The following is a 144179-nucleotide window of genomic DNA, read 5'->3' as shown; positions in this document are numbered from 1 at the left end:
AGTTCATCGTTAGAGCTGCCCAAGAAGGAACGGCTTGCTTGGGGAGGTGGGGAGTTCCTCCTTTTGGAGATTTTCTGCAGAATAGGCTAGAAATCACCTACTACAGGCTTGGCACATAGTATGTGCCTAACAAATATATACTTACTAACTGGGAGGGAGTATTGATTTGATGATTCAACCAGATAACCTATAAGATCTCTTCCAACCTTATTTCACTATTCTGAATTTGTGATAGCATAGTGGATTTGGTTATGCTGAAGCTTCCCTTTGCCCAGTCAAAACCCTGGGAATCCAATTTGCATATAGTTAATGTCCTAATCTAAAGGAAGGATACTCTATATCTTTTGTTAAAAATTTTGGCATGATTCTTATGGTAGTTACATATATGTTACTGTATGAAATCAATAAAATTGTATTTAAAGTAAATATACAGCCTTGACATTGATTTTGACCTGATGTTCCCCATCTTTTCTTTTCTTTTCTTTTTTATAAATTTATTTATTGATTTATGGCTGCATTGGGTCTTTGTTGTTGCGTGTGGGCTTTCTCTAGTTGTGGTGAGAGGGGGCTACTCTTCGTTGTGGTGTGTGGGCTTCTCATTGTGGTGGCTTCTCTTCTTGTGGAACACTAGGCGCATGGGCTCAGTAGTTGTGGTTTGTGGGCTCTAGGGCACTGGCTCAGTAGTTGTGGCACACGGGCTTAGTTGCTCCACAGTATATGAGATCTTCCTGCAACAGGGATTGAACCCGTATCCCCTGCATTGGCAGGCAGATTCTTAACCACTGCGCAACCAGGGAAGTCCCAATCTTTTCTTTTTTTAAAAAACAAATTTATTATTGGCCGTGTTAGGTCTTAGTTGTGGCACGCGGGATCTTCGTTGCGGCATGTTGGATCTTTTAGTTGTGGCATGCGGGCTCTTAGTTGCGGCATGCATGCGGGACCTAGTTCCCTGACCAGGGATCGAACCTGGGCCCCCTGCATTGGGAGCGTGGAGTCTTAACCACTGGACCACCAGGGAAGTCCCATCCCCATCTTTTCCTAATGAGTTGCATTAGCAAAAAAGGGTAAATAGATTCTAGAAAACACACACAATGGTTGGCTGCAAATCCCATTCAAAGATTTACAATATTTGTTGCTCAATTCTGTTCCAAAATATATATTTTGCTCACATTTTGAAATGTTTGACTTCAGGCTATCATACACGCTATAACCCTTGTTCCTGAACCTCTGCTTGGGGAAAGTGGCTATGAAGGAATTTCACTCTTATTCTCCTGTTTCCACAATTTCTGTATTTCATGGAAATTCTGGAAGGATACCAGTGGTGGCTCTGGTGTTTTAAAAACTGGTTTGGATACCCAGCTGCCATTGTCACTGCAAGAAAATCTGGAAGGCAAACAGGGAATGTGAATTCCTTGACACTTTGGGGAAAGAAAACCATATATTAAGAGTTCCAGTAGAAAAAATATTTAAAGGTGGATTAGTTTAAACAAAACAAATAATGACACAGCTTAGCTGGTCCTCCATTTAGTGGTTCCTGCTGTGCTAGTATAAGAAAAGCTAATTTTATGATCTCTCAGTGATACCATCTGAGGTAGCAATGGAAAGGTTCCAGAATGCAAATTCACAGAGTGTGCTTCAAACTAAGACATATACTTCAGGATAAGTCATATATCTGCTGGAATGAAACTCCAGCAGGGTGGGTACCACTTCTGTGTCCCCAGCACCTACCATAGTCCCTCATTGATGGGTATGTAAGTGCTTTCTAATTTTTCTCAATTACAAACAATGCTCTACTAATATCCTTGTACATGTTTTTTGTGCACTTATTTGAGTAGGTCTGAAGAATAAATTTCTAGAAATTAAACTGCTGCTGATTAAAGAGTAAGTATACTTTACACTCCTATAGTTATTTCCAAAACTCCCTTCAAAGAAGTCGCAGGAAACTACACTTTCTGAAATTTGTGTTTCAGAAATGTTGACTCAAGAATACAGTCACTAGGAAAAAGAGCAACGCTGGAGGTATCATGCTCCCTGACCTCAGACTATACTGCAAAGCTACAGTCATCAAAATAGCATGGTACTGGCACAAAAACAGACACATAGATCAATGGAACAGAATAGAAAGCCCAGAAATAAACTCATGCACATATGGTCAATTAATCTACAACAAAGGAGGCAGAATATGAAATGGAGAAAAGACAGTTTCTTCAATAAATGGCACTGGGAAAACTGGACAACTACATGTGAAGGAATGAAATTAGAACATTTGCTCACACCATATAGAAAAATAAACTCAAAATGGATTAAAGACCTAAACATAAGACCAGAAACTATAAAACTCCTAGAAGAAAACGTAGGCAGACACGCTTTGACATAAATTGTAGCAGTAATTTTTTTGGCTCTGTCTCCTCAGGCAAATGAAACAAAAGCAAAAATAAACAAATGGGACACAGTTAGACTTAAAAGTTTTTGCACAGCAAAGGAAACCATCAACAAAACAAAAAAAACAGCCTACTTAATGGGAGATAATATTTGCAAATGATATGACCAACAAGGGGGTAATATCCAAAATATAAAAACAGCTCATACAACTCAATATCACAAAAAGAAACCCTATTAAAAAATGGTCAGAAGAACTGAATAGACATTTTTCCAAGGAAGACATAGAGGTGCCCAACAGGCACATGAAAAGACGCTCAACATTGTATTCGGGAAATGTAAATAAAAACCACAATGAGATATCACCTCACACTTGTCAGAATGACTGTTATCAAAAAGACCACAAATAACAAATGTTGGTGAGGATGGGGAGGAAAGGGACCCCTTGGACACAGTTGGTGGGAATGTGAATTGGTGCAGCCACTGTGGAAAACAGTATAGAAGTTCCTCAAAAATCTAAAACTAGAGCTACCATATGACCCGCAATTCCACTCCTGGGTATATATGTGACAAAACCAAAAACACTAATTTGAAAGGATAAATGCATCCCAATGTTCATAGCAGCATTATTTAAAATAGCCAAGCTATGGAAGCAACTGTCTACCCACAGATGAATGGATAAAGAAACTAGTATATATATACAATGGAATAATACTCAGCTATAAAAAAGAATAAAATTTTGCCCTTTGCAACAACATGGATGGATCTGGAGGGTAATATGCTTAGTGAGATAAGTCAGACGGAGAAAGACAAATAGTGTATGTTTTCACTTATATGTAAAACCTAAAAACCAAAACAAAGATGAATATAACAAAGTAGAAAGACTCACTGATATAGGGAACAAACTAGTGGTTACCAGTGGGGAGAGGGATGGGAGGAGGGACAAGATAGGAGTAAGGGATTACGAGGTACAATCTACTATGTATAAAATAAATAAGATAGAAGGATATATTAGATAGCATAGAGAATATAGCCAATATTTTATAATAACTTTAAGTAGAGTGTAATCTATAAGAATAGTGAATCACTATGTTGTATACTCAAAACTAATATAACGTTGTAAATGAACTATAGTTTAAAAAAAAGCATACAGTCACTAGGGAGACAGTTATAAGGGGTGTGTGTGTGTGTGTGTGTGTGTGTGTGTGTGTGTGTGTGTGTGTGTGTGTATTAGAGATTAAAGCATACTTCATTAGATTCCTTTTGAAACTTTTTCCTTAGAAACTTTTTTAAAAATTAATTTTTATTGGAGTATAGTTGCTTTACAATGTTGTGTTAGTTTCTACTGTACAGCAAAGTGAATCAGCTGTATGTATTCATATATCCTATCTTTTTTGGATTTCCTTCCCACTTAGGTCACCATAGAGCAGTGAGTAGAGTTCCCTGAACTATACTGTAGGTTCTCATTAGTTATCTATTTTATATATAGTATCGATAGTGCATATATGTCAATCCCAATCCCCCAATTCATCACCCCCCCTTCCCCATTGGTGTCCATACATTTGTTCTCTACATCTGTGTCTCTATTTCTGCTTTGCAAATAAGATCATGTATACCATTTTTCTAGATTCCACATATATGTGTTAATATACAATATTTGTTTTTCTCTTTCTGACTTACTTCACTCTGTATGACAGTGTTTAGGTCCATCCACATCTCTACAAATGACCCAATTTTGTTCCTTTTTATGGCTGAGTAATATTCCATTGTATGTATGTACCACAGCTTCTTTATACATTCCCCTGTTGATGGACATTTAAAGAGTCCATCTTGCATGCTGTTCATTCCCCAGAGACCCAGGTTGATGACATCTATCTCTACACTCTGAGACCTACGACATCATTTCCAGTGATTCATTATATTACTTTGGTGTGTTCTGAAGATATTCTTTGTTTGTCTGGTCATCTGGGTTTTGCTTTTTTCTTTTGCCAGTTTTTTGATAAGGGATAGACAGGGCAGAGGGAATGACACCCATGTGAGAGGTAGGAAGGAAAAAGGAAGTGTAACTCCTTGTGTGTTTGTGTGTATTTCTCATCTTTTCTTTTTTTGGCTGCACTGCGCGACTTGTGGGATCTTAGGTCCCCAACCAGGGATCGAACCCTGGCCCCTGCAGTGGAAGCACAGAGTCCTAATCACTGGACCACCAAGGAATTCTCTTTGTGTGTACTTCTAACCAGAGTGTAGGTATGGGGGACAGAAGATGACCAAGGAATCTCTAAAAGGGCAGATTTTGAATACACACAGAAGGAAGCATAGAGGGGTTAGCTGAGCTTGGTACTAAAGATAACAGGCACTTGTTTACAAGGTACAGAAAAAGATGGAAAGGAAATACAATGAAAATTCTGCAACAGTTATCTTTCAGGGCTAAACCCTTCTATTCTTTTCAATTTTTCTATATTTTAGAATTTTTGTGCAGAGAACATATATTATTAGAATGTATTAGATTTCCAAACTGGAAAAAAAAAAACTAAAGAACTTTGGTTTAATTACTGCCACTTCCTAATTCTGTGACCTTGGGCAAATTTTCAAACCTTGTTTAGCTGCAGTCCTCTCATTCTTAAAATAGGAATAAATGAATTAATTGTGTGGATTAAATGAGATAATATATACGAATGCTTAGTATACATTAAGGACCTGGTATATAATAGGGCCCAATGAATTGTCTCATCGTCATAATCATTTTTATTATGAAGCGGGATGATGGTAGTAACAACTTATATATAGAAATAGTGGACTATTCCATAGACATTAAATGATAAGAACTTTTTCAGATAGCACATAATTGAAAAAACGTTGCAGTTCTCAGGAAACCAAGTACAAGGAGACTAAAAACAAATGCTACACACTTCTCAAAAAGAGTGCTTTTTCATAGGTGGCCTTTGAATAGAGATCCATTTTAAATCTAAGGAAAACTTTAAATATTTTAATAGGTGATAGGTACTCTCTAGGTTTTCCTCATGAAACATAATTATTAGCTCTAATTTTGGAATCAGACCAATATATGTTACTACTGGTCATAATGCCAGCACCAATAGTTATTATTTGGGTGTTCAAATAGTGTCCAAGGTATTTTTTATGTTCTTTTAAGGTCAAGCTCTCAGTTTTTGTGAAAGTGCCTCTTTATGGATCAAATCCCCAGAGCAATCCAATTGAGAACTCTAATTCTTAAGGTTTTTAGTTTGTTTATTAATAACCTATAGGTAATTTCACTTAACTTTGGAGTACATTTTTGTTTTCACAGTTGAATATGGACTGTTATGATTCCTTAGAATTTACATATCAAGAGAAATAACGCCATATTAAATTTCTGGTTGAGGACGCTGTGGGTGTTTCAACTTCCTTAACTGCAGTCATTCAAATCATCTTACCACCTCAGCTTCTCTGCTGGCTGTAAGCCTCCTCTCTCTGACTATCACAAAGTACTAGCCTGAAATGTTTTTTTTTTTCCTTGCAGTTCAGAGTTCGTGATTTCTATCTCCTTCATGTTGTGAAAAGTCTCTTGGCTTATTCATGGTTAAGTGATGGATATTGTTTCTCTCAGAATTTTCATTAAAACCGACTGTGTATAAATATGAAAAAGAGTCTTTTGCCCATCTACTTTGAAAGCCTGATTCTAGTGTTGACCAGAATCCTAGAGCCATGAATCCTCATTTCTTTTTAGTAAATATTTTGTTTTTGCCATTTATGTTCTTATTTTTCAAATTATAGTTCATTTTTTTATTTTTCTTTTTTAATTTTTTTTGTTTTTTGGTTTTTTTTACATCTTTATTGGAATATAATTGCTTTACAGTGGTGTGTTAGTTTCTGCTTCATAACAAAGTGAATCAGTTATACATATAACCCCATATCTCTTCCCTCTTGCATCTCCATCCCTCCCTCATTTTCAAATCAAGCTTAAAGAGTGGACTTCATCAGAAATATGTGTTGGTGTATATTCTTTTTACAGGAAAAAATGATGGAAGATTTTTTTAAATAATACTTTTTAAAGAATCTGAACTGCAGATATGTCATGAAGTCTTTAATTTTCAAATACTCTTGTATCCTCAGAGCCTAACACGGTGCCTGGCCCTTGCAGGCCCTTGGTGAGGATTTATTCATGCTAAAGCAACAAGTTCTTTTGGTTAAAAATCTACCCCACTGGGACTTCCCTGGTGGTCCAATGGTTAAGACTTCATGCTTCCACTGCAGGGGGCACAGGTTTGGCCCTGGTGGGGGAACTAAGACCAAAAAAAAAAAAAAAAACTGCCATTTTATTTGGTAATATGTGGATCTGTGTTATCAGTCCTCCTGCATATTAAACCGTCTTGGTGATTTAAAATATGCCAATGCTCAGGCTTCACAGCAGGACAATTCAGTACCTCGTTTTGTATTATTTGAAAGCTTTCCAGGTGATTTTAATGTGTGCTGGGGTTGAGAACCACTTATGCAGGTCAAAGTTTTGGGAAATTTACTTTAACATTTACCTGATTACAGGTTTTCATTTCTCAATCATTTATCTTTAATAACTTAGGCTTCCTATGAGATTTAATGTAGGCATTTGCCCAATCTGTTTTAAGCCAAGAGAAAATAGTTTCTCTACCTTCTCCTCCTTCCCACTTTTATTCAGTACATTTAAAAATTCAGTGTGAGAAAGATTTTGTAGGTTACAGAGTTTTGCTCTCTTAGCTGTTGTCTTACCCCCTGGGTTTATCTGGTCACTGGTATGGAAATTAGCTCTAGAAATGATAGCTGACAAGTACACATGCATAGTTAGTGAGGGCCTCTCTCACAAATGTTATTTGTCATCCAACAAATAGTGGCTTTGGGACTTGAAACATTCAATGAGAGAGCAGAGTTAAAATTTAAAAGCTATTTAAAGTTCAAGGAGTTTTTCCTTTCAAAGGCAAGGCAAAGTTAAATTAAGGGGTTTAAAATCATAGTTCTGAGTGTGATGTTTTTAAAAAGACTTATTTTTGTAGCTAGTTTAGGGTATAGTTTTGCCTACACTGCCTTCTAATCTCTTTTCTTCCATAATCCTAGCCTGTTTTTATGACTGAAGGATAAGAAGTACCAGAATTAAAGGGCTTTTTGATGTACTTTTGTAGTAAAACATTGTATTCTTTCCATAGTAAGTGAAACAGCCACAAAAATTATGTTCCCACTTGTAAGATAAGTAGATGGATAATTACAGTGGTTTTAAAAAGAACTATCCCACATAAGAAAATGCTTATTTAGTGGATAAAAATATGCTATCAGTAGAGCACAAAATTTTGAGAAAATATTTGTTCTATAGGTATTAGCACTACTGGAGAATCATGAAAAACAGGTCACTTCAAATTATAAACGAGTACCCTTGTACTAAGTTTCTCAGGTACAAAGTGAAGAGAAAAATCGACTGTTTTATTAAGGAAAAATCTAGTCAGCCAAACTAGATCACTTAGACTACCCAAATTCATTCCCTATTTGCCCACAGCCTACTAAAAAAATTGGAAGGAACTGTAAATGACTAATGATAGAGAAACAAATAATTTTGGTACTACAACAGACGAATTATTATATAGATATTTATAGATGGATTATTGTATAACTATTAAAATAAGTATGAAGGAAGTCTTACAACATGAAAATGTTTATAAAACAATGCTAAGGCAAAAAGTAGAATACTTTATATGTAAAATTATGTGTTTATGGGGATGAGAAATGAAAGAGTTACATGAAAAAAGTAAAAACAGTTTCTTTGGGTGGTAGAAGAAGAGATAGTTTTTTTCCTTTTTTTTCTGTTATTATTATTATATTGTTCCTACAATAAATACAATAAAAATGATAACCTTTAAATAATAGGATCAATATAAAAATAAATTCTTATCAGATTTATTGGTATCTCAATCTAGCCTTGATTTGCTATTTGTCCCTTCAAATAGACATTGAAAAATTATATGTGTGTTCATGTTGTTGGGACTAGGTGCTTTAAAGAGATGGTCCTTTAATAGGGAACGCTACAATGCTGAAAAAAATTACTGGCATATCACACTGTGGAAATTACTGGTATGGTGCCAACCCAATAGATTCAGCACATTTGTCTTGACTTTAGACAAATGTTCATTTGTTTAAATTTCCCTTTTATCTAAGAAGGTCATAAAGAAAATTTTCAAATTTTTTCCTTCAATAAGTAGTATTTTCAAGTTGTAATGATAAAAACCAAAGTTCCAAGGATGATAAAATAGCAGAATTATGATAAGACGTATCTTGGCTAATCCTGAAGCAGGCTTTGAAGCACAAGAAGACCTTGGCCAGGTACAGAGGAAATGGGCCCAGGTATTCAAGTAATAGCTTGACCCAAAAGATGAAAACAGGCATGGCCTAGAGTATGCAGGGTTCTGAGAGATCCATATAACTTGAACAGAAGGTGTCTGTTGTGATGTAATGGAAAATAAGTTTAGATACGTAGAAGACTGGGGGAGGGAAGGACAGGCTTTGAAAGCCAGGCAGAAAAGAGTTTAGATTGAATGCATTAAGTTGGATTGACTGAAATAAGGAGACACTTGAAGATCCTCAGCCAGGAAATGAGAAAAAGTGAACAGTTGTTTTTCTTACTAGGGTGGGGAGGCATGTTCTTATCCAATTCTGTGGCAGGGGCAAGAAGGAGCATGTTCAGTTTGAAAACAAAACAGCATTTTGTCTCATTGCTTTACATTGTTTTTAGTTACAAAGTTTGCTTCATTTCAATCTCCAAATAGAATTAGAACAAAACATGGCTTTGTTTATCAAATGCAATCATGTTTTAAAAATGATTGAAAAACACAGAATATAAGCTCATGTATAAGCTACTTTTCACTAGTATAAGTAAAAAATGAGATATAATAGACACTTATAATTTTTAAAAATGACCCACCTCTCCCTGTGGCCAGTCTCACCCCCTATTTCTAGTCCTTTCCCTGTGTCTTGTGATATTTATCTTTATACATGAGAATTATATATTTATGCTGCTATATCTTATTCTATCTATTTTATACATGATCTATTGACTTTTCACATTGATAAATGAGGACTTATCTCTCATACAATCACGCTGCTTCCTTTCCCTCCGACCTCCCAATATAATTAAATCACAGATTTGGCTAAACGTCATTATGTATTTACATTATTTTGACTGTCTACACATATTTCACTGCTAAATCTAGTAGTGTACCATGATTATGCTTCTTTTCTTTTCCCCTGGAGTCAACAGTTGTATCAATTATTCATTTGGAAGTCTTCTAAATAAATTTTCTAAATATGGACCAATACTTGTCAGATAATCTGAGTTCCATTTTTAATTTATTTCTAGAAACCTTTGCTCTCCTGCTCCAATCTTGAATGGTTGCTTTCTAGCCGTATTTTATAATTTGTATGTTTGTTTGAGACTTGCATGCCTGACAATGGCTTTGAATTTGTGGAGTATTCTCAGGCGTCACTCAGTTTCTGCACAGAAAGACCCTCAAGTCTTGTGCCTGGCTACAGGTATTTGAGGACCTGGATGGGGAAAGAGGGCTGGTGAAGGGTGCAGGTGTGTTTCTCCCATAAATATATATACTTCCACTTAATCCACCTATTTTCGGCCCCTCAGCTCCCCGTGAGCTTTTCTGAAACTTTTCTCTCCTTAAGCTCAGAACCTTTTTGATTCATGCTCTACAAGGAATCAATCTCATGTCTGAGGATTTGTAAGAGGAAGTCACCAGGCTTTTTGAGGTCCAACTGCCTCTTGTGCAGACTTTCAAACGATTCTCTGAATTCCAGATCTGTGCCTCATACTTCCTTTCTGTAAAACTAAGTTCCTGAGCCTTTGCAGCTTGGTTCTTTCTCCTTGTTCTGAAGAAATAATGTTCTGTTTCCTCTATTCTCCCAATTCATCAGCTTTCCATCCTCCAATACCTGTTGCTATCTCCTATCCCCTGGTGTCTTCTCCCCTGTTTTTTTAGTCTTTCAGGCCTATATATTTTAAATATTATGATTGTCATTTTAATAGGCATTCAGGAGAGAATGGGAGTCATACATCCATTCAATTTACCATATGGAATCAGAAATCCCTATTTCTATTTAAAATCCTGTGGTGGTAGTATAGTATTTTATTTCACTCATTGTGAAATTTATTTTTCAAACATAGTCTTGGCAGAAATATGTCATGAACTGAGTCATCCTACTCTTTTTTTTAAACACGGGAATTAAAATAAGTGTAGCATTATCATTCTTTGGGCTGCCTTTGAAAGTCTGATTTTTAGTTGGTCACAAGTAACTTTTTACCTTTCTCTTCAAAATCTTTTCATTTCATTGGTGCCTCCTGGTTAGTTTGTTATATTGACTCAAATACAACATTCCTAAGTCTCTGCAAGTATTGCTCCACATATTCTTCAATTCCTCTAGAATTGCATTTCTCAGGAAATTTACATTAGTTATTATAACTTCTCTATATAATTGTATTTCTGGAGAATACAGTGGCTGATGCAAAACTGTCAAAGTCAGAACAAGACACTGATTGGGTTACCAATTCTTACACACGTTAACTCCAAGATTTTATAATGAATTTCTTTTAAAATCCCTAATTTAATACCACATATACCCGCCTTCATCTCTGGAATTGTCTGTGCATTTAGTTCAGGAAGCAAGGAAAGAATAAATAATGGATAATAATGTGTGAATGAATATATACCATATTGATATAAAATAAGGTGATAATAGTTGATATATAGTATAGATAATTAATATTTAAGAAATAAACACTGAAGTAAGAAACCAAAAGCATTTCCCATACACCAACAGCTAATGTAGTGGTTCTTCGGCAGTATTTCTAGTACTTTAGGGTGACAGACTGTCTCTGTATCCTATCTGTATTGAAAAACATTTGGGGTTTGAGATGCCAGAAAACTGATATTATTTATTTTCTTCACTGAATTAAGTGTTAGTAATGTATAAGCATCATCAAATTTGCTCTACTGTTCATACTTTCTGAGTTTAATTTCATGCACGATAGGCTGAAATTAGCTGTGTGTATATACTCAGAAAGCAATTAATACTGAAAAATTAAAATTTCAATCAATCACGGACTGGCTGATACTAGATCCTCAATTATAACCCTTACAGCAGAGCTATTTTGAATGAAGTGGCAGCTCAATACATATTTGCTTGCTTTTTTGTGTTTTTTTGGTTGCAATTTGTTAAGGACTTTCATATATAAAATGTTGGTAAACTATGAGGGAATTTGTGCAACCTAGGTGTACATATATCATGATAGAATTATTTTTTATTTGATACATAAAAGGTAGGAATGGATGTCCTTATTCTGGGCTGGAAAATCATTATTCTGCTAGGTGTGCTTCATACAGTCTCCAGTTAATCTAGTAAATTATCAGCTCGCTCTTTATCTTCCACTTCTTCTAAATTGTGTCTCCTTTTCCAAAATTTTAGATGAGAGAAAGCTCATTGCCTAGGTATGATGCTCTGACCTGTCATATCTGCCTCACTCTCCGCAGCCTTTCTGCTTTGTTGACCTTCCTTTAGACCTTCCAGCATAAAGATCTGGTTTTTTCCAAGTCTTACTTCCTGACCATGGAGTGCAGCTTGGGAAAAATACACAAAGCTCATTGGCTCTACAACTACTTGATGATTTCCAACATTGGCTCAGTTTTGTTCCCTAGATAACCTGCTTACCAACTGACCCCAAAGACTATTCCAAACGTCTATCACTTTTCTCAAGCCCACCGCTGCAGGTATGTATACTCCCTTTATCTCTGCTCTGTCAGAGACAATAACAACAGCAGCTGGCACTTAGCACTTATTGCCAAGTGCCTTACAACAAAACTACACAGTAGATCTTTTATTCTTCTTTTGTAGGTGAGGACAACCTCAGAGAGGAAAAGAAACATACTTAAGGGCACAGAGCTCATAAGCACACACAGCTCATCAGATAGCCTCTGACTCTTGCCTTATTATCTTTTCCTTTGTTTTTCCCTTTATTATCTTTTAAAGTAGAATATTTTACACGTACAAAAATACATCATGTATATATAATTGTGAAAGTTAAATAATAAATGTCCACAATCTCATCATCTGATTTAGGAACTAGAACACAATCAGTACTGTTGCATCTACCTATGTGTCCCTCTCCCACCCTCAGGCCTCTCCCATCACTCCCAGAGGCTACCACTGTTTTCAGTTTTATATTCATTATTCCCTGGCTATTTTTAAACTTTCTATTTCAAAACAATTTAAAACACAGAAAAGTTTAAAGACTATTACAGGGTGGTCACGGGCGCGCAGAGGCCCGGTCGCGGGCTGCTAGGCCATGCCGAGCGGAGTGTGCAGCCGGCTCGCCTCAGCGCTGCGGGGGAAATGGGCACAGCCGCCCGCGGTCGCCCAGAGGTGTGTGCACGCGTCGGTGTCGCGGCTGTCCTCAGACCAGAGCGAGAGGGCAAGGGAACCGCCCCGCGCCTTCGACCCAGCGCTGCTGGAGTTCCTGGTGTGCCCATTCTCCAAGAAGCCGCTCCAATATGAGGCATCGCCAAATGAATTAATTAACGAAGAGTTAGAAATAGCCTATCCAATTATTGATGGGATTCCTAATATGATACCACAGGCGGTTAGGATGACACATCAAAATAAGAAGCAAGAAGAAATGGAGCAGGCGTTAGCTCATACTTGAAAACGACAACACACACAACTAAATTTTCTAAATACCACCCACCTTTTAAAAACTCAGAGTGGGGCTTCCCTGGTGGCGCAGTGGTTGAGAGTCCGCCTGCTCGATGCAGGGATCACGGGTTCGTGCCTCGGTCCGGGAAGATCCCACATGCCGCGGAGCGGCTGGGCCCGTGAGCCATGGCCGCTGAGCCTGCGCGTCCGGAGCCTGTGCTCCGCAACGGGAGAGGCCACAACAGTGAAAGGCTCACGTACCGCAAAAAAAAAAAAAAAAGCGAGGGCTTCCCTGGTGGCGCAGCGGTTGAGAGTTCGCGTGCCCTGGTCCGGGAAAATCCCACGTGCCGCGGAGCGGCTGGGCCCGTGAGCCATGGCCGCTGAGTCTGCGCATCCGGAACCTGTGCTCCGCAACGGGAGAGGCCGCAGCGGTGATAGGCCCGTGTACCGCAAAAAAAGAAAAGAAAAAAAAAGTCAGAGTGGCGCGTAATAAGTGGAGAAGAATGTTTCTGTCTCTTCCTACGTTGACTGTCCTTATTCCATTGGTCTCGTTAGCAGGGCTGTTATACTCGGCCTCTGTGGAAGACAACTTCCCACAGGGCTGCACTAGCACAGCCAGCCTGTATTTTACAGTCGGCTCTTGCCGATCACCATACCCGTTTATGTGTTCTTCCACCTTTGGACTTGGATGGGTATTAAACTCTTCAGGCATAATTAATCCAACCAGAGCCAAGATGGTGTATCCTAATGATATGCTTGAGTGTCTGTCTCTGAAAGCTCAACTACATGGAAATACTGGACACCCACTTAGTTTGCAAGAAAGATGCTTTGCCTAGCTTCTGTCAGAGGTTTAGGACTATGGGACGCTTAAGCTGCAGAGGCTTCTTTATTGTACTTTGGTTCTGCCCTTGTTCTTTGAAGGTTCTCATTTATACCTGGGGTATCAGGAGAAACATTTCAACAAAGTGTCTCGTTGGAAATTAATAGCCCCAGCCATCATCTGATGACTTTATTTCTTATCCCATTCATAATTAAAAGTTACTAATTTTAAATCTTATATGTTTATTTTACATTCAGAGTCTGGTAAAGTCACATGTTAAGGATAACTGAAATAATTCCAGAGGAGCTCTGTTGGAGTAGTTGTAGAGAAATGCATTTGAACTAATGTGGTATAAAACTGTAAAAAAATGGAAACTTCATGTATTTGCCAAAAAAAAAAGACTATTACAAAATATTTCTGTATACTGTTCACTAAATTCAACAATTGTTATTATTTGTTTTCTTGTTTTCTTCATTTGTTCTCTTGTTCATTCTTTCATTTGTTTTCTTGTTTTGTGTCTCTATGCATATGGTTGTTGTTGTTATTTCTGAACCATTTGAGAATAAGTTGTAGATATTACACCTCTTTGCCTTGGGTGTATGTTTTCTAAAAACAAGGACATTCAATTATCAAAATCAGAAAATTAACACTGATGCATTACTATATTTAAGCTATAGCCCATTTTCAAATTTCACCAGTTATCCTAATAAATATCTTTTGTAGCCATTCTATTCCACCCCGCAAGCCCATCTCCCCATTATAGGATCTAGTCCAGGATCACGTATTACATTTAGTTGAATTGTCTCTTCAGTCTCACTTAGTCTGGAACAGTTCTTCAGTCAATCTTTGTATTTCTTGACCTTGACATATTTGAACAGTTCAGGTCAATTATTTTGTAGAATGTCTGTCAATGTGGGTTTTCTTCATGATTTTCTTCATGGAATGTTTTTTCAGTTAGATGTAGGTGATGACCTTTTGGCAGTAATACTGTATGAGGTTGTGTCCTTTTCAATGCAACACTCAGAAAGCATATGGTGTCAGTGTTCTCCATTTTTGGTAATGTCGACTTTGTCTACTTGGTTATGGTGATCTCTTCCAGGTTTATCCTCTCTAAAAGCACTATCTTCCCCTTTGTAATTAATAATAAGTAATTTGTGGAGAGATACTTTGAGACTATGTAGCTATCTTCGTCAAATTTCAACCCAATAGTTTTGGCATTCATTAACAATTTTGTCTGAATCAATTACTGCTATACTTGTGCTAAATGGTGATTTTCTACCTTATTCCTTCTACATGAGATTCTCCTATAAGGGAGAAGTTTTCCTTCTTCCTTATTTATTTATTTATTATCAGAAGAAACTCGTCTATTTATTTAATCTCAGTATAAACATTCCTCACTAATCAGCATTTTCCCCTCTGTCATATGTCAAGTTTTCATATGTTCTCGGGTCTTTCTTGACTTTCTCTTTTGTTCAATGATCATTTGGCCTTCTCTGTGCCAAAACAACACTATCTCAATTATTATGGCTTCATCATTAGTTTCAGTGTCTGGTTGACCAAGTTTTCTCCTTCAGTAAAAATTGAAAAGTGCCTTGGTTATTCTTCCTTTTCCATGTAAACATCAGAATCAACTGTCATGTTTCACAAAACCTCTGTTGATATTTTAATTAGGATTACATTAACTCTGCACGTCAATTTGGGGAGAACAACTTTCTTTTAAAAGAAATTGAGCCTTCCTTTCCATGAACATAGCATATTTCTCCACTTACTTAGGTCTTCTGAGTGTCTTTTGATAACATTTTATATTTTTTTCTGTATAGGCTTTATATATCTTTTATTAGATTTCATTTTAGATATCTATTTTAAGCTATTTAAATGTAATCTCTTTCTAAATTATGTTTTCTATGTGCATGTTGTTACAGAATTGTTTTCTGAATACTTGTTGAATTTTATATAAATGCAACTGAATGTTGCATATTGATCTTATGGTAAATTCTTATTACTTCTAATAAGCAGTCTTTTAGATATTTTTACATAGGCTATCACATCCTTTTTGAAAAAATGCAGTCCTTTGTCTTCCTTTCCAATCTTTTTGTCTTTGATTTCTTTTTGTCTTTCAGCATGAGATTAATAAAATGGGCAGGGGACCGTGCACAATGCTGGGTTGTTGCTTCATTACCCAGAATCCGTCGGGGTCCCCACTACAGTTTGGAACCATCTAGTGGTGATCGTCCACTCCAGTTTCCATATTGATGGGAAGGATTCAGGGTCTGCAGCTGACTGGACTTCAAGAAAGCACCAGTGATTCCAGGAAATGCTGGCCAGTTGGCAATAGTTTTGTTGGCCCAGTTTGGGAATACTGAGTTGGTAGATCACTGAGCTAGCAGGATTCAAACTTCACCTCCCCTCTGGCTTTTGTGTTATTTTCCTGCCAGGCTCCTTCCTTCACCCCCTGTCATATTCCATTCCCCAACCTCAGAATAAGAACTTTACTCTCCTTCCTTCCTACCACCTGTGGCGTTTGGTGGTGGGTAGGAGCAAATCCTTCATTCTATAATCTCAGAATTCATGATATCCTGGGTGTATTTTCATAGGATTTTACTGTATTTATTTTTGTGTTTCCCCCTCTCCTTCCACTATGGTAAACTTCAAAAGGTTGAGTATTTTTATATTTCATTCTAGCCGTATGTATGCTAGAAGAGTTCCTAGCATGCAGGAACCCAAGAACATTTATTAAATAAAATGAGCAAATGGACACTGAAATTTTCCATTACATGGTTAATTTCTTCCTATAATTATATCAACTATTGCTTTAAATTTTTAAGGTTTTTTTTAATCAGATGCATACAAAATTAAAATTGTTGCAGCATCTTGATGAACTCAGTCTCTCTTAATAATGTTTTTAGTGTTTTGTTTTTTATATTTTGGTCATGAAACCTATTTCAAGGCAGTGCGCTCAGAGGTCCCGCAGATCTGTCTCTTGTTTCAACAGTGTTTGGACGGAACAGACCCAGGGAGGCCTCTTCCTCCAAGCCTCCGACTACCCTCCATCTTTTTTCCAGTGGCAACTTTCAGAACCAGCCCCTCAGTTATCCTCGGCCTCTGGGACCAGTCAGCACTGTTTTTCGAACTTAACTCCTTATTACCCATCAACCAGATTCCTCAGAATTATTCCATCGAGGTGGAAGCCGCCTTCACCCACCCGGTCACCTTGCATGGGCCGGCCTCCTACACCTACCTGTCTCTGGGCTTCTATTTCCACCACAGCTCTGGAGGGCTTGGGCCACGTTTTCCACAAATTGGCCGAGAAGAAGCAGGAGGGCGCCAAGCCTCTCTTGAAAATGAAAAACCAGTGCAGCGGCTGTGCCCTCTTCCAGGATGGGCAGAAGCCATCTCAAGATGAGTGGAATAAGACCCAGGACACTATGGAAGCTGCCATTCTCATGGAGAAGAAGCTGAACCAGGCCCTTTTAGATCTGCTTGCTCTGGGTTCTGCCGCGCAGACCCTCAGCTCTGTGACTTCCTGGAGAGCCACCTCCTAGATGAGGAGGTGAAACTCATCAAGAAGATGGGCAACCACCTGACTAACTTCCGATGGCTCTCTGGTCCCCAGGCTGGGCTGTGCGAGTATCTCTTCCAAAGGCTCACCGTCAAGCATGACTAAGAAGGAGCCTCTGGAGCCCAGCGGCCTTTGAGGAGCCCTCTGGTGCCAGGGCTTCTGCCTGAAGCCTCTCTCTGCAGCCACTAGGCAGTCTTTTAACCACCCTGGAGCCCTCCCCCAAGCCTTGGACCAAATGGAAACAGTAAATCTTTTTGCAGCAACAAAACAAAACAAAAAACTCACCCCCAAAACAAAACCCACCTCCCACCCCCATTTTGATACTAACATGACAACAAGCTTTCTTTTGGTTACTATCTGCCACATATGTCTTTTCACTTACTTTTACTTTCAACCTTTTTATGTCCTTATGTTTTTTAAAAAATTTTTATTTATTTTTTATTTTTGGCTGCATTGGGTCCTCATTGCTGTGTGCGGCCGTTCTCTAGTCCCGGCGAGCGGAGGCTACTCTTCGTTGCAGTGCGCGGGCTTCTCATTGCGGTGGCCTCTCTTGTTGTGGAGCACGGGCGCTAGGCACGCACGCTTCAGTAGTTGTGGCACGAGGCCTCAGTAGTTGTGGCACACGGGCTTAGTTGCTCCGCGGCATGTGAGATCTTCCCCGACCAGGGCTCGAACCCGTGTCCCCTGCCTTGGCAGGTGGATTCTTAACCACTGTGTCACCAGGGAAGCCCCTGTCCTTATGTTTTATGTCCCTCTCTATTAAACAGTATTTAGCTGGATTTTTAAAAATATAATTGTACAATCAGTCATTTATCTGGTGAGTTATTTTCTTTAACCTAGTATACCCAAAGTATTAGTTCAACCAGGTACTCTTTTAAGAACTTTACTTTCATTAACTCATTTAACTCTCATTTTACTGATTTACCTTGTTTTACAGATTAGGAAACTGCAGCAGAGAGAGGTCAAAAAATTTGGCCAAGGTCACATAGCTAGGTAGATTTCTGAGCTGGGATTTGAGCTTGAGTTGTTAACTATACTATAAAGGAGGGATAAAACCAAAACGTTGTTTTTGGCAAAAGAAAATTTTATTTTTGCTTTTTTTTAAAATAAATTTATTTATTTTGTTTATTTTTATTTTTGGCTGCATGGGTCTTCATTGCTGCGGGGGGGCTTTCTCCAGTTGTGGTGAGTGGGGGCTACTCTTCACTGCAGTCCACAGGCTTCTCATTGCTGTGGCTTCTCTTGTTGCGGAGCACAGGCTCTAGGCATGTGGGCCTCAGTTGTTGTGGCACGTAGGCTCAGTAGTTGTGGCGCATGGGCTTAGTTGCTCTGCGGCATGTGGGATCTTCCCAGACCAGGGCTCAAACCCATGTCCCCTGCACTGGCAGGCAGATTCCTAACCACTGTGCCACCAGGGAAGCCCTTGCTTTTTTTTTGCTTTTTTTTTTTTTTTTTTTTTTGCGGTACGCGGGCCTCTCACTGTTGTGGCCTCTCCAGCTGCGGAACACAGGCTCCGGACGCGCAGGCTCAGCGGCCATGGCTCACAGGCCCAGCTGCTCCACAGCATGTGGGATCTTCCTGGACCGGGGCACGAACCCGTGTCCCCTGCATCGGCAGGCAGACTCTCAACCACTGCGCCACCAGGGAAGCCCTCCCTTGCTTTTTTTAATGCTAGTGATTTTCGCGTTTTTTCATGTAGTACTTGGCTTTTTGCATTTCTTCTCTAGTCTATTTTTCATATTCTTTGTCTATTTTTATCTTGGAGTCATAAAGCTCCTTGCCTTAACCACAATAACATGTATTTTTATTTAATAAAATTTTCATTTTACCAGAGATAATTTCCCAGTTAACATTTTAATTTCCTAAGGAAATTTAGGAGAGTTATACAATTCCCTTTTCAAAGAAAACATACCTCTGCTCTCCTTCATCCTCACTATCAGGAAATCCTCAGCTATTATTATACAGTTCCTGAGCTCAAATTTCCATAAGGATAACATGGAGAAAGAAAAAAACGCATATGTTCTTCTGTTATGTATATTATATAAAATATCATTTCTGGATGGCTATAAAATTAAATAAAAAATATATTAGATATAACAAAGAACTAAATCTATTTAATATGCCATAAGCATCATATGGTATAATGAATAAATGGACACAACTACTATTTGCGTTATTTTAAGGAATAAAACAAAATTTAAAAAAAGTTTTAAAGGTAGAGATTAATGATCATGCAAGATATAAAAAGGAATACTTTATTTTCAAGAATGAGCCACTATAGAGATCCTTTATGGAGAGATCCAAAGTCTTATTTGATTTTTACAACAAACAAAAGTTTAAGAAATTAAAGAATCATGCAGTCCCATTTTGAGGCTCTCAACATTTGTCGTGGTCAGAAACTCTCCTGGGAAAACAGCACAGTTTAGGAAGGTTGCCATCTAGTGTTCACTTTTAGAATTGGTCCCACAAAATTAGTGTAACCTGAACAGATTATTTCAAAATGTAGTTAGAGGAAAACATAGGAAAAACACTCTTTGACATAAACCACAGCAAGATCTTCTTTGATCCACCTTCTAGAGTAACAGAAATAAAAACAAAAATAAGCAAATGGGACCTAATTAAACTTACGAGCTTTTGCACAGCAAAGGAAACCATAAACAAGACAAAAAGACAACCCTCAGAATGGGAGAAAATATTTGCAAATGAAACAACAGAAAAAGGATTAATCTCAAAAATATACAAACAGCTCATGGAGCTCAATATCCAAAAAAAAATCTAGTTAAAAAATGGGCAGAAGACCTAAATAGACATTTCACCAAGTAAGACCTACAGATGGCCAAGAGACACATGAAAAGATGCTCAACATCACTAATTATTAGAGAAATGCAAATCAAAACTGCAATGAGGTATCACCTCACGCCAGTCAGAATGGCCATTATCAAAAAAGCTAGAAACAATAAACGCTGGAAAGGGTGTGGTGAAAAGGGAACCCTCCTACACTGTTGGTGGGAATGTAAATTGATACAACCACCAAGGAAAACAGTATGGAGGTTCCTTAAAAAAACTAAAAGTAGAACTACCATATGACCCAGCAATCCCACTACTGGGCATATACCCTGAGAAAACCATAATTCAAAAAGAGTCATGTACCACAATGTTCACTGCAGCACTATTTACAATAGCCAGGACATGGAAGCAGCCTAAGTGTTCACCAACAGATGAATGGATAAAGAAGATGTGGCTCATATATACAATGGAATATTACTCAGCCATAAAAAGACACAAAATTGAGTTATTTGTAGTGAGGTGGATGGACCTAGAGTCTGTCATACAGAGTGAAGTTAAGTCAAAAAGAGAAAAACAAATACTGTATGCTAACGCATATATAAGGAATCTAAAAAAAGAAAAATGGTACTGATGAAACTAGTTGCAGGACAGGAATAAAGAGGTAGACACGAGAATGGGCTTGATGACATGGGGTGGGAGGGCGAAGCTGGGACAAAGTGAGAGTGGCATCGACATAGATGCACTACTGAATGTAAAATATTTGGCTGGTGGGAAGCAGCAGCATAGCAGACAGGGAGGCTGGGAGGGAGGCTCAAGAGGGAGGGGATATGGGGACATGTGTATGCATATGGCTGATTCACTTTGTTGTGCAACAGAAACTAACACGGTATTGTGAAGCAGTTATACTCCAATAAAGAACTATTTTTAAAAAAATGTAGTTAAGATCTTGACTCTTTGAAATTGGAGCCAGAGATCAAGAGAGAGTTTCCTGAGGTAACTGAGAATTTTTTAAATTAAGGAAAGAAAGGAGGAGGTTACTAAAGATGTGTGTACATACGTGTGAGGACCGCAATGAATGAGGATAGACAATGGAAAGAGAAAATGGCAAATGCCCAGGACTCTTTAGGGAGAATAAAGAATGTGAGAAGGCTGAGGGTCAAATCTTTGAAGCAGTAGAAAAATAGTGAAATTAGTCTTTGAAATGTATTAGTTGGGAAATTTTTAAAATAAAGTGTATTAGATGTTTACAACTTTTGAAGGATTTCTGTTTTAGATAATAAAAAGTTACCATTTATTGAGTATTTAGTGAGTACCAGATATTCTAAATGCTTTGCATGTAATACATACTTGACTTCTGTAATTACTCTGTTACCCCCATTTTAAAGATGAGAAAATTGAGGTACAGAAAGGTTACAAAGCTGGTAAGTGACAAAACATTGTCATTTGATTTTTCTAAACCAAGAGGCTGGTTCCAATATCCATGCTCTTAACACACATGCTATACACTTCCATCTAAAATAAGTACAGAACTTGGTCTGGGGTCACCATATAACATTAGATAGAAAGTTTAGTCAACTGTCCAAATAATGCTGACAAAATCTTATTATTTTTATTATCTGGATCTGGTGTTTGAACCGATAAACTCATCTGACAATTGTTCAGTTTTCCCTTTTACACCTGTGCTACGTTTTTGATAAACTTTAGTACATACATGTTTTAGTACATACAAGTTTAAGGAGAAAAAAAAAAGACATTTCCTAAGGAATATTAGATAGCTCAGAGAATCTTTGGAGAACTAGAGAGCCAGGTTTGGAGGCCACGCAGTGAGAAACAATGCCCAAACCACGTTGAGAGATTGTGCCAGGAAAGGCTCCAATGAAACCAGATGCTGCATTACACACCACTCACTGTGGACATGAGGTGCCAGGACTTTCACCTTCTGCCCATGGAAGATAACATCTCAGAGGCTACCTGTGCCCCCAAAATGGATTTCCTGCAGCCCTGTATTGCCATGTAGCTCGTCTGTGGTCTGACGTCTCTAGTGGGTGTGTGAGATTTGGGGAGCCTAGGTTCTGTGCCTGCAGCCTAGCTGTGAGTGAGTTGGGAGAGTGAGCTTTCTGATTCCTGCCGCGTGGAGGTGGATCAAAAGGCAGGAAATGGTCTAGACAGGGAAAGGGTGGTGGTAAACCAGAAAAAGCACATAAAGGGAATCCATTTTAAAACCTCAGTAGTACGAGTCTTTGACCCGCTGCTCTGTTGGTACATTTCTCTGAGACCTAGTTGTCATTTCCTTAGTTCTTATACTCTTCTTGAATTTATTTTTATTTTCATTGGATAAAACCTCTCCCTTGTCTAGAAATCAAATGACTATCGAGCACAAATAGCTGGACCCCTCACCCCACCTTGCTGTCTACCTTTGAAAGAAAGAAAGAAATTAAGCAGGTTGATATGAAGTTGTTGCTTGCCAAGTAGTTATTCCTCCTTAGGCTGGTCAAAGAATCCCCAGTTTTCCTCAGTGAATCATCCCTTCCCCGTCTTTCCCTATAGTTTCTGTGGGGATAACATTCCCTACTCTGCTGCTCCAGCCCAAGTTCCGGAAGACTTAGGCTCAGTTTGGCCAGTCAGAACATACACATACCAGCCCTCCTCCCCAGCTGTGTGATTAGTTCTAGAATAGGCAGGAAAATTGTCCGGGACAGACTAATGAGACTCAGTCCAAGGATATTTCCTAGAACGACAGACTTGCCTCTCCTGGCTCCTCTCTTTCTGCTGTGGTTGCTAGGCTAGGGCACAAGCGTGGAGCTGTTGTTGACTAAACTGATACTCCTTGATGAGCACTTTCCTGAGAGTAAAATCGACACAGTGGAAAGTAGAGACAAGAGATAAATAGACACAGTCCTTATATCCCTTGAGTACCTAGAACCAGCTGTGCTTGAAGCTTGCACTGCCTCTGGACTTCTCAGTTCCTTACGCCAGTAAGGTCACTTTCCGCTTAAATGCATTTGAATGTCTTCAGTCACTTGCAACCAAAAGACTCTTGACTCATTTTATTGGTTAAATAAAATAGTTAATTACTACAGATTTTCCTCTAATCATTCTGATTAACAAACATTTATAGTACCTCTAATTTGATGTCCAAATAAAAAAAAAACTTGGCCTTGTTTTTATATAAGTGTGTATATACCACACATGCACATGCACACACAAACACACAGAGTAAGGCAAAAATGGAGTAAATATATCAAAGATTTTATTCATCTTGGTTTCTTTCTCTTTAGATAAAATGACCTTTTTATGATTTGATGAAACAGAAAACATACTTGCATATATTTTTCTATATATTTTTTGCTCTATCCAGGTTTTCTCTTGAATGCAACAGAGAATTATTTTGCTGTTTCTTGCATCCCAGTGTTTGGAGGTCAGCATAAGTTTTGCTGCATTAATTTTGTTTCTTTTTAACATGCTGGCTTCACTCTCCTCAGGTTTGATCTTTCAATTTCTTTCCTACATCTGACTATTCCAGGTTAAATGCTGGGATGTACACACACATTTAATAGAGGAGTACTGTAAGTTCAGGCAGACTTTCATCTCTCTGTCTCCTGTAAGAATTATGAGCGCTATCAAGTAACAATTGTACCCTGCTTTACTTTGTTTCATCTTTTAGCTTTCAATGCCTAGTTTTAACTGTCCTTCCTCTTCTAATCATAAATCAGATCCCACTGTACTTATCTTAAGAGCAGCTGTTGTACTGAAGGAAACAGATCAGTATCACTAATTTAAATCTAAATTTACTTTGGAGGAAATAGTTCATTAAAGTTACTGTACCTAGATATATCAAGAATCTAGTTCTCAAGTTGTGTTTCTGCATAAATTACGAAATGAGACATAAATGAGTGACCTGGAGAAACTATAGACATAAGCACTGTCTTAGTCTGTTCAGTTGGTTGTAACAAAATTCCCCAGACTGGGTGGCTTATAAAAAAACAGACATTTATTTCTTACAGTTATGTATGGAGGTTGGGAAGTCTAAGATTAAGGCGCCAGCAGGGTTGAGTTCTCATGAGAGCCTTCTTCCTGGTTCATAGCTGGTGTCTTCCCACTGTGTCCTCACATATTTGAAAGGGCTAGGGATCTCTCTGGGGTCTCTTTTATATCCCATTCATGAGGGTTCCACCTGTGGAATTAATTGAGGAAGCTCAGCTAAAACTGGAATCAAGACAGGCCTGTAGGGGGAGCTCTCACATCCTGCCATACATCATCAAACATCACTTCAACTAGGAAGAGACTTCTGCCTATATTTCCAACAGGAAGGTGCCTCTACCATCCAGTAGGAAGAAGAAAACTCTCTGCCCCATGACAGCCCAGCCAATCTGAGACAGTGACAGCCCAATGAATAAAAAGCCTCCATACTTTGGACTCCAATGGACTCTTTGGTTACCACAGCCCCTCCCAACTCCCACCTTTCCCCTATAAAGGCAAGTTCCCCTTCCCCGTTCTCTGGATTTGCCTGTGCTCTGCCATGGTTCACCTATCCTGGATTGCAATTCCTCTGCTATTTCTGAATAAACTCAGTTTTGCTGGTAATATAACTGGCTATTATGTTTTTAAAGTTGATTACCCTTATGACCTAATTACCTCCCAAAGAAAGGCCCTCCCTCCTAATACCATCACTTTGGAGTTTGGATTCAAAATATGAATTTGGGCGTGGGGGACACACAAATATCAAGTCCATAGCAAACACTATGAGACACTGGTTTGAAGAGCAGAAGCTTTGTCTTTGAGGCTCCATGATGCCTTCCTTTCTTCTACCTTTTCTTTTAACAACATTAACTTTGTGTTTTATTGGACTTAATGTTATTAGTGTGTCTTTTCATATTATCTTGAAATGTGTTCTTATAATTCCAAAATAAACATTTACTCTTAAATATTGGAATTCTTGTTCTACAACTCTTGCTTTCATGAATTTCATGTACTAAAATATCCAAGTGGAATAATTTTTGTGTGAAGTGACTTATCTGGACGTCATGCTCAATAAAGTTAACCAAGAATACAGCTTTTATGGAAGGAGTGAGGAGCTTGATTTGGGATCCTGTGAATCTTATGTTGCTAGATTGCTCAACCTAGAAAGGGGCAAATCCTAAAATAGGGACGATTTTTCAGTATTACAACATAATAACACAGCATGGGCTTCGGACTGGCTTGTGTGAAATGACCCTGTGGGTTTCTCAGAACACCACCTCACAAAAACTCAGACCAGTGTGACCTACCTAGTGTCCTGGACATCCGGGGAGAAAAGAATTAGGGGTGAGGAGAGGGCTGGGCGGAAGGGAAGGGGAAAGGAGGAGGAGGAAGAAAGAAAGAGAACTGTGTTTAACATTTCATCATCTTAGGGCAAACCCTGAGTATCCGCAAACTTGTAAATAGCAGGATAATGTTCCCTCACTGAAATTAGGACCTTGTTTTTATGTTATGAATTTATAATTTCCTAATTGCTATTGATATTTGTTGCAACTTAAAACAAGCAGATATTCTTGTAAATTAGATTTGCCTATTATAAACTAATGGATGTCTCAGGTTCAATACAATTTTTGCTTAGTTCCTTACTGTATGAAAGTATTTTAGTTTTGATTACTGTAAAAATATGCATAATTAAATTGGCTTCTCTGTGATTAAATATTTCATAACTTCCTTTATTTGATTTGTAATTTTTACTGATAAAGTGGTTATTTTCAAAAGTAAATGAAGGCAAATGATTGTAGTAAACAGTGAAATTATTTAAGTATTTGTAAGTAAATATCTAAGGTATTTCCTCTAAAATGGGTCATTTCTAAAGCAGACACGTGTTTATAAATATAGTTTAGGCACAATATATTAAGTTTATGCAATATTTTTTCCAAAACAGTTAATATACTTTTTGTTAACCTACTGCTGTTTAAAAAAATTACTTCAAAACTTATTGGCTTAAAACTTTGTTATGCCACAACTTTGTTATGCCTCACAGTTCGTGGATTGGGATTGGCTGTGGCTTGTTGATTTCACTACTTGGACTGGACTGGAATGTCCAGGAGGGCTGCTTCACTCACATTTGTCACTTGGGCTAAGATGGATTGAATGGGTCTTACTGGAATGGCTCTCCTACGGTCAGATATTTGGGGCTTTGGTTCCCCCTGCTGGCTGCATTCCTTGGTCTTCTCCAGATAGCATTAGAAGCTCTATTTCTCCATGTGGCCTCTCTCTAGTTCTTCTGGCAAAGTAGCTTAGACTCAAGTTGTCAGGTGTAAGCCTGGAACAGATACACGGTCGCTTCTGCCGCATTCTGTTGGCTAAAGTAAATCACAGGGTCAGCATGAATTCAGGGTGGAAGAGAACTACACAGGGTGTGAATACCAGGATGAGCAGTTCATCATGGGAGAGGAGGTACCTTGTGGAGTTCAGCTACTTCGGTCCATGTGTCCCTCGATGGCATCATTTCATGCATCCTCAAGGGTAAAACTGAGTATTTCTCCGGATGTATCCTTTGTGTTATCTGAGGCTTAAGAAATGCCGTTCAGAAAAAGAGCACTTAGTTTAATAATTTGGGAGACAGTAGAAATGATAACCCTTCTCTTGGGTTTATAATGGCTTACTAAAAACAATAAGGATTTTGCAGTATAAAAATATATGTACTTTGTTTAACCTGGCATTTCCCAAACATTTAAGTGCATAGAACTGTGCCTGGCACTTAGTAATCACTTATAAATATTTGTTGAATGAGATATATCCATTTTTCACAAAACATACATGTATATTACAAAGAATTGGTGTTTCCAGGAAAGAACTTTGTGAAAGGAGTATGTGATTCTGGGTTTCCTCCTGATCTACAGCCCCCATCTAGGTGCTTCCTAATGAATTAATTGTTGTACTTTAGTATGACCCCATCTCCTGGCTGCAGGTGACTAGACTCGCATGGGTACCTGACTCAAAGGCAGTTGTCTACAGGCTGGCTAGCAACTTGAAAGATAGCCTGGCAAAAGAGCTTTCACCAAAAGTAGTCTGAATTGGATTGTGATCAGCAGAGCAAATTAGATCCCGTCACTTGGGTAGTTTGAATGTGGGAAAATCAGTCAGTTAGTTGGCCGGGGTAGGAGCCGTAGAAGCAGAAGCAGAGAACACATGAGTTTCCATTGTACGCAACCCTAGGTTGCTGTTTCCTCATGATCCTGGTTTTGTGGCTGCTGAAAACACTTCCTATTTCCCTTTCTTCCTCCATCTTTAGAATAAAACCCATTAACTGTGGTAGCCCAACTATGTCCCTATTTCTTAGTATCTGAAAGAGTCTAATATGTGATGTCAGGGAGGCCTGATGCTCTCTTATTCAGAATGAGAAAACAGTCTATTCAATTATCTACTCAGGGAAGAAGTACCACTATGACGCGCTCTCTTCAGAAGCCTGTAAACACAGTGGGAACTGCTACTAGTGGTGCCAATAATAGGTAGAATGGTAGGGTAGGCCGGCACACAAATTGCTCAGGAAGTTCTTTCAACTGTTGTAGGAAACTCTTTGGTTAATAGCTTCAGGAGAAACACTTAATGAACAAATACTGATGTATTATTATTAACTAAAATCCACAATTTATTCAGATTTTCTTAGCTTCTACTTAATTCCTTTCTATGCTCCAGGTTCCCATCCAGGATATCGCATTGCATTTAGTTGTCGTGTCTCCTTAGGCTCCTCCTGGCTGTGACAGTTTCTCAGACTTACCTTGTTTCTGATGATCTTGACAGTTTTGAGTACCGATCAGGTATTTTGTAGGTTATTCCTCTGTTGGTATTTGTCTGATGTATTCCTCATGATTTGACGGTAGCTATGGGTTTTTGAAGGAGGATCACAGAGGTAAAGTGTTATTTTCATCACATCACATTAAGACTGCATACCATCAACATGACTTATCACTGTTGATGTCGATCTTGATTACCTGGTTGAGGTAGTGTTTGTCAAGTTTATTCACTGTAAAGTTGCTCTTTTCCTCTCCGTTTCCATAATGTACATTTGGAAGGAAGTGTGCAGGAAAAGACCAATGCCTCAGCTCCAGGAAGTAAGGTAGGAGGAGCTCCCTCTTACTTGTGGAAGAGTCATCTTTTTTGCTCTACTCAGACCTTCAGCTGATTGGATGAAGACCACCACATTAGAGGGGCAAGCTACTCAGTCTACTGATTCAAATGTTAATCTCATCCAGAAACACAGACACACCCAGAATAATGTTTAACCAATATCTGGGCACCCCATGACCCAGTCAAGTTGACACAAAATTAGCCATCACACTACCTTTCACCTAATACTTTTATCAGTCGCTAATGGTTATTGCCTATATCAATTACCCCCTCAGGTGTATTTTTGGCCGTGCCACACAGCGCGGGATCTCATTTCCCAAACCAGGGATCGAACCCGTGACCGCTGCAGTGGAAGCTCCAAGTCCTAACCACTGGACCGCCAGGGAATTCCCTCGTCAGTTGTTTAAAATGGAGATTTTTAAATGCCAACATTCCTTCTGCATTTATTAGCTAAAATTCTATCAGTCTGAGCTTTCCCTTATCAACTATTTGATTACCCTGAAATACAGTTTGTACAGAAAGGGTGCGATAAATATATCCTTTTTTTAAAGAAAAATATTTGTTTATTTATTTGGTTGCATGGGGTCTTGGTTGCATGGGGTCTTAGTTACGGCAGGCGGGCTTCTTTGTTGCAGTACGTGGGCTCCTTAGTTGCGGTAGTCGGGCTCCTTAGTTGCGGTAGTCGGGCTCCTTAGTTGCAGTTTGCAGGCTCCTTAGTTGTGGCATGTGAACTCTTAGTTGCGGCATGCATGTGGGATCTAGTTCCCTGACCAGGGATCGAATCCAGGCGCCCTGCATTGGGAGTGTGGAGTTTATCCGCTGTGCCACTAGGGAAGTCCCAATGTATCCTTTTTGATGACTTAGTTTTCTAAGTAGTTATCACTAATTTAATCCCAAACTCTGTCACCTATCTAAATTATTTTCAGTATGGTCATTCCCGTCAAATGCTCTATCAATTTCATCTTCATAAACAGGGCTCTCCAAGGGCTTCCTGACTTCTTGGAGAGGCTTCTGAATGATTATCTTCTAGACCTGGTACACTGCCGTCATCCTGGGATCTCCCTTCACTAGAATTCCCTCCAGTTGTTTCCTGTGTGGGAACTCCTATTCTCTGGATGCAATGTTTTTCTCTTCCTATTTAGGTGAAGCATATCCTCTAATATTTCTTTAAGAGAGGGTGTATGATAATTCTAGATTCTAAATTGGAAATATTTTTCTTTTTCCCTTTTTTTTTCTTTTGCGGAAATACCTTTTTTTTTAGAGCTCTGAAGCTATTGTTCCATTTGTCTTCTAGCTCTTGGTGTGTTTCTTGATAGCTTCAATTCTTTCATACTCCTGATTCTTTCTTTGTGAACTCTCCATCTTCTCCTTGGAAGCTTGTAGGATTTCCAAACAATTTCAGAACACTGGGGAACACGGTTTGGAAATTTCATAGTGCTGTGCTTTGATTTTTATCTGTTAAGCTGGACATTCAACGAATGTCTAAAATCCTTCAGTTATAGGAAATTTTGTTGAATAATTTCCTTGGTTATTTCTTCTGGTGGGTTTTCTCTTTTTGGAACTCTTAATATTTGAATCTTAAATTTCCTAGACTGTTCTTTCTTTTTAAAAATTCTCTATTTCTCATCTTTTGGGGTTTTTGCTCTGCATTCTGAAAGATATCTTCACCTTTTCTTCCACTCCTGCTATCTTGTTTTTAATTTCCAGGAGACGAATTTTGTTTCCTGAATACCAATGGCATTGCCATTTCATTGGTAAATCTTTCAATACCTATCTCTAAAATTACTCCTTTAAAGATATAATAACAATGCTATTATAATGCCAAAAGAATGTCTTTAATATCAAGAGTCTAGGGACTCTCTAAATTTCCTGTATTTAAAAATATTTTTTTGTTTGAAGCAGTGTTCAGATAAGTTCATGTATTTCAACTGCTTGATAGTTCTCATAAGTTACCTTTTAATCTTTAGTTTTTCCTATAATTGAATTATTGAAGAGTCAGGTCATTTATGATGTAGTTTTTCACAGTTTGGACTTGACTGATTGCATTTATGGTGATATTACATCTTCCTCTTTCCTCTGCATTAGCTATAAATTGATAATGAAACCTGAAGACTTAAGATCAGTTTTAACTTTTTTGGGGGCATTAATACTTCATCAGGAAGCAGGAAAGTTCTAATGTTCTTTATTTTCATGATTTAGCAGCCATTGAGGACCATGGTCTTGATCCATTTATTTCATTTAAAGTTGTAAAATGGTGACATTATAAAATCTACCTTTCCTTCCTAATTTATTAGCTGTATGTCTACAAAGAAAAACTTCTTCTCATCAGTGTAAGGCCCACTGGCCCGAGGCAGGGGAACGCAATCAGACTCACAGGTTGAAACTGACCTGGAGACTTTCCGGACCACCCAGTTCCAGGAACTGACCTGGGGACTTTCCACCCGGCCCAGCCTTCCCGCCTTTCGAAGTTGACAACAACTTCTCTTGTTGTCAAGGGCTTTGAAGTTAATAGATATTGTTTAATAATCATTAGGACCCAGTGGCTTCTATGCTATCTTAGTCCCCAGACAATGATGAAGACCTTTGCGGACATATTCCCAGTGCCTAGGAGACTACTTACGCATCCATAAACCTTGACTTAGGAATGCACTTCCTGTTTCTAAGCACTACTCCAATACCCTAGGTTAGCTATACAACTGTCCCAATGTCCCCTCAGCGGTGTGGATGCAGCTGTAAATGCTTCTGGATCACAGTCCTCCATGATCTCACCCTGTAAGTTACTGTATAATAAACGGATCCATTGATTACATGGAGCCACCTGCTTCATTTTCTCAGTCTCGAGATACCTTCTTAGTTTGGTGGGCATTTTTCATTCCCTCTTGTCCTCCAGCAAAGAGGCAGTAATGTCAGGTCTTTGGGATTGGTGTGTATTTGTAGGGTAGGGCATTGGGTTATGGAGGAGAAGCACTTCAAACAACTATCTTGGTGCCAGGGACAAGCTATGGAAAGTCCCTTAGGGTACTGGGGGTGGAAGGGGAGATAACTCCTAGAGCAGGCTCCCCTCCATCCCCAGCCCATCCTCCCGTGAAGTAGCTGTGGTATATACTTCGGTGAATTTGAAAATGTCCTTCACACATGGACATTCTACTCTGTGGTAACCAAGGGCCCTCCTGCAGCCTGGATTTCATTCCTCTAAGGATTTCCTGAGAAGCTAATAAAATAGAGGTCTCTTTCTGGCTTACCGGGTGAGAAGTATCCGACAGAAATCTCCTGAAGAGACATCTGCAAGTGGGGAAGGAGGCACCTTGCAGATAACCACTAAAACCTGAGAGATATTAATTACTGATGTCCAGGGATGGGGTATTGACTTTTTTTTTTTTGAAACTGTGCGTTGAGCAGAATTTTAAAGCTAAGTGGAACGTGTGGAGAATGAGCTGTTTAGCAAATCTTCCCTCCGCGAAGCTGGAAAATTCCTTTTTAAATGTGGCCAGGGAGAGGAGGGCACAGATATGGAGGATAGGAAACTGGTGGCCGGGTTTACGGAGTAAAAACCAGAGGGCCGGGAGACCACGTCAATGTCTTCTGCCATCTAGTAAACAGCAGCACGCACCCAAACCCGCAAAGAGGTGGGGAGCTAGTATCTTCCTTGTCCTTCCAGGTCGAGGCCTGGGACGCGTTTCCAGCCTCTGCGCATGCGCAGCGCAAGGCAGCGAGCGGGGGAGGGACCCTGGAAGTTCCACGACTACCTTCTCAGGCCCCGCCCCTACTTCAGAAGCAAGAGGGAGGAGCGTCGTGCGCGCTCGCGTCGGTGCGCGCCCTGAAGGCCCGCTCCCACCCTCTGCGTCCGGTTCTCGTCCGGTGCTTCGCCCCACCCCACACACCTCTGTCCGGGACCCATTTAGGAGGCGGGGCCGAGGCGCCGCTCTGTCGGAGCCGCGAGCACGAGCGCGTGCCTACGACAGCGCGTGCCAGCCCGGTCGCGAGGAGACCCCGCCTTCCCGTCCCGCCCACGCCGGCCTCCAGTTCTCTGACTACTCACTGGGCGCTGAGAACGCGGGTACCGCGCGCTGAGCAGCCATGGAGGTTCCCGGTAGCCTGTGCAAGAAAGTCAAGCTGAGCAATAACGCGCAGAACTGGGTGAGTCGGAGTAGAGGTGCGGAGGAGGCTCTGGGAGGCTCTGGCTGCAGCTTGTTTCGTAGCCGCTACCTCCCTTCCGCCTCCTCTGTATCCTCCCTGGAGAATTGGGGGTGGTACCCGAGGCCGCGGCGCCTTCCACCTGGGGCGGTGGGTTGTGCCGGGTGGAGTGGCGCGGCGGGGGCGGGGGTCCGATCCAGGGTCCGTGGGAAGAACTCCCCCTTCTCCAGCTCCTCGCCTCAGAGGAGACCTTGAGGACGCTCTTTCGGCAGTGAGCTGGCGGCTGCTGAAACCTGCATCCCTCGAGGGGGAGCTGCCCGCATCCCCCTCCAGTGGCCTGAAGGTCTGCGGAGGAGGCAGAGGCAGGCGTCTTTGGTACGTTTCCTGGTTTTTCTTGGCTTTGCCAGTGCAGTGAGCCCAGGTTTGGGTCCATCTCCACGTCTTTCCATTTCTGACTTTCAGCGTGAAGGGAGAGTACCCAACAATGCGGCCATTCATGAGCTGAGACTGCCCTGAACTGAGGTTCTTTGTGATTCGGTGCTAAATCGGAATATCCAGCAAATAACATGGAAACAGTGAAGTGTGGGGAAACTAATGGTTTATAACGTTTAGCAAGGACTGCCAGTTTGCTTTGATGGTTAAGCAACCTCGGAAGGTTGCTTGCTTCCTTAATTATTCTTGGTAAGAAACAGCCTTAAGCTAAGATTTTAAGTGTAGAGGGGGTGGGGTGGAGCAGGTGATGTCCAGCTCTGGAGGCCGGAAAGATACTGGTTTTAAGTTTGGGTGGAAATTTTTATTTCACAGTACAGCAAGATCATGAGGTTTAAATGCAGCCTTGTAAATCGTCATTACCCTTGGTGAGTCAAAGAAAAAAAAAGCCATTTCAGACAAATGTTCAAGTCATTAATTTACCACATCTGTTGTTACCAAGTATTCTCACCCGATTCCTTTCCCCTCTTAGTTATTTAACTCTTCCTTAGGTGATAAGGACGGAGAAGAGATAAAAGGGGAATTAGACCATTGGAAAGAGCGCTGGACTAGCGGCCTGGTCTCTGGTTCCAGCTTTGCCGTATAGTATTTGTGTGATCCTGAGTAAAAACCCTCGACTTCTTTAAACCTCAGCTGACTTAAAGGTATAGTAGTGGTACTTCACTGGAGAGTTTTGAGGAGTAAAGAAGATAATGACTTGGAGAGTGCAGTGATAACACTGCTATGAAACTATTGATACTGCTCCTGTTACCTTGAGGTGTTTCCTGGTTAGGGAAATACGGTTGGCTGAATTAGGGTATTTACATGTCATTTCAGCTACACTGTAACTCATTTACTGTTCCATTTGCCAAATAAGTGCCTGTTCTTTGTAGAGGCGTGTGCTACTCACGGGGAAGGTGAGAAATGAGGGACTCAGTGCTTGCCTTCCAGTTGCTCAGGGCCTGGTTGGGGTTGTGATTGGCATTTGCCGGATGATGAATATATCATTATAGACCCCAGTGAGTGGGGTAAGACAGCTGTTTTATCACAGTTTAGAGGGGAGATTAGTTTAGTCTGGGCGTGATGGAGGTGAAGTGTGCTCAGATTTTTGAGGCAGAGGGGAACTGTATGAATAAGGTCTAATATTAATAATAATTTATATTATTTATAATAATATATATTATTATAAATAATATAAATAATAATAATAATAATTACCATTATTTACTCCAGGAACAATGAAGAGACCTGTTTAACCACTCTGGAGGGCTTTTGTTGACTGGAGATAAGATTGAATGAGCGGGATGGGGCTAGGTTGTATAGTTGTTAATGTTTGGTTGCTGAGTTGAGACTAGATTCTGTGAGAGATTTTGGATGAGGCTAGAATTTTTAATTTTCAGGGCCTTGTAAATCTTTCTTTGCCCCAGTAGGGAACACCCATCATCTTTTCCTCTCACATACATCAACTGATAGGGACACATGTAGCGAATCCAGACACCTTTAAAGTTCCCATCATATGATGAAATTGGTATTCCAGGAAGACAGGTCTGCTAAAGAAATTAGACACTGTTAGAGCCCAGGTATAGAAGTCCTGGAGAACAAACAGGGTTATAGTAAGGTTTAAATGAATTAATAGACTTGAGGAATGCCTGGTACGTGAGCACCAGTTAAGGTCTTTGTCTTGTTACTGCTATGAATTCATACAGTTGTGAGGGTGCAGAGTACTGGGCTAAGGTGGTAGTGGAAAAGCAGCATAGATCCGTTAAGAGCGTTCAAGGTTGAGTAAGAAGGACCTGACAAGAGTTAGGGAATGAAAGAGGGAGACGTATTAAAAGAGGATCCTGAGGTTTTAATCCTGGGAAATGAGGAGAAAAGTCGCGGCATGCAGGGAATTTGGGAAGTAGGTTGAGGGCTGGAGTGATGGTGATAATAGTTAAACACTGAAGGAAAGTTTACTGTGTGCTGGAGACAGTTTGAAATTTTTTACCTAAATTAACTTATTGAATTTCTGTACATTTTTGAGGTGGGTATCATGAGAGACAGTGGTTTAAAGCAAGGACCCTGGAACTGACTGCCTGGACTCGAACCTGGGCTTCACTATTTACTGACTGTGTAACCTTTAGGTAGTCACTTAATTTCTCTGTGCCAGTTTGCTCATCTGTAAAATGGGGGTGATGGCCTCACAGGGATATTGTGAAGATTAAAGGAGTTAATATATGAAAAATGCTTAGAACAGTGTCTGGCATATTGTAAGTGTTGTGTGTGTGTTAGCTGTTACAGTCTGAGTATTATGTGTGTTAGCTGTTATTGTTAGTTATCCTCTTTATTCCAATTAGTATCTCCATTTTATTGATGAAGAAGCTGAGGCACAGAGATGTCATAGAGCTTGTAAAAGGTGGACCCAATATTAAGTATGCTGCACGTAAGGGACAGATGGCCTTAGTAGAGATAGTCTGTAGAACAAGGCTATCCAGTAGAAATATAACGTGAGCCACATAATGCAATTTAAATTTTTCTAGAGGTCATAGTAAAAAAAAAAGTAAAAGGAACAGGTTGAAATAAATTTTAGTATTTATTTAACCCAGTATAGCTAAAGTACTGTCATCTCAATATAAAAATGAGTTTAATACTATCATAATCAATATCAAATTATTAAAAGATATACATAAGTATATATTTTAACTTAGCACACGTCTCACTTCAGACTAACCACATTTTATTTTTAATTAACAACTTTATTGTAGTATAATTGCTTTAAATGTTGTGTTTCTTCTGTATAACAGTGAATCAGCTGTATGTATACATATATCCCCATGTCCCCTCCCTCTTGCGTCTCCCTCCCACCCTCCCTATCCCACCCCTCTAGGTGGTCACAAAGCACCGAGCTGATCTCCTTGTGCTATGCAGCTGCTTCCCACTAGCTAGCTATTTTACATTCACTAACCACATTTTAAAAACTCAGTCGGGACCTGTGGACAGCACAACTATAGGGATTGAGTTAGGTTACGGTCGAAAATAAAGATTTGATGGTTAAATTCGAGTTAGAGAATATACTAGAGAGAAGGGAGGTGTCTCCATGTACCTACAAGAATAGTAAAGAAAATCAAGAATGAGCATGCCCCTTTAGCCTCCTCTTATCTCAGTCTGACGAAGCATCAGGTGTAATGAGTATCATTTAACATCTGATTGAACCTTTCTCTATTGGGACCGGTTTTCATCTGCCTTCCATAAAACATTTCAAACTGTGTGTTAGCTGGCCCTCAGTTCAGACCCAGGTGTCACTCCCTATTTTGTAGACTCAGGTTGGGCCAAATCCCTTGCTTGGACCCGCTTTACAGTGGAGCTGGACCCTACTACCCACAGAGTAGTCTGAGATCTAGCATTGCCGTTCAGAAGCACATACGACAATCTCGTTCTGGTTTGCCGTTCCATTCCCCTCTCTCCTCCATGCCCCCAATTCCCATAGCTCCATATCTCCAGCACCAACTCTCTTTCTTTCTTTCTTTTTTTTTTTTTTTTTTCTGTGGTACGCGGGCCTCTCACTGTTGTGGCCTCTCCCGTTGCGGAGCACAGGCTCCGGACGCGCAGGCTCAGCGGCCATGGCTCACGGGCCCAGCCGCTCCGCGGCATGTGGTATCTTCCCGGACGGGGGCACAAACCCGTGTCCCCTGCATCGGCAGGCGGACTCTCAACCACTGCGCCACCAGGGAAGCCCCAACTCTCTTTCTATACCTTGCATCCTCAGGGGTTTACACAAGCCTTTCCTTCTGCCCTGATGCCTGTTGACCTTTATCACTTGTGGAAATCTTAAGAGCCTCGGGCTCCTGTGCTGAAACTGTGGCCTCCTGTGTCCACACACTGTTGCACATAGGCTGAATTCTTTGTGCACCTCTGTGTTATGTTGCAGTCTGCAATTATCGTGTATCATGTAATCATATTTCGTTATAGAGGTTTTGCGTCTACACGGAGCTTTTCCTTATATAACAGGATGGGGATAAGGGTTAGGGTGCTGAGTAGGCCTCGGTACTTCTGTTATTAAAAGTCTTAGATAACTTACTAGTAACTTAGCACAGCTTAAGTAAGAGAATAAGCTCCATACGTGGTAGAATTAATTATAGTTTTGTCACTTACTACCTGTGTGATCTTGGGCATGTTGCCTAACTCCTCTGTGCCTCACTGTCTTCAAATGTAATAATGTGGATAATGAAACACAGCTTGTAGTGGAGCTAATAGGGCGTATCTCATAGGGTTATAATGAGGTTTCAGTTATTTAATACATTTAGAGCACTCTAGTGCTGGCACATGGGCACTGTTTAAGGTGTTCTTATTTATTAAGTCATCGAATACTTGACACCTGCTTTGTGCATGCCTGTGTTCCAGGTGCTGGGGCTGCAGTGGTAAAAAGACAGCCAATGGTCCTGCTCTCATGGATATTACATTCTACCTGGGAGAGGGTTAATCGAAAAGCAAATAAATGAATGAGATATTTTTCCTTTTTATCAGTTCTACCTTTTCTGAACAATGTGTCCCTCATACTGTTCGATGCCTTTCATAGAAGGCCAGCAGCCCGTTCTGGATTTGGGGGAAGACTGAGGTGGTCCAAAAATGAAGCAAGCATGGAAATGGAACACACAGCATACGGAAAGCCATATATTCCTCCTTCAGAGCATTGGCCTGGCTGTGTGCAGGGGCAGCTACTGAGTTTCCTTCCCCGGAAGCTAGGGAGATACTGCTGGAAAAGTGGCCTAAAGGAGAAGGAGAACTGGACTTTACCAAGAATGCCCTCCGTGTTGACTGAAAACAAGAACGGGAAGAATGACAGCAGGGTCTGGATCCGCATGGTCCCATCTGGTAGCCACTAGCCACCTGTGGCAACTTAAATTTAGTTAAACTAAGATGAAATGTTCCATGTTTCAAGTGCTACATTTCCATAGGAAGCTCGTGGCCACTGTATAGGACTGTGCCGTGTAGAACATTTTCATCATCTCAGAAAGTTATACTGGACAGGTCTAGATAGTAACTTTGGGATGACTGCTGACATTTTTTCCTACTTATGTGTGTATTTCTGTACTCGTGTATTTGTTCTTACTTTCTTCCCCGGGGAAGGAAATTTCGAGAGATGGTAGCAACTTTGGAATCACGGTTTTGGGCAATTCTGTAGTCCTGGCTCCAGCAGGGTACCCAGCTGTCAGTTAGCCTCCCCTTTAGCATAGTGGCTTCTATAAAGTTGAAATATGAAATAAGCTTCCCCAGCTTGGCTCTATTACATTGACCTTTGAGGAGCAGTTTTCTTCTCCAGTGATTTTCAACCAGGTAAAAATTTACTTCCCCCAGGGGGGTGTTTGGAAAATATCTGGAGACATTTTTGGTTGTTATATTTGTGTGTGTGTGTGGGGGGGGGGTTGCTTCTGACATCTGTTGGGTAGAGTCCAGGGATGCTGCTACAAACCCTGCAGTGCACAGGACAGTCCCCACAGCAAAGCATTATCGTTAATGCTGAGGCCCCAAAGTCATTAATGCTGAGGTTGAGAAACCCTGTTCTATTCTTCGCTTTGAGTAAGAAAAAGGGGAAATAAATTAGGTAACTCTGAAATGCAAACCTAGTAATTTAAAATAAAATCCGATACTAGCATTTTCTCCTCCACCAGCTAGAATGTGACCATCTTTTGCTCTGAGATGGATCAATTACTGATAGCATACCAACAACAAAACAGTAAAATCCAACCCTGAATTGTTTTGAAAGCGAATTACTAAGTAATTAGTTCAAATGAAGAGACTGGGTTTTTTTTTTGGTTTTTTTTTTTGCTTGTTGTTTTTATTTTGGTATTTACCTAAGTGGTAATTATTTCCGTGAAATATCCTTTCCTAAGGACACAGTTCTCTACCAAGTAAGTTTTAGCTGAGTAAACAGTGGAAAAATTGGACAGTACATATAGAAATCCCGTTAGATGACTGCAGCCATTGTACTTATTCTTCTCTGTAGTTTCTTTGATGGTTGCATCCCTTCCCTCTGTCTTTATCTCTCATATGTTTAAGTGTTCAGTTCATTGTTTTTTTAGTATATTTACAGTTTTATAACCATCACCAATATCTACTTTTAACATTTTCATCACCCCAAAAAGAAACCCTGTACCCATTAGCAATCATTCCCTATCCTTCCCCTTTCCCTCTCTGTAGCACCTGCCAACCAATAATCTACTTTCTGTCTCTGGATTTCTTTATGCTATAGACTCTCCTATGAATGTAATGATATAATAGATGGTCTTTAGTGTCTAACTTCTTTAACTTAGAATAATGTTTTCAAGGTTCATCCATGTTGTAGCATGTATCAATACTTCACTCCTTTACATGCTTGAATAATATTATGTTTAATGGATGTATCACATTTTGCTTTTCCTTTCATTAGTTGATGAACATTTGAGTTGTTTCTCCTCTTCAGTTGCTATGAATAAGGCTGCTGTGAACATTCATGTACAGTAAGTCTCCTACATACGAATGAGTTCCGTTCCGAGAGCGCATTTATGAGTCCAATTTGTTCGTAAGTCCAACAAAGTTAGCCTAGGTACTCAACTAACACAGCCGGCTATATGGTACTGTACCGTAATAGGTTTATATACTTTTCACAAAAATAATAAATAAAAAACAAACAAACACAAAAAAACATTTTTAATCTTACAGTACATACCTTGAAAAGTACAGTGCAGTACTGGCTACATCACTGCTGCTTTTATACTTGCTTCTGGACATCCTGGGCTTGAAATAAAGATACTGTACTACTGTACTTTATACAGTATTGTGCAGTAAAGTACACGAAAGCACAACCACCTGTAGAGGACACATCCCCATCATGTATGTAGGGAAAGCCCCGCTGTCACCGTAGTGGGAGGCAGGGGCCTGTCATAGTGTAAAGGTGTCTTTCTCTCTTTATTGTTTGTCTCCTCCCCTGAAATGTTTTTGATCCGTTTTACTCCCCGTATCTAGGAGGGATCCATCAACAAATGATGAATGAACAGGTAGTCTCAGGCTCATTTCTGACTTCTAAGAATCTCTTCTGGCTGGACTTCCCAACTGGAGGCCATTCAGGGCTCCTTCCATTAAAAGTATTGACAGTTTAAAATATCCATTCAGTAAATATTTAAGTGTTCTTTAATCTTTAAAACAGAGTAGTGGGAGAGCCATAATGTATATGCGGAGTGTATGCGTGACAATCGGTGATCGAATAGGCATGCCAGTATCTTAGCTCTGATTCGGGAGATCTGGGGTAGGGCCTGAGATTCACTTTCTGAGAAGCAACTGGGTCATTGCCAGTGTTGCTGTGCCCCATGCTTTGTAGCAGCAAGGTTTTAAGTGTAGCCTTTTCAAGTTGTTTTCTTAACCTCCAGGAATGCATGAGCCTCGGTTTTGCTGTTTGTCTTTGGCTTGTTAACGTTAATGTTCAAAAGATTAACTTCAGTTATCAATAACGCAGTGAACGAAAGCTTTCTTCTCACTGTATTCTTTTCAGTTTTATCCACATGGTACTCTACCATCTCTCCAGTTTACTCACAGTATGTCTTGGGATATAAAAGACACATCCGGGTTACCATTTCAGGTATTCTCTTTGGAAGAATATACTGTTTGGCAGTCAGTTTAAGATGGGTGGTGGGGTGAGTGATCGATGTTGAAGTCCAGAATTATGCTTCATATGTGGTATATTTTCTGTGCCTTTACAAATTTCACTGAAAAATGCAGAGTTCTTCATAAAATCATCATAAACTCACAGACCATGAAATTCTCTAAGTAGCATCATAGGAGAAGTTAATTTGTCCCATACGGAAGTGGATAAGATAACAAAACAGCCCATGTGGAAGTTAAGGTGGGTCAAAAAGGGACACAGGGCCACTTGTGTGGGTGCTGAGGACAGCAGTTTGTAGAATGTGTAGGAAATGTACACCACACATAATGAGAGGCCACCTGACGTTAGCTTAGTAACAGGACTGGTAGTCATTTAGTCCCAATCGTAGAAAGAGAAGGAATTCTTTTGAAATGAATTGTCCCAGTTCCGCTATTCTTAAGACTTCTGAATGTCAATCATCATTTCATTTGCAGGTTATACAGAGAACACAAATCACGCTTTAAAATAAATGCCTTATATCTAACTTTTACTGAGCACTGACAAGGCACAAGAAAAGAGGTTGGGTGTTGTGAAAAACACAAAGAACTATAACTCATAGTGCTTGACCTATTCTCCCAAGGAAGTAAAAATTATATACAAAAAGACACCGTATAAAACGGTCCATAGATAACAGACAAATCCTATGGGCAGTAAATGTTACAGGGACTGCCTTGGGTATATGTACAACAAGCCAAATATTACTATCAACCACCCAGACTCTTAGAAAAGAATAAGCCTGATTTCATTGTTCTGTGAATAGAAACTAGGGCATTGAAGACTCTGAGAACAGGAATGGAGAGTTGGAAGGAAATAACTCACTGATGCACCCACTAATGTCATGTTTTCCTGGCGGGATTATAGGAAGGCTTTGGCTAGAGTGGGTGGAAAAGGAAAAGAGGGGAAGGGGAACTAGAAGATTACATATGGAAGTGAGCTTTAGATTTTTAGTAAAGTTCAGGCATACACCCACCACCTTGCAATTCTAAGAGTTTTAAAAAGTGCTCTTTGATTTATTCTGAAAAACCAGGAGGTAGGAGATTGTGGCAGATCTTTTTTTAAGTTTGTGTTTTAATATGGAAAATATCAAGCATACATAAACAGTAAGCCTCCTTGTACCCAGACTGCCATATTTACTGCCAGAATTCTTTTAAATGTAGGAGGCAGGAAGCCCGGAGGGAGCATACTTTTCTAGTGATTAAAACAATCTCTTATCCTATATTTGCTCTCAACCACAGCCTCAGCATTTTGTAGCTTCTCAGTTTTTATACATTCTACTCAGTTTAAAAAGAAAAGCGGAAGATATTTTATGGTGCCAAAATGAATTAAAACTCATTAAATACATGTTTCTTCTTGCCCCAAAGCAAAGTAACTTGGAAAAAAATCGCGAAACAAAATGACGAAGTCAAACAGGTTCTGCAAGTGTAGGCAGCTAATGTGTATAGCTCCCTCCTTGTCCCCCTATCCCTGTCCTGTCCCCTTCCAGCAGACCCAGCTCCTGTCTCCTCTCCTCCCAGGCTGCCTGCCTGGGAGCTAAAACTGGATACCTCAGGAAAGAGGGGCCGCTGCTTCCCGGGAGACACAGATGTCTGGGTCAGACACCCCGGGTTTTGTTTAAAATCCTGAAAATGCAGAGCTGGAAAGTTATGTTTGCTTCATCAGTTTAATTGAAAGGAAATGGTTTGGGAGACCCATAGTAGAATTCTTTGTGATTATTGGAACTATGGATACATCTGCTAATGAGATGGTTAGTGGGGGAGGGGTGCAGCTTTTGTGGTGGGCCTATTAAAAGAATTGTCCAATTGTCCCTTTGGCTCCCGAGTACACCCCCAGGGCAGTGAGTGAGAGTAAGATGCGGATGGGCAGAGATGCTTTCTCCTGTACACTAGGGGAATTGTGCAGGGAGGAGGGGGAAAGAGATCCTGAACCTCAGGCACCTTCTCAGGCCAACCAGTTTTAGAAAAGAACACATCTGGAAGTTGAAGATCTGGATAGAAATGGTCCCTTGACAAAGTCCATGTTCATGTACCTATCAGGGTGTTTGTTCCCCATTTTGAAGGCCTCTGGGTCAGGGGTGAATCAGTCTATTTCGTGCCTCAACCTGAGCCACTCACGTGGCTGCAGAAGACATGGTCATGGCCACTGCTCTTGTTTTAGATGTATGACCGTTGCCTCCAGACGGCTTGTTTGGACTGCCCAGGAATCATTCTGGACTTCCCCAGTTACTTTTTCACTTTTCTTTGCACTTGCTGTTCCCTGTCTGGAAGGTGCTTCCCTCAGAGGTCATCAGAGATCTTAAATATCCTCTTTTTGCTGAAGCCTTCTCTGGCCACCCTGTCTAAATATCATACTTCGTATGATATTTCTTCACTTTTTTTGCTTTATTTACTTTTTCCCCCTCTTTGATACTTGTTTCTAACTTACATAATTTCCTTCTTTATCTTGGTGTTTTCTTTTCTCGCCTCTATTTTTCCTCTTAGTCCAGTGGTTCTCAAACTTGAACTGGCATCCGAGTCACTTGGAGGCTTTAAAATGCAGATTGTCAGGCCCCACGCCAGAGTTTCTGACTTAGTCTGTTTGGAGCAGGTCCTGATAATTTGCATTTCTGGCAGTTCCCAGGAGATGCCAAAGCTGCTGGTTAGGGACCACGCTTTGAGAACCGCTTCCCTGGGAGGGAAGACTAGAGAAGCCCCAGGAGGATGGTGATTTTATTGGTATTGTGCACTTCTGTTTCATCAGCAGCTAGAAGAATGTCAAGCATGTAGTGTGCATTCAGTAGATATCTTTGAGTGAATGATGAATAAAACTGTCTTAAAAAAAATAAGAGCTATACGCAGTATGAAATACAAACACCCTATTAAAAGAATGCTGACACTTACCTATTTTATAAAGGCATAACTTGTTGAAAAGAATCTAAATTATGTTTTTGCTCCATAGGAGGAGAAAATAGAGGCTGTGTGATTCATTTTTTTAATTTTAGAAAACAGGTTTATTGAGATAATTTGCCTACCGTTCAATTTACCCACTTAAAAATGTACAATTTGATAGTTTTGATTATATTTACACAGTTTTGCAACCATCAGCACAGTCAATTTTAGAGCATTTTAATTACCCCAGAAAAGAACCCCATATCCATCGGAAGTCACTCCACATTCCTCTCCCAACATCCCAACCTGAGGTAACTGCTAATCTGCTTTCTGTCTCTTTAGATTTTCCTATTCTGGATGGTTCATATAAATGGAATTATGCAATATGTGGTCTTTGTGACTGGCATCTTTCAGTTAGCATAATGTTTTTTTGTTTGTTTTGTTTTGTTTGTTTTTTTTGCGGTACGCGGGCCTCTCACTGTTGTGGCCTCTCCCGTTGCGGAGCACAGGCTCCGGACGCGCAGGCTCAGCGGCCATGGCTCACGGGCCCAGCCGCTCTGCGGCATGTGGGATCTTCCCGGACCGGGGCACGAACCCGTGTCCCCTGAATCGGCAGGCGGACTCTCAACCACTGCGCCACCAGGGAAGCCCAGCATAATGTTTTTGAGGTTTGTCTGTATTGTAGGTTGTATTAGTACTTCATTCCTTTTTATTACCAAATAATATTCCACTGTATGTATATACTATACAATTAAACAGTTTTGTTTATCTGATTATTAATTGATGGACAGATGGGTTGTTTTCACCTTTTGGCTTTTATGAATCATGCTGCTAGAACATATGTGTACAGGTTTTGTGTGGACATGTTTTCATTTCTTGTGAGCATCAATCTAGGAGGGGGTATCATTTGGACATATGATAATTATAATTAATGTTTTGTAGAACTTCTCTTTTCCAGAGTGACTGTACACTCCCATCAGCAAACGTATGAGGATTCTAATTTCTCCATATCCTCACTAGCACTTGTTATTTCCTGTCTTTTTGATTATAGCCATCGAGTGAGTGTGCAGTGGTATCTCGTGGTTTTGATTTGCATTTCTTGGATGGTTAATGATGTCGAGCATCTTTTAATGTGCTTATTCACCATTTGTATTGTTTTCTTTGGAGAAACGTCTATTAAGATCCTTTGAGAACTATGTAATTTTATGCCCTTTTTGTTTAAGGAGAAGAAAATTTGAGAGAACAACAATTACCTTCCATTTTTTTCATCATGCATTTCATGATACCTGCAGACATCCCTTCCACACTTCATTCAGGAATCTGCTCAGATGCCACCTTCTCAGAGGTTTTTCCTGATCATCCTGCCTAAAGAGGCACTCATCCCCTATCTCTCTTTCCATTCTTACCCTGTTTTATTTTCAGAGTGCACTTGTCACTCTCTGACTTAATAATTAAGTGTTATTGGTCTGTCTCCTGCCAGTGGAATGAGCTCAGTGAGAGTAGGGACCCTGTTTTGTTCACTTGGTGTACTAGTAGGGCCTCAGGAAACAATGGTTGAACGAAGGAATGAGTGAGAAGACTGGGCTCTGGAGTCTGCCACTTACCAGTTAGGGGAACTGGGGCAAGTTATTTAACTTTTCTCAGGTTTACCACCTTCATCTGGAAAACCACAGTAGTAGGAGTTTGTGCATCCTTGAGGGGCTTTGCAGACTAATTAATTGGTGTTTGTAAAGAACTGAACACCGTGCCAGGTACTCTAAAGAAAGAAAAAGCTGTTAGTTTTCATCTTTTTCCTTTCTTTTGGCATGTTACATAGGGCAGTTACTGTATGTTTGCAAGGAATATATGTTTACCTTTTAAGGGACTCAGGTAAACCAGAATTCTTTCTTTTTTTTCTTTTTTCCAGGGGATGCAGAGGGCCACTAACGTCACCTATCAAGCTCACCACGTCAGCAGGAACAAGAGAGGTCAGGTGGTGGGGACCAGAGGTGGCTTTCGTGGTTGCACGGTTTGGCTAACAGGTATGGTCTGGAGAGACAAGCCAGTCTGTTTCGAAAGCAGTGGTATAGACAGCCTTGAGCCAGGAGTAAGGATACTTACATTTTGAGCTCTGTTCTTGTATCTGGAGCACCATAATATGTAACTGACAAAGTTGCTTAATAATAACATATTTTCTTTTGGTGATTCCTTTTGTTCTTTACATAATTGCTGTTAAAGAGGAAAAATCAGAATGCAGCTTAAAACTACTTTCTAGTTGATAACTACCGTACATTCTGTAAAATTCTGCATGCAAATAGGACCTGGATTCTGCCTTCAAAATGCTAATAATGTAGACCATATGAAGAGAAAGAATGAGTGGTAAAGAATTTCACACAATCAGTTTCTAATGATTCTTCTTTTGCTTTGGCTTCTGATTGATTCTTGTGTTGATTTTCCCAGAATCTCTCTTTGAGAGGGTAAATTGATCCAGGTTTTGGAGGTGGTTTTAAAAATGATGGATCTTTTTTCACTTCTAGGAGTTTTAAATAAAATTTTGTTGCATCTCGCCAATTTACCCATGCTGGAGGACAGAGGGAATGAAAAGTGCCCACTGAATTGAGAAGGAATCTTGAGACTGAAAAGCAAGGCAGGCAGCTCCGTATAATCAGTGGATCAGTTTATGTTATAGGGTAACTTATTCACAGGGTGGGATCTGGCAAGCAGTGATCTGGAAACATTCACAGCTGCACTCTGCGCTGCTGAGGGGCCACTGGGACAATTTCATAGTTAACCTAGGGTATGGGGGTACGTGCTTGGAAACAGGAAGTGTATTCCTAAGTCAGGATTTACGAATGGGTAACTAGTCTTCTGGGCACCAGGAATATATTAGCAAAGGTTTTCATCATTGTTTGGGGACTAACAGAGCATAGAGGCCACCTGGACCTAACGAACATTAATCTGTTAACTACAAAGCCTTGATGACAGAGAAGCGCCAAGTTGGCATCAGTTATGCCGACAGCCATACAACCCACTAAAATTTATACCTATTTATTTTCCAAAGGTGGATGAGGGTCCATTTTCCAATGTCTTTGTTAACATGGATATTACCCATCCTTAAAACTTTTGCTGATTGCCAAAAAACAGCATTCCCATTTTCTGTTTTTATAAATTGAGAATTTCAACTGTAGATAGGTCTGTGTGTTTCTGTATGAAAGAAGAGAGCATTTTTGAGTTCTTCCCATCTCCTCATTCTTAAGTCTAGATAGATGTTAAATTGTTATATTTATATTGTCTAGGCTTGTGACACATTCTGTTCCAAATCTTAAATTTCCATAGGTGTTTGTATTTGAGTTCTGTAAGTAAATTGATTCAACCTTATCACCTTCCCATCAGTTCTTTTATTATGGCATGCCCACTCATGAGCTCTTTCTTTGAGTCAAGTTTTTATGGTCTGTATTTTTTTGTTCAGTGGTTTTTATAAGATGGCTTTCCGTTGGATTCTGAATTCCCTGGGTTTTTATGTTGGAGTAATGTTTTAAGAATTCCAGGACAAAGAAAGTATGAACCAAATATATATTTTACCCAGCCAAGTTGTCATAAGAGGCAGACATTTCTTCTATTAAATGTGGTGACTAATCCAATTTTTTTTTCTTCTTCTAAGGAGCTTTCCTTTTTTCATCTGCATGCCTGAAGAATTACTTCTTTTCGTATATTTTCTTTCGGAAGTTTTGCTTTTCTAGTTTAGGCCCTTTTCCTTCTGCAATTGATTTTTGTGTGTAGTGTGAGGGGCGGATCCATTTTCTTTTCTTTCCATACGGATAATCAGTTGTCCCAAGATGAGGGTATCCTTTTTCTCTGATCTGCTGTGCCAGCTGTCATAGATCAGGTTTCCACTTACGTGTGGATTTGTTTCTGGGAGCTCTGATCTATTCCACTGGTATACTTGTCTATTGCTCTATTCCTGCCACACTGTCTTAATTACTATATAATTGTAGAGTCTTGAAATCTAGTGGAGTAAATCCTCTTACCTTCTTCATTAGGAATGTCTTGACTTTTTTTTTTTTTTGGCTCTTTGTATTGTATAAATTTTGTAATAGGTTTAACTAATTCCACCAAAATCCAATTGGGATTTGATTTGGGATTACATTGTATCTAAAGGTCAATTTGGGAGGAAATTGATCTTTAGAATATTGGGTACTTCTTTTCTTAAACATGATATATTCCATTTATTTTACCACTAATGATGCTTATAAATACTTTTATCAGATTGTTTTGGTACTTGCTTTACAGTGTAGGATGTAATCAGCTTCATAAATGTGTATTTGTAAAGAAAATGTGTTCCCCTGATGTGGGCAATATTCTATATACGTCCATCAGATCAAGGTTGTTAATTATGTTGTCAAATTTATAGCCTTCACTTTTTTTTTTTGATATTGTTGTAAACGGAAGTCATGATTTCTTTCTTTTTCTTGCAATTCAGTAGCTTAACCAGATCTGTCCAGGTATGGAGTGGTTTGTATGTCATTTTCTTGGAACACTGTTTTTTCTTACATCTTATTTCGGATAAACTTTCTGGTTTTGTATTTTTAAATTGATTGGTATATGAGTTTCCCAGGGCCACTGTAACAAATCACTACAAACCGAGTGGCTTCAAACAACAGAAGTTTATTCTCTCACAGTTTGGGAACCTGAAATCAAGGATGGTTCCTTCTGTCAGCCTCTCTCCTAGCGTCTGGTTCTGCTGGCAATCCTTAGCGTTCCCTGGCTTGTAGAGGTACCACTCCAGTCTCTGCTTTCGCCTTCAGGTGGCCTTGTTATAAAGATTTCAGTCACTGGATTTAGTGCCCACCGTAGTCCTGTGTGGCCTCATTTTAATTTAACTAATTACATGCACAGAGACCCTGTTTCCAAATAAGGTCACATTCTGAGGTTCCAGCTGTATGTGAATTTTGGGGAGGACGCTCTTCAATCTAGTACATTTGGTTTCTCTTTGGTGTACCAGTTTTCTTTATCTTAGTTTTGGATTATCTGTCTTGCATTGTCTATTAATTTTCTCTAACCACTTTGATATCCTAGCCTTTTTGTCTACGTTCACTATAATCATCTCAGTGAAATTTTCTGTGTCATTAGTTCAGTTTTCAGCAGTGTCTGTTCTTTGTTTCAAATTAAATATATACATAAAATACGTATACGTACATGTACACATGTATGTATAAACAGACACTTTAATTGTAGTTTAGGTTATCTTTGTGTTTTTTTACATTTTTATTTTATATTGGAGTGTAGTTGATTAGGTTGTCTTTGTTGTATAAGAAGTTGATGTTTTCAGGTTTTTTTCCCCCTGATTCCTAGTGTTCAACTGGTAGTTAAAAACAACAATAACAAAGAACAGAAAAACCTAGTCCCCCCAACATCCATCTCTTTGTTCAGTCATTGTTGCTATGTAACAAATTACCCAAACCCTAGTGGTGTGAAGCAACCATTTTAACTTGCTCACTCTTTTGTGGGTAAGGAATTCAGGAGTGCTCTGCTGGGCGGTTCCCCCCGGGTCTTGCTTGGTTGCAGTCATGCTGGCTTGGGCTCCAGTCATCTAAAGCCACAACTGGCTGGGTGTCCGCAATGACTCCCCAGTGGACGCTGCTGGTCAGCTGGGAGCTGAGCTGGCTAAGGCTATCGACAGGAACACCTACTTGTGATTTCTCTAGCACGGTGGTCTCAGAGTATTTGACAGCTGGCTTCTCCCCAATTAAATATCCAAAGAGAAGCTGAATAGCCTTTTCTGACAGTCTTGGAAGTCATGCTCATCATTTTCACTATATTGTTTTGGCTACAGGCGACTCCTAAGTCCAGCCCAGATTCAAGGGCTGAGAAATACTCTGCCTCTGGGTGTGACAGTGGCAGTGTCACATTGTAAACAAGCTTTCAGTCAATCTTTGGAAAATACTACCTGCTGTACTCATGTTAATATACATTTTTAATGTAGAAACCATATAACACTATATTGATCCTCTTAACATATCATCCTTTTTAAAATTGATTTTTCAGTTAGCCTTCTATACTAGCATGTCAAAGTATCAGTACATTAGGTTTCAGTGTTCTATCTCTTGTCTCATAACTATCTTAATTTTTTTTTTGAAATATCTATCTGTGTATTTATATATTTGGCTGCGTTGGGTCTTAGTTGCGGCACGCGGGATCTTCGTTGTGGCATGTGGGATCTTTAGTTGCGGCATGCGAACTCTTAGTTGTGGCATGTGGGATCTAGTTCCCTGACCAGGGATTGAACCTGGGCCCCCTGCATTGGGAGCGCAGAGTTTTAGCCACTGGACCACCAGGGAAGTACCTGTCTTAGTTGTGAATTCTGATACACTCACCAAGGTGGCAAATATTAGTGCATAAATGTACTCTTTCCTTTTCCTTTATTCCTCATTGTTTAGTGACTAAACATTGGTAGAGGAAGGTGAAATGAGGATATTCTTTCAAGGTTAATTATATTATAAATTGGATTCCCAGGTGCTTTTATCATGGTTGCCTTTGGGAGGTGTTGATCCTGGGATATAGAGGTAACTTTCTAGTATTTATTTCACTTACTTTTGTCCTTTCTTTTTCTTCCCTCACCAGAAATAATTTGGTCATATAACTTTCTTTTAAAATTGGCATGCAGCTTTAGAATAGTGGTAACAAGAGGACAAAGTGAATATCTACCCAGCCACGTGTAATATTAAAATTGGTTAAGCCTTTGTAGCTCAGTGATTTCTAGGATACCTTTGGGGTTAGACAGAAGTTACTAAAAAGATAAATGCTTATTATATTTAAACAACAGATGTTTTTTCTAGCTAAGATGTAGTAAAATTTTACAGAGAAATATTAGACAAGAATGTTGCTAAGAGACTGCTCTGAGTAATGAATATAATTAAGCCTGTGGTTAAAATTCTTTATTACTTATCCCCCTAACTTTATGTATGGAATCTGTTTGGATTGTTCACTTCTAGGCTTATCGGGAGCAGGAAAGACCACAGTAAGCATGGCTTTGGAGGAGTACTTGGTTTGCCATGGTATTCCATGCTACACTTTGGATGGTGACAACATTCGTCAAGGTCTCAATAAAAATCTTGGCTTTAGTCCTGAAGACAGAGAAGAGAATGTTCGACGCATCGCAGAAGTTGCTAAGCTGTTTGCAGATGCTGGCTTAGTATGCATCACAAGTTTTATATCACCTTATACTCAGGTATGTGGCTTTTGCGCCATTGCTGTTAGAATTACGTGTATTGAGAATATGGTGTCAGGCAAAGTGAATAATTTAAACACTGACATGTACCTTGAGGCTAAGTCCAAATTAAAACAATTAACCTACAACATTTTTGTGCCGCAACTTCCTGAGTAAATTCATTTTTGAAAAGCTTGCTATAACCCACACACCCACCGCCCCCCTCAAAAGTATAATCAAAGTTGTTGAACAAGTCAATGGCCAAACTATTTCAAGTTTGACTTTTCAGTTCAAAAATCCTATAATAAATACTCAACCTGTATCAAACACCAGGGAGAATCTTAGGTTTCTTAACATGTGTCCTGTCGTGGCTTCTTTGCTCACAATCCTTGAGTTTCATCTTTCGTCACACTCTTTCTTATTTTAGAGACCATAGAGCACTAATTCACTTTTTTGTATTTCTCTGAAAAAAATCACATTGTTTCTTACCACGAGAATTTTGTTTCCCTCTGCCTCGAAGGCCCTCTTCTCCTTCCTCTTAGCCTCCCCTCAGCATCAGTTGACACCTGTTCATGCTCTGAGACTCAGGTTGGGTATTTCTTCCTCCTGAGTCTCTCAGGCTTTGTTGGGTACCTGTCTTTGGTGCCCTTGTTATTGTACCATAGCACATTGTTTTATTATAAATACCGGTTCTTTGGTTGGTGGTGCTGATAGCAGCAGTAATAATAATAATAATGATAATAATAGCAGCTAACGTTGATTGAACACTTACTGTGTACTGGTAACGGTTTTAAAGTGCTTTTATGTGAATTAGCTCACTTAGTTCTCATCACCCAGTGAGGAGGATGGAGGTGAGGAAACAGGTGTCAATCACCCCACCTCACACACTCTATGTGGCAGAGCAAGGATTTGCACCCAGACAGTGTCAGTGGAACCTGTGCTCTTGCCCACTGTGCTCTGCTGTCTCTAAACCCCACTGGCTCTGTGAAGGCTGGGACTACCTCTGATTTATCTTTATAATCTTGATGCCAAGCCCAGATCCTGGAACACGGTAGATATTTAGTGTTTGTTAAATGATAGCATAGCCCTTAGGAAGCCCAGATATGAAAGAACAGGTGAGTTAGTGTAGTAGTTAAACACAGCGGCTTTGAAGCCAGAAACAAGAGACTGAAATCTCGGCTCTGCCAGTTACTGTTAGGACCTTGGCCGATTTGCTTAACCTTCCAAGCTCAGATAATACCTACCTCGTAGGGTTGCTCTGAGGATTAGGTAAATCCTGCATTCACAGCTTTCAGCATAGTGCCTGATGTGTAATAAATATTCAGTAAGTGTAGTAAATAATAGTGCAATTCTAGTACTGTATCATAAATCTGTCTGGTTACTTAGACTTTTTTTTAAAACAAAAACTAAATTTGAGCGGTAAGGGTTATAGATAAGTGTGAGACTGTGTGTTAATCATACAGGTTCACTCATGGCAGGAGTCCTAAAAGGTTCTTTGAGGACTAGGTACTTTTCATTTTCCTAAAACACTGGGATCGGTGTCAATATGTCAGTTTAAGGTATCCTGAATAATGAAGTGTATGAGAGTTGTTAGAGTTCCTGAATTCTAGGATATAAACAGTTTTCATAGTAATATAGTAACAGTGATTTTCTTGCACTTTCTGGGAAGCTCTGCAACTCTTGGAAAAAGAGAAAGTTAGTAACACCTAATTTGGAGAGCGAGCAGCTGAGACCTGGGTATCGAAAAGTATACGCTGATCTGTTTTTTTGGCTCCCTTGTTTCCATAACACGGAGCAACACTTTTCTTGATCTCACCCCCAAAAGCACTAAGAATGAAAATGAGGTTCGGACTATGCTTAGGTCATGTCAAAATTCATGATAGGGCTTCCCTGGTGGCGCAGTGGTTGAGAGTCTGCCTGCCGATGCAGGGGACACAGGTTCGTGCCCAGGTCTGGGAAGATCCCACATGCCGCAGAGCGGCTGGGCCCGTGAGCCATGGCCGCTGAGCCTGCGCGTCCGGAGCCTGTGCTCCGCAACGGGAGAGGCCACAACAGTGAGAGGCCTGCGTACCGCAAAAAAAAAAAATAAATAAAAAAATTCATGATAATATTTGGACCAAATCATATATTATAGGATATGTGTATTCTCTGTCACCACTAACCTTGGGCATCTTGGTTGTAAAAATAAACCTGATAGTTCTTATCCTTGAGGAGTCAGTAGGTAGTGGGAGCATAGAGATGCGAACAGTTGCAGTATCGTGAGGCAAGTGATTAGGTACATGTATATAAAGGTGCTGTGGAAGATTCGCAGAGGAAGTGCTGCTTGAAATGCATCATGAAAGATGAGTCAGTTTTCTCGCAGGAGAAAACTGTTGCACAGAGGAGATGCTACAGGATTTGCAAAAGCATGGAAATGTGAGGGACTTAGGTCTTTGGGGAACTGTAGGTAGTTTGTTTTGGCTGCTCTGCCGGATGAACGTGAGGGGAGATGAGGCTTGAGCGATTTGCAGAGGTCTGACAGTGACCTCCGGACTGCTCGGGACTTTGCCCCACAGGTGGTCGAGAGTTTGAGATTGTACTGGGGAATAGTGTCTCTGGTGCCTTTGTATTTTAGTGAGGTCACCCTTAAGGCCTGGAATGGGAAGGGTCTGGAGGTAGGAGACTAGTCAGGAGGCTTTTGGAGTGAATTGAGGTATCGGCCATGGGAATAGAAAAGATGGGGCATATTTGAGGGCTCTTGAGCCTGTAACATCAGTAGAACGTGGTGCCTGGGTTGATTGCTGAATTTGGGGGTGAACATGATGGATGGTGCTTTCAGAAGAGAAGATGGTATGATTGAGTTAGAAAATATAGGGTAGGAAGGGAGAAGATGACTGTTTGATTTTAGCTGGGTTAGGTTTGAAATGCTGGTGGCGTATCTAGGTGAAGATGACCACTGGGTCATTGGGAAATTGGTTCTGGAGGTCAGGAACGTTGTGTAGAATTGAGATAAAGATTTGGGAATCAGGGGCTTCCCTGGTGGTGCAGTGGTTAAAGAATCCGCCTGCCAGTGCAGAGGACACGGGTTCGAGCCCTGGTCGGGGAAGATCCCACATGCCATGGAGCAACTAAGCCCATGCGCCACAACTACTGAGCCTGTGTTCTAGAGCCTGCAAGCCACAACTACTGAGCTCATGTGCCACAACTGCTGAAGCCTGTGCACCTAGAGCCCATGCTCCGCAACAAGAGAAGCCACCACAATGACAAGCCCGCGCACCGCAACGAAGAGTAGCCCTCGCTCGCCCCAGCTAGAGAAAGCCCACGCACAGCAACAAAGACCCAGCACAGCCAAAAATAAATTTAAAAAAAAAAATTGGGGAATCATTAACTTTATTGTTGAAACCTTGATGAAGTTGAGTGTACAAAAGAGTATATAGAATGAGAAGCAAGACACAGATGGAAACTTGGGGAACACCTTCATTTAAAAGGACAGTTGGGGGCTTCCCTGGTGGCGCAGTGATTGAGAGTCCGCCTGCCGATGCAGGGGACACAGGTTCGTGCCCCGGTCCGGGAAGATCCCACGTGCTGCAGAGCGGGTAGGCCCGTGAGCCATGGCCGCTGAGCCTGCGCGTCCGGAGCCTGTGCTCCGCAACGGGAGAGGCCACAACAGTGAAAAACCCGCGTACCTCAAAAAAAAAAAAAAAAAGGACAGTTGGAATAGTAGGATCACGACTTAATCACTCTGCCAGATACTAAGGCTATAAAGCTACTGAAATTATTTCAGTATATTGGGATGAGATCTGTGACAGATGTATATGGTGGGTACTCTGAGAACCCAGCAGAAGTGAGGCCTCAGTCAGCCTGGACATGAGGGTAGGCTTCCTGGAGGACTTAGCATGGAGCTGTGCTGTGAGGGGACACATTGCTGTAGCCAGAGAGAGGTGGAGTGTTTTTGGCAGGGGGGATGGCAAAGGCATTAGGCCCAAACAGCCTGGTAGACCAGGCAGGTGTTAATTATCAATAGAACATCAGGTGCAAGACTGAGAATGGTGGGGCCAGGTGGAGAAGGCCTGACGCTTCTTGGAGAAGGCCTGAGAAGCTTGGGTTTTACCCTGATGGTGCTGGGCAGTCTCTGAAGAGTTTAGTGACGTGGTTGAATTTGCATCCTCTGTCATCCTGGGGACAGTGTAGAGTGTGGCTTTGAGCAGGTCAAAGCTGGAAGCCAGCAGACGTATTAAAAGGGTGTTGTCCAGGCAGGAAAAATGAGGTTGAGCCAGGAGCTAGGGAAGAAGTGCAGACTGGGTTAGTGTTATGTCTAGAGGTAAAATCTGAAGGACTTTGTGACAAAATGCAGGGGGTGGAACGGCAAAGGGAAGAAACCAGAACAACTCTGGGGATTCTGGGTGAGTAGTGTCGTCATCCCTTGATTTGGGCAGTATAGGTGGGAATGCAAGCTTGGGAGAAAAGAGAGTGGGTTCAGTTTTGGACGTGTTAAGTTTGAGGTACCTGGGAGATCTCCAGGTGGGTGTATTTTGGAGGAAGTTGGAAAGGTGTGTTTAATTTCGGGAGAGGTCAGAGTTCAGGCTTGAGTGTTGGTTTATATGCTGTAGTTTACACAGTGAAAGCAGTTGAGAAAAGTGCTCAGGGACTGTGCAGTGTGAGCAGTGGTCTCCTGGTAGAAGGTGGGCAGCACCAGTGCCGCAGGGGAGCATAGGAACGACCGGGGAGTAGCATGATTGCAGTACGCAGGGTTAGTAGTATGACATGTGGCAGAATGGCTTGGAAAGTGCCAGGATTGAGGGAATTTTTGTATGATTTGTTAGCTCACCTCTTTTTAATGGAAGAGAGTGACTTTTACTTGTTTGTTGCCAGTGGAGAAGGAGGAGGTTGAAAATTCCAGATGCAGCAGCAATAATGGATTGAGCAAGGTTCATTAGCAGGAAGGGGATTTTTTTTTCTTATGTACAATTTTTAAAAGTTACTTTCCATTTACAGTTATTACAAAATATTGGCTCTACTCGCCATGTTGTACGCTACATCCTTTAGCTCATCTTACACCTAATAGTTTGTACCTCTGACTCCCCACCCCTATGTTGCCCCTTCCCCCTCTCCTACTGGTAACCACTAGTTTGTTCTCCATCTCTGTGAGTCTGCTTCTTTTTTGTTATATTCACTAGTTTGTTGTACTTTTTAAAATTTATTTATTTTATTTATTATTTTTGGCTGCATTGGGTCTTCATTGCCGTGCGTGGGCTTTCTCTAGTTGCGGCGAGTAGGGGCTACTCTTCGTTACTGTGTGCGGGCTTCTCATTGCAGTGGCTTCTCTTGTTGCAGAGCACGAGCTCTAGGCACTCAGGCTTCATTAGTTGTGGCTTGCGGGCTCTAGAACGCAGGCTCAGTAGTAGTGGCGCACGGGCTTAGTTGCTCCACGGCATGTGGGATCTTCCCGGACCAGGGCTCGAACCTGTGTACCCTGCATTGGCAGGCGGATTCTTAACCACTGTACCACCAGGGAAGTCCTGTTGTATTTGTTTAGATTCCACATACAAGTGATATCATACAGTATTTGTCTTTCTCTGTCAAACTTATTTCACTTAGTATAATGCCCTCCAAGCCCATCCGTGTTACTACAAATGGCAAAAATCTCATTCTTTTTTATGGCTGAATAGTATTCCATTGCAGAGTACGGGATTTTGAATCCGTGAAGGGAGGAGCGGCAGGAGGGAAGGAGATAAAGGTGGGGGATATAGGTAAATTATATGGCAGAGGGGAGATTGAGAGTGTTCGTGTCTGGGGTTTCCTTTTCTTTTCTTTCTTTCTTTTTTTTTGGCCATGCTACACGGCATGTGGGATCTTAGTTCCCCGACCAGGGATTGAACCCACACCCCCTGCATTGGAAGCACGGAGTCCTAACCACTGGACGGTCAGGGAAGTCCCCGGGGATTTTCTTTTTGAAATGAGAAGTGTGGCCATCTGATAAGAGTGGAAGTAGGCATGGGTTGAGGGGCCATAAGAAAGGTGGTAAATGATAACATGAGCCATGTGGGGATAGGATGGAGGAAGCTGTAGGGGCTAGCTTTGAAAATGGTGGCGCTGCCTTGTCTATAGAATATGAACGTGGAGCCTGCATTTGAGAACAGGAAGATGAGTGAATCCTCAAGGGAGAACTTGGTTTCAGTTAAGACCAGAAAGAAGAAGAGTTTCACTTACAAAGGAAGCAGTGTTCCAGAGAGAGTCGAGGCCGAGCAGTGAAGGTGTTAGCAGAGTTGGGGGTTAGGAGCCATGCAGAAAAGTGAAGTTTTGGGAATGCTAGAGGTGTGTAGCGGCTGCAGGGGTTTGTATTTGGCAAGTGAATAAACTAACCTCTGGGTTCTGAATGGATCCCTTGTGAAGTTACTTTCACGCTAGCTCAGGCTGAGGTGGAGCCTGTTGTTAAGAGAGAGGCCTGATGACTGACATCTGCATTTAAGCTGGGCTTTGGCTCAGCTTCCTCATAAAATTTAGGTGAAAGTTTTAATGGGGCATCCATTGTTCTCCCTCCTGGAACTTGCCAGTATCTCAGAATAGCAGGCCTTTTGAGGATACGGGGAGGGGGAAGGGTAAGCTGGGACGTAGTGAGAGAGTGGCATGGACATATATACACTACCAAACGTAAAATAGATAGCTAGTAGGAAGCAGCCGCATAGCACAGGGAGATCAGCTTGGTGCTTTGTGACCCCCTAGAGGGGTGGGATAGGGAGGGTGGGAGGGAGACGCAAGAGGGAGGGGATATGGGAACATATGTATATGTATAACTGATTCACTTTGTTATACAGCAGAAACTAACACACCATTGTAAAGCAATTAGACTCCAATAAAGATGTTAAAAAAATAAATTAAAAAAAAATCCTTAATGAAGAATGGGTGTGTTAATCTAATAATTTCTTGGGTTTATTTTTTTTCAGTTTATATTTTCAAAATATAAATTAAACTTTGTCTATTTTCCACTAACACAGCTGAAAAGCACTTTTACTTGTCCTTGACATTAATACAGTACCCTTGATTCGTATGAGCACTCTTCATTACGTTTCTGTATGTGCCTTTTTTCTAAGGATCGCAACAATGCAAGGCAAATTCATGAGGGTGCAAGTTTACCTTTTTTTGAAGTGTTTGTTGATGCTCCCCTGCATGTTTGTGAACAGAGGGATGTCAAAGGACTCTACAAAAAAGCACGGGCTGGAGAAATTAAAGGTAAGCAATATTTTTTTCCCAGTTTGTCTTTCCTTAGATGTTTCATCTTACCATATCTGAGACTGATAATCTTTTCTAAGAGATGGAAGTTTTCAAACAACTTGGAGCTACTTGAGAAGAGAAAGCAGGTCTTGTTACACTGTTGTATCTCTCAGGCCTACCAGTAGTACCTGGCACCGTGTACCCTCAGTATCATCGATCAGGTTGAAATCCTACTCACAAGGCAGTTTTAGAGGATTGGGACTTTGGGAAGCCTATTTGGTATAATTAGGTACCTAGCATTAGATTGGCTATTAGTTGGATAGTTGCTGCCACTTCTGTTCTCTTTGTTCCAGTGAAGATGTAGGACATTCCATAGCTGCTGGGAAAAATGCCTGAATTACAAGCATCTTGAGAGCAAGGAAAATGTCTCATTCTTATTTATATCATAGTGCCTGGAATGGTCTGAAATTCATTCTACGTATGATTGTTGCATTAGATTAAATTAACATATCTGTGATTTTATCAAAGTACATACAGCTTGTATTTTCGATTTTATGGTCTGCTCCCAGAGTTTCAACTATGATGAAAATTTGGACATAGAAAGAGACATTTAGAACCCGTTCTGCTGTCGCCCTTGATACCAGTCATTCTGTTTATCTTTTAGACATCCTTTGACATTAGCCCTGGTCTGTTACCGGTATTATTATTAACAGTAACAGAGGGCACATAGGTTCAGCATTGTTTGGGATCAATTCATGCCCCTAACTTTTGTTTGCCTTCCCAGCAGGGAGTGTGATAGCCTGGACTCCAGGAGCTCCCAGGAGCTCTAGGAAGTGTAGATTTTAGCACCAGCTTCTGGCCCTAGAAAGGAAAAGGTGGAACAGGAAGGAAAATGCTTGTTATTCTGGGCTCTTCTGTTTGGACCTGGGAGCCCATTAGCAGTTGGGGCAAGTTCCACTGGCCGTGATGAATCTGGTTCCTTGGGCAGGGCTCGTATCCAGTCTTGCCATCATGGAGACTCAAGTTTCACCCATTAAGCCTGTACTTTCTTGACTCAGTGAGAATAGGCTGCCTGACCTGAATAATATATGACAACAGGAGGGAAAACAGTTTATCCATTTAATTTCTAGGTCACCCTCTCTCTGTTGACGGCCAGTGTGCACTTCTGCAAAGAGAAGCAGAACAGTGTGTCCAGGATCCTGAAGTCTGAATCTTTTACTTATTTTAACTGTAGTTGCTTTTGTTGTTTTTGCAAGGATGGATTGGTGAGGGAGGTAGATTTGTTTGCTCAGCTGGAGTAAGCATCCTGTGAGCCAGGACAACATCTTTACCATTTTTGTATTTTTAGAATTTAGCACAGAGCGTGGCCCAAAGCATAATACTTGGTACACACACACAGTAAATGCTTCTCGGATGGATTAGAAGGTGGAGTGGAAATTGGATGTTCAACACTTTGATCAATGCTTTCTATTTGCAAGGTTTATATCTGGTGCTGGGGATGCAAAGATGAATAATAAGACTGAATCCAAAATACCTTGAGTCACTTACAGTTTGCATTCTGTATCTGGGAATGTGCTTGTATTAGTTCAGTTTTCTATGTTTTACTTGTTTACCAGGTGTTTCGTAACTCCTTTGAATAGACATTGTTAAAATGTTCTTAGGTTAATGTATACTTGTGTGCATGTGTGTACACACGTTTATTTATTTTAGGTTTGCCATGGTTCTAGAGTTCCTGACTGGACAGTTTTCAAAATCATTTACTCATTGTAAGAATGGTGCTTAAAAAGTTTCCTGCCAATGCTATTTCAGAGCCTTGATGGTAAACATTTCAGGGACAGGTGAGATTGCATACATTCAGCAGACTTCAGGCTTTTATAGGCCTTTATATGACATTTACTAAACTGTAAATATATGCCTGTGTCAGCTACTCTTAAATACCTAGATTATTTTCATGAGTAACGCTCAAGTAGTTATTATTTACTTAAATATAAACGTTTTTCTCACAGTATACATTTACTGTAATCACTTATGGGCTAAATTAACTAGGAAGAGACTTCCTGGGCTTTTAAAATGTTAAACCAAGTCTTCTAACACAGTGATCCTCAAAGCTTTGCTGCACATAAGCATTATCTGATGGGACTTAAAAAATCTAGTGCCAAGGCTGTACCGCAGACCATTGAAATCAAAATCTCTTAAGGGTGGGACCCAGTGATTCCAGCATGTAGCCACATTTGAGAATCAGAGCTTAAGAACTAGTGTTTTAACCAGGTTTGTTTTTTCCCCATGTATTTTACTGTGACTCACCACTAATACTGTCGGGAATATTGGTAATGCAAAAATTTCTTCTTGGGTTCAGAACTTCATGTGATACTTAAAAATATGAAATAGAAAAAAAAAAAAGAAATAGATGGGCTGTAGACTTGTAGTGTTTATTTTAAAGCTTTTTAGTAATGATTTTAAGTTCATGTTGACCATTCAAACCCAAGAATGACTTGGCATTCCAAGGCAGACAGATCTCGAATGACTTAGGTATGGAATAATATGAAAGATAGGAATAGCATATCTTCAGCTCAGCCAGCCCATTCTGTGGTTAACATCATGCGTTCTTTCTCTTCTAGGCAGTTACACGGTAGCACATGTACAGATAGGGAAAATCTAAATAGTGGTTAATATCTAAATGGGTTACATTTGATTGTGGAACATTTTTGGTGATATAACAGGATTCCTTACTTATGTTCTGCTTAAGCTAATAGTAGTTCATCTGTCTTGCCTGAACACTTCATGTGATGGCAGAAGAACCCTGCAGAGCTTCAATTCGGCTGTAGATAATCCTGGTGAATATAATGGACAGATTGGCTTGGCGTTGGTTTTTGCACTGAGAGGGAAAAAAATCTTGTGGAGTTTGGTTTTCTGCCCAGGGTTTCGGCACTATATCCTGTGTTCCCGTGGAGAAATGGGATGCTCTGGATTACTTGGTATTCATTCCTGTTTTCTTCACAGGCAATGTAGGCATTTACTTAACAGAAAAAAGGAAGGGTGATAGAAATATCATCAATCTTCATTATTGGAAGATTCCAAATTTGCAAGTGTGCCTACTCACTAAAATTTGTTACCCCACATCCATATACCCACAGTACTTTGGCTGTCACTTGTAGACACACACAGAGCAGCAGAATTTTAGTCACCCGGAATATACATTCCCAGCTGAAGTTGAACAAAGCTTTTGTGTATCAGCTCTCATACTGTAAAGAAGTGTCCTTTTCTGTTTTGTTTTGTTTTTTTGGTACGCAGGCCTCTCACTGTTGTGGCCTCTCCCGTTGTGGAGCACAGGCTCCGGACGCGCAGGCTCAGTGGCCATGGCTCACGGGCCCAGCCGCTCCGCGGCATGTGGGATCTTCCCGGACCGGGGCACGAACCCATGTCCCCTGCATGGGCAGGCGGACTCTCAACAACTGTGCCACGAGGGAAGCCCAAGAAGTGTCCTTTTGATGGCCTGTTTAGTGCCATGTGTTTTAACTTTTTTTTTTCTTTTTGTTGGTGATTTTGCTGTTTAAAATGACCCCCCGGCACAGTGCTGAAGTACTGTCCAGTGTTCTCAAGGGCAGGAAAACTGACCTGCCTTGTGGAGAAAATACATGTGTTAGATAAGCTTTGTTCACACATGAGTTCTGGTGCTGTTGGCCATGAGTTCGGTGTTAATGAATCAGCACTATATATGAAATAAGCTGTCTTTAAACAGAAACACTCATAAAACAAATATATTAATTGGTTGACAAAAATTTGGTGACTAGAGGCCCACAGGAAACCAAACCCACACTTCTCCTAGAAGCAGTGGTTCAGTATTCACTAATTTTGTATGTGTGGCAACTTATTGAAGAGAACTACTGCGAATAAGAAGGATCGACTGTTTGTGTTCAAAGAAGAAACAAAAGTTTAATTAGAAATCTTCTCCCAGGAAAGAAGTTTCAATATTATAACCCCGTAACTTAGAAGGGGCAGCATAAATATGAACTTCAGCATAGCAGAGACTTACACTGAGGAAACAAACCTATTTTAATTTCCACTCCCTCTATTATCTTTTACCTTTTATAGGTTTCACTGGGATTGATTCTGAATATGAAAAACCAGAGGCCCCGGAATTGGTGCTGAAAACTGACTCCTGTGATGTAAATGACTGTGTCCAGCAGGTTGTGGAACTTCTACAGGAACGGGTAAGAGGAGGTCCAAGAGGGAATCCCCAGAGAATAATTATATCCATCTCATAACATTCCCCCTCCAAAAAAAGGGTGCTGGTAATATGGAGTAACATTTGTATTTTATATTCTTTTTTTTCTTCCAATTTTATTGAGATATAATTGATATACAGCATTGTATAAGTTTACAGTGTACAGCATAATGATTTGACTTATGTACATCACGAAATGATAATCACAATAAGTTTAGTGAACATCCATCATCTCACATAGGTACAGAATTTAAGAAATAGAAAAAATTTTTTTGTGTGTGTGATAAGAACTCTTAGGATTTACTTTCTTAGAAACTTTCATATATGGCATACAGCAGTGTTAATTATATTTATAATGTTGTACCTTACATCCCTAGTACTTATTTACCTTATAACTGGAAGATTGTACCTTTTGACTGCCTTCATCCAGTTCCCTCTCCCCCCACCCCCTGCCTCTGGTAACTACAAATCTGATCTCTTTTTTTGTGAGTTTGTTTGTATGTTCATTTGTTTTTGAAGTATAATTTATAACACTGTGTTAGTTTCTGTTACACAACATACTGATGTTTTATATACATTTCAAAATGATTACCATAATAAGTCTAGTTACGTTGCCACAAAGATATTACTTAGTTATTAACTGTATTTCCCACACTATATATTTCATACTCATGACTCATTTATTTTGCAACTGTAAGGTTGTACCTCTTAATCACCCTCACCTATTTCTTTCTTCCTCCCCCAGTCCCCTCTCTTCTGGTAATCTTTTTGCTCTCTATCAATAACTCTGTTTCTGTTTTGTTAAGGTTGTTCATTTGTTTTGTTCTTTAGATTCCACATAAAAGTGAAATCATACAATATTTGTCTTTCTCTGTCTGACTTATTTCACTTAGTATAGTATCCTGTGGGTCCATCCATATTGTCATAAATGGCAAGATTTCATTCTCTTTTATGGCGGAGTAATATTTCATTATATACATATACCACAACTTTATCCATTCATCTATTGATGGGTACTTGGGTTGCATCCATTTCTTGGCTGTTGTAAATAATGCTGCATAGGGGTGTGTATAGCTTTTCTAATTAGTGTTTTTATTTTCTTTGGATAAATACCTAGGAGAGGTATTGCTGGATCATATGATAGTTCTGTTTGTAATTTTTTGAGGAATCTCCATACTGTTTTCCATAGTGGCTGCACCAATTTATATTTCCACCAATAGTGTATGAGGGTTCCCTTTTCCACACATCATCGACGATACTTGTCATTTGTTGTGTTTTTGTTAATAGCCATTCTGACAGGTGTGAGGTGTTATCTCTATAGTGGTTTTGATTTGTATTTCCCTGATCATTAGTGATGTTGAGCATCTTTTCATGTGCTTGTTCACCAACTGCATGTCTTCTTTAGAAAAACAGATCCTCAGATCCTCTGCCCATTTTTTAATCGGATTGTTTGGTTTTTGTTTTTTTTTTTGCGGTACATGGGCCTCTCACTGCTGTGGCCTCTCCCATTGTGGAGCACAGGCTCCGGACGCGCAGGCTCAGCGGCCATGGCTCATGGGCCTAGCCGCTCCGCGGCATGTGGGATCCTCCCTGACCGGGGCATGAACCCGTGTCCCCTGCATTGGCAGGCGGACTCTCACCCACTATGCCACCAGGGAAGCCCTGTTTGGTTTTTTTGATGTTAGTTGTGTGAGTTCTTTGTATATTTTGGATATAAACCCCTTACCAGCAATATCATTTGCGAATATCTTCTCCCATTCAGTACGTGGCCTTTTTGTTTTGTTGATCGTTTCCTTTGCTGTGCAAAAGCTTTTTAGTTTGATGTAGTCCCATTTGTTTACTTTTGCATTTGTTTCCCTTGCCTGAGGAGACATAGCCAAAAAAAAAAATACTATTAAGACCAAAGAGCATACTGCCCATGTTTTCTTGTAGAAGTTTTATGGTTTCAGGCCTTACATTTAAGTCTTTAACCCATTTTGAATTAATTTTTGTATATGGTGTGAGAAAGTAGTCCCAGTTTGATTTTTTTTTTTAATTATTTTTTCACACACACACACACACACTGTACTTTATTTTTACAAGAGATAGACTGACACCAAGCATTGTAAATGGATGACCACAACAGAAGCAACAATGAATGTAATTACCAAACACGAAACACACTCATACTATGTCATAATATTGACATTCAGTCCAGTAATCCTCCACTGTAACAGCTCCTTTACTTTGCAGTGAAAATTGATTTGTATATTTTTTGCCTCTGAGTCCTTGTGGGATTTTTTTTTTTAAATTCAGACAGAAAGTCACAAAAATTATAATCATCCTCATCAGTTCACTCAGTCCCATGTAATTAATTGTTTTTCATCTTGATCTTTTGTTAGCACTTTTATGAATTCATCAGTTTTCCATTAGAGTTCTGAAAATGCTTATTCATTCAGGTCAGCAGTATGGTCAGTTACCAGAAACCTGTACTTGTCAGAGTCTTTTCCATGAATTCCTTGAAGATGAAACCCTTTTATAGGAACATTTTTGCAAAAGCCTGAGTACACCCAGAACTGTCTGTGAATGACAAAAGACTTAAAAATGACCATGGTTAAAGATTTGATGAAAGTTCATAATAAGGCAATTGACGAGGAAATTTAGTTATTTCTGAGATATACATTTTAAAGTAATAACTAGAATTATGACTTATAACATTATACCAGAACATATAAGATTTTTAGAAATTTCATGTAATGTCTGAAACATTTATATTAACATATTTCCATACAAATAACCCAATGAAAGTTTAGTATTAGTTGTTTTCTTTGTTTTTTTATACTGCAGGTTCTTAATTAGTCATCAGTTTTATACACATTAGTGTATACATGTCAATCCCATTCGCCCAATTCAGCACACCACCATCCCCACCCCAATGCAGTTTTCCCCCATTGGTGTCCATATGTCTGTTCTCTATATCTGTGTCTCAACTTCTGCCCTGCAAACTGGCTCATCTGTACCATTTTTCTAGGTTCCACCTACATGCGTTAATATACGATATTTGTTTTTCTCTTTCTGACTTACTTCACTCTGTATGACAGTCTCTAGATCCATCCACGTCTCAACAAATGACTCAATTTCGTTCCTTTTTTATGTCTGAGTAATATTCCATTGTATATATATACCACAACTTCTTTATCCATTCGTCTGTCATTGGGCATTTAGGTTGCTTCCATGACCTGGCTATTGTAAATAGTGCTGCCATGAACATTGGGGTGCATGTGTCTTTTTGAAATATGGTTTTCTCTGGGTATATGCCCAGCAGTGGGATTGCTGAATCATATGGTAAATCTATTTTTAGTTTTTTAAGGAACCTCCCTACTGTTCTCCGTAGTGGCCGTATCAATTTACATTCCCACCAGCAGTGCAAGAGGTTTCCCTTTTCTCTGCACCCTCTCCAGCATTTGTTGTTTGTACATTTTCTGATGATGCTCATTCTAACTGGTGTGAGGTGATACCTCATTGTAGTTGTTTTTTTTTTGTTTTTTTTGTTTTTTTGTGGTACGTGGGCCTCTCACTGTTGTGGCCTCTCCCGCTGCGGAGCACAGGCTCTGGACGCGCAGGCTCAGCGGCCATGGCTCATGGGCCTAGCCGCTCCGCGGCATGTGGGATCTTCCCAGACCCAGGCATGAACCCACATCCCCTGCATCAGCAGGTGGACTCTCAACCACTGTGCCACCAGGGAAGCCCCTCATTGTAGTTTTGATTTGCATTTCTCTAATAATTAGTGATGTTGAGCATCTTTTCATGTGCTTCTTGGCCATCTGTATGTCTTCTTTGGAGAAATGTCTATTTAGGTCTTCTGCCCATTTTTGGATTGGGTTGTTTGTTTCTTTAATATTGAGCTGCATGAGCTGTTTATATATTTTGGAGATTAATCCTTTGTCCGTTGATTCATTTGCAAATATTTTCTCCCATTCTGAAGGTTGTCTTTTCGTCTTGTTTATGGTTTCCTTTGCTGTGCAAAAGCTTTGAAGTTTCATTAGGTCCCATTTGTTTATTTTTGTTTTTATTTCCATTACTCTAGGAGGTGGATCAAAAAAGATCTTCCTGTAATTTATGTCAAAGAGTGTTCTTGCTATGTTTTCCTCTAAGAGTTTTATAGTGTCCGGTCTTACATTTAGGTCTCGAATCCATTTTGACTTTATTTTTGTGTATGGTGTTAAGGAGTGTTCTAATTTCATTCTTTTACATGTAGCTGTCCAGTTTTCCCAGCACCACTTACTGAAGAGACTGTCTTTTCTCCATTGTATATCTTTGCCTCCTTTGTCATAGATTAGTTGACCATAGGTGTGTGGGTTTATCTCTGGGCTTTCTATCTTGTTCCATTGATTTCTGTTTTTGTGCCAGTACCATATTGTCTTGCTTACTGTAGCTTTGTAATATAGTCTGAAGTCAGGGAGTCTGATTCCTCCATCTCCATTTTTTTCCCTCAAGACTGCTTTGGCTATTCGGGGTTTTCTGTGTCATCATACAAATTTTAAGATGATTTGTTCTAGTTCCGTAAAAAATGCCATTGGTCATTTGATAGGGATTGCATTGAATCTGTAGATTGCTTTGGGTAGTATAGTCATTTTCACAATATTGATTCTTCCAATCCAATAAAATGGTATATCTCTCCATCTGTTGGTATCATCTTTAATTTCTTTCATCAGTGTCTTATAGTTTGCTGTATACAGGTCTTTTGTCACCCTAGGTAGGTTTATTCCTAGGTATTTTATTCTTTTTGTTGCAATGGTAAATGGGAGTGTTTCCATAATTTCTCTTTCAGATTTTTCATCATTAGTGTATAGGACTGCAAAGATTTCTGTGCATTAATTTTGTATCCTGCAAGTTTACCAAATTCATTGATTAGCTCTAGTAGTTTTCTGGTGGCATTTCTAGGATTCTCTATGTATAGTGTCATGTCATCTGCGAACAGTGACAGTTTTACTTATTCTTTTCCAATTTGTATTCCTTTTATTTCTTTTTCTTCTCTGATTGCTGTGACTAGGACTTCCAAAACTATGTTGAATAATAGTGGTGATAGTGGACATCCTTGTCTTGTTCCTGATCTTAGAGAAAATGCTTTCAGTTTTTCACCATTGAGAATGATGTTTGCTGTGGGTTTGTCATATATGGCCTTTATTATCTTGAGGTAGCTTCCCTGTATGCCCACTTTCTGGAGAGTTTTTATCATAAATGGGTGTTGAATTTTGTCAGAACCTTTTTCTGCATCTATTGAGATGATCATATGGTTTTTCTTCTTCAATTTGATAATATGGTGTATCACATTGATTGATTTGCATATATTGAAGAATCCTTGCATCCCTGGGATAATTCCCACTTGATCGTGTTGTATGATCCTTTTAATGTGTTGTTGGATTCTGTTTGCTAGTATTTTGTTGAGGATTTTTGCATCTATATTCATCAGTGAAATTGGTCTGTAATTTTCTTTTTTTGTAGTATCTTTGTCTGGTTTTGGTATCAGGGTGATGGTGGCCTCATTGAATGAGTTTGGGAGTGTTCCTTCCTCTGCAACTTTTTGGAAGAGTTTGAGAAGGATGGGTGTTAGCTCTTCTCTAAATGTTTTATAGAATTCACCTGTGAAGCCATCTGGTCCTGGACTTTTGTTTGTTGGAAGATTTTTTTTTTTTTCTGGTACGCGGGCCTCTCACTGTTGTGGCCTCTCCCGTTGCGGAGCAAAGGCTCCGAACGCACAGGCTCAGCGGCCATGGCTCACGGGCCAAGCCGCTCCGCGGCATGTGGGATCTTCCCGAACCGGGGCACGATCCCGCGTCCCCTGCATTGGCAGGCGGACTCTCAACCACTGCGCCACCAGGGAAGCCCTGTTGGAAGATTTTTAATCACAGTCTCAATTTCATTACTTGTGATTGGTCTGTTCATATTTTCTGTATCTTCCTGGTTCAGTCTTGGAAGGTTATACCTTTCTAAGAATTTGTCCATTTCTTCCATGTTGTCCATTTTATTGGCATAGAGTTGCTTGTAGTAGTCTCTTAGGATGCTTTGTATTTCTGTGGTGTCTGTTGTAACTTCTCCTTTTTCATTTCTAATTTTATTGATTTGAGTCCTCTCCCTCTTGATGATTCTGGCTAATGGTTTATCAATTTTGTTTATCTTCTCAGAGAACCAGCTTTTAGTTTTATCGGACTTTGCTATTGTTTTCTTTGTTTCTATTTCATTTATTTCTGCTCTGATCTTTATGATTTCTTTCCTTCTGCTAACTTTGGGTTTTGTTTGTTCTTCTTTCTCTAGTTGCTTTAGGTGTAATGTTAGATTGTTTACTTGAGATTTTTCTTGTTTCTTGAGGTAGACTTGTATAGCTATAAACTTCCCTCTTAGAACTGCTTTTGCTGCATCCCATAGGTTTTGGATCGTTGTGTTTTCATTGTCATTTGTCTCTAGGTATTTTTTGATTTCCTCTTTGATTTCTTTAGTGATTTCTTGGTTAGTTAATAACGTATTGTTTAGTCTCCATGCCTTTGTGTTTTTTACGTTTTTTTCCCTGTAATTCATTTCTAATCTCATAGCGTTGTTGTCCAAAAAGATGCTTGATATGATTCCAATTTTCTTAAATTTACTGAGGCTTGATTTGTGACCCAAGATGTGATCTATCCTGGAGAATATTCCGTGCGCACTTGAGAAGAAAGTGTAATCTGCTGTTTTTGGATGGAATGTCCTATAAATATCAATTAAATCTATCTGGTCTGTTGTGTCATTTAAAGCTTGTGTTTCCTTATTTATTTTCATTTTGGATGATCTGTCCATCGGTGTAAGTGAGGTGTTAAAGTCCCTCACTATTATTGTGTTACTGTCGATTTCCTCTTTTATAGCTGTTAGCAGTTGCCTTATGTATTGAGGTGCTCCTATGTTGGGTGCACATATATTTATAATTGTTATATCTTCTTGGATTGATCCCTTGATCATTATGTAGTGTCCTTCCTTGTCTCTTGTAACATTCTTTATTTTAAAGTCTATTTTATCTTACATGAGTGTTGCTACTCCAGCTTTCTTTTGATTTCCACTTGCATCAAATATCTTTTTTCATCCCCTCACTTTCAGTCTCTATGTGTCCCTAGGTCTAACTGGGTCTCTTGTAGAGAGCATATAGATGGGTCTTGTTTTTGTATCCATTCAGAAAGCCTGTGTCTTTTGGTTGGAGCATTTAATCTATTCATGTTTAAAGTAATGATCGATATGTATGTTCCTATGACCATTTTCTTAATTGTTTTGGGTTTGTTTTTGTAGGTTGTTTTCTTCTCTTGTGTTTCCCACTTAGAGAGGTTCCTTTAGCATTTGTTGTGGAGCTGGTTTGGTGGTGCTGAATTCTCTTAGCTTTAGCTTGTCTGTAAAGCTTTTGATTTCTCCATCGAATCTGAACGAGATCCTTGCCGGGTAGAGTAATCTTGGTTGTAGGTTCTTCCCTTTCATCACTTTAAGTATATCATGCCACTCCCTTCTGGCTTGTAGAGTTTCTGCTGAGAAATCAGCTGTTAACCTTATGGGTATTCCCTTGTATATTATTTGCCTTTTTTTCCCTGCTGCTTTCAATAATTTTTCTTTAATTTTTGCCCATTTGATTACTATGTGTCTCGGCGTGTTTCTCCTTGGGTTTATCCTGTATGGGACTCACTGCGCTTCCTGGACTTGGGTGGCTATTTTTCTCATGTTAGGGAAGTTTTCGACTATAAACTCTTCAAATATTTTCTCGGGTCCTTTCTCTCTCTGTTCTCCTTCTGGGACCCCTATAATGTGAATGTTGTTGTGTTTAACTTTGTCCCAGAGGTCTCTTAGGCTGTCTTCATTTGTTTTTATTCGTTTTTCTTTAGTCTGTTCCGCAGCAGTGGATTCTACCATTCTGTCTTCCAGGTCACTTATCCGTTCTTGTGCCTCAGTTATTCTGCTATTGATTCCTTCTAGTGTAGTTTTTATTTCAGTTATTGTATTGTTCATCTCTGTTTGTTTGTTCTTTAATTCTTCTATATCTTCATTATACATTTCTTGCATCTTCTCGATCTTTGCCTCCATTCTTTTTCCGAGATCCTGGATCATCACTATCATTATTCTGAATTCTTTTTCTGGAAGGTTCCCTCTCTCCGTTTCATTTAGTTGTTTTTCTGGGGTTTTATCTTGTTCCTTCATCTGGTATATAGTCCTCTGCCTTTTCATCTTGTCTGTCTTTCTGTGAATGTGGTTTTTGTTCCACAGGCTGCAAGATTGTAGTTCTTGCTTCTGCTCCAGTTTGATTCTTTTGCATGTTGCTGTCCACTTTTCCCAAAATCATTTATTGAAGAGGCTGTCTGTTTTCCCATTGTATATTCTTGGCTCCTTTGTCATAGATTAATTGCCCATATAAGTGTGGGTTCATTTCTGGGCTCTCTGTTCTGTTCCTTTGATGTATGTGTCTCTTTTTGTACCAGTACCATACTCTTTTGATGACAGTAGCTTTATAGTGTAGTTTGAAATCAGGGAGCATGATACCTCCAGCTTTGTTCTTCTTTCTCAAGATTGTTTTGGGTGTTTGGGGCCTTTTGTGTTTCCATACAAATTTTACAATTATTTTTTCCAGTTCTGTAAAAAATGCCATTAGTATTTTGTTAGGAATTGAAGTGAATTTGTAGATTGCCTTGGGTAGTGTGGTCATTTTAACAATATTAATTCTTCTAGTCCATGACCAAGGTATATCTTTGCATGTTCGTGTCATCTTCAATGTCTTTCATCAGTGTCTTATAGTTTTCTGAGAAGAAGTCTTTTACTTCCTTAGTTAGATTTATTCCTATTTTATTCTTTTTGATGTGATCGTAAATGGAATTATCTTAATTTCTCTTTCTTATAGCTCATTTTTACTGTATAGAAATGCAACAGATTTCTATATATTAATTTTGTGTCCTCCACCTTTATGAGATTCGTTGATTAGCTATAGTAGTTTTTGGTAGTGTCTTGAGGATTTTCTGTGTAAAGTATCATGTTATCTGCAGTGACAGTGTTACTTCTTCCTTTCCAGTTTGGTTGCCTTTTATATATTTTTCTTGTCTGATTGCTGTGACTAAGACTTCCATTACTATGTTGAATAAAAATGGTGAGAGTAGACAACTTTGTCTTGTTCCTGATCTTAGAGGAAATGCTTTAACCATTGAGTATGCTGTTAGCTGTGGGCGTATCATAGATGGCCTTTATCATATTGAGGTGTGTTCTCTCTATAACCGCTTTGTTGAGAGTTTTTACCGTAAATGGATGTTGAACTTCGTCAGAAGCTTTTTCTGCCTCTATCCAGATGATCATATAATTTTTATTGTTCATCTTGGTAATGTGGCATATCACATCGATTGATTTGTGGATATCGAACCATCCTTTCATCCCTGGGATTAATCCCACTTGATCAAGGTTTATGATCCTTTTAATGTGTTGTTGAGTACATTAAGTGCGGAATACGTGCATTTAAAATTCTTTATAGCACTGACAGTTTTCTGTGCATGTGTGTCACTGTGTTAGGTGCTGTGGGGGGCACCATATATGTATCACATGTGAAATATTCCAGTCAGTCTAAACCACAGGAGGCTTGAGAGACAAACAATCTTTTATTTTACCTGTAATTTTAACACACAAATGCCTTATAGAGGAAATTCAGCCTTGGTTATTCAGCTCTACAACTTGGCATCAGTATATTTTTAAGTTGAGTTATATAATGTATTTAACTTTTCCTAAACATTTAGAGAGTCCAGATTTCCCCTGTGATAACTTGATGACATCTTATGGTTGAATTTTAGGTAGGTGAAGGTTCCAGGACATAACGACCTTTGTCTCATTCCTGAACATATGGAAACGTAAAGAGGTTTGATGTTATCAGGCCCACTAGGTGCGTGATTCTCTGAGTTTAGTTTAATCTCAGTTTTTAGAAGTTATTTTTCTTCCCTTCTCTGCTCCTTTCTCCATACTTCCCCTTTCCTAGCGGAGGGTCACAGTTCATTTAGCTGAAGAGGATCTGGCCTTCATGTGGGGGTCAGTAGTTCCTTTCTCCCCAGTCATGGGGTTCCTGCCTTTGCTGTTCAGTGCTGCACAGGAACTCCTGATATGGTGGTACACAGTCGGCGTTGTATCATTGCTCCTCATTCTGTCCTAACTGTGGCTTGTGATTTCTCAACCCACTGTTGACTTTTAAAATCCTATTACCATAAAACTCTTTCATCTAGTATTTCTTACTGGATATACTAGGCATACAACTTTTAAATAAAAATTACCTATATCTGAATATACTATGAATGTTTAGCCTTTGAATTTTTCCATATTATAAAATGTTTACCAGATGATTAGTCTGGGACTTGCTTTCCTAATTTATTTCCCTTACATAAGCATTTTAGCTGAATAGATAGAAATAAAATGAATTGCTAACTGCCCTGCTCTGTTGTTTTTCTTCATATGTATTGGTGTACTCTCTGCAGGTCAATGAGACCTAATCCCAGAAGGTTTCGTACTTCATCTTTCTGCTCTTCTTCATTTTTCTGTTGGTTAACCAACTTCTGAGCTCTTGAGCTAGTCCTATTGCTCTGCTTCTGGCTTCCCTCTCATCCCTTCATTATTCATTCTTTCATTATCCATCATCAATCCGATATCTGTTAAAAGCCCGCTACTGTAGTTAGTCACATTCTAGGGCACTGGCACTACAGAGCTTAACCAGCTGTGTTTCTGTCCTTGAGGAATTTACATTGTAGGTGATAGAAATTAGAGTATATAACTCCTAGAAAGTGTCCTAGAAACCATAGTTTCAATGTATACATAGCATACTGGGAGGCACAGATGACTGCATTTGGAAAGGCTTTATATCAGATCTTTCTCATCTGTTTGTTCATTTTAAAAAGATGTTTGGGGGAGGGCATAGGATACATTTTAAAAAATTTTATTGAAGTATAGTTGATTTACAATGTTGTGTTTAATTTCTGCTCTGCAGCAAAGTGACTCAGTTATACATATATATGTTCTTTTTCATATTCTTTTCCATTGTGGTTTATCACAGGATATTGAATATAGTTCCCTGTGCTATACAATAGGACCTTGTTATTTATCCATCCTATATATAATAGTTTGCATTTGCTAATCCCAAACTCCCAGTCCTTTCCTCCCCCACCCCCCTCCCCCTTGGCAACCACAAGTCTGTTCTCTATATCTGTAAATCTGTTTTTGTTTCATAGATATGTTCATTTGTGTCGTATTTTAGATTCCACATATAAGTGATGTAAGGTGGTATTTGTCTTTCTCTTTCGGACTTAACTTTGCTTAGTATGATAATCTCTAGGTCCATCCATGTTGCTGCAAATGGCATTATTCCATTCCTTTTTATGGCTGAGTAATATTCCATTGTATGTATATACCATATCTTGTTTATCCATTCATCTGTCGATGGACATTTAGGTTGTTTCCATGTCTTGGCTATTGCAGATAGTGGTGCTATGAACATTGGGCTGCGTATATCTTTTTGAATTATAGTTTTGTCCGGGTGTATGCCCAGGAGTGGGATTGCTGGATCATATGGCAACTCTATTTTTAGTTTTTGGAGGAACCTCTATACTATTTTCCATAGTGGTTGCACCAGTTTACATTCCCACCAACAGCATAAGAGGGTTCCTTTTCCTCCACACCCTCTCCAGCGTTTTATTATTTGTAGACTTTTTAATAAAGGGCATTCCATCTGATGTGAGGTGGTACCTCACTGTAGTTTTGATTTGTATTTTTCTAATAATTAGTGATGATGAACATCTTTTCATGTGTTTGTTGGGCAGAGTTCTGGGTTGACAGGTGTTTTTCTTTTAGTACTTTAAAGATGTTGTTCCATGGTCCTCTTGTTTGTATTGTTTCTGATGAAAGTCTGATGTGATTCTTTTCTTTTTTCCCCCTCTCTTTATAATGTTTCTGTTTTTTTCTGCCTAAATTCAACATTTGCTCTTAATCTTTTTGGTTTTCAGCAGTTTTAGTATGAGGTTTATAGGTCTTTCAGTATATTTAGGTCGATTTCTCTCAGTTCAGAGTTCTTTTACTTTCTTGGGTTGGTAGTTTATTCTTTTATTGGTTTTTGAAAACTCTTGACCATTATGTCTTCAAATATTTCTCTTGTCCTATTCTCTCTCCTCCTTCTGGGACTCCAGTTACGGATATGTTAGACAATATAATATTTTCCCGCAGCCTAAAGATGCTCTGTTCTTTCACCCTTTTTTGTCTTAACTTTTCAGCTTTATTAATTGCTATTCACTTATTTTCAAGGTTACTGATTCCTTAGCTGTATCCAATATATTGATTTGCCCATAGGAGGAATTTTTAAACTCTGATTATTAAAAAATCCTATCATCATTTGGTTATCTTTTTTGTTTTTAGTATAGTGTACATCTCTCTGTTGAAATCCTTTATCTTTTTAGGCATGCTGTCCACTTTTGCACTAGATCTTTTAACATAGTAATTTTAATTATTTTAAAGGCCTGCCTGATGGTTCTAACCTCTGGGTCATTTCTGGATCTTGCTGTATTTCTTAACAGTGGGTGTTTTTTCTTGCTCTTTTTGATGTGTCCTAATTTTTTATTGAATGCTGGGTGTTGTGTCTGGAAGAACAGTAGAGATTGAGGTAAGTGGTATTTATGCTTTGGGCATTTATGCTTCTTCTGTCACACTGTTAGTGTAGTGAGTTGAGTTAGTTTAATAAGTAGTTCAGCTGGGTTAGGGTTTCCTTATTCTATAGTTATTCTTCATGCAGCACCCGCTTCACATTTCTCCAGGGGTGAGCTGTTTTCCTTGTGCTTAGTGTGGGATCTGGCCTGCTGGAGGGTTTTCCCCAGTGTTTCTGCTCCGTCCTCAGCTTTTAGCATTCCCTATATGCCTGTACCACAGAAGGGGTCCCCTTCCAGGCTCTTGCTCCTCTGTCACAGCAGTAAACTACTCTTGCTTATTACTTAGTGCTAAGCTCATGGTGGAGGAGCAGTGGTGGTTTTCAGTTCTGCTGGTCCAGATTCAGCCTTAAGCAGGACCTATGCTTCTGGATCTTGGAGTGGGTCTTCCTCAGTGTTGCTTCCCCTCTCTGCATGGTAGCCAGCCTCTCTTTGAACCTGGGAGGTCTTGGAGGGTGAGTTTTCTGCTCCTCACGTGCAGATCCCTGGTTTGTATCGGTTCAGGATCCTGGGCCAAGAGAGTTTCTTCCACCTCCTTTTGGCAGACCATACTTGCTTCTACCCCTCCCCCAAAACAGCAGACCCTGGGAGGCTAGGGATCGGGTGGGGAGCGGTTTCCTGCCCTCCCCCATCAGCCTCAGGCTTTTGTCTTGGATGAGACAGTGCTGCAGGGAGTGGGCAGAGCTTTGTGCTGCGCGCCACCGAGGGAGCGCGCTCTGGTCTCCAGACCTGCTCTTCGCGTTCCTTCTGCATACCTCCCGTAGGCCTGCTTGTGAGTGAGCGCAGAGCTCCTCACGTCTGGGTTCCCAGGGATACTCACCTGTCACACTAGTCCACACTCAGCCTTGAAGAATTTTCAAAACTTTAAAGCTGTTTTCTTCTTCCTGCTTTTCTTGCAGCCATCTCTTCCTCCCAGGCTTTACTAAAGGGAGATAATTCACGGGTCTTGACTTTTCTTGGTGGGACTTGTCACTCTTTGGAAGCAGCTCATGTTACTGCTTTAGGACCTCAGCTCTGTGATGAACTCAAGAAAGTTTGATTTTATAGATTAGCTGGCCTTTCTGCTTGTTCGGTGGTGGTCTATTGTGTAATCTCTGTTTCGTTTTCAGTGAATTGTCTATCCTTACTCTACTTTTACTCTGTTGGGGTTGTTTATAGTTTTCTTATAAATTTGTATGAAATCAGTAAATATTAATTCTGTGCCATTTTCATTGAAACTATGTTTTCAGTATTTTTCCTTTATATTTAGATTGTAGTTTTGCTTGCATTTTTTATATGTTGAACCTATCTTTTTTTTTAACTTGAGATTTGTCATATCAATGTTAGAAAGTTATACTTAGTTCTATTTTCTTTTTTATTTTTCTACTTTTGGCCGCGCCATGCGGCTTGCAGGATCTTAGTTCCCTGACCAGGGATCAAACCCTGGCCCATGGCAGTGAAAGTGCAGAGTCCCAACCACTGGACTGCCAGGGAATTCCCGATAGTTCTATTTTCTGTTAGTTTGGATTGTCTGTTTTTTATATCTAATTACTGATGCTTAAGTGTTTTACAAAACTTCAGAAAAATACACATAGATATTCTCATAAAATTTTAGGGGGCTCATGCATCTCAGAAGCCATTTTATGGGCTATAGATAATTCCAGATAGTTCAGACACTTAAGGGATTATTAAACTTAGAGTGTGATGGCTACCCTCCTTCCATTCTTTCCTTCCTTCAATTCCTGAATACTTCTTTGGGGCCCTACTCAGAGTTGTGTCCTTTGAGTTTGACACTTTTACCTACATAGAGGCTTTTTTCTTTCTTTCTTTCTTTCTTTTTTTGTAGTGGGAAGATGATTTGCTGTTTTTCAAGAAAAATTTATCTTGAGAAAATTTGGCAATTCTTCTGTAAAAAGAAAAACTCTAAAAATATTACAGAGTGTTCTTGTATATCCTTCACCCAGCTTCCTCTTAGGTTAATAACTTACATGATCATAGACCATTTCTCAAAACTGAGAAATTAAGCTTGGTACTTTGTACTAAAGCACAAACTTATTTGGATTTCACAAGCTTTTCCACTATTATCCTTTCCTATCCTTGGATTCAATCCAAGATCCCTCACTGTATTTAGACTTAAATTATTTTTAACCATGATTCTGTAAAATGAAAATGCAGGCTCATGTGGTGTCTGTTATGCACAGGACTTTGCCTTTTTTTTCCACCTGTAACAGTAAAAAATTGAGTGTTGACTGCCACTGTACAATTGGTCACCCCACCTCCAGTCCTGTCTGCCTTTTATTCCATTTTATATTGTTGGCAGAATCATCTTTCTAAAGTGTGGTCTAATCCCTTCCGTTTTTTACTCTAAAATATATATTGATTTTTTTCCCCATTGTTTATAGAATTAAGGTAATTTGTGTTCAAGCTTCTCCATAGTTTGGTTCCAAGCTGCTTTTTTAAAAATTATTGTCCTTATGCCTTTCACCACAGTGTTTACTTTTTTTCTCTTTTTGATGCCATTGCTTGCCTTAGTCTCTGTGGCCTTAATGCCTTGCTCCCAATGTGTTTGTTCCTAATTAATGATTATACCTATTATTCTTCCTTTTATACAGATATTAGTCTATATTATTCTTGCTAGACAATCTGATAATTGGACAGTTTCACTCAAGGTTTTGAAAAAGAGGGATAGATAAACTAACATCTAGTGAATACTTATTGTAAGGGACATGTATGTCGGGCTTTGTGTCTTTTAAAATATTTGCTTTGATTGTTAGAATCTCAGGGGAAGTGGTCTTTTGTCCTACTTTAGCTTCTAACCACCTCTCCCTTGAATTACTTTGGTGGTTTCCTACTTGGTCTTTGCACTGAGTACTTTGTGTATGTTGTCTAATTTTATTCACAGAGTAAACCTATGAAGTATTTCAGAGATATTAATTAACTTGTTCATGAACTTATTAGACTCCATACCTAGGATTCCAGGTACATGAATTCCTAGAATTCATTTTCATATGCCTCTGGCTTTTACTTTCAAGAGTGTTCTTATTACAACTCAAGTACAATATAATTAAATTTACGGCCAGAAAGGTATTCTGGTTATATTAGTTTAAGACAGGGAAATTTTCTTTTGAAAATTACTCATTTTTATTCTAAAGCTGGGTGGTGACAAAAGAATAAATGTAAATGCCTCCTTAATGCAATTGCTTTTTTGGGAACCACCTTCTTTTGGGGAAAAGATTTCAGTTGTGTGCTTTCCTAAGTAAATGACTTCACTTCCCGTTGAAAGTATGTATTTCTGTTTGTACTGGTTGATCCTGTGAGTTAATTTAACAAATACCTAGTGCCATACATGCTAGGCACTGTTGTAAACCACTGTGGATGTGGCAGTGAATTAGACAGTACAGATTCCTGCCTCATGGACCTTAATTTTTGGTCCTTGCTACCATTATTTATAAACTAGAATGACTATATAAATTCTTTTTTTTCTTTTATACCATGATATAGAATTTAAAAGTACAATTGAAGGAAGAAATATGCACACATACCAACTACTTCTGTTCTGGCATATTCTCCTTTGATTTTCTCACAAAGTTGAATCTCAGATGAACATTAGGATACATGGAGAAACCGGTTCATACCTGACGTTCAGCTCAGACTTTATGGTCAGTTGGTGATACAAGGAGTTTCTTTGCCTGCTGCACCCTTATCGCAAGGTGACTTAGCGTAATGTGCTTTTCCTAACAAGCTCCTTCTCCCGGGTGGTCCAGGGGTAGCCAGTGCAATTCAACTTCATTGTCATCACAAAGACATTAAAAAAATATTTTATTTATTTATTTATTTTGGTTGTGCCGGCTCTTAGTTGTGGCAGGCAGGCTCGTTTAGTTGCGGCTCGTAGGCTCCTTAGTTGCGGCATGCGAACTCTTGGTTGTGGCATGCGTGGGGCATCTAGCTCCCTGAGCAGGGATTGAACCCGGGCCCCCTGCATTGGGAGCTTGGAGTCCTAACCACTGCACCACCAGGGAAGTTCCTCAAAGATATCTGTTAGGTTTTCCAAGGGTGGGTTATGTGAGCTCACATGGTAGAGCTAATATCACAAATACAGATTGCGGGTGGAGGGGATGAAGATGTCAAGTGCAATGGTGTTTTCAGGGAATAGTAACTAAATCTCCATAGCTTTCTAGTGTGTGCTTTGAGTGGGGATGTGAAGATTAGAGGTTCTTCATTGACTAGCATTATGTCTAAGAATATAATTGTGAGTGCTGGCAGGGAATGGCACAGGTAGAGATGGAAGAGCAGAACTCTTAGCATGTGCAAAGCCTTTGGTAGTCCCTTCAGTAGCATTATTGCATTTAATTTTTGTTAAAACTCTGAGAAGTAGTTATAATTTTCCTCATTTTACTGATGAGGAAACAGATTCAGGGAGGTGAAGTTGTTTGTCTCAGGATAGTTCAGGTGTTTGACAAGTGCTGCCTCCTCTGGTGATAAGTGGAATTTTTTCTGTCTGATGCTCCATATTACTTTGGAGAGACTCTTCTGAAATGAATTCTACCAGGTATTGTTTCTTTAACATTCTTTACTGTCGAGAAAAAATTAATCCATCTAAGAAAGAAATGGAAGGCTTTATTCAAGTCAAATAGAGGATTTTAACCCAGGAACAGGCCCTCAGCAAGCTGAGGACTGTTCTGCCCTTAAAGGTCAAAGCACAGTTGTATAGGTTTTTGAGACAGAGGGCTGTACATTAAATGACGTAGATAGTTTGCACAATCCAGATCTGTGAGTACAAAGTGGGGGTCCTTGTGGCCCCTTACAAGATCATGAAGGAATGTTACCTTCTTTTTTAAATTAATTAATTAATATATTTATTTTTGGCTGCGTTGGGTCTTCGTTACTGCGCGTGGGCTTTCTTTAGTTGTGGCGAGTGGGGGCTACTCTTCGTTGTGATGCACAGACTTCTCATTGTGGTGGCTTTTCTTGTTGCGGAGCACAGGCTATAGGCGCGTGGGCTTCAGCAGTTGTGGCTCACGGGCTCTAGAGCGCAGGCTCAGTAGTTGTGGCACATGGGCTTAGTTGCTCTGTGGCATGTGGGATCTTCCCAGACCAGGGCTCGAACCCGTGTCCCCTGCATTGCAGGCGGATTCTTAACCGCTGCGCCAACCAGGGAAGTCCCAAAGAAGGAATATTATCTTTTAAGGAGTTGTCTTGTTGGTACTAGGAGAACATTGCTCTTTATGATTGAACATGAATTTCTGCCAGTGGGGAAGGTTAGGCCAATGCATAATGCGGATACACAATGCACAGTAGAGGGGAGAGAGGTCAAAGGGCAGTGAAAAATTTTCATGTTTAAATTTTCCTTGATTTGCCTTAGAATATGAAATTTTATCATTATTAAGATATGGAATTGATTTTCACTGTCCAACAAAAAAATTTTTTTTTTTGCGGTACACGAGCCTGTCACTGCTGTGGCCTCTCCCGTTGCGGAGCACAGGCTCCGGACACGCAGGCTCAGCGGCCATGGCTCACGGGCCCAGCCGCTCCGCAGCATGTGGGATCTTCCCGGACCGGGGCACGAACCCGTGTCCCCTGCATCAGCAGGCGGACTCTCAACCACTGCGCCACCAGGGAAGCCCAAGAAAAAATATTTTTAGTGTGGTCTACAGTGGGTATTTTAGGATGGTGGGTATTTTGGTTCTGTCATCTCTGGATTGTCTTATTTCTCTTTCGATCTGGCTTACGTAGTATAATTGGTATAGGCAGTGTGGTCATTTAAATAAATACCTAATTTCTCAGTATTGTGTCAGAGCATCTTTATTTTCTCAGTATGCTTCAGTTGGCACATTTTTATCCAAGAAGATAGAAGACACTGGAGAATACTGAGGGTTTTTTATTTAAGTTTTTTCCTAACCCTTGAATGGTCACTAGATGGCCTGCTGGTATTGCATTTTAACTTGGCGGGTTATGACATAAAGAAGTAGGCTTCTTGCTGATGGTTTTAATCTAAAGTGATATTTTAAATACTGTTTTTAAATCTACTAGGAACTCTAGATTTAGTAGTGCTATAAATTATTTAAGGGTTTATCTTCTTATGAAATGGTGGTTTAGTGCTCTAAATGGGTTTTATACTGCATGTAAAACCAGACTTTGCAGCTGAGTTTTAAAGTGATGCCAGTATGTCGTTGGTGTTCATGCTTTGGAGGCATGTAGCTTAGATAATAGAAATTTAATAGTTTCATAACAAGATGATTGAGCTCTGGTGTTCAAATCTGTTGAGATTTGGCACAAGAAAAAGTTCAGGAAATACTTAAAGGAAAAATTTTAAATGTGAAGTCACTGCCTTTATTAACTTATTCACAGTTCTTTAGGAAGATTAAAAAGAGAAGGCAAGAACTAAGATTTTCAGGTAGTGAATGTTGTTTGTTCTGCTGGCCAGTTTCCAGGAAAAAAACAATTTTCTCTTTGAACAAAGATATGGATACAACATATGTTAGGTCTTAGATTGTATTTAGTCAGTCAAGCAAAAAAAAAAAAAAGTTTTGAGTATCCATGTTACATTTTAAAATTAAATTTTAAAATATTTCTAGACCTACCTCATTAACGGTAGCATGTGAATTGTTTACTGACCCCCTACTCAGGAGAACTCCTGGGAGCACCCCTGTTTCCTCTCTACCCTTGAGTACTTGGCGACTCTGGCGCTCTTAAAACTGGAAGTAAGGGGTTAGGTACATGAACACTTGTTCCTGACCTGGCTTGTGAACTATTTCTGTTTTAAAGGAAATTTCCTGAAATAAAGGGTTTCATTTGTACAGGTTTCAGAAGAACACATGATTTTCTAACAGCTGACCGTGTCTCTGGGAATCTGAATGAATCCCAACTAAAATGGGTAGCTCACGTGGCAGGGACTTCATGTTCTGTTGTCCAGATCTCTTGTCTCACTTTGAGGTGGTTTTGACTCTTTTAGATGTTCAGTAGTGGTTTTGGAAACGAAAACTATTTGTCAGTAGAATGTGCTAGGAACTGACTGTGTCTGCATTTTAAAACCTTTTTGTCTTCCTGATAGTGGTCCAGTCCACAGAGAACTCGCTTCCTCTGAGTATGTGTTCCATGTTCCTGTTGGCTCCTGCTATGTTTGTGTTAATTCCAAAAGTGCTCACTTTATGTACCTTTTTAGAAGAGAAAAACAGTAGCAACCTCTTGAACCTTTATTTTGCCATTGGTTAGATATCAGAAGAATTTTCTATCTAAGTTGTGAGGTTAAAATTCAGTTTAAAATAATTGCAGGGTGTGAGTTTTGAAAAGGGAAGAATTTTGTGACATGCTTGTAATGAAAACAGTTTTATACTTAAATTTTTTTTTTTTTTTTTGTGGTACGCGGGCTTCTCACTGTTGTGGCCTCTCCCGTTGCGGAGCACAGGCTCCAAACGCGCAGGCTCAGCGGCCATGGCTCATAGGCCCAGCCGCTCCGCGGCATGTGGGATCTTCCCGGACCGGGGTTACGAACCCGTGTCCCCTGCATCGGCAGGCAGACTCTCAACCACTGCGCCACCAGGGAAGCCCTTTAAATAATTTTAATTATAAATATTAAGCAATAAAATTTTATGTAATTTAAAATTATTTTCTCAAACGACTTCCCTCCTTTTTGAAAAGCAAGTGATTATAGGGGAATTCCCTGGCGGTCCAGTTGTTTGGACTCCACACTTCCACTGCAGGGGGCACGGGTTTGAACCCTGGTTGGGGAACAAAGATCCTGCAAGCCATGTGGCATGGCCAATAAAAATTTAAAAAAAAAAGTGATTATAGCCTCTAAGTTCATGCCTACAAAGCAGCACATTACTAACATGCATTACGAAAGCTGTGGCATTGTTAGTGTACAGAACATAAAAAAATAATTTGGTTGGATTTATAATATAGATACCACTCTTTCATGTTCAAACTAGTTCTCTTGGATTTGCTCACAAACTGTAATTTGTTTTTTAACTTAGGGTGTGGTTGGAAGGAATTAGACACGACATATAGAAAGAAACATTTGTTGGTTCTCAGTTCTTACTTTGAACAGAGTCTCTTCAGAGGGAGCAGATTCACATACCTGAGTGTACACTCCAGTGTCCTGGCGTTCTACAGAAGGGGGGGATTCCAGGGTGGAGGCAAGGCGGAGACACACCCAGCCTTGTGCTGGGAGCGTTACAGTGGGCAGTGTGCACTGCTGCTGTTCATTAGTATTTGTGAGCTGACTCTAGTGATGATGGCTTAGGAAACCAGCTAAAAATGCCCTGTTGCGTCCAACAGAGATGAAAAGATTTAGTCTATTGGATGCGCTCCTCTGACCCTCCAAGATTGTTGACAGCTATTAGTGGTAAATGGGGGGTGGGGGAGAGTAGTCAACACACATCGCAAAAAAGGCATCTCATCCTTACAAAATAATATAGGCTTCAGAGATGGCAAAGAAAGCTTTACGTAGAGTTGTTTGTATCAGTGAAATTCTTCTCTTCCCTGGAGTTCCTGTGTCATTTATTCCCAGACTGTGATTCTGGTTTTCAAAGTTCTAAGGGGTCTCAAGTGGTGGAAGTGGAGGTTTTCAATTTATTCACAGTGATGGAGTTTGAGAAAGTTGGTTGAACATCGTTCACTTGTTATTAATAGAAATGTTTCGATGTAACTGAAATGTTGAATATCTTTACTTTTTGTCTAGGACTTTATTAACACAGAAAGATCACACACTGACCAGAAACCCTGGGAACTGTAAATGTTTAATAAAATCATGAAAGTAAACTAAGAACAATTTATGTGGCAAAATGTTTCATAACTTAGTTTTATGGGAAAAACAGTAAAGGTTTTTCTTTTAATTTTTATTTTTTAAAATTTGTTTTCTTATTTGGAGGAGAATAGTGTTGGGACCTGAGTTGGAATCCCAGTTCCAACACTTATCAATTAACTGTACGACCTTGGAAAAAATAACCTGATTTCTCTGGCTTCAATTCTCTCATCTGTGAAATGGGAAATAAAAATAGTACCTGTCTCAGAATTGTACTGAGGATTCTATTAATAAATGTAGAGTGCTTAGGACAGTTCCTGGCATGTAGCAAGCACACTGTAACTATTATTTATTGAGTATTTATTTGTGTGGTAAGCACGTTGGAACACAGTACAGCAGGGATTTGGGGCACGTTATTAACGTCTCCTGAGCCTTAATTTCCTCATCTGTAAAAGGAGGACAGCAATAGCTTCTTCTATTTTCATAGGTAGGATTGCATGAAAATTAAATGAATTAATTCACGTGAAGCCCTTAGAACATTGCTGGTATTGTTGTTAGCATCCAGTAAATGTGAGCCCCGCCCCGCAGTTTACATACTTCAAGTCATTTGTCACAGCAGCCCTGTAACTACACACACACACACACACACACACACACACACACACACACACACACACTTTTTGGTGGCAGTGTTGTTAAACAGCTGAGACGGAGACAAGGTGAGAAATGTTAGATAACCTGCTCAAGGTTGCACTGTTAGAATCTGAACTCAGGTCTTAAGTACAAAAATCAGAAATAACTGACCTATAGACCTGTGTTGCGTTCTTGTAGCTCTTTTTGGTTTTGAAAATGTTGTGTGTCTAATGTTTTGTGATTAATGCAGATATTTAATTTCAAGTGTGTTTTGTGAAACTACCATACTCTTTCTCACAAAAGCCCTAATGAATGCCTGACTTTTTGTGTAATTTAATTTAGCATTTGTTCCTAGTGTGGAGGACTTAAATTCTTTATTTTACAAAAATGTGTGTTCCTCAAGGTACCTTTCAGAGCTTTACATGTCCAAGAAGCTAATTGAACGTATAGGGAGTGTGTGCAGTTCCCTTAATGCACATCATACTGTTCTGGGAAAAGTTGATTCTGAATTTTTGTTTTCTGGTTGAGGGAGTAATAGCCTTTGTAGAAAATGCTGAAACTACCAGTTGCCCTGTAATGCCCATGGGTGAAAAACGCTTGGAGGGGAACATATATAGGGTGATGGGTTTTTCTCCTTTCCACATTCTCTTTATTGCTGTTTTATAATTTAAAATAAATGTATTAAAAATAATTCCTGGAGTTAGAAGGTACAGAATGGACTACCTTAAGCTATTTCTCTCGCTAGATTTAAAAAAGAGTCTTTACAAGGTTGTACGGTATTTACATCTACAAAGAGAAAACTGAGGCTGTCTCTCTTCTTCATCATTATTCTTTGATGCCCTCATGTCGTGTTTACCTTTAGTAAATACAATAAGTAGCCGTCTGCTGTGGGTACCTGCTGCAGGCTTAATTGCAGAAGGCGGTCTGGAAGGTTTATGAAGTGCCCTGTGCTGTGCGGAGTTTGTGCTTAACACACACTTTCTACTTTCCCGTGAGTGGTGGGATGCTCAAAGGACACAGGGCCTCCAGAGACCTAGCTGAACGTGGTGTGGTAGTAAGCAGTGCTTCTTTATTTATGTCTTTTAATTTTATTCTTTCTTTCTTTTTTCCTTCATGTTTACTCTTCTTATTCATTCTTGGGTTTTTCATGAGAAAGATCAGAGGCCTTGAATTTACTGGTAGGAGGAGCTTGATTTTGGTACATGATTTAGCCAGTGCTCTTCCATCTTTGAGGGAACAGAATATCAGAAAAATGTAGTAGAATAATTCTTTCTAGATTCTCAGAACCCATACGGACTGCTTGAGTGGTAGCACTCAGGCTTTCATGAGATCGTCTAGCTTTGAGACACATATCTGACTCTGCTTTTTTCTACTACTGAAGATATTAATGAAAGTCCAAATGTAAGTTGAAGTTTCTTCCCAAACATTTTCTTTCTAAAAGTAGTAGGTATTGTCCTTAAACACCTGGTTCTTCCATTAATATTCATTTTGAATTACTTTTTCTGTTGTTATGCATTTTTTAAAATGGGTTTTATTTTTTAGAGCAGTTTCAGGTTCACAGCAGAACTTGAGTGGAAAGTATAGAGAATGAACTCCCATGGCTCCCCTCCCTGCCACACACAGCTTATCCTGCTACCAGTATCCCTCACCAGAGTGGTACCTTTGTTATAATTGAAGAACCTACATTGACACATTGTTATCATCCATAGTTCATAGTTTACATTAGCATTGAACCTTCTGTGGGTTTTGACAAATGTGTAATGACATTTATACACCATTGTAGTATCATAGAGAATAGTAGTTGCACTGCCCTAGAAAATCCCCTGTGTTCTTCCTATTCGTCCCTTCTCCCCTCCCCTGTAACCCTGGGCAACCACTGATGTTTTTACTGTCTCCATAGTTTTGCCTTTTCAGAATGTCACATAGTTGAAATCATACAATATGTAGCCTTTTCAGACGGGCTTCTTTCACTTAATAGTCTGCATTTAAGTTTTCTCCATGTCTTTTCATGGCTTGATAGCTCATTTCTTCTTAGTGCTGAATAATTAATATTCCATTGTCTGGATGTACCACAGTTTATCCATTCATCTACCAAAGGACTTCTTGGTTGTTTTCAAGTTTTGGCAATTATGAGTAAGGCTGCTGTAAACATCTGTGTGCAGGTGGATGTAAGTTTTCACCTCATTTGGATAAATACCAAGGGGCATGATGGCTGGATTATTTGGTGAGAGTATGTTTAGCTTTGTAAGAAGTCACCAGATTGTCTTCTAAAGCAGCTGTACCATTTTGCATTCACACCACCAGGGAATGAGAGTTCCTGTTGCTCCGCATCCTTGTCAGCATTCGATGTGGTCAGTGTTTTGGATTTTGGTCATTCTGATAAGTATATTCTAATAGTGGTATCTCATTGTTGTTTTAAATTGCATTTCCTTGATGATATATGATGTAGAGTATCGTTTCATATACTTATTTGTCATCTGTATATCTTTTCTGTGAGTTGTCTGTTCAGGTCTCTGGCCCATTTTCTAATAGGATTCTTTTCTTACTGTTGAGTTTTAAGAGTTCTTTGTATATTTTGGGTAACAGTCCTTTTTCAGATATGCCTTTTCCAGCTATTTTGTCTCAGTCTGTGGCTTGTCTTCTCATTCTCTTGAGAATTAATTTATTTTGCATAAGAAATTATTGCTTGGATACATATGGAAAACCCTTAATCAGTGCCAGTTTTGGATGCTTATAGAGATTACTTGATTGATTTGACTGGAAAGTTTTAAAGTAATTAAACACATTTGGTAGGATTTCCCAGGTGGTCCAGTGGTTAAGACTCTGCCCTTCATATGTATAGCTGCTTCACTTTGTTATACAGCAGAAACTAACACACCATTGTAAAGCAATTATATCCCAATAAAGATGTTAAAAAAAGAAGAAAAAAGAAAAGACTCTGCTCTTCACTGCAGGGGGCGCCGCTTTGATTCCTGGTCAGGGAACTAAGATCCTGCATGCTGTGCAGTGTGGCCAAAAAAGAAAAAAGGAAAAAAAAGGAAAACCCCCCAAAACACATTTACTAATTATTCCTAGGTATATGACAAGTGTGAATAGGCCTTGTAAAGGTCACTGGATGAGCCGTGTATAAGAGCAGTATATAAGTTTGTGGTAATTACAGACAGATACTTGTGGGACAGATGAGATAGAGCACTGTCCCAATGTGATATAAATGAATACTAGGACGTTTGGTTAAAATTTCCGGACTACATTTCGTAAGACATCAGAGACTGCTGTTTCTCAAACTGCAGTGGTGGGAGTAGAGCTGACGTGCTCTGGAATACTGTGTTACATGACTAAGAAGGTGGCTTTAGTGACAATGGTGACAAAGATGCATGTGGAAGCTGGAATGAAATGGTTTTATAATATGTTACAGAAAATAATGATTATGTTTAGAGTGCTTTTTTTGTTTATTTCTTTGTTTCCAAATTATTTTTATCATTACCCCTTACTTGAGGTTACCTCTTCTTTGCCGTTGCATGATCTTGACTTATATGGCATATTCCAGGAATTTCTGTCTCACTAGATAGTGGGAGATTAGATTAATGAAGTCTTGCATGTGGGATGTTACCTGCTTGCAAGTAGACCAGGTGTCACTAGGAAAATTGATTGGGAGGTACAGCATTAAATCCCTGTCTTACACTTCGTTTTTTAAGTCTCATTTTGAAATGTTAATTTTCTTCATTAAGATACCCTTTGGGGAAAGCTAAATTGTTGAATCAAACATTTAACTGTACTTTTGTGTATGTATAGGATATTGTACCTGTGGATGCCTCTTATGAAGTGAAAGAACTCTATGTGCCAGAAAATAAACTGCATTTGGCAAAAACAGATGCAGAAACATTACCAGCATTGAAAATTAATAAAGTGAGTGCTTTGTTCCTTTTCCTACTGAGTGATTTAACCTTATGTATAGTGGTTAGTCTATAGAATTTGTGATTTTATTTTTGTGTTTGAGGGTGTGGGTGATAGTGGTAGTTGTGTATATCACAATTCCCCAGGGATGGGAAATATGTTTTATTTGTAAAACCGTATTTCCAAATTACCATGGCTTTGATTTCATTTTAGTCATAACATTTATTTATTATGAAATATCAAAGAACAAAGATTATGTAAGATTTTTAGGCTTATCAGAAGGAATGGATTCTAAAAGGTTAAAAACCTTTAATAATTAAATAATTAAAATGAACAGTTTTTCCCTTTAAACATGTTTCCTAATCCCTTGTCAAAACCCTGACTTTCCCTTTCTTATATCGTGAAGAATAATTCTGTTGTGTATGTTAGCTCTAATAATAGCATTAGGTGTTTTTCCCAATAGAAAACTGCTTAGTTAAACTAGATATGACAGTGGTGACTATAATTTATCACTTTCAAATCTTAGGGAATTTTAAATTGTGTCATTCAGATATACTTTAAAAATGGAGAGATTTAGGAATGAGAACGTAGACCGGGACTAGAATTTCCCAGCCTTTCTTTTAATATAGTTAAAATCCCGGACACCCAGGGAGGTGCCAAATGTGCAAGTAGGAGAAAGAAAAATAACCCCCAAGCCTTCTGAGGTCGGAGGAAGACTCTTCAAAGACTTACTCACATTCCTGATAGGAGTATATTATCTAGGTGATTTGTGTGATTGGGTTTCTGACCAGAAGCTAAGACGTGCTGCAGGGGAGCAGAGAGAGGGAGAGTTGGAGAGCAGAGGCACTCAAAGCTGACTTTGCAAAGGCACAATAGATTTTGTCACTGACAGACTGTGCATCAAATGAACGAACACACACACACACACACACACACACACACAGGGCAGGGAGGAGGGAAGAGGAGAGAGAGAGAGAACAAAACTGAGAATGAATGCATATGAATCCAGGTCAGTTAGACTCAATAACCCAGAAAAACAGCTGCCTTTTCTAAATGTGATCTTTTTTTCAATACGGTAGTTTGTTCTTTGCACAGCAGTATGCAAAGTAATTAATTAAAAAAATTAGGTTACATCATATAATGTATGCTAGGCTGCCATAACAAATACCGTACCCTGGATGGCTTAAACAACAGAAATTTATTTTCCCATAGTTCAGTAAGTTAGAAAGTCCAAGATCCAGGTGCTGGCTGATTTGTTTCCTGGCGAGGCTCCCTTGCTGACTTGCTGTCAGACGCCTTCTCACCTTATCCTCACAGTGTGTCCGTGGGAGCTCTGGTGTCTCTTTCTCTTATGAGGGCACCAGACCTGTTGGGTTGGGACCCACCCTTTAGACCTCATTTATTCTTTATCACCTCTTCAGGGCCCTATCTTCAAATACATTCACATTGGGGGTTAGGGCTTCAACATATTTTCAGGGGGACATAAACATTCAGTCCATAATAGATACCATCTAGAATTAGATTCCAATAGAGAAGAATAGTGGCCATTGTCAAAGGTTTAGGAAAAATTAGTAAGAGGAGAACTTGAAAGTGAAACAATTTGGTGCACGAATATAATTTTTTCCTGTGAATTGAAGGAGGGGAATGCTTTACCATTATTTGATTTTTCAGTGGAACATGCCAACCTAATACTTTGGGTATACATGGTAAGTCACATCATAATGCACACCTCTTGGCCAGGTGCTTTATCTTTTCTCATATGAGAATCACTGCTCCGTGTGTATATATATACACACACACACAGTTAAAAAATGAGCATATCCAGCTTGCGTTAATTCATCAATTCTTTAATATTCTGATGGGATCTACTAGAAATCTTAAAGTTCAAGAAATAATATAGTGTTTGTAAAATGAAGGGTACTCTGTCATTGGTGAGGGATTTTGTTTTGGTAAATATTTTATCTAAAGTTTGTTTTAGTTCAGGACAGTGGTTGTTAGAGTGTAGTTTCCAGACCATCATTGTTAGCATTTTCTGGGCACCTGTTAAAAATACAAATCCTTGTGCCACAGCAAACTAGCTAAATCAGAAACTGGGGGGTGGAGCAGTCTTCATTTAACAAGCCTTCCAGAGATTTCTTAATACATATTAAAGTTTGAGGACCACTGGTTTAGGAGATGCTATTCTTATGGGAAGCCTAATGTTATTCAGATTTATTAAGAAAAATACATACTTTCCTAGTGACCTTATTGTTTATTAGATTTGTAAAATCTATAAACATTCTCGAGAAGTTCGTTTCCATTGCTTTCAAAATTAAACTCCAAAAAGCCATTAATGCTTTTGTTCATAAGTACATGAAATAAAGCATTTTTCTTTACTGTCTCGTTTACTAGGTGGATATGCAGTGGGTGCAGGTTTTGGCAGAAGGTTGGGCAACCCCGCTGAATGGCTTTATGAGAGAGAGGGAGTACTTGCAGTGTCTTCATTTCGATTGTCTTCTGGATGGTAAGACATTTAAAAATATTCAAGTACATTGAGTATGGAAAAGAAAGCACACAGTTGCAGGGATTCGTCACTATTTATAGAGAGTACTGGTAACATCTTAACGGAGATAGCACTTAAAGACTAAATTATATCAGTACTGAATATTTTAAACGTATCATGAGATCTTTCCATTTTTAGTTTTCTTGATTGTGACTTATTGCAGGGGGAGAAGGACAACCTGGGGATTAAGGCTGAAAATGGATTTAAAAAACAAATACAGTTTCCCTATGCCATATCTACCTGATCACAGTAAAAAGCCTCTCCCCAGAAAGTGTACATACTTACTAATTGTGCTGTGCTGAAGCCCATGCTTGCTTAAGCCGGGTGTTCTAACAAGGAATCAGGGAGTCCCAAGTTAAGGAGTCCTGAAATAGGTGGTTAAAAGGATGGTTCTTCCTACTCTTTTAAAACACTAAAAAAAAAAAAATTGCCAAAGAAATTGATATTTAGGGTATTGTAATTACATTCCAGCTACCTTAAACTTTGTATATTGTTGGTAAGATTAATGTACTACAATAAAGAAAATATTGCTGAATGTTAAAGAACTATGCCGTATGATCCAGCAATTCCACTTCTGGGTATTTATGTGAAGAAAACAAAAACACTAACTAGAGAAGATAGATGTTCACAGCAACATTATTTACAATTGCCAAGATATGGAAGCAACCTAAGTGCCCATCAGTAGGTGAATGGATAAAAAAGATGTGGTGTATATATATATATACACGCACACACACACACACACACACACACACACACACACACACACACACACACACACAATGGAATACTATGCAGCCATAAAAAACAATGAACTTTTGCCATTTGCTGCAACATGGATGGACCTGAAGAGTATTATGCTAAGTGGAATAAGTCAAACAGAGAAAGATAGATACCATATGATTTCACTTATATGTGGAATTTAAAAAACAAAACAAAAGAACAAACAAAACAAAAACAGACTTGTAGATACAGGGAACAAACTGGTGGTTGCCAGAAGGGGGTGGGGGTAGGCTAAATAGGTGAAGGGGGTTAAGAGGTGTATAAACTTCCAGTTATAAAATAAATAAATAAGTCACAGGTATATAATATACAGCATAAGGAATAATATGGTAATAATTTTGTATGGTGACAGATGGTTACTAGACTTATTATGGTGATCATTTCTTAATATGTTTAAATGTTGAATCACTATGCTGTACATCTGAAATGAACATAATATTGTACGTCCACTATAATACTTAACTTTTAAAAAAAAGTCATAGAACCCTGCAAAGTTGCGACCACGTTCTTCTGTGTTATAACTTCTTTTGACTGGGGAGTAAAATAGATACTAGAAGATGTAATTCCTACTCATTGTTCTCAAGAACCTTTAATATAAGAATTAAATTATACTTCTTGATTTTCTTCCTTGGAAATAATGGTAAAGTCTTTGTGGACTGCCTTCTTAGTTATGACTTAGTCTTGGGTGTGGTGTAAATCTACCTATTAATTTTCCATTTTGAACTCCACCTTACGGTGGTAATTTGAAAACAACCAAACTGTTATCATGGATTTTATTGACGTCTTTTGCCCAAAGAAGGCATGCCATGATTTCCCAAAAAGTGTGGTTTCTCTTTGATAACGTAAATAATATCCACATATGAATCTGAGAGTGTATTTTATTTTTCTAACTTGCGCATAACGAATAGGAAAGAAAAAAACACTTTCAGAGCTTGAAAGGTTGGGAACTGAGAATGTGCTTTTGGGCTCACTGGCAACATATTTTGGTTTAAATGGAGCCACTGATTATTTACTGCCTTTGTTTCCTGACCAGTATAGCTGGCATCAGTTCCATTCTGATTAAAAAACAAAAAACTTTTTGAGTGTTTTCGTCTTCCTCTCTCAAGGATATCCAGGTATACCAAGTATACTCAAGTTACTTAACCAACTTGCCACTCAAAATGTAGTTGTCAGCGGTATCAGTTATAATATTTTTCCTGTAAAGGCCCTGAAGCATAATTCTTTGTCTTACTCACGTATTTTTGGTGATGTTAGGCTTAACCCGCTGATTCTTCCTTATTCAACAGTTGCTTAAACTTCTGCGCTTCTTCCCCCTAAAGACAGTTTCATGAGTGGTTGTGAGGAGTATTGCTGCACACAGTGTTGATGTTCTTAATTTTTGCTGTTTTGTTTTGTTTTCAACTCTGGGTTTGTTGCTTGTTCTCTCCCTGCTTTTCTGTGCCAGATACCAGTGGAACACTGTCACTGGAACAATAAATCTTTTATTATTTGAAGAGTGTCTACTGAAGTGTGAAAGGTAGATGTCAGGCCCGCTGAGTAATGCAAGCTGTGTGCTTTATGTTCTTTTGTGCCCTGCAGGGGGTGTCATTAACTTGTCAGTACCGATAGTTCTGACAGCTACTCAGGAAGATAAAGAGAGGCTGGACGGCTGCACGGCTTTTGCTCTGGTGTACGAGGGCCGCCGCGTGGCTATTCTTCGCAATCCAGAGTTTTTTGAGCACAGGAAGGAGGAGCGCTGTGCCAGGCAGTGGGGAACAACATGCAAGAACCACCCCTACATCAAGGTCCTGAGTAAACCTTGCCGCATTTTATCTTGATTTGCCAATAATGTTTGTGCTGAAATGTGAGGCATTACCTGTATATCAACTATGCCATTGGAACTGTTAATATTTTGCAGAATCAAGGCTGGAACTTAGTGTGAACTTTTAAAGAAACTAAGCGAAGGAGCTCCCTGGCAGTCCAGTAGTTAGACTCAGCGCTTTCACTGCCAGGGCCCTGATTGGACCCCTGGTCGGGAAACTAAGATCCTGCAAGCTGCATGGTGCAGCCAAAAAAAAAAAAAAAGAAAAGAAAAGAAACTAAGTGAAATTTTAGTAGCTTTACCTAGAAACTTTATATAGCAGCTGTTTAGATCATGGAAGTGTGTTCAATTTCATTTCATTGTCTTATGTAGGACAAAAAAGGGATAAACTTAAAAAACAGGCAAATATATTGTTCTATAAAATAAAGAGGTTGAACTAACGGTGCCAGACATTCCTTCAGCATTAAAATTCTACAGTTATTAATAACAAATAACATAGTTTACAAACCATGCTTATGTAAATTTTTTGAACCACATAGCAGACCTATAGGATGGGTGGCATTTCCATCTTACACATGGAGAAATTGAGACTTTATGGGGGATATATGTTCTTGGCCAAAGTTAGGCAGCTTATGGTTGGGATGAGGGTCTGATTTGAATCCAGGACCTTGGGCTTTAAAGCCGTCTTCCATAATCCTTAGCAGAAAGTCATTATTGGCTTACGTAGAGCTTCCCGTACTCTGTAATCCCTACCACTAGAGAGTACTTTTTGTGTGAATTCATTGGAGGAGACATTTTTTAATCACTGAACGTATGTGAATGCTGTTTATATTGTGTGCCACTTTTATTTAGAGCAGTCTGTAAGACTTCTCAGGTTAGTTAGGACTTGGTGTGCAGCCTTGAGGAGCCAATAGGATTTGGATAGGAGGGAGCTGTAAGAAACGGCTTCCCAGGTTTCTGCGGCAGGGGGAGCAAAGACTCGGTGTGTTTGAGAGAGGGTTGGTGGTTCGAGTGGGAGAGAGGACCTTGGGCTTCAGTTTCTACTCCAAGGTGTTAAAATTTTGTTCAGTCATAATAACAATTTACATGTATTTATGCTTTTCAGCCACGTTTCTGCTTTTCAGTCCTTACAGTGACCCTTAGAAGTAGACAGGGTTATTTTCTTTATTCTGAGGAGTCTTAGAGTAGGTTCAACTTGCCCAGAGCTGCAGAGGTACCTGTGAGGTGTCAGGATTAGAGTCTGTCTTAGGTCTTCTGTGCTCTTTCCCCTATGCTGCTCTGCCTTCCTAGGAACAGAGAGGTGGCAGGCAGATTTGACAGGGTCACAAACGACGTGGTGATTTGGGAAGCCAGCTGGGTGGTCTAGAGCAGGGTGTCCCTCTTCCAGCCCCATGCCCCCCGGTACCAGCCATGCCCTCCCGGTCTCCTGGCTGGAGTCCAGCTTCCTGTCATACTCATTGAAATCCATTCTCCTTAGTGCAGCCAGAGTGAGTCTTTTAAAATATAGATCTGAACATATCACTGCTCCCTTTAAAACTCTCCAGTGGCCGCTCATTGTAATCAGAATAAAACCTGTGAGGCCCTGTGGGACCCGGCCCTGGCCTTCTTCCACCATCTCTTCCACTACCGCTGCCCCTCTCCTTGCTTTGGCCTTTCTGACCTTCTAGCCACATTAGCTTTCTTTCTGTTCCTCAAAGACAGAAATGTGTTTCTCGCCAGGACTTTGCAGTTGGTGTCCCTCTGCATGAACTACTTTACCTCTGTGACGAGTTCCTTTTCATCATCTCCGGTTAAATGTCACCTTCCTCAGAGAGGCATTTACTAACTCCTTTCTCTTAAATGCCATTCACTCTACTCCCTGGACACTGTGTTCCAGTGCCCTGTTTGTTTTCTCTGCAACATTTATTTATCACTAGCTGATAGTTCTCTGGTTTCTCCTCTGTCTTGCCCACTAAAATATAAGCTCCATTGGAGTAAGATCTTTCTCTCTCGTTTTCTGCTGTATTTCCCAGTGCCTAGCACAGGCCCTGACACATACCAGTGCTCAGTGAATATTTGTTGAATGAGTGGTTTGGTGGATGGGTAGAGACCTACTAGTGAGGGAGACCAGGCAGGAAGTGACTACGCAGTTGAGGTGCATTGTTAGCAGGTAAGTTGAAGCCGTGGGGGAAGAGCTTGAGCTGCATTGCAAAAATGGTTGGGTCCTAGAGGGTATATCTTCTCCTCTCACATGCAGAGAAAGGACACGAGTGGAGCCGAAAGAAATTTGAGGTGGTGTGGAGATTGGAAGGCAAGAATTTGTGTTCAGCTCCATCATCAATACTTTAATTGCTCAAAAGTTTAGGATTGGAGAACACAAGAGGGCGGGATGACCCAGGCTCACACACTTTTCTGTTAATCGACATACAACAGCAATGAAAAGAATGTTTAGGTTGCTTAAAAAAGTCGTAATTATTCATTTTGATTTTGTTTGCGTTTCATATGCAAATATAATAGCTGCGTCACAAATCCTTTGCAAAATTATAGAATATATTCTAATTCTACAGCATCTCTAATGCCAGTTCAGTTGATAAACCAAACAGATTTACCATTGACCTTAAGATGAGAGTAGTTTACAGGTATATTTAGCTTGTATGAGAGAAATGTTCTTACTTATTTTGATATTGGTTCCTGTTAAAAAAAATTATCTCCTTTCTCTTGCCATTAGATGGTTATGGAACAAGGAGATTGGCTGATTGGAGGAGATCTTCAAGTCTTGGACCGAATTTATTGGAATGATGGTCTTGATCAGTACCGTCTTACTCCTACTGAGCTAAAGCAGAAGTTTAAAGATATGAATGCAGGTAAGACATGGACCTAATTATCTAACATGGGATTACTTGGAGTTTCTCCTTGATGGGGAGGTTCTCGAAGATTTTTTCCAATGCTTGCTAAAATGTAAGGCAGAATGAGGAGTAAAGATAAATTTAGCAATGGAATATGTAAGGAAAGGTAGTCAATCTGAATCACCCTACGTAGTTCACTCATATCAATGTGCTTTATATCCCAGAATGTCTTATTGGAGTGGAATGTACCACTGCAGAAAATAATAGAACAACAGTATCACATTTGCTATTCATTCAGCAAGTGTCTGTTTTGCATCTTGATATGCCAGAGTACCAAGTGCTGAGGATTCATAAATAAATAAGACAGGAGTTTATGGTGTAGAAGAGAGAGACTGTCAACAAATAACAGAAAAAGTTGTTGAAGAGTAGGTTAATAATGATTTCAGATTTCTGGATTAGGAGGAAATGGAGCAGTAAATATAGAGAGTTTGTAGAAACTGTTCTTTATAGTACTGTCTTAGAAAGTGCCCCAGGACAGGGATTTTTATATTAGACATCTGTGATTAGCAGATGTTTTACACAGAAGTAGGTAAATGATGTGTTTACACGGGTGCGCCCACACTTGCAAATTCCGGGGGCCTGCCACAGCATTCGCTGTAGATTTTAGGAGGCTGTTTTTTAAGGTCTGAAGAATTTGAAGCCTCCTACAATCATGCTGCTAGTGAATTCTCACCCACTACAGAAATGGTTAAACACTAAGCCTTGGTGCTGCTTTTTAAAATACCTTCTGTGTACAAATTGAGGAAATGTGGCCGAGAAAAGTCAGGTGGGTATGGATGCCTTTTAAGGGACTACCCGGCCACCCAGCCGTATTTATTAAGCAGAAGCCCGCCTTCCCAAGTGACTCCAGAATCTGGGCAAGAGCTCCCATTTCATCAGTTGTGTTTAGGTCCTGTGACCTCTCAGATCCTTGGTAGTCATTCAGAGTCCTGTGTGCACACTGCCCCCTACTTTACCACTTAGAAGTTACGTGGTTGTGGGGAAAGGGGTTTCCTCTCTACGGCTCAGTTCCCTAGTTGTACAAATGAGGACAGTGATGGTACCCGACACATAGGTTTTTATTTTTAAAAAGTGAAATGAGCTAAGATGCTTAGGCACCGTAACAGTACCTGGCACACAGCAAGAGGTTAAGGTGTCATTATTTCTGTTACGTGAGTTGGAAGCTAGTTTTACCAGTAAGTAAAGGGCATACAAGTAAAGGGAAGAGAAAGAGTATCTGTTTTTTCTTAAGCTGTGTCGTAATTAGCTGATACTTGAAATGATGTGAAAGGGATCAAGCACTGGAGGCCCGAGATGGACACACACTCTTCAGACCTCCACAGTCCCCACCAGCCTGCCTCGTTCATGCACATCTTTTGCTTGGCCCCCTTACGGTATTTGATCGTGTGGTGCCCCGTTCTTCCTTCCGAATTTTATTCCTCTCCTCTGAATTTGAAGCACATATTTGGCTTAAACTACTTGTGCAGGAATTTCTCCGAATATTACACTCGGCGCTTGCTAATACAGCAGCTTGTTTTCTTCTCTTGCTAACACGTTTTGGGCCCAGTCGTAGAGGACTGTGTCATGAACTGTATTATGACTGCTGTAAGTCAGTGATGGTGCCGTATTCTCTTTTGTCACTGTGTGACTTAAAGGTCCGTGTGTAAGTCAGTTTTGACCTTTGAGATGTAAGCAAGTGGGGCTTCTGGGAAAGGTTTTCCTTCCTGAAAAGAAACTGGCTTAGGACAAAAGTTATCCTTTCCCATCCTTCCTCTTCCTCCTGCTTTGGATGCTGTCATGTAAGGGTGCAGTGTTTGGAGCTCTGGTAGCCATTTTGTACCGTGAGGATCCATAAGAATCTTATACTGTTTGAGTTTCTGATCCAGCCCTTGGGTCATCTGTATCCAGATTTGTTATTCAAAGACCTAATGCATGTTTGAGTTGTATAAGACACTTCTAGTTGGATCTTTGTTTATTTCCATCCAGAAGCATCTGATAGTTTAATATGTGTAGACTTCTCTCTTTTTTTCTGGTGAACAGGACATGTTTCACTGAGGACTTGCTGAGACCGCCTTGCTTACTTTAATTTGTTTTCAAAATAATTTATATCTGGAATTCGTGTTACTAAATAAATTTTTAGCACTGTTGAGGGGTCTTATCAAGAAATTATCATTCATAATCCAAGACTTTATATTACGTCTGTTTTACATTCTTCCTTGTGTACCAAACATTTTAAATCATTTAGAGGATTTGTTGCATAATGAGTGATTGCAACTTTGTTTAAAGTAGCTGAGAGCTGGTTATTAGCCTTAAATCCAGCAAAAAAGATGATGGAGTGTTATTTTGTTTACTTTTCCATTTTAGACTAAGGCAAATAAGCAACAGACTGAGGAGGTCCCTTTATAGTTCTTATTCAACTCTTTCTGGAAGCCAATAACAAGTCATCTACTCTTGTGTACAAATCATAGTTCAAGGGAGGGAAAACGGGGAATATTTTTTTTTCTTTTACTTAGGGTTTCTATTCTTACCTCTCCCTCCTTCTCCTTCCCTCGTCTTAGGGAATATTAGGTAATCTTTGATTACCCTGTGTGGGTTGTTATCCTGTGCACATTGATATGATCAGTTTTGCTGTTTCTAGACCATTCTGTAGCTGGAAGGATTGAGAGGTCTTTAATACCCACGTCAGTGATTGCAAGGTGACACGGTTCCAGATGGCAAGTTCTTTGAACCACCGATGATTGACCACTATCCTGGAAAGAAAGACTGAATTTCACTTAAGCCAAGTAAGAGCCAGTCAGTGTTTATTACACACAGGGTACTGGTGTCCTGCTGGGTTACAAAGGGAAACGCTGACATCATTTCTCTCAAGCTAGTATGTGGTAGCACAGTGTTGAATACATCTGAGAAAGCTTTGTCAAGTTGTTGAACCACAGACTGTATTTTAAATGAATGGATAGAGACGGTAGATGGATATATTAGGCTAAGTGGGGAACAACAGATGCCTGAGAAAGCTGAGGTGGAAGCAGATAGTTTGCCTCTGAAGGCACTGGGCTTTCTTGCCTGTATGTGGCAGTGGGCTGGAGATGCTGTGATCTGAGATTGGGTGACGGAGCCTCTTGTCAGTCAGGTCAAGGCCCACTCAGATGAGGCTGTGAACATTATCTGACAACGTGAGTGTTTAAAGATGGGCGGTCAGGGCTGAGGGAACCGCCAAAGAATGATGAGGCATCCGGGGACTAGCAATTTGGGGTAGTATGACCATTCCTGCAGGGCATCGGAAGGCAGCATTGTTTCTGAAGTGGGATAAGAGGAGCTGGAGCTGTGGCAAGGGGCTGCCGGGCAGGAGCTAGTTGTCCGGGGTGTAGACCCCGCTGGGATCCCAGCGCTGAAGCAGGATGCTACTGGGGCGAGACTTCTGTCCTCCGTCCTCTGGTTGCCTACTGGTGTCTCCCGTATGGAGGCAGGAGTACAGCACTCCCACCCCCAAACACGCACACACATGCACATGTACACACATGCACATGTGCACACGTGCACAGAGGCACGAGACAGGACTGGACAGGAAGGGGAGTGGAGAACAGGCAGTACAGTGTCCAGCTGGCAAAAAAGCTTTATTTCCAACATTATTTTTCACTCTAATTTGAAAGCATTTCTAGTCCTGAGAAAGAGAAACAACTTGCTGCCGTATTATGGGGTATGAGAGTGCCTGTTGGTGAAAAATTCTAGTCTATTCATATTTACTCAAGTAGCCTAGCCCTGTCTTGTTGATTTCTTTTCCCCCCTCATGAGCAGTTTAAGTAAAAGAAATGACAGTCCCGAGGGAGGAGGGGGATCAAACTCTTTCTCATTTCCAGCTCTCTTCAAAAAACTCCCACAGAAACATAGCGTGCGTGCACCCCAGCCTGCCTCCCAGCAACGCTGGAGTGATTGTCAGGACCCTCTTGTTCAGCTACTGTATTGATTTGGGGAAAATCAGAAATGCCTGTACTTAGAGCTTTGGGGTAAAGTGGCAGATAATAGAGCTTGCGTAGGACTGCAAGAGAAGACTTATCAATTACTGCTGTATGCAGGCCAGTTTTCAGAGAAGTTGAAAGGAAGACAGCAGGCGGATGTTGTAATTCTGGGTCTAGTGGTTGGGATGCAGGCCGGGGCTCTGCCTGTGGGCTGGGCAGCGAAGCACAGGTCTGAGAAATCTGGGGGAAGGAGTTAGCAGTGCTCCCCTGCTGACCAGCTCATTCGTTGCCCACAGCTGCCCTGCTGGGGAGCTGCAGTTGTCCCCGGACCCCTCGCTGAGAAAGTGCAGCACAGGGGTCCAGCCCAGTGTTTGTACTGTGCCACATCAAGGTTCCGTGGCCGTGGCGCTAGATTAGGCAGCCTGTGTCCTGCACGTATTCTGGGGGTCAGGGCCCAGCCCCCTCCCACCACCAGAAAACACTCACGGTTGCCGTTCTTCCCCTGTCAGAAATCAGCGCATCCTGAGAAGAACCTTCTTCACTGTCTTCTTCCCCTTCCGTCTGCTGGAGGGAAAGGGATCAGACCGTACTTGTTAACATGGTGTGTTGGCTCCTGGACTGGATGGTGTCGAATCCGGAGAAGAGGGAGAGAAACTGTAGTCCGGGGCTCTTCCTTTACTTAGACATGAGGTATAGGAGAAGGTGCAGGTTTCAGCAGCTGGACCTGCTTTTGGCTTGAGATGTGAGGGTGGTAAGTGAAGGTGAAGGAATTGAGGGGTGGGGTGGTAATGAGCAGCGTCTATTGAAACATTGTTAGTAAGTCTCTGTAACTGATGAGTTGGAAGCTCAGGACTTAGGGATGCAGCTAACAGAAGCCATCTGTATGCACGTGGTAATTGAATCCAGGCGAAGTGGGGTAAGTTTCCTGAATGAGTACGTAAAGAAAGAATTTCCTAGGACCCAGCAATGAACTCTGTGGCTCTGAGAGGACTACAGGATGTCAGAAACAGGTGACTAGACCAAAATGGGCCAGGCAGAATATAAAATGTCATGCACATTTGATCACATCTATGTAAAAACGTGTGCGTAAGGAGAAAAACTAGGAGACTATGCAAAACCCCAAAAACAGTTATATTAAGATAGTGCATTTGGGGTGGTTTTTCCCCTCCAAGTTTTCTTCAGTGTTTCATGGTTTTTACTAAAGAAAAAGCATAAAGAGGCAGATGAAATAGAAAAGGTTGGTGCCACGGTTAACAGGCCTTGAGGCTATGAAGACAGTGGCATAGTCTTTTTTTTTTTTTTTATGTCAGAGGCAGCAGAGAGGTCAGGACTTTAAAACAGGAAAGTACCTTTTGGGTTTGCCAGGGGTTTCATACTCACCGTGTGGCAGAGCAGGAAGGAATTAGTTGAAGGAGTGACTCCATTCCCGTTCTTTTCTTCCATCACTTTATCCTTCACATTGTCACCAGACTTAGCTTCTGAAAACAAAGATCTAATCATGTCCTCTTGGAGCTGAAGGAAGTATATTCCTTCTAACATGGATTTATTCTCTGATAAGTGAATGTTTGCTTCTCCTCCGCTGACTAGATTGTAAGCTCCTGGGGGCAGGACCAGTTTCACTGTCCCCCCAGGACAGCGTATCTAAAACAGAATTTTCATCCTGTCCCAACTCCTTTCTTCCCTGCCCCCCTGCCTGCTTTGGCTGCTGGATGGAGGCTAGATGGGGTTGCGGGGGGGACCAGTTGCCTCATGAAGCAGGGATGAAGGGCTGATGTGGGCACGGGGAGTGAAGAAAGCAGGGTTTAGTGAGGTTTAGGGAGCAGAGCGATGCGGTGCGTGTGGAGGATGGCAGTGGTCCTCCAGAGTCTGAGGCTCTGCAGTGGGTAGTGGTGCCTGCGCTCAGAGGTCGTGGAGGAGGACCAGAGGTGCAGGAGGAGGCTGGCGGGAGTGCTATGAGGCAGGTGGAGAGACGGTCTGGAGCTTAGAGGAGTTTCGGTCAGATGACGTAGACCTGTGAGTCAGTAACACGTAGAGCGCTGCTCAGTGACCTCAGCACCGGGGAGGGGTTTGAGGGAGCGGGCAGCACCAGTCTCTGCCGTTGTGACCCCATTCCCACTGTGTAGGTTGTCATTGGTCAGACGAGCCTGTCTGTATCCTGGGGGAGGAATAGATTGAGTGAGTGGGGAGAATGGAAGAGTTGGTGGATGGTTTATTTTATATGGAAAATATGGGAGCACGTTTCCGCGCCACAGTCTTCTGATTTTGCTGTCTCCCCACTCCACCCACTGACCCTCCCCCAGCTCAGTCCCGCACAGTCTACTAGCCTAATTTTCTGGGCAACATTACTGATTAACTCACAGTCTCTGTTTGGAACACAGTATCCCTCCTAACCTATCATTCAAAATTCTGCGCGATCTCACGTGCTAGGCTTCGTATCCATGTTTGACAAGATGGACGATTCTTTGTCCTCAGACGCATCTGCTTTCCTGCCTCCACACTTCTGCTCACACCAGGCGTCTTGGTCGCAGTGCTCTTACTTCCATCACCCGAATTTCATTTGTCTTTCAGAGGTTGGTAAACCACAGCCTGCACGCCAAATCTGGCCCACTGCCAGTTCTTGTAAATAAAGTTTTACTGGGAAATATCCACAGTCGCTTATGCATCGTCTGTGGCTGGTTTTGCACTGCTCGGCAGGGTTGAGTAGTTGCAGCAGAAACCGCATAGCCTGCAAAGCTTAAAATATTCACTCTAGCTCTTGAAGGAAAAAGTTTGTTTTTGTGCACGGCACCAGCAGCTTCACAGTGTAATTTCTGTAAATCACAATTATGGAATTCCTGGTCCTTTCCCAGGGACGGCGGCAGAAGGCTAGAAAGAAATGGAAATCATAAATGTTAATATTAAATTCCAGTCATTTTGAAGATAATGTCCCATTTTCAAACACGGTTGAAACCCTGATCTTAGGTAAAGCAGTCTTAAACTAATCCGTAAAGAGTTATAAGCGAAAAGACAAGTATTTTCTACCAGTTATGGTGTGACAACGGGGAATTCGCTTGTCCTTTAGAAAATGGGGATGAGAATGTGAAGAATTACTGAAAGTTGCTCTAAGTATCAGTGGCCCCAGGTCCATAGTGGCCCATTATTCTTTTTCCATCCTTGATGGAAAATTGTTGGAGGAAAATGTAATGGTGATGCATACTGGGTTATGTTAGTTGGGACAATACCTTGGGAATGTAAGCTTCCAGTGGATCAGGTGCTTCCATTACATTGTTCATCCACATAAGTTCTCTAGTGGGGAAACCAGATGGTAGGGATGAAAATGCAGTCTGGAGCTACAGGCAGTTAAAGCCATTTGTGTAATTCATTGATAAATAGTTACAAGGGATTGAAAAGGCTGGAAGTTTAGGAAAGACCTGTTAATATTGGCAAGAAAAAATGGGCAGACAGAGCAAATGATCATTGGATTTCTGAATGGAACTGATAATAAGGAAATAATTCTACCTGGAAGAAATTTTGGCAGCAAAATCCTTTATATGCTGCTAATGTAAACTTCTAATAAGTCATTCATCTTAACTTTATCTGTTAAATGTCCAGTGTGGAGCTAGATTAATTCTTTTTGGAAAGGAAACCTAGGTAGATGAATTATTAGAATCTGTGAAATACGTATATTTGAGACAGAATTTATTTATGTTTCCTTTTGCACATGCTGTTCATATAAATAATCTTGCTAAACGGCAGTTTTACAAAATCAGGTTTGACCTGATTGGAGTCTAGGAATGTAGTCATCATACACCTGAGATGTATTACCCAGGGGTCCTATTCACAGTTAGGCACCTGTTCCTGATTAAGGAAGGCGAAGGCTGCATATTGCAGCACAGAGCTAATGCACCCTCCTCTTGGAAACACTCACTGGAGTGTTGGTTCGTACTAGAGTAGACCTTGAGTCACCAGTAGAACAGTGGGTTCAATTTCCTGCCAGGAACTTTTAGATATGGTGTTTTTTTGGTTTTTTTTAAATGAATTGGCACTGTACATCTCACCGTGCTGGGTACTTTATATTATTTTATCTTCATAACAGTAACCTTAGTATCATCCCCACTACGAAGATGTCAAAAGTGAAATTAAGTCCTTAAAGACCACAGTCCATGGTTAAAAATTGTTAGACCTGTAATTTGAACCCGTAAATATCATGTTCCAAAGCAGTGCTGCTTCTACATGTATCTTCTCTTTTAAAAATTATTAGGGAAAATTTGAAACATATGATACTTAATCTGTAAGTAGATACAATAGTGTGAATGAATCCCTATATACCTCTAACCCAAATTCAGTGGTACCAACTCTTGGCTACTCTTGTTTCACCTGTACCCCTACCTACCCCACTGCATCCCTGCATATTATTCTGAAGCAAATCTCAAACCCTATGTCATTACCATCTAAATATTTCAGAAAGTATTTCTTAAAGGTAAGGACTTTAAAAAATACAACCATGATATCACTGTTGCACCTAAATAATAATAATATCAATAGTTTCTTAATACTATCAAATATCTAGTCAGTGTTTATATTTCTGATAATTTCATAGTAGTTACATTTCTTTTTTTATAGTTTGTTTGAATCAGAATCTAAATAAAATCTACATGTTATAACCAGTTCATATGTCTCCTGTCATAATTTTTTACTTTGTTTTTTAACTTTTTATTTTGAAATAATTTTAAATTTACAGAAAAATTACAAGAATAGTACCAAGAACTCCTATATATTCTTCACCCAGTTTCCATAACTAACACTATATTTCTTTGCTTTCTCATTCTCACTTTCTTTGAAAGTTGCAGACATGATGCCTCATTACTTAGTTATTTCCATATGTATTTCTTGAAGATAAGGACAGTCTCCTACCTAACCTCAGTGTGCTCATCAAACTCAGGAGAATACCATTGATAAAATACTGTCTAATCTGTGCACTTCACTCACATCACGCCACTGTCCCAATAATGTCTTTTATCACAAAACCAACAATGACAACTAAAATCTTCTCTTTGCCACCTTTCCTTCCTGGTTCGGGATGTCAGTCATGTCTCTTTCGTCTACTTCATTCGGAACAGTCGCTGAGTCTTTGTCGTGTCTTTTACAACTTCAGCATTTTTGAATAGTCATGTCGTTTACTTTCTTGACTGTCTCTCAGTTTGGGTTTATCTGCTCTTACCTCATGATTAGGTTCCGGTTACACGTTTTTGTCAGGAATCCTGCAGGAAACAATGCTGAATTCTTGGGGCGTCATATTTGGTGGCTCACAATTTTGATTTTGTCCTATTACAGATGAGGCTAACTTTTTCAAAGTTAACTTTTATCATTTAAGATCACGTTTACCAGGTTTTTGTGCTGTAAAGTTAACAAATTATTTTGTATGTACTAACAGGTGTTTTGGGGGAGAGATCTTGAGACTCCATAAATATCCCCTTGTCATCAAACTTTTATCCGCTAGTTTTAGCCTGCTGCACATGCTACCAAATGGTGATTTTTCTAATTCCATCATTCCATCTACGTTTATTAGTTGACTTTCTACTGTAAGTTAGAGTTTCCACTTTTCCATTCATTTTTATCATTTATTTTATTCTTTCTGGATTTACAGGTTCCTATTTTACTCGGTGATTTACAATCCATTAATATTATTATTTACTTGATATTTAGCTTGTCCTAGGTTGGCCTTTGGGACCGCGTCAGACTGGTTGCTGTATCCTTTTGACAAGTCCTCGTTATTCTCTGAGCACTTCCTTTCCTTATGACACAAAAGACGTTCCAGCTCATGTACTTTCCGTGCCCTAGCCCTAGAATTGGCCATTTTGCTAAGGAACCCTGCTTTAAGTGGGGAATAGTATTTAGAAGGTAAGATTTGGGCTTTAGTTTTGCTCATTGCCACTGGGTAGTCATTGCTCGTAGGACCTTTCAGCAGACAGAACCAAGAAATGTGCATAAGCACGTACACTCACACACATTTATATCTGTTCCTGTATATATCTGTCTATGTAGCTGAAAACCATGAGGTCACGCTGCCATTTTCAACCCTAATCCAATACCACGCGGTCTTTTCTAGCCTTTCTTCTTTTTGGTATTTTTGCCTCCTCTCCTACAGTGAGAATCCTGGCGGCCATTCTACTCAATCTATTTACTTATTTGCTCTTACTTGCTCTGTTTACGCTCCCAGGCAAATGAACTGTCTTCTCAGCCCTGGCCGTGTTTGCCCCTACCACGCAGGCATCTCCTCGGTCCTGGTGCTACAGGCTTGTGCTGGGCCAGAGTCCTCCTACTCTCTTTCCTCCCCGTGGTGCGAGCCTGGAGCCACTCGCCCCCAACCTCTCCATCAGTGCAGTAACTCACATTAGCCCAGTAGTAGGATTTATTAATGCTTAGTAAGTGTCTCTGTTGTGCTTCAAGGCTGTTTACAAAGAATGGGCAGTACAAAGGGAAGGGAAGAGAGGGGAGAGCACTAAACTTGCTGATGAGACTTAGGCCGGAATCAGAATGCAGGTTCAGTTCAGGCAGTAATCGCCCCCAAATGGAACAGCCTTAGTGCTCATATGCAGGAGACAGTCTTCGTCTGTTCTTTTTTGGAAGGACTGGAGTATAATAGAGTCAGGAAGTAAAATTCCTTCTTGGTCTTGGGGAAGGGGAGTTCTGGAGTTCTACTTAATGGCTAAAAGGGATGTTTTGAAATCTTTTGAAATCCATATACTATATCCAAAATTTGAAGTGATTTCAGAAGGATAGAAAAACTTTCCAGTCTGTACCCCTCCTCCCATTTCCTTAAAGCAGCATAATTTTAAATACTCACATATTTGTATCAAGACTTCTTTTTTGTACCTTATGTCATATAAGGAGGAGAAGTGGAAACTCTAACTTATAGTAGAAATTCAACTAATAAATGTGGATGGAATGATGGAATTAGAAAAAAATCATCATTTGACAGTATTTGCAGCATGCTAAAACTAGCAGATAAAAGCTAGCAGCTATTTCTTTGGTGAAAACCAGCCTTGTTTCTCAAGAAAAGGTAACTTGAGAACTTCAAAGCATAGTGAAAATGCTCTAAATCTTGGAATATCACAGGATGTGTCCCCAAAACTCTCCTGGTCAGGTAGGGCGCCATAGTTTTCTTTCTGTGCCTTTTGTCACGGTGATAGAAGAGGGTCAGAACTGAGACTAGATTGGGGATGCTGTATTATTCGGCTTAAAATTATGCAGGAAGAGGAAGTTGTTCCTCTCTGAGTCAAGATTGGGTCAACACGGCGTGATGATGTATCAGATATTGTGAGGGCATCAAATACAGAGCTCCTCTAACTGCGTTGTTAACTCTGTTCTGTGAAATTACTCTATGACTCCAAGGAACCATGCCTTCTAAGAAAGGTCTTCTGAGAGCAAGAGCCCCATGTAGGAGCGGAGCCAGGGTTGTAACCAGATGTTACATAGTTAACCAGTTTAATTAATCCAGCAGTTTTCAACATTTGAGTCATAGCAATGGTCCTTGTAAGGGATATTGTTGTTGCTAAACTATAATCCAAACTCGAGACCTGGCATCACAAAACAACATTGGGTTCCAGTCAAGCAGAGTAATCAGTAGAAATGAGCTTATTTGGGTAGTAAGTAAAGTTTTTAAACTCTACATATCTCTGTCTTTCTGTCTTCCTTCAATAAAGGAGTATCTTAGATCCAACGGCAGGATTGACTTGATGGGTAATTAAGGCTTAGACCAAGAATTTATATCCACTGCAAGCAGTTGAACCGAGATGTTAGGGCCAGAAAATCTGATTATCATTCTCAGGTTGCCCATGAATTCAGAAAGTAATTGTTATAAATCCATCACTACTATGTGACACATGCTCAGGCTCGTAAGATTTGTAAAGTAATAATTACTGTATCGTGTTGCCTTGGAGTACATGGTCAGCGCGGTACATGTTTTTCACCGGTTTCTGATTCTGAGGCATGCGTGTTTGCTTAATCCTAAGCATCGAGCTTCAAGAAGCATTGCTTATCCTTTGGAAGGGAATCTGTTAGAAAAGGACTATTATTAACTCTGAATATTCTCTTTCAGATGCTGTCTTTGCATTTCAGTTACGCAACCCGGTGCACAATGGCCATGCTCTATTAATGCAGGATACCCATAAGCAACTTCTAGAGAGGGGCTACCGGCGCCCTGTCCTTCTCCTTCACCCTCTTGGTGGCTGGACAAAGGACGATGATGTTCCTCTGATGTGGCGTATGAAGCAGCATGCTGCAGTGCTGGAGGAAGGAGTCCTGAATCCTGAAACCACAGTGGTGGCCATCTTCCCATCTCCCATGATGTATGCTGGACCAACTGAGGTATTCATGGCAGCAGTGCTGAACCACTGTTACTCACACAGGAAGTGTCAACAACAGACCTGACTTGATTTTTCTCTCATCTGTAGGTCTATTCTAAACACAGGGCATGCTCACATGGGCAAGCTTGGGAAGGTGTGACACAGGCTCTTGTCTGACCATGTTATGCAGATCTGATAACACTCATCTTATCCCTTTAGCAAAGTCCAGAGTAACTCTTCCCAGGGACAGATTTGGTCTGACTTTTGCTTCTCGTATTTCAGTGGGAAGGAAAGCATGGTATCTTTTCAAAAAAACATTCAGAAGACATTTTTCATCTGTTCTTTATTGAAGGACTAATAGGGTTAGGAAGTAAAATTGCTTCTTGTTATGGGGTGGAGGAGAGTTTTCGAGTTCTACTTAGTGGTCAAAAGGGAGGTTTTGAGATCTTTTTATAACCATATGTAAGGAAGAGGAGTTAATTAGGTTTTTGCTTCAAAGTAGAGTTGGCTTTCCAAAAATATTTGTTTGAATAAATGAATAAATCAATAAATGACCTAAAAAACAGTGTGTGGGAAATTCCTATCCAGCTTCTTGTTGAGTGTTTAAGATAGAGAATGGAATGCATGTTATTATTGCATTCTTTTTCATCCCTGCCTTGAAGGGAGATGAATTTACTTAGATTTATCTGAGAGGCAAACCCTTTTAGAAAGAATTAAATAATTTAGTTGTATATACTCTGAGATATCTTCCTTCAAAAAAAAAGTTTAAAAGGAAATACAAGTGTGTTTGGCTATTCTTTGGGATCAAGCCTAAAATTTTGTGTTTTTTTTTAACATCTTTATTGAAGTATAATTGCTTTACATTGTTGTGTTAGTTTCTGCTGTATAACAAAGCGAATCAGCTATACGTATACATATATCCCCATATCCCCTCCCTGTTGCATCTCCCTCCCACCCTCCCTATCCCACCCTTCTAGGTGATCACAAAGCACCGAGCTGATCTCCCTGTGCTATGCAAGCCTAAAAATTTTTATTTGACCTTAGTTGTGGGGCTGTGCAACTCTTTAAGAAATACAGAAAACTACAATAACAACAAGCTAAAAGATTACAATGTATTTGACTCTTCTCTTGGATCCAGCCTAAATAATGCATTAGAACTTCCATATGAGGTAAAACTCCTCATATTCTTCCCTGGTTGTTGGTATAAAATGTTCATAAGAATTGGGCACCAAAAGCCCTTTTAGTTTCCCAGAGACCACCATGGTCTTTAGTTCTTACACCTCAATGAACTGAATTATTTTGGAAATAAAGTAACAATTTTGTTCCAATAGTTTCTCAACTTTTTTGGTGCTGTCTTCATCATCATTATTTTAAGGGAATCATTTGGACTGAAGTTTTCCAGAATTATAGGGTGGGTGCTTTTCACTGTGGGAATGATGTAGGTGAATTTAGGGTCAGGAATGAGTTTATCAATAATCTCATTAAGAGCCAGTGAAGAAAATGAAGGAATTTATCTTCCCTATTGAGGACATATTTTGTCCTATTTGTGTTTTTTATTCCCTATGTAAAAGGGGAAGATGTGACATTTTATTACCTAAATAAACTAAAAGCTGCTTTTGAGAAGGAGGCAATGAGGGGATAGATAAATAATAAAAGCAGCCAGATGGGACTTCCCTGGTGGCTCAGTGGTTAAGAATCCGCCTGCCAATGCAGGGGACACGGGTTCGAGCCCTGGTCTGGGAAGATCCCACATGCCGCGGAGCAACTAAGCCCATGTGCCACAACTACTGAGTCTGCGCTCTAGAGCCTGCAAGCCACAACTACGAGCCCCTGTGCCGCAAACTACTGAAGCCCGCACGCCTAGAGCCCGTGTTCCGCAACAAGAGAAGCCACCACAATGAGAAGCCCGTGCCCACAACGAAGACTAGCCCCCGCTTGCCGCAACTGGAGAAAGTCTGAGCGCAGCAACAAAGACCCAACGCAGCCAAAAATTAATTAATTAAAAAACAAAACAAAACAGCTATTGTAAGAGAGAAAGGCCTTTCTTGAGATAACACCACAAAGGGTCAAGCATGCTGTTTTGTCTACACTAGAAACATTTTTAAGCATTTTGATTTCAGGTGTGTTTCTCAAGATTCAAAGGTGAAGGTACCTGAAGGTGCCTTTGGAGTGCTTGCATTTCGGCTAACCTCAGAGTCTCCCTCCTTGCAAGGCAAAGCTGACAGCGAGGTGAGCAGGCTGCAGCAGGCCTTTCCCCGGCCTCGGATTTGACTCCTGTTGCTACCCACAAGAGTGTGGTCTGGTCAAGGCAACACAGGCTGTTGTCGAAGCCTGGGCCTGTTCTTGGCCTGGTTTGTCACCAGCTGGTCTGTAATAGCAGGTTAGACTTTGCTGAGCTATGTTTAAGTGCACAGAAAAGGGTTATTTAAGGGATGCACAAGGAGGTGAGACTAAATATTCTTTAAGGTTCTGTCCCATTCTCATCATTTTCTTATTTGCCTTATTTTCTTTTAACTTTGTATTGAAGTATAATATACGTAGGAAGAAGTGCATATTTCATAGGTTTACAATTAAATGAATTTTTCCCATTTGAACAGTCACAGGACCAGCACCCAGATAGGTAAAAAGCCTTTTACCAGCACCCTAGATGGTCTCCTTCCTGCCGTCTCCTGTCATTACCTGCTCTCCCCACGGTAGTCATCACTGTTCTCGCTTCTCGCATCATAGATCTCATCTGCTTGTTGGATACTTCGGGAGGCAGACTCTAAGAGTGAGAGATTAGCGTTCAGGAAATGTATCAGGGATGGCTCTTGGGATCAACGCTTGTGGAAGAGAAGAGATAGGAAGGGAGCAAGATTGGGCAGGGGGAGAAGTTGAGCTGCAGTTCAGTCTCAGTGGAAGCCTCAATTGACCCCATGTGGAATTCTGGAAAGGCCCTTCAGAGATGTTCTGAGTTGCACAAGAAGGGCATGATGCCTTTGGGCACTGCTGCTCTTTTCCACGGAGGCAGTTTCTAAGGAGGGCTGACAGCTGCTGGGTGTTGTGTTGGCAACTCCTAAAGCTGGGGGAATAATCCTTCCTTCCTGGGGGGACCAGGGCGTTGCATCACAGCATCTAGTCCAGCCTGTCCTAGTGCTTTTCATAACCGAAATTATACAGTGTATATACTCTTTGGCGTCCGGCTTCTTTCGCTTTACATTATGTTGGTGAAACTCACCCTTAGTGTTGTGTGTAGTTAGTTGTAATTGGTCACTCAGTACTGTGGAGTGCCCCATCGTGTGACTGCACCCAGTACTGTTGATGGGCGTTTGTGCAGTTTTCAGTTGTTTGCTATTAAGAATAGTGCTGGTACGAAGATTTTAATGCATGACTTTTTGTGGGCATTTATGTTGGTTATATACCTAGGAATTCTAGACAATTTAGGGGTATGCCTTTGTTCACCTTTAGTAGATGTTGCCAGTCAATTTTCCAATGTGGTTGTACCATTTTATATTCTCGTCAGCAGTGTATTTCTTCATCTAAACTTGATGACTGTTTTCATTTTAGCCATTTGGGCCCTCTAGCCCTATTTAACCAAACGTTCTGTAATACTTTTACTATTTCTTAACGAACCTCGAAATTTTTTTCATTGAAACAGTTTCACTGAAGAGGAAATGGAGAAGTAAATTATATACCATGATTGAGAATATGAGAATAGCCTATTTTTATTGCGCTCTTACTGTATTTGCCAGGCAATGTTCCAAGTGCTTTACATGTATTAGCTAACTTCATCCTTAGGACGACACCAAGAGAATAGGTACTATTATTATTATTCTCACTTCAGAGATGAGGAAACGGAGGTAGAGGGGTTAAATAACCTGTTCAGGATCACACAGTAGTGTCGAGATAGTCTGGCTCCAGAGCCAGGTACTATAACTACCACAGAATATTTTTTATCTTATCGTATAATATTAAAATATGTGGCCGCAGATTTTTGGAAAACAGACTGGAAATAAATTCTTAAAATATCCTGTAGGAGTTCCAGAACGCTGAATTAGGATGGCCTTGGCTGACATTCATTAGAGGTGGAATCTCTAGTACAGGGCCTTTCAAGCGTACTTTTTGTTTATCATAGCCTAGAGTTGTGGGTTGTGATCTTTGTTTAGCCTGTATTCATCCCCACAACAGCTCAGTGAGATAGCTTTTATGTCAATTTTATAGCTGAGGTTACTGAAGCTCAGAGAGACCAAGTAACATAACTTTGGTCTGTCCAAGAAAACCAGAGCTGGATAGTACTTAAAGCAATAAAAACAGATTTTCATTCAGGAACTACTGAGCAGGGGAAAAGAGACCTCAGCAGAGAACTGGGCTCAGTTGAATACATCATGGTCAAGTGGGGATTTATAGCCAAGGAGCAGAGTGGGAGTCAGTGGATGGAAAATTACTAAGAGGAAACATCAGAAACAGTGGGCATGGGATAATTCTAGTTAAACAGACCTAGCAGGATCCTTGCGGAAGGCAGGACAGCCTCATCAGATATCACTTGGGGGGTGGGGAGGATGAAGAATTTGATCAGATATCGAGGATGGAGGGTTTCAAGACTGACTTAGATTTTTGCTGCAACTGGGTGGTACAGGCCCTACAAGGATGGACACTGAAGGTCGAGGCATAGAGGGCTTGGAGGAACCTGACCAGAGTTAGGTCAGGGAGAGTCTTGGTCAGATCTTACAGCCAGGAAGACACAAAGCTGGAACTGAAACTCAAGCCTTTCTGACTCCAAGGCCTGTGTGTTCTTTGCACAAGGCTCCTTGCTGCCTGGAAGCCTCAAAGGGGCCTTAGCAGTCGGTGGGAGGGCAAAGAAGTTAAGGATCCCCTGAGCCTACACAGAGCTCCCAGGTTTCCTAGAAGGGTATAAAGGTGTGTTAGAGTAGTTTCTGTCCGTAGATCTCTGTTTGGAGTGTCAGTTACATGCTAAGAGGTGTAGCTCTTCTCAGGAAGCACCGCATCTGGTGCTTGAGCAAAGGCCATTTTTAACTTCTGAACTTTTATAGAACAAACTTTAGAAATTCTGATAAACGGCTTCCTTTTTTTTTTTTTTTTTTTTTTTTGCGGTACGCGGGCCTCTCACTGTTGTGACCTCTCCCGTTGCGGAGCACAGGCTCCGGACGCGCAGGCTCAGCGGCCATGGCTCACGGGCCCAGCCGCTCCGCGGCATGTGGGATCTTCCCGGACCGGGGCACGAACCCATGTCCCCTGCATTGGCAGGCGGACTCCCAACCACTGTGCCACCAGGGAAGCCCACGGCTTCATATTTTTAAACCATTAAATATATTAATGTTTATGAACTGGCAGGATTTAAACTGTTAGATTGAGTGGATTTTGAAAACTATCCATTTCTTTTTCTCAAGTGCCTCACTTGTGTGTTTGACTTATTTGGCTTATTCACAGCCTCAAGTGAAGAATTTTTTTATAGTTCAAAAAAAAAAAACCAAAACACAACACTCATTTTGTAGCTGACCCAGTGACATCAGGAAAAAGTCTGCCAGTAATGCTCATTTGCCAACTAATAATAATAAAATAAAAAACAGTGACTCTTCCTTTAATCGTTTTCTGTAGGTCGTTTAGAAGGCATTGGTACTAGATTTGCTTCCGCAGCACAAAAGCTTCTCAGAACAAGGAGCAGCTGTTGGTCTGTTTGGTTATCAACAGGATGTCCCTGATTTTTCAGACTGTAAAGATTTAATGGCTTGATTCCTAAATTCCGTTTTAGGAATTGGATAGGTGGGGTGCAGGGCAGCATGTGGGAGAGCTACTTTTCTAATGCTAAAAATGTGTCATACGTGTACTTTTTTTTTGAGGCATTAATCCACTATGTAGAAAATTGTCCCATCTCACTAAATGCTAAATCCATTTCTGTAAAGGACAAATAATACTTTTTAAGACATGTTACGTGAAAGTGCTGAAAGTAAGATATATCTTGGAAATATGGATATGTACAAATAATAAGTTCTGTCTTGAGCTTAAGGCATTTGCGTGAAAATTACGAGCTGAATTTTGGAGAAAATGCATTGTTAGAAGCTGGGATTTTTCTTTGCCATGAAAGTTATCCGTACACTTGGTAAATGACTCCTTAATAGCAACTGATTGTATTTAAGTGAGCAGATGCCATTAAACAGCTACAGTAGGAACATATTGCCACATGATGCCAGTATATTTAATTAGTTCCTGCTTTACACCAGTATTTGGAGTAGTAAATAGGATGTCTGTTAGGGTATAAACCCTGTTCTTCCCCTTAAACACTTCCAAGAGCTTTAACAACCTAAAGGGACACCCTTAGGGTCTGAGCCTAATTATAGGAGCCATAAACTCCCAAGTTTTAATTCTAACCTTTGACTCTCTTTGAGGTCTTTGATAATTTTGTCTTCTGCTCATTTATTTTATTGATGTATCTGGAATAGCGTAACACAGATTCACAGTCTCTTATCCAAAATACTTGGGGTCATGTATTACTACTTAATTCTCCTGACGGTTCTGAGACATAAAACACATTAATATTTCTGTAGCAAAGTGAATGACTTTCCACAGTAACTGGGATCAGCAAAGGCCATAGATAACTTCATGTCAGTTTTGATCAGGTTCTGCTAAGTTAGTTAAAAAACTGGGCCTTTGGATTTCAGATGGATGTGTTGAGTAGTCTTCTTATGGTAACCACTTGGTAGTATGTACCTATATCAAATCATCATGTTGTATACTTTACACTTACATAAAGTTGTGTGTCAATTATATCTCAACAAAGCTGGAAAAAAATTGAACTTCAGGTTTTCTGGTAAGCAGTTGCAGATCTTTGTCACCAAAACATTTAGAGTCTGTTGATTTATTTAAAAAATAATTTGGGGATTCCTATAGTCTGTTTTATATACTTTTAGCTTATATGTGTCTTAAGAACTGAAATTACTAACTTAATTCAGAAACATTAGATTTTACAGGTGTTTTAGGATGCTTTTCCTGGGGGAGTGGGAAACCCTGTTTTTCTCCTGACTTTTCTGTAGATTTCCAACTCAGAATCTCTTTCTGCCTGTTTCTTACTCAGGCAGCATCAAGTTCAGATACTGTGTTTTAGTTTGGCTTTTCACTTTTTTTCTGCAATTGTAATCTATGCTGTTTCTTCCTTAAATGTAGTACTAACTTGTGTTTCCTGTCCTGCTCTGATGTCCTGTGTTGTAGGGCGTGATGCAGTGTAAGTAGCTCAATAAGAGTAGGTATGGACTTTGGGGTCAGAAAGACCCAGTTCAAATATTCCATCTCTTAGTCGTTCGTTTTGCAGCTTTGAATGTGTTATTGAAAGTTTTCTTATTTGTGAAACAGAAATATTATCTTACTGATTTGCTCTAAACATTAAATGAGGTATTTATAAAACACTTTGTTTTCATATTAGGAAGAACTCAATAACTGGTACCTATTTTTTTCTTCTCTCACCCCTGTAAGGGATATCATGAAATGCTTTCCAATGACACAGCATCATGGTTGCCTTCCTTTGCTTCCTTAATAATCAGTGAGGGGGTGGAGAGACAGAAGATTATCAAGGACTTTTGGCTTTTTTTTTTTTTTGCGGTACGCGGGCCTCTCACTGTTGTGGCCTCTCCCGTTGCAGAGCACAGGCTCTGGACATGCAGGCTCAGCGGCCATGGCTCACGGGCCTAGCCACTCCGCGGCATGTGGGATCTTCCCGGACCGGGGCACGAACCCGCGTCCCCTGCATCGGCTCAACCACTGTGCCACCGGGGCAGCCCTGGCTTTTTTTTTTTTTTTTAATTTATTTTGTTTATTTTTGGCCGCGTTGGGTCTTCGTTGCTTCTCACGGGCTTTCTCTAGTTACGGCGAGCGAGGGCTACTCTTCATTGCAGTGCACAGGCTTCTCATTGTGGTGGCTTCTCTTGTTGCAGAGCACAGGCTCTAGGCACGCGGGCTTCAGTAGTTGTGGCACGCAGGCTCAGTAGTTGTGGCTCGATGGCTCTAGAGCGCAGGCTCAGTAGTTGTGGCGCACAGGCTTAGTTGCTCCAGGGCATGTGGGATCTTCCCGGACCAGGGCTCGAACACGTGTCCCCTGCATTGGCAGGTGGACTCTCAACCACTGCACCACCAGGGAAGCCCTTTGGCTTTTATCAAAAGCAAATTTTGTGGTCGCTGTGCTTGGGAGGCAGGAAGAGGGAGGAGGATACTGGATTTGCTCTCTATCCCATGACCCTCTCTCTTCACACCTGCTGGGGGCCTGGGCTCAGCCAGGGCAAGGTAATTTACAAGAATAAAATCAGTTTGGTTGCTGATGGTTCTGAGCAAATACTTCTCTTACATTTGAATTGTGTTATTTTGAATCCTGAGACAGCTGAGGTTTATCCTTGAAGGTAAAGGAAATCTTTGGGAAAGTCTGTATTTTGTGAGGAATCAGGCCTCAGATTCCTGGCGTGCAGACTGAAGGGTTTGGATTCCACAATCTAAATTCCCTTTCAACTCTTAAAATTCTCTGATGGGAGTAATTATAAGGTGTGTCTAATTCTCTCCTACAAGCTGGAGAATGGAATGTCTTAAGTAGATTTCATAATTTTTGCAAATCAGAAACGTGACTCTTATGACGACTGAATACTGTTCAGTGCCTGTACAGAGGGATGGAAATTCTAGAAGCATTTAGAATACTTAGTTGTACAAAGATTGAAAGTCATAAGTACCCAGAATCTACATGATGGGAAGGATGAACCTTGTCTTTCATTTGCCTCTCTTGATTTTCCCAGTCAACTTGAAGAGTTTAAAATGGTTCCTACCATTGAGAAATCAAGAGGCAGACCATTAAGATTTGGGAATTTCAAGAAAATAGGTTAATACTAAAGTGATGTGATAATGTACAACCAAGTATTTTAATGTGAAATTCATGAGATGAAGATATAGATCTTTTTACCCAACAAAAATAGATAATTGATTTGACCTTCTAAAGAATTTTCGTACATTAAAACAAGTACATTTTTGATGATTTAGAAAAAACAAATTTGCACATTTACAAAAAAAAAAAAGTCCCTGTGCCTGAAGTTCTTTCATAAACCAGTTGAGTATATGAGTTTGGGTTTATGGAATGTTGACTTTAATAAAATTCATTACACTTGAAGAAAATTTTGATGTGAAATGTATAAAGAAATAGGTTATTTAAGTGGGGACTTTCTATTTATTATCTGTTCTATTTATTATCTTCAGTATTTTTAATTAAACAAAATTGAAAATATTACATACTTAACCAGGCTTCTAGGACAGTGGAATTTCTCCATTGTGGGGTACGAAGAAGATGGTATAGTACTAGTGGTGTTGTATGTAAGTGTATAGTCCAGTTTTATAATTTTATAATGTAATATTTTAAATTTGGAAAGTAATTTGTTTTTCTCTCAGAAACTACTGAAAATAAAATTTACCAAAATCCTTGCTAGGTTTGCAAGTAGAGAGGTAAATGATAGGTACTATTTTCTAATGGAGTCAGGGAGCAAATGAGACTTTTATGTTTATAAAAAGGGGCGTGAATTAAAAATGGGGGAGAGACGCACTCCAAGGTAATATGCCATAGTGGGATGATTCAGGAACAGTTCTAATTCTAAAGAATTTACATTATAAATATTATGTGTATGGAGATGGGTAATTTAGGTTTCTATATATCAATGATTTTTGGTTTGTTAGTCACACAATATCTTTTTTTTTAAGAATATTTATTTTTAATTAATTAATTTTATTTATTTATTTTTGGCTGCGTTGGGTCTTCGTTGCTGTGCGCGGGCTTTTCTCTAGTTGCAGCGAGTGGGGGCTGCTCTCCATTGCCGTGCGCAGGCTTCTCATTGCGGTGGCTTCTCTTGTTGTGGAGCACGGGCTCTAGGCACGCGGGCTTCAGTAGTTGTGGCACATAGGCTCAGTAGTTGTGGCTCGCGGGCTCTAGAGTGCAGGCTCAGTAGTTGTGGCGCACGGGCTTAGTTGCTCCGCGACATGTGGGATCTTCCCGGACCAGGGCTTGAACCCGTGTGCCCTGCACTGGCAGGCGGATTCTTAACCACTGCGCCACCAGGGAAGTCCTGCACAATATCTTAATCTATGATGGCTGGCGGGGAGAAGCCATTATAGGATTTGCATAGATCAATCTCATTTCTTTAAGAGTTGATTATAATTTTAATCATGAACTACTCCCCTGTTAGCACTACTGGGTAGCAGAACTTAATTCTTACTTCTATTACATTGTGGAAGTTAAGTAAAGAGTCAAGTAAACATTAGCTGCAAAAATGTATTTGGGGAGGAAATTATGAAACAAATACTGATTTATTTCTATGACTTATTCTGAGTAGTCATTATTCTGGCATCCATTTTATTTTATTTTACTATAGTTGATTTACAATATTGTGTTAATTTCAGGTGTTCAGCTTCAGATTCTTTTCCATTATAGGTTATTACAAGATATTGAATATAGTTCCCTGTGCTATGCTGTAAATCCTTGTTGTTTATTTTATACGTAGTCATGTGTATCTGTTAATCCCATACAGTACTCCTAATTTATCCCTCCCCCTCCCTTTTCCTCTTTGGTAACCATAAGTTTATTTTCTGTGTCTGTGAGTCTGTTTCTGTTTTGTCAATAAGTTTATTTGTATCATTTTTTTAGGTTCCACATATAAGTGATATAAAATATTTGTCTTTCTCTGACTTCACTTAGTATGATAATCTCTAAGTCCATCCATGTTGCTACAAATGGCAGTATTTCGTTTTTTTGTCACTGAGTAATATTCCATTGTATAAATATACCTGTTGAGCTGAGAAGGCAGAGATTGGCTTTTAGGGCTGCTGGAGCAGCTGAGACTTGCAGTATAGAGCTAAGGCAGCAGAAGACTGTGAGGGTGTTCCCCGTGGTTCCTTGGACTGCAATCGTGCAGGGCAAGACTGAGGCCTGGTAGAGAGTGGCTGCCAGATTGGTGCACAGTGTGATACCCATGTTGGAATTAATGCAGGAAACAACCCTCTGAGGCACAGGTGAGCACAGGGTGGTGAGTGAGTGAGCAGAGGGAGTCTGGGAGCTGCTGGTGGTAGGCTTGGAGCGCACTGGTGTTTGCATTAGGAGAGCTGCAGCAAGGTGGTCACTGGACTCAGGCTAGGGCTCTGAGGTTGTTGAAGGATTGTGCACTTTGAGTTTGCTGCTGGACCAGACTGCCGCCAACTATCCCCATACTTAGGTACCACTACACACCCTTCCTTCTACAATGTCCCTCTACTGATAAAACTTAACATTTTGCTCACTGTGAAGGGGAAATGCTTAGTTTTCAGTCCGTTATCTCAGAGCAAATACTGAGAGTGAATTTGGATTTGAAAGGCAGTGGGTTGATAATTGGCCCAAAAAGCTAGACTGGACCTGCCCAACAAGGTTTAAAACTGAGCCTCAAAAAGATAAGGAGAGGTGCCAGTAAATTACCTGCCTGCTAGAATCAGGCTCTTAACATTCTAAAGGAAAAAAGCACCATTCAGACTCCTTAAAACAAGTCATTCGGGCTTCCCTGGCGGCGCAGTGGTTGAGAGTCCTCCTGCCGATGCAGGGGACACGGGTTCGTGCCCCGGTCCGGGAAGATCCCACATGCCACAGAGCGGCTGGGCCTGTGAGCCATGGCCGCTGAGTCTGCGCGTCCGGAGAGAGTCTGCTCCGTAACGGGAGAGGCCACAACAGTGGGAGACCCGCGTACCGCAAAAAAAAAAAAGGAAAGCACAATTAAGCACATAGTAGTCAATCTGCTGAAAATTTATGATAAAGAGAGGAACCTTAAAAGTAGAGGAATGGGGAAGGTGAGAGGAAGAGGGAACAATAGGGAAATAATAGGAGTGATGGCTGACTTCTCAAGAGCATTATGAACTAGAAGCAACGGAGTAACATTTTTAAGCGAGAAAAGAAGTAAAAACAAGTCTGTAATCTAGAATTCTGTATTCAAGCAAAAATAAAGATGAAGTAAAGACATTTCAGATAAATGAAAGTTGAGAATTTTATTAGGGAGGAAAAGTTTTTCAGAACCCTCCAGCAGACTTCCCAAGAGATTCTATTATTTGCTTAGATGCTCATGCTGTAGGGCTGTATGTCAGGGAAGGCTGAAAAAGCAAGGACCCGCCATTTTCATCATTTAGGGTGCTGTTTCTGTCATCAAGGAATAGGGAGATCAGGGCAAAGAGAAATCAGTTGTTGTGGAGGCAACTAGCAGTCTTTGCCACCTTTGAATTAAATTACTTTTATAATCAGAAAAAGAATGACAAAGCTATTTGTTATTTGCTACACAGGTGCAAGTAAAGCCAAAAATAAGTCATTTGTTGTTCAGTTGGCCATTTACAGATTCTTAGAGGGGCTTATAGGAAACTTATAGGTATCATCTTGTGTTCCTTCTTCACTGTGCATTCAGTTTCCCGATAATGATGCTAGCCACTGGGCATGAAAAGATAAATAATACATCTTGACCTCAGTCTGCTGGGTAGATAGATAGCTCTTACTGATTTTTAGCAGCCGTTTTCTGGCTAGTATGTCACCTTTAGAGAGTGAATGAATTTTCTTTAGAAACACTGGTTAGGAAGCAATTAATTCAACTGTGATTGTCAGAAAATACTTTACAGAATAATACTGACAGCAGCAATATTTGTGACTGTCCTCTATTGAGGGCCGGGTGGTGTCCTGAATATTTTCAAAACTCCCAGCAATCTTTTGCATTAAGTATTATCATTCTCATTTTTCTAAACTGGGAAACTGAGGCTTATATAAGGAAGTTGCCTAAGGGCATTCCATCACCAAGGGGCAAAGCTAGGATTCAAATCTAGGACAACCTGACTGTAAATAAAGCCTGTATTCTTAACCAGATACTGATAGCTGTGGGCTGACTTGCATTCTCTGGATGAAAACATACTACCTGTTCAGTAGGTTGTAACTTGACTCACACTAGGCATTCTTGAAAGAGTTACGTGTGATTTGCCTGTTCATGGCTGTTAAAATTTAAAAAGTATTCTCATAAGGGAACCATTCACTAAAATGTATATTGAAATCATTCAGGTCACCTGCAGGAGAATGCTGACTCCATGTTTGTTGTGTTTACATTTAATTTACTCATATACCTTCTAAAAGAAGTCAGAGAAGCAGTTTAAATTTCTGGCAATTTTACAAGACAGAATTAGCACTGGCCCCTGTCACCAATATGCTTTTGAAAAATATTCCTAGTTTAATGGCCATTTGGCCCTTGAATGATTTAAGCATTCAGACATAAATACTTAATGAGAAAAGTAAGTTCACCTAAATCAGAAAACTTAGACTGCCCTTTTAATTTAACTCTGTAAGCAGTAGCTATTTTTCCTGAGGCAGAAAAGATTTTCCATTTAAGTGGAGTTGCAGAGTTAGTTAATTGATGATTTGGTTCTGACTGACCCCTCGATAAAAATTCTGAGTGTGAACTAGCAAAGGTCTTCTGTGGGTCTGTTGTGAAGGGGCAGAGGGGAATGAGCTGAAATTTCATGAAGAGCTGAATCTGGGATGGGTGGGCATATGTGGGGAACAGAGCATCATGCTTTGCCATCTTGTTCATACAGAACTGTTGCAGCTCAATGCAAGCAGAAGTAATACTGTAGTAGGAAAATAGGTAGTTTATTATAGGGCCTTAGGGTCCTTTCTATTTAGTTGGCTTATGGGGAAAGCAAACTAGGCTAGCGCTCTGGAGGCTCTTTAATGGTCTGTGTTTGGAAGTGGCACACGTCACTTGGGCTCTCGTTCCTTCCGCCAGAACTCAGCCATATGGCCACGCTGCAAGGGAGACTGAGAATTGTATTAAACTGTGTGTTCAGGAAGAAGAAGGATGGTACAAGGTACATAGAAACACAGGTATACGGAAAACTAAGCAAGTGGAAGAAAATCAAGACAATTATTAACTCTAGGAAAAGCAAACCGTTGTACAAGGAGAGGAATAAAATAAAGATGATAACAGCTAACATTTGTTGTGTACTTACTTGATACCAGGTACTATTCAAAGTCCTCACATGTTTCATGTGTTAATTTTCTTAAAAATTGAATGCGATAACTATTATTGTAATTCCCATTTTACAGATGAATGTTTATTTCACCAAAGTATTGGTATCACTGTATTCCTTGGATAAATTGGATAGGGAATGAGATAGTGGAGTAAGAGCCAAATATCTTCTTCTTCTCTTTTTTTAAAAAACGTATTTATTTATTTATTTATGGCTGTGTTGGGTCTTCATTGCTGCCTGCAGGCTTCCTCTAGTTGCGGCAAGCAGGGGCTACTCTTCATTGCGGTGTGTGTGCTTCTCATTGCAGTGGCTTCTCTTGTTGCAGAGAACGGGCTCTAGGTATGCCGGCCTCAGTAGTTGTGGCTTGTGGGCTCTAGAGCACAGGCTCAGTAGTTGTGACGCACGGGCATAGTTGCTCCATGGCATGTGGGATCTTTCCGGACCAGGGCTCGAACCCACGTCCCCTGCATTGGCAGGCGGATTCTCAACCACTGCGCCATCAGGGAAGTCCCATATCTTCTTTTACAGTAGGAAATATAAGTCATGTGGGAATAATGGCTATGTTACAGTTGATCCTTGAACAACACAAATTTGAACTGTGCGGGTCCACTGATACGCAGGTTTTTTTCAGTAAAGACCTGCGGTACTACATAGTTTTGGGTTGATTGAATCCGTGAATGCAGAACCTTGGGTGCAGAGGGCTGACTGTGAGACATGAGCATCCACAGATATTGAGGATGACAGTATATAATATCTAAAATTAAACAGTCGAGATGCAGCAGTGTACACATGCTGCTTAGAAATATAGAGGTAAGGACTTCCCTGGTGGTCCAGTGGTTAAGACTCCGCACTCTCAATGCATGGGGCCTGGGTTCAATCCCTGGTCAGGGAACTAGAGCCTGCGTGCCCCGACTGAAGATCCCGCGTGCCGCAGCTAAGACCCGGTGCACCCAAATAAATAAATAAATATTTAAAAGAAAAAGAAATACAGAGGTAAATATCTGTAGAAGCAACTAAAAAAGTTGAAACTCCTCAGGGTGACCAATTCAAGCGTAGGGTGTGGGATTGCCCCTGTGCTCTTGCACTTTCTGAACAATGTTAATAAAAATAAAGTACTTGGTATAAGAGAAACTATCAAGAGAGATAAAATGAAAGTGATGTGTAGTGGTCACCATTTATACCTCTTTTCACACAGAACCGAGATGGTTTTGTAAATCACTAAATAACGGAGCCATACACTGAAAGGGAGCTAAGACCAAGTTTGTAGACCTGGGTTTGTCCTACACTCTGTTGGCCGAGTCACTTAACCTTTGAGGGTTTACTTCCTTGGAGTTTTAATGAGAACGACGGTCTCTTAGTTACTTTAACTTCTAAAGTTCTATAGCTCTAGGTGTTAGACTAACTAATTTTTGTTTTTAAACAGTATTAATGTGAAGGTATAGGCTACAGAGGTAGCTTTGGATGCAGCGTGGCTATTAGTCACAACCAACACCTTGTTTTATTCTTACCTAGTATCTTAGGTAGTAATCATTTAGGTGACAGGATTTTCTCAGTACCGGTTTATGTAAATATTCATATAACTTAAATAACTTTCATCCAATTTTTTTTAACCTATTAAAGTATAACATAGGGAAAAATACATACATCACAGTGAACTCTTACAGTGAGCAAAAATACATACATCACAGAGCTCAGTGAACTCTTACAGTGAGCAGACTCTGATTACCAGCACCCGGATTGGATCCTGGGTCAAGAAACAACATTACCAGGGACTCCTAGAACTAACATCGAAGTGGTTTAGGTACAAGCTTTTATTTCCAAGGTTCGTCAAAGTATTCAAACTTTCAGTTATAAGATGAGCAAGTTCTGAGGATCTGCTGTACAGCATGGTGTTTGCGGTTAATAATACTGTATTGCATACTTGAGATTTGCTAAGAGAGTAGATCTTAAGTGCTCTCACCGTAGGCACAAAAAGGTAACTGTGCCGTAGTGAATGTGTTCATTAACTTGATTGTGCTATTTCACGATGTATATGTATATCAAATCATTGCGTTGTAGTCTTTAAATATAAACAGGTTTATTTGTCAATTATACTCAATAAAGCTGTGGAGAAAAAAAGAACATTATCGTTACCCCAGAAGCCCCTTTCAGTTGCCTGTCTCAGAGGATCAACCACTAGCCTGATTTCTAACCAACATATTAGATTTTGAACTATATATAAATGACATCTAGTAGTTGTATGAAATCCTACACATAGACACAGATGTACATTCACATATCTCTTACCAGTAAAACAAATATATAGATACGTATACATAAACATCCATACCACATATACTTTTAGATTTTTGGAAGGCGAGGGGTTGCCAGTTTTGTTTCTCGCTTCCCAAAGTGAACATTTTAATCTGTTGAGATTTCCTTCTGATACTGACTGTATATGCATTTATTATCCACTTATTACTCCTAAGTGCTGGTCATAAAATCATGGTTATCTAATAGGAAAATTTTTGTTCTAGGTCCAGTGGCATTGCAGAGCACGGATGGTTGCAGGAGCCAACTTTTACATCGTTGGACGAGACCCTGCTGGCATGCCTCACCCAGAAACAGGGAAGGGTCTCTATGAGCCAACTCATGGCGCCAAAGTGCTGACCATGGCCCCTGGCCTAATCACCTTGGAAATAGTTCCCTTTCGAGTCGCGGCTTATAACAAGAAGAAGAAGCGGATGGACTACTATGACTCTGAGCAGTAAGCTTTACAGTCTCTGCACGAATCTGTGAAACACTTTGTGCTCTAAGCTGCTCCGAGGGCTTTAACGCATTGTCTCATCTTTACTATAACTTATCAGTGACACGCTTTGTTGTACCCATTTCAGAGAAAGGCAAACCAGGGAAACGAATTTCTCAATATTTCAGAAGTTAGAAGTAGAAATAAAAATTGAATCTGGTTTCATGGTTCATGATCTCAGGAATCTTGTTGTGAAGTGTTTAAGGGCAGTAATGACATTTCTGTCGGCCATGTTACTGAGCATATAGAAGTGCTTAGGACTTACTACCAAGGCCTAGTGATGATTTTGCTGGTAAGCCCAGGGGATCTATGTAATGAGAGTGAGTTTAACTAATGTTTGTGTAATCGTTGGGTGAACAGGCACTGTCATAATTGCTTTACAGGTATTAATACCTGTAATTAATACCCCATAATAATCCTGTGCAGTAGGTGCAATTATTATCCCCCTTTTGTAGGCTGGTAGTAAGCTGAGGGCTACAAAGTTCAAATAACTTGCATAAGGTCACAGAGCCAGTAAATGGCAGCTCAGCACTTGAACTCAAGCAGTATGGCTCCAGAGCCTGTGCTCTTGACCACTGAGAGTACAACTTCTTTCTTCAAAGATCTTAGAAGGAGCAAAAAAATAACAACCTTTTAATACGAATTATTGGTCGTATTGAGCATGCATCTATCTTCCTTTGACTGACACACTTTTATTGCTCTCTATAGATAATATCGGTACGGACATACCTCAGAGATACTGTGGGTTCGGTTTCAGACCACTGTAATTAAAGCAAGTATCTCAAACAAGCAAGTCAGACAAATATATTGATTTCCTAGTACATATACAAGTTGTGTTTACACTATACTGTAGTATATTAAGTACGCAATAGCCGTATTTCTAAAAAAACAATTTACATACCTCAATTAAAAAATAATTTATTGCTAAAAAATAAACTTTATTATCTGAGCCTTCAGTGAGTTGTAATGTTTTTGCTGGTGGAGAGTCTTGCTTAGGTGTTGAGGGCTGCTGACTGATTGGATGGTGGCTGCTGAAGTGGGGGGGGGCTGTGGTGATTTCTTAAAGCAGAACAGCAGTGAACTTTCTTCCTTCCACAAACGGTCTCTCGATAGCGCACAACGCTGCTTAATAGCATTTGACCACAAGAGAGCTTCTTTCAAAATTGGAGTCAGTCCTCGCAGACCCTGCCGCTGCTTTTTATCAACTAAAGTTTATGTACTATTCTAAATTCTTTGTCGTCATTTAAAAATCTGTACAGCATCTTACTGGGAGTAGGTTCCACCTCAGGAGGCCACTTTCTTTGCTCCTCCGTTAGAAGCAACTCTTCATCTGTTTAAGTTTTATTGTGAGATTGCAGCAATTCAGTCACATCTTGAGGCTCCACTTCTGATTCTAGTTCTCTTGCTATTTCCACCATATCTACAGTTTTTTCCTCCACTGAAGCCTTGAACCCCTCCAGTCATCCATGTGTGTTGGAATCAGCTTCTTCCAAACTCCTGTGAATGTTGGTATTTTGACCTCTTCCCAGGAGTCACAAATGTTCTTAATGGCATCTAGACTGACGAATCCTTTTTAGAAGGTTTTCAGTTGACTTTGCCCATGTCCATCAGAGGAATCACTATCTATGGCAGCTATAGCCTTATGAAATGTATTTCTTAGATAAGAAGACTTGAAAGTGGAAATTAGTCCTTTATCCACAGGCTACAGAATGGATGTTGTGGTAGCAGGCATGAAAATAGCATTACTCTCGTTGTACATCTTAATCAGAGCTCTTCGGTGACCAGGTGCATTGTCAGTGAGTCGTCACATTTTGAAAAGAATCTTTTTTTCTGAGCAGTATGTCTCAACAGTGGGCTTAAAATATTCAGTAAACCATGTTGTAAACAGATGTGCTGTCATCCAGGCTTTGTTGTTCCATTTATAGAGCACAGGCAGAGTAGATTTAGCATCATTCTTGAAGACAGTAGGATTTTTGGAATGGTAAATGAACATTGGCTTCAACTTAAAGTCACCAGCTGCATTAGAGAGGCCAAAGGACAAGAGAGCCTGTCCTTTGAAGCTTTGAAGCCAGGCATTGACTTCTCTTTAGCTGTGAAAGTCCTAGGTGGCATCATCTTCCAAGAGAAGGCTGTTCATCTACATGGAAAATCCGTTGTTTAGTGTAGCCACCTTCATTAATGATCTGAACTGGTTCTTCTGGATAATTTACTGCAACTTCTACCCCAGCACTTGCTGCTTCACCTTGCACTTGTATGCTATGGAGGTGGCTTTCCCTTAAATCTCATGAACCAACCTCTGCTGGCTTCAGACTTTTCTTCTTAAACTTCCTCACGTCTCTCAGCCTTCATAGAATTGAAGAGAGTTAGGGCCTTGCTCTGGGTTAGGCTTTGGCTTAAAGGAATGTCGTAGCTGGTTTGATCATCTGTGCAGACCGGTAAAACTTTCTCCATATCAGCAATAAGGCTTGTTTTGCTTTCCTGTCATTCATGCGTTCACTGGAGCAGCACTTTTAATTTCCTTCAAGAACTTCTCCTTTGCACTCACAGCTTGGCTGTTGGGCACAAGAAGCCTAGCTTTCAGCCTGTCTTGCTTTTCAACATGCCTTCCTCACTAATAAGCTTAATCATTTCTAGCTTTTGATTTAAAGTGAGACACGTGCAATTCTTCCTTTGACTTGAAAACTTAGAGGCCATTGTAGGGTTATTCACTGACCTAGTTTCAATATTGTTGTGTCTCAGGGAATAGAATAGGGAGGCCCAAGGAGAGGGCGAGAGACTGGGGAACCGCCAGTTGGTGGAGCAGTCAGAACACACACATTTATCGATCAGGTTCACCATCTTATACAGGCATGGTTCACGGCGCTCCAAAACCATTGCAGTAGTAACATCCAAGATTATAGATCACCAAATATAATAATAATGAAAAAGTTCGAAATATTGTGAGAATTACCAAACTGTGACACAGAGACACGAAGTGAGCAAATGCTGTTGGAAAAATGACGCTAACAGACTTGCTTGATGCAGGGTTGCCACAAACCTTCAATATGTGAAAAGCGCTACAAAGTGAAGTGCAATAAATGAGATAGGCCTGCAGGTAGTACACTCTGTAAATTTAGAGCGGCAGTGTGAGGCTCTAGAATCAGAAGGTATGAGTGCTAGCCCTGTGCTTCCTGCGTGACTTGAGATTCCTGTGTCACCTCTGGCCTTGTTTCCTCCTCTCTACAGTGATGGCAGTGGATGAGCTGATTCCCTTCTAGCTCAAAACCTGTAGTCATTTCCGGGAATCGTAGCTCCTAGTTACTTTTACATTAGTAGGTGCTTCATGCTTTGTTGATCGATGCTTATTTAGTACAAATTACATCTGCTTATTTAGTACCCCTGCTTTTTTAGTATAAATTGCAATTCATGTTCAGTAAGTAGTTGTCTCTCAGTATCTGGGGCGGGGGGGGATCGGTTCCAGGACCCCCCACAGGTAACAAAATCTGCAGCTGCTCAAGTCCCTTATATAAAATGGTGCATAGTATTTGTATGTGACCTACACACATCCTCCTCTCTACTTTAAATTACCTCTAGAGTACTTACAGTATCTAATACAATATAAATGCTGTGTAAATAGTTGTAAATGCTATGTAAGTAGTTGCCTGCCCATGATAAATTCAAGTTTTATTTTTGGCCTTTTGTGTTTTTGTGGCATCAGTTGTTATTTCTCCTCATTCATTTCTTATTTTGTTTATTTGGGTCCTCTCTCTTTTCTTCTTGGTGAGCCCGGCTAGAGGTTTGTTGATTTTGTTTACCCTTTCAAAAAACCCGCTCTTGGTTTTACAGGTTTATATTTTGGAACTTTCTGGAATTCTCCCCTTACCTCCAGATGTTTTCAATCAGAGGTTGTTTGAATCCTTGGATGTGGAAACCATGGATATGGAGGGTTGGCTCTATTTTTAATTTATGTTTTATCAGTTCACCTCTACTGGCAGGTGCTAATTAAAAACTGACTGAATCTAATAACTTCTAATCTGAGAGCGCTCATCCTTTTTCCCTTGATACTGTGCAGTTGACTGCGATTCAGGAGTAACGCTGATCCTAACCCTGTGTCCTCATTTGTTGTAGCCTTTTTTGTAATGGTGCAGACAAGAAGGAAAAAGAAACTTTTTAAAAATCAACACATTCTCTTGCTTCTGAAAGGGACATAAAATTTGGTGTCATTTCATTAAATGATAAGTTATCTGGATAAAGAAATACTACTGTTAACAATGGAGTTTGAGGGATTTGTTGGCTTCTCGTTTAAGGATAATAATTCTGGAGAAAATGCATAATTTTAGATGATAGCAGTCTTCTCTGAGTGATGGACTGTAGCAATATACAGGAAAACCTTATGAGTCAATGAACAGAAAAGGCTTATTGGATAGCTGGTTTGGGGAAATATGAAAGAACTCCTGACTGTTCCCAATAGCCTTGGTGTGGCCACTCGAGACTATTATTTTCTGAAGATCCAAGTTGTGGCCCAGGTTATAGTATACTTCAGAACCACACCATGAGAAGAATTTGCAATAAACCAGAATATTTTTACCCTTGTACAAAATCAGGGTTTGCCAATACCTAGAAATAGCTCTAAATCGTGGCGTGTTTTGTTTTGCCCTAAAAATAAATGTGTTTATGTATGTCTATATATATATACTTATATACATACATACACACATTCTACAATTTCACTGTCTAAAAAAAAGTGCAGCTATAAAAGTGATGTGCTGAGAACTGTAAATGGACCAAAGAGATGCCTTACAAGCTTAAAGAAAATTTCTTTAAAGAAAAAGCAATTAGAGTAAACCTTGAACTATATTACTGCAAAAGGTGATTGAAAGTACAAATTAAATGTTAAGGAAAATAAAAAAGTTTCAAATATAGGTCTGTCCTTCTGTGGTTCAAAATATGTAGGGCCACCATCAGAGATTTTAATTTCCTTAGACTGGAGAGAGGATTACCCGTTGACAGTTCTTTTGAAAGCCCCCCCTGCCCCCCCCGCCCCACAGAGGGTAGCCTTGCCTTCCTACAAATCTGTAGACTGTATAGTGTCAGAGATGGAATCCTGGGCAGGGCAACCCTTCACTTCTCACCCAGCATGCAATTTATTTGTATACTTTGTGTACAAGATGTTTGAGCATAACCTTGTTCTGAAAGTAACGATTAATCACTTATAGAGTGAGGGGTGAGAAATAGAATTGTTCTGCTAGTGGCCAAATGCTTAAAACTTAGGTGAGTTTCCATTTTGATGAGTTAAGGAAGCAAAACTAAATAGAGTTGAGCTTTTCTTTTACACTTCTTGTGCCGCTGTGTTTCCTTCCTGTGGTTTCTTTGCGTGATCAGCTGATTTAATCACACACAGGATCCTAGAACCCATCTGTATGTAGCTGAATGATGTGCTGGGAAACCCTTGATAACTTTCATGTTTTGTTAAATCTGTGTAATATTTCTTTAAGTCTCTCTTTTAATCATTCAAAAGCTAAATAATTACATCAGTTCTCATAAGATTTTCCAGTGATGAATTCTATATTAGTTGCATAACTGGCTCATTTTCTTGGAATTTTTTTTGAGTTACCAAATCTTTATAAATTGTAACTTGGGAAGCTTTAAAACTGCCTTAGTTTTCTAATTTTTTTATATTTATGTTCAAATATAATTAAGTTGATGGGGTGTGTTGGAAAGTGATTAAAATTTTGTGGAAAGGCGATAGTCTTTGATGTAGTGAGAAAACACAGTTATTAATTATGCACATATGAGGTTGTCTTATGTTTGATTAATGGATGTTATTCAATGCCAGATTTTATGTAATTAATGATTTTGTAGCTTTTGATTTGATTAAATAGCAGTGTAAGGCAAGGCTTAGGGAGAAAGAAACAAACTTCATCAAGATTACAGGCAAGATATTATTGATAAGAATTATGATAAAAATCATCTGTTTATACTTAGGAAGTTAAGTAGGTTCATACTAGCTGTAATAATGACTCAAGGAAATATAGTTTTAGGAGTACAAGATTAAAGCCCATTCTTTCAGATATTACAAACTTTTAGAGATAATTCAGCTATTTCTATTTTTTTCTCCTTTATGCAGTAAATCTTCTTTGTATTTGGATAGATAAATGCAAAATTTAGGTTGAGATTATTGAAGTAGCAACTCACCAAAAAGAGAGTGCACATGAGTGAGAGTGCCTGGTGGAAATGGGTCAGTGAAGGGACAGGTGGACATAAATGTTTGCTGTCTGGTTATTTCCATGTTATCAGTAGAGTACTTCTTTCATACTTTTTAATGCTAGAGTATACCTTAAATCATGTACTATTAGTGTCTTTTTTTTTTTTTTTTTTGTGGCGTGTGGGCCTCTCACTGTTGTGGCCTCTCCCGTTGCGGAGCACAGGCTCCGGACGCGCAGGCTCAGCGGCCATGGCTTACGGGCCCAGCCGCTCCGTGGCATGTGGGATCTTCCCAGACCGGGGCACGAACCCGTGTCCCCTGCATCGGCAGGCGGACTCTCAACCACTGCGCCACCAGGGAAGCCCCATTAGTGTCATTTTTTAAAAGCATTCTACTTAGAGGCGTCCTTCAAGGCTTTTCTCATGTATTCTTAACTTCTTTTATTTACTTTCTACAGGAAAGCTCATCTGTTCTAGTGGTTTCTGTGTGGTGACTCTTAAAGCTATTCCTCAGTGTTTCCAAGTTGCTAATTATGTTAGTTTTCTATTGCTGTGTAACAAAGTGACACAAATTTAGTGGCTTAAAACATGACTCATTTCTTACCTCACAGTTCCTTAGGTCAGAAGTCTGGGTGGGCCAAGCTGGACTCTGGCCAGGCTGGGCTCTTATCTGAAGGCTCTGAAAAGAATCAACTTCCAAGATGACCCTTGTTGGCAGAATTCAGTTCCTTACGGGTTTAGGACTGAGCTCCCCATCTTCTTACTGGCTATCACAGTGCGGGGGAATTGCTCTCTGCAGCTAGAAGCCACGTTGAGAGTCTTCCTTGTGGACCCCCTCATCTCAGCAGTAGAACCTCCCTCAGGTCAAATCCCTCTCAGGCTTCAAATCTCTGACTACTGCTGTCATCTGAGAATATTTGCTTTTAGAGAGCTTTAGTGATTAGGTTAGGCCCACTCAGATAATTTCAGTATTTTAGATCAATTGATTAGCAACTTTAATGGCATCTGCAAAATTCGTTTTGCCATATAAGGACATATCATGGTAGTAACACCATGGGGTGAAGGTCATGAAGGCCATCTTAGAATTCTATCTACCACGCTAATGGGTGTTTTCTGCTTAGATTTCTTGTTATTATTTAAAATGCCCAGAAGCAACTTTACCTTTCCCGTCATATATCTCCAAGTCCTAAATTTCCTTAGTTACTTGTTCTCCCCGTTGTGTAGAATCTTGAAGTCCTTTATCCTTCCACCTCACTCTTCACATCCAGGTCTTGTCATATTGACCCCTGAAATATTTCTTGTGTGAATTCTTTTCTTTTTCTTTCTTGCTATGTAGTCTTTGCCATACATAAATATTTCTGTTAGAGTACTGGGGAACTGTCTTTTCCATTCATTTATAACGTGCTTTGTTTTTATTAATTTTGATGTTCCTTTTAAAAACTTGTAGAAGTCTGACTGTAACTGCATGAACTTGCCAATGAATCTTGTCCTGTGTTTGTAGATTTTGCACATATTTTATTGCAGGGGGTTATTGCATAACCATTAACTGATAAGGTCTAATTTAAAATCTATTGCATTGTCTTTTCTTACTATACATTTTAATCATAATTAGGGACATAATACTATGTATATTTTTGAAAGTCAAATTATATATTTTATATATGCTGTGTCTTGTTTTAAAGTCAACATGTTACATTGAAATAGTATAAAACTTTCCAACTTTGCTATGCTTTATTCATTTATTAACTATTTGTTGAGTCTTTACTACGTACATGTCATTGCTAAATGTGGGCACTGTGGTTGGAAACAAGCAGATATTGTTGTTGCCTTCATAGGACTTACATTCTAGAGAAGACAGACAGTAAACCACTTAAGGATGGCATGTGCTTTGCGGAAGACTTGTGGGAAGCTCTGCTAGCACTTATGTGACCAAGTCTGGGTTATCAGGGATGGGTTCCTGGAGCAAGAGACATTTGAGCTGAGCTCCAAAAGATGAGTTAGGCATTCCCTTGGTAAAGAAGGAGGTAATAGCATTCTGGACAGAGGGATAAGTGCATGCAAAGGTGCTGAGGTGAGATAGACTCAGAGGGTTTGGGAAGAAGGCCAGGGTGGGCCGGAAAAGAGAGTGAAAGGAGGAGGATGAGACGGGGACTAGATAAGGCAGTTCTTTGAAAGGTACACACTGGAATAGATTTTGAAAAGATAGTGTGTTGTTACCATGTACATTAAATATTGGGAAGTTCAGGTTTTTGGTAATTAGGTAAGTTGGATTATACAGGTTGATTCTCCTGAGAAATGAACTAAAAATTCTGGATAAAGGAAAACGTTTTCATGAAAGTATTGTGGTGCTGCTAAGATGGTAAGAACGGTGAGGCTAAGCCACTAAATGAAGGTTAGAACTTCAGGTAAGTTGAGTGTTGAAGTTGCTTCTGTCCTGGTTGACCTAGCAAACTTGAGTGTTGATTTCCATGGTCTTGACCGAGGTGGGGAGTCCCAACAGGAGACACTCCCATTAAGCTGATGCTCCCTCCCACCTTAGGTAGTTAAGAGAGAATCTGAAGGGAACCCCACCCATTCCCCTACCCCAGGAGACTGAGCACAGCCCTGAGCTTTAGACTTCAAAGCTCAGAACTGTTCACGTGGGCCAAACTCATACTACCCGGGTTGTATCAAAACAAAACAGATAAACAACCCAAAAGCCCTCAAGCCATGAAATTAGTTTTTGGTGGTTCTTAACTGGGCATACTTCTAAATATTCAGCAGAAGCAAATGTAGACTGTCGCTAGAGCATTACTCCTGTGTCCTAGACCTCAATTTATTCCCACAAATAATTATACAAGCGTAATGAACAGCTTAAGTAAAAAATGATAAAGTATACAAGGAAACATAGCACCAAAGCAAGGAAAAAAAAAAAAAGGGAAACTACAGTTGGCACAAGCAGACCTGCAGAGACTTCACATACTAGAATTACCAGACATGGATTACAAAGTAACTATACTTGCCGTGTTTATTAAAACAAAAACAAGTTTGAAACTACTACACGGCACATAAAAGTATAGAAATGACCTAGCAGTATAGAAAAGAGAAAGATAGGAGGGAAGCCAGCGTGAAGGTGTGCATTAGTGCAGGCAAGAATGAATGAAATGATGGTTTAGGTTTAGGCAGCTTGCAACAGGGGGGTTGGAAGAAAGATGAGTAGGCTTCCCTGGAAACTTCTTGTTTGACTGAATGTCTGATAGGAGCTGTTCTCTAGCTTTTATTTATAAGATTTTTGAGGGGAGGAAAACATGATGAATTAAGGATTTTGATAAATTAGTTCGAGACAATTAAATTTTTCATGTATTTCAGTTGGTCTTTGGTTTGGAAACAAAAATTGTTAAATTTGTCATGCATGATGCCATGCTTTTTGGCTCCTGGAAAGAAAGCCATAAATAACTAATTATCTGGTTTTGAACAGATGATTTGTATTTGAAGAGAATTCTTAGTGTTTTTATGTATACTGTATTATATATGAGTTTCTTTCGAGTTAAATGAAAGGTAGTTAGCCCCCAAATAGTTAATTAGATTCACTTATAAGTTACTACCATTATTTTTAGTTCTATCAGAGAAGCTCCCCTTTGCGTCTCTGATTGCTTATCATCTAATTAGTATTTTTTAAAAAGCTGGTCTAATTGAATATGAACTTTTGAGAGATAAAATTGAAGGCCCCTGGGCTGACCCCAGCTTCTTGTCTGACAGCTTGTGCTGGTGGCTCTGATGGCCACATATGTGAACCGAGAGACAGCAGATATTTGTAAAGAATTAAAATCTTCAACAAGTGGCCAAGAGCTGTTGTACTTTGCAGTTGGTCAAGATGCTGGCCATATGTAGTTGTGTGTCCCACATGGGACAAGATGCTGGACCCACAGGGGTGTGCTTTTTCTGTCCTTGCGTTCTAACCCCTTCCCCTTCAGTTGTTTTTGTTTTGTTTTGTTTTTTGGTGTGTGTGTGTGTTTTGAGAGGAGGTGTTCTGTCAGCTGTGGATTGTAAGAATCTGTGACCAAGTGGTTTTGAAAAGGGAAGAAAAAAAAAGCAGACTTGCATTTCCTTTTTCAGGTGCCATGGAGATGGGTTAACGAGTGTAATTGATGGACTAGCTAGGATTGCTTTGTAGTGAAAGCCTAAGCTTTAGTAGCCTTTTCTGCTTCTGCCAGATTCCCGATTACTCACAGGTAAAGAAGTTCAGAGCTCGTTTTAGAGCATTCCCCAAAAGCCTCAGTTTTTAACTTGATTTATTTTTTTCTGTAAAATGCTATCCATTTAAAGATGTAATTGTGAAAACTGTGATTGGATTACAGATAGTGACTCTAGTGTCAAGTCCTTGCACCTGACTTCTGATAAAAAATAAAATCCTCATGTGAGGGATAGAAATACAAGTCTGAGGCAGAGGGAAATAAATGTTTTCCGTAGCCAGGGTGGAGTGGAACCACCAGCATGTGGCAGCAGAAACTCCCGTTTCATGCGATGAAGAAATGCTTGTGGCATGCGGGGCAGATAGAGTGTGAAATAGCATCAGGAAAAGAGGTACCCAGGGACTTTGGTTTTAAAATTCAATTTCAGAAGGAATGCAAGCCGACTTCTGGATTTCAGACTGTTTGGCATTGTGAGGAAAGAAAGGACTTTAATTGGTCTGGCTTTTTCCTTTTAATCACAAAGTCAGGACAGAGTCATTCTACAAGCTGCTCCCTCATTTCTTTTTCATTGCCCCATCAGGAACAGGTACTTTATGCATGGGACACAGGGTTTCCTTTCTGAATTCAAAATTTTAAATTGACATGGCCAGAAAGATCTACGGTCATAATTTTCCTTAATGACACTTATTTAGGGAATTGATAAGTGACCCTCCTAAGGAACTAAAACATTCAAGCAATATTTGTCAAATGATTCTCAGCTGAACTAACCAGTTTTACATCAGGTTGGAATGAGGGTTTTTTAGATGCAATTGGAGAGATCTGGACCCCTCCACACCCTTGACTTCCTCTCCAGATGCTGCTTTGCCGAGCCCTGCCCTGAGGGGTAACCTCTCTAGCCTAGAGATAGTCACCAAACTGTGTTGATGGATCCTATTATCAGTTCATTCCCACACAGGTTCTGTTTACCCACAGGAGACAACCTTACATTTTTATTGAGAAGGTTGAGACCATCTTGCATTAACCGCCTCATCTTTTTCTAACTCCACGTCATCACTATTTCTTCTTTTCATTTTTCACCCTCCTTGTCAGAGCTCCTTTCTGTGTGTTCTTCATCCCAGACTTCTCCGTCTTTCATTTCTTTCCTGTTACCCTCTCCTGGCTTTTCATCCTCCTCCCTTGTCTCATTCTATGCCACTATTTTCTTCTGCCTATACACATGCTAAGACCTCCCTTTTCTTGTAAAAAAAAAAAGAAAATCTTTTCTCCACTGTGTGTCTCCGCCACTTTACCACTCCATCTCTTTCCTTCATCATCCATTGAAACTCCTTGATTAAAGAAAATTTAAATTCTGATGCGTTTATCCAGTAGATTTTTCCGCCCCCCCCATGGTCATCTTCCTTAGCCCCTCTGTGGCCTTCACATTAAAATTTTTTCTTTTTCCATGACCTGCATATAATCATCTTGGTTTTCTTCTTACTCTTTCGACAAATGCTTTCCCTTTTGGCAAGTCTTCTTTCTTGGAGAGCTTATCCATTTTCTCAAACTGGGTTTTCATTTTAGTGTTGATAAATTTAAAAATTTATCAACCTTTCCTGAATTTTTTGGAAATCGCCTCTTATAGTCTTGCTTTCTTCCTAGGCCCATCTCACATGCAGTCAATTCTTTTTCTCCCCTTAAGTTTGTAGTCATTTATGTAAGAGAAAGATGATAGCTTACTTCATATTTGAACTATTGTAACCAACACATCTGCATGGGCCAGTTTATTATAGTAGATTTGACTTTCCTTGCACATTGAACACATGATAGAAGTGGGAGATACTCCCTAGATTTAAACTACTTGAATCCATCTTGCTTTGGAGCAATATCTGTTAAACTTTCCTTTTCTTCGGTCATCTTTGAAAATGTGAGCAGACATTTAAAAGATGTTTTACCTAAGAAGATGAGAGCTGTTGAAATATCGAGTTGAATGTATATCTTCCTGTCTTTCTGGTAGTGCAGGGAATAGAAGAGCGGACAGGTGACTAGGGGAAGGTGTCACATGCCTGAGTTAAAGAAGTACTGACTTCTGCTTAATAGCAAGAGATGGGATTATAAAGCATTAACGTTGATTTTCCTGTGGCTGATTAAATGAGTTACACTTTTTTTTTTTTTTTTTTTTGCTGTACGCGGGCCTCCCACTGTTGTGGCCTCTCCCGTTGCGGAGCACAGGCTCCAGATGCGCAGGCTCAGCGGCCATGGCTCACGGGCCCAGCCGCTCAGCGGCATGTGGGATCTTCCCTGACTGGGGCACGAACCCGTGTCCCCTGCATCGGCAGGCGGACTCCCAACCACTGTGCCACCACGGAAGCCCACTTTTTAATATTCTTATCCTGTATGTGTAGCATTCCAGAATAAAACTCTCAGACTCTTAGGTGTTTCAGAGTGGGGTAGGACATTCATTAAAGTCTGGGTACCTCACTGGGGAGTTGGAAAGGCCAGAGTTAGGGACAGCAGCAAATATGAGAGGGAAACCTAGATCCAGGACCAAGAGTCAAGTTGATCTTAGGAACTAACAGTAGTGGGCAGGCCTAAGGACAGGCCAGATGCAAGATACGTAGAGGCTGGTGATAATATAACCAAGTCCAATGTTCAGAAGACCAGTGAGCAGTCGGGTCATTGAGCACACAGACAGTGCAAATTAGAAAAGCAGGAGAGGCCAGAAACTGGGGCACACTGGATCATGAGGAAATCACAATAATTCTTCCTTGGTCTGGAGCTCAGTCCTACCAAGTGGACAACCCAAGAGCTCATAGATAGACTAAGTGAACCAGGTTCCCCCAAATAAAGTGGAGGTGAGCAAGGTCAAGAGAGAAGCTAGATCGGAAGATGACTATTGAAGAGGTCATGAAGGGCATGTAGAAACCTCTAGTGTGAATAGTCCAGATTTAGAGGAAAGGGAATATATAAGGAGCTCAGATGAACCACAGCAATCAGAAACCCCTTCTTACCCGTTTTTAGTGACTTGTATAAGACTCTAAATGGTTCTATATTGAATAAAAATTTTCTGTACATATACCTTTTCATTCTTTCATATTTCACCAAATATTTACTGAGTGCCTAGTTAGAAAGCTAATAAAGTACTTGATCACTGGTCATTATTTACTGAATATGCTGTATGTCCCAGCACTGTTCAGATATACTGTTTACTGCTGATGTCTGTCATTTAGGGGTGAATCAATAGCCATTGTAACTCCTGTTGGGCCAGAATAGGGAGTGTAATGCTATGTCAGCATCCTGTTTATCTGCTCTCATCAGGGCAGTGTTCTAAATGATTGAGGTTTCAGATCAGTTAAAGGTCACATTATTTAAAATTTGTAAATCACTTTTGGATAGAGATTTTAAAAATAAGCTCTTATTGATAATAATATATTATTTAAAATTTTATTTTGATATTGATAATATAAATCATCATTGTAGAAAACTGCAGAAAACATCATGACAAAACTAAAAGCACCTGTGATACCACTTCATAGAAATAACCACTATTAACGTTTGGGTGTATTTCTTTATGATCTTCTCCTCCCCGCACCCCCTTATTTTAACAAAATTGCATTGGTATTGTATATAAAGTTTTGCGTCCTGATTATTTCACTTCCCATTATTACATCGTGAACATTTTATCCAATCTTTAACTATACTTTAATGACTATGTAATTCTGCTCAGGACTGTACCACAGTTTACTTAGACCTTCAACTGTTAAGATTATTTACAACATTTTAACTATCATAAAACAGTTTTCAGACAGCTACCTTTATGCATAATGTTTGTTGGCATCTCTGATTATTTCCTTTACGTAGATTCCTAGAAGTGTGATTATTAGTTAAAACATACCTGGCTTACCTCTAGAAACAAGGGGCATTTGCAGTTTATGGTTTCACTCAATTCTCAGATTAACTCCACAAATAGCAAAGTGGGGATGGAACATACAGTCGCTGACTAGGAGTAAACAGGGGATGTGATCTGGTGACTTGAGTGACCCAGAACTCTTGCTCTGTTCTTGGGTCTGCTATCTAGTCGGTTCCCTTGTTTGAGGGAAGAGGTTGAAATTACCAGTAGACAGTATGTGTCATAGCCATAGGTGCTCTGTGCTTAATGGTCTAAGGGCTTTTGTGTGTTTTTGTAGGTGTGAAGGTGAAAAGAACTAACACTACCTTTGTGTAATAGCTTATCAATGGAATAATATTAATTACTGCTACTTACGTGCTGTTGTTATTTTTTAAGTTCCAGTTTTTCTCTTAATGTTCCAAAATGCATTTAGCTTTCCAGATTCAGACTTCCTAAAAAGTTTTCAATATGTGCATCTAAATTAGATGTTTTTCTAAAAAATGTCTAAATTATTAGTTGCCAGGGGTTGGGGAGGAGGGAGGGAAATGGGTATGTCTATAAAAGGGCAACCTGAGGGATCATTATTGTTTTTTTGTTGGTTTTTTTTGTAAGTTTTGATAGTGTGGTGTTTTTTGCTCAATGACAAACTTAAAATCAGGTTGATATTCATAAGTAGTACATTTCATCCAGATATTTTTTTCATTAAGCTTGTCTTCCATGAACAGAAGGAACGAATGTTTTTTTAAAATTTCACTATAACTAAGTTTTTTAAAATGTGAAATATTTTTCTTTTTTCTCTCCCTTTCAGCCATGAAGACTTTGAATTTATTTCAGGAACACGAATGCGCAAACTTGCCCGAGAAGGCCAGAAACCTCCTGAAGGTTTCATGGCTCCCAAGGCCTGGACCGTGCTGATGGAATACTACAAATCCTTGGAGAAAGCTTAAGCTGTTAACCCAGTCATTTCACCTTTGACACCTCACTGAGTAACAAGAGGGGACCATGTAGTTACTGTTGGCATTTCTTTGTGGTGGTATCTGTATGGACATGCTTCCTAAAAACAGACCCTTTTCCTTAACTAGCATCAGTTTTGGTCTGCCTTATGAGTTCTGTTCTGAACTAGTGTAACACACTCCTGGTTTTAATGTATCTTTTCCACTTACTATAGTTAAATATTCCTACAATACAGTCTTTTTGTATTATATTTATGCTTCTGTCTCATTATTTTTCAAGCTGTTATATCAGTTGTAACCAATAGTATACACATTGAATCTCACTTTTCATCTCTTGAAAAAAGAAAAAGAATCCACTAAACTTGGCTAGACCTTGTTTGGGGAATTTTACAAGACGTCTGTAGCATTTAGATTTTTTTTTCTACATTGAAAGTACAAACTGCTTTCTTCCTTCCTTCCCATCAGCTATTGATCTCTCAACTGTTATAATCTAAAGTATATTAATATCTATGTAAGCCCTGAATGAACTTTATTCAATAAAATTAAACTTTTTGGCTTATTTATGTGACTTTTTAAAAATATTGTTTTGTTTGCACATACCTTATCCTTCTTGTGAAGAAGTTTCTCATGGGGAAGGGAAAATACAGGCGTCAGGCATCTTTCATTACTGGAATCTATTGATAATAATTAGTTCCAAGCACTGTTTCATAGTGAATTTTTAAGTGGGAAAATAATAATGCATTCTCATTCCATCCAAAAGCTCAACCTGTTTCCCCAAATATCTCTCTAATATTCTTAAATACCTAAGATGGTGGTACTAGTAATAGAGACATGATAGAGGGAGGTTCTTTCATGGCAGGGGGCGGGCAGCATATCAAGTTTGCTTTTGTAGTATATCCTCAAGTAGAATATTCAAGAGGAGATGCTTATTTAGGGGCTGGATATTTAATTTTGGTTGAGATGCCAGCATTTTTGATTTGCAGTCGTATTTCCTATAATGAAATAATCTTGCGTGATCTGGCCTTGAAAATTCAGCATTACAAAGACATGGCAGATTATACACAGAGAGTGTATTGTCATTAATGCAAATGGGAATAAAACACCACTAGGAAAAGAAATAGAAGGAAAAACGAAAACAAAGTAAAAGCAGATCACTGAGGGAATCAATTAGAAAGTTGATAAATAGAAAAAAAATGGAGAATATGAGTAAAAGTTTCTAGTGGATGGATTTACTCACTAGTGGATACTGAATGAAAATATTCATTAGTGGACAATGTAAAAAGTATATGAATGCGTATGTTGATGGGAAGAATTAGAGGTGATAGTTGATATGAATTTTTTGGTTACACATTATCTAGATCTCTTTTAGGGAGATCTCCTTTATATAAATCTTGTATACATCTTCAATTTTTATGTATATATAGAGGTTGAAAGATTGCAGAGCGGCTCTCCAACCACAGACAGCTAAGGTGTGACATAGCGCTTCAGCTCAGCTAATTCAGAAACTCCAACCTGAAGTGTTGAATGTGTAGGAATGATGCAAAGTTGTAAGGACAGAATGAGTCGTGGTTTCATGGTGGCAGCGACACTCAAGATTCTGGGCGCAGTGGTGGTGGTGCTCATGGCAGTGGGGGTCTCCTGTGCAAAAGTAGTACCCTATCTTGAATATTCCAGGGCATGATTTTGGCTGAGTCCTCTGCCACTCACCTCCTTTCGTTCCTGACCATTTTCCAAGCCTCATTCTTTCGCATTTTCTATCAATTCTGTAAGAGACCCAACAGCCTCCCCATATATTCCTTTGCTGCCTAAATTATCTAGAGTTTCTCTTGTTTGCCAAGAACCTGATTGTAACAGGTGATGTGAAAAAAATGTATACTTCACATTAAAATCTTGATACTGCTAAATTCAAGGTGATTTTTACTGTTAGCATATTTTATTTATTTTAAAATTTATTTATTTATTTATTTTTGGCTGCGTTGGGTCTTCGTTGCTGCGCGAGGGCTTTCTCTAGTTGCCGTGAGCGGGGGCTACTCTTCATTGCGCGGGCTTCTCATTGCGGTGGCTTCTCTTGTTGTGGAGCACGGGCTCTAGGCACGTGGGCTTCAGTAGTTGTGGCACGTGGGCTCAGTAGTTGTGGCTCGCAGGCTCTAGAGCGCAGGCTCAGTAGTTGTGGCTCACGGGCTTAGTTGCTCCGCGGCATGTGGGATCTTCCCGGACCGGGGCTCGAACCCGTGTCCCCTGCATTGGCAGGCAGATTCTTAACTACTGTGCCACCAGGGAAGTCCCTGTTAGCATATTTTAAAAGTTTAAGTATAGAGAAAAAATTTTAATACTTAGCACTCAGAAAACTTATCCTTCTAAAATTACAAAAATATACTCATAAAATCAAGCTGAGAACGTTTACAACAGAAATCAACAGCATCAGGGTGAAATGTGATCGAAAAAGGAGCTTTGTGTTCTGTCACGTAATTGTCCTTTCTTAGTCCCATAGTGCCCCTTGTCCTCAACCCACCGGAGTGGGACATGATAAGAACATGATTCTAAGCCCCTCTGCTCTTGGGATTGGCCACCCACTTGTGTGTTTTAGAGAGACGGAGAAGAAAATAAAAGTACCCAGTGATTTCTACCAGTCCACAGGTTGGTATGTGTGTCTTTAATCTACAAATAGAAAATATGTAGAAATTTTATTTTTCTTTCCCAGCTCATAAAAATGACCCCAAACCAATCTTTATAAACCTTTACCCCTTACACCAAACCTCTACTGCCAAGTGGTGTTGGAAATCTGAATGCCATTTTTATCTATCCATCAGCTGGAAAAATGAATGGAAAAAGAATTAGTTTTTAAAAAAAGAAGGAGGAAAAGAAAGTGCAGAAATGTTTTGGCAGAAATATAATGTTTTAAATCTGTCAATTCTGTATTCCACTCTGATAAGACCACGTATTTAAGTTTCATTTCCATCCAAGAGGGGAACAATTATGTCCGTATCTTGGAAGTTAGCATTTAAATACCTTATCAGGAAAAATTCAGAAGTCATGCTTCCCACATATGATAGATTGTTATTAGCACATATGTATCCAGGGGTGAGTTGGCTCACAAAGTAAGGAAATATGTGCCGACCGGGCTGCTTTTATGTGTGGGCTCTATTTCTTAGAGGGCCTGTAAGCCTCTTTGTATTTCTGCGGATTCCATTTCCTCCTCCACACAGTCTTGTCCTGAATATAATTATATATAAGTTGTGCAAAACACATTCTGCCCTCCTAACTCTCGGTCAGTCTTTTCTGGACTAAGGTAAAAGCTGGCCTCCCTAAAGGTAAGTACTTGAGGACTATAATTGAGCCAGGGGTGTGTTGAGATTGGAACCTCTTTTTCCTAACTTCCTGTTTCAACAGATCCTCAGGAAAATGGCACTAGAGTTTAGGGCCTAGATTTGAAGAACTGAAATTAGAAACATGAAAAATCTTATCATGGACCTTTATTTCCCAGACCTGCGTCAGCACTGAGCATCTATAATGATCTGCCTTTGTTAGGAAAAGAAATTACGGTTACCAAAGAGGAAGGGGGGGGGAATAAATTGGGAATCTGGGATTAACAGATACACTCCCCTATATATAAAATAGGTAAACAGCAAGGACCTACTATATAGCACAGGGAACTACATTCAATATCTTACAATAATCTCTAATGGAAAAGAATCTGGAAAATTGAAAAATAAATATACAGATATAGGTGTGTAAAACTGAATTACTTTGCTGTACACCTGAAAATTGTAAATCAACTATACTTCAATTTAAAAAAGGAAAAGAACAGGAAAACCTCTCCACTGAAATGAATTAGAACACCGACTCCCTTTCTGCTTTTCTTCCAACAGCTCTGGCTTGTCCTCTTTGAAAAGTGTCTGTTCTCTCGGAGAGCATAACCACTTCTTTTG

The 144179-nt window shown here is 40.0% G+C and overlaps 2 protein-coding genes, 1 non-coding gene and 2 pseudogenes across 4 annotated transcripts; 4 read left to right on the top strand and 1 right to left on the bottom strand.

Moving 5' to 3' along the window:
• Window positions 1-945: 945 nt before the first annotated feature.
• On the bottom strand, window positions 946-1018 carry TRNAW-CCA (transfer RNA tryptophan (anticodon CCA)). Its single transcript has one exon. It is a non-coding gene; the product is annotated as a tRNA-Trp (tRNA).
• An 11718-nt stretch (window positions 1019-12736) lies between these two features.
• On the top strand, window positions 12737-13093 carry LOC132426314 (protein preY, mitochondrial-like). The gene has a single exon (XM_060013191.1). It carries the CDS (start codon window positions 12737-12739, stop codon window positions 13091-13093), a length of 357 nt encoding a protein of 118 aa, XP_059869174.1.
• Window positions 13094-13586: 493 nt separating this feature from the next.
• On the top strand, window positions 13587-13801 carry LOC132425553 (phosphatidylinositol N-acetylglucosaminyltransferase subunit Y-like; annotated as a pseudogene).
• Window positions 13802-16799: 2998 nt separating this feature from the next.
• On the top strand, window positions 16800-17567 carry LOC132426313 (ferritin light chain pseudogene; annotated as a pseudogene).
• Window positions 17568-32198: 14631 nt separating this feature from the next.
• PAPSS1 (3'-phosphoadenosine 5'-phosphosulfate synthase 1) lies at window positions 32199-140828 on the top strand. Of its 2 annotated transcripts, XM_060011828.1 has the most exons (13): window positions 32200-32477; window positions 32747-32849; window positions 45367-45481; window positions 50432-50667; window positions 57717-57855; window positions 61930-62048; window positions 87896-88009; window positions 90389-90500; window positions 92901-93106; window positions 95831-95966; window positions 108021-108289; window positions 124809-125038; window positions 140106-140827. In XM_060011828.1, exons 3-13 carry the CDS (start codon window positions 45370-45372, stop codon window positions 140242-140244), a joined length of 1812 nt encoding a protein of 603 aa, XP_059867811.1. In that variant the 5' UTR covers window positions 32200-32477; window positions 32747-32849; window positions 45367-45369; the 3' UTR covers window positions 140245-140827. The 2 variants fall into 2 exon arrangements, with proteins under 2 accessions (XP_059867810.1, XP_059867811.1); XM_060011827.1 differs by lacking the exon at window positions 32747-32849 and having other exon boundaries at window positions 32199-32477; window positions 140106-140828.
• Window positions 140829-144179: the final 3351 nt, after the last annotated feature.

Source organism: Delphinus delphis, chromosome 5 (genome assembly GCF_949987515.2).
Source record: "Delphinus delphis chromosome 5, mDelDel1.2, whole genome shotgun sequence".
Taxonomy (NCBI): Eukaryota; Metazoa; Chordata; class Mammalia; order Artiodactyla; family Delphinidae; genus Delphinus; species Delphinus delphis.
This window is presented reverse-complemented; position numbering and strand designations above follow the sequence as displayed.

Excerpts from the sequence above, each read along its gene's own strand:
- LOC132426314 (XM_060013191.1), top strand. The coding sequence starts at position 12,737 with ATGCCGAGCGGAGTGTGCAGCCGGCTCGCCTCAGCGCTGCGGGGGAAA.
- PAPSS1 (XM_060011827.1), top strand. The coding sequence starts at position 32,418 with ATGGAGGTTCCCGGTAGCCTGTGCAAGAAAGTCAAGCTGAGCAATAAC. Across the intron at positions 62,049-87,895 it reads TGGAACTTCTACAGGAACGG|GATATTGTACCTGTGGATGC; the intron begins GTAAGAGGAGGT and ends GTGTATGTATAG. Across the intron at positions 93,107-95,830 it reads AGAACCACCCCTACATCAAG|ATGGTTATGGAACAAGGAGA; the intron begins GTCCTGAGTAAA and ends TCTTGCCATTAG.